At 36.0% G+C, this 108,010-nt stretch overlaps 1 protein-coding gene across 2 annotated transcripts; it reads right to left on the bottom strand.

Moving 5' to 3' along the window:
• Positions 1-28,016: 28,016 nt before the first annotated feature.
• lrrc4ca (leucine rich repeat containing 4C, genome duplicate a) lies at positions 28,017-96,663 on the bottom strand. 2 transcript variants are annotated; one of them, XM_026263377.1, is made up of 4 exons: positions 95,130-96,663; positions 56,291-56,390; positions 47,362-47,431; positions 28,017-31,572 (listed from the first exon to the last, which is right to left on the bottom strand). In XM_026263377.1, the coding sequence occupies exon 4, from the start codon at positions 31,516-31,518 to the stop codon at positions 29,575-29,577; it is 1,944 nt and encodes a 647-aa protein (XP_026119162.1). In that variant the 5' UTR covers positions 31,519-31,572; positions 47,362-47,431; positions 56,291-56,390; positions 95,130-96,663; the 3' UTR covers positions 28,017-29,574. The 2 variants fall into 2 exon arrangements, with proteins under 2 accessions (XP_026119162.1, XP_026119163.1); XM_026263378.1 differs by lacking the exon at positions 56,291-56,390.
• Between the last annotated feature and the right edge of the window lie 11,347 nt (positions 96,664-108,010).

The following is a 108,010-nucleotide window of genomic DNA, read 5'->3' as shown; positions in this document are numbered from 1 at the left end:
CATTATGACGTCTAGAAAACGTTGGATTTGGTTGCCATACCTGACGACTAAATATCAGTATTTGATGTCAATGTGACGTTGGCTTGAGACGTTGGCTTGACGTTGGATTTGGTTAGTTAATGCCACAACCTAAAACTAACTACAGATCAACGTCAAATGATGTTTTAATTTGACGTTGTTGGACGTTGCCATTATGACTCTAGAAAACGTTGGATTTGGTTGCCATACCTGACGACTTAATATCAGTATTTGATGTCAATGTGACGTTGGCTTGAGACGTTGGCTCGACGTTGGATTTTGGTTAGTTAATGCCACAAACTAAAAACTAACTACAGATCAACGTCAAATGATGTTTTAATTTGACGTTGTTTGGACGTTGCCATTATGACGTCTAGAAAACGTTGGATTTTTGGTGCCATACCTGACGACTTAATATCAGTTTTTGATGTCAGTGTGACGTTGGCTTGAGACGTTGGCTCGACGTTGGATTTTGGTTAGTTAATGCCACAACCTAAAACTAACTACAGATCAACGTCAAATGATGTTTTAATTTGACGTTGTTTGGACGTTGCCATTATGACGTCTAGAAAACGTTGGATTATGGTTGCCATACCTGACGACTAAATATCAGTATTTGATGTCATGTGACGTTGGCTTGAGACGTTGGCTGACGTTGGATTTTGTTAGTTAATATCACAACACAACTAAAAACTAACTACAGATCAACGTCAAATGATGTTTTAATTTGACGTTGTTTGGACGTTGCCATTATGACGCTAGAAAACATTGGATTTTGGTTGCCATACCTGACGACTAAATATCAGTATTTGATGTCAATGTGACGTTGGCTTGAGACGTTGGCTCGACGTTGGATTTTGGTTAGTTAATGCCACAACCTAAAACTAACTACAGATCAACGTCAAATGATGTTTTAATTTGACGTTGTTTGGACGTTGCCATTATGACGTCTAGAAAACGTTGGATTTTGGTTGCCATACCTGACGACTAAATATCAGTATTTGATGTCAATGTGACGTTGGCTTGAGACGTTGGCTCGACGTTGGATTTTGGTTAGTTAATGCCACAACCTAAAAACTAACTACAGATCAACGTCAAATGATGTTTTAATTTGACGTTGTTTGGACGTTGCCATTATGACGTCTAGAAAACGTTGGATTTTGGTTGCCATACCTGACGATTAATATTCAATGTGATTGGCTTGAGACGTTGGCTTGACGTTGGATTTTGGTTAGTTAATGCCACAACCTAAAACTAACTACAGATCAACGTCAAATGATGTTTTAATTTGACGTTGTTTGGACGTTGCCATTATGACGTCTAGAAAACGTTGGATTTTGGTTGCCATACCTGACGACTAAATATCAGTATTTGATGTCAGTGTGACGTTGGCTTGAGACGTTGGCTCGACGTTGGATTTTGGTTAGTTAATGCCACAACCTAAAACTAACTACAGATCAACGTCAAATGATGTTTTAATTTGACGTTGTTTGGACGTTGCCATTATGACGTCTAGAAAACGTTGGATTTTGGTTGCCATACCTGACGACTTAATATCAGTATTTGATGTCAGTGTGACGTTGGCTTGAGACGTTGGCTCGACGTTGGATTTTGGTTAGTTAATGCCACAACCTAAAACTAACTACAGATCAACGTCAAATGATGTTTTAATTTGACGTTGTTTGGACGTTGCCATTATGACGTCTAGAAAACGTTGGATTTTGGTTGCCATACCTGACGACTTAACATCAGTATTTGATGTCAGTGTGACATTGGCTTGAGACGTTGGCTCGACGTTGGATTTTGGTTAGTTAATGCCACAACCTAAAACTAACTACAGATCAACGTCAAATGATGTTTTAATTTGACGTTGTTTGGACGTTGCCATTATGACGTCTAGAAACGTTGGATTATGGTTGCCATAACCTGACGACTAAACATCAGTATTTGATGTCAATGTGACGTCGGCTTGAGACGTTGGCTCGACGTTTGGTTTAGGTTAGTTAATGCCACAACCTAAAAAAAACTACAGATCAACGTCAAATGATGTTTTAATTTGACGTTGATTGGACGTTGCCATTATGACGTCTAGATAACGTTGGATTTTGGTTGCCATACCTGACATCTTAATATCAGTATTTGATGTCAGTGTGACGTTGGCTTGAGACGTTGGCTCGACGTTGGATTTTGGTTAGTTAATGCCACAACCTAAAACTAACTACAGATCAACGTCAAATGATGTTTTAATTTGACATTGTTTGGACGTTGCCATTATGACGTCTAGAAAATGTTGGATTTTGGTTGCCATACCTGACGACTTAATATTCAGTATTTGATGTCAGTGTGACGTTGGCTTGAGACGTTTGCTCGACGTTGGCTCGACGTTGGATTTAAGTTAGTTAATGCCACAACCTAAAACTAACTACAGATCAACGTCAAATGATGTTTTAATTTGACGTTGTTTGGACGTTGCCATTATGACTGCTAGAAAACGTTGGATTTTGGTTGCCATACCTGACGACTAAACATCAGTTTTTGATGTCAATGTGACATTGGCTTAAGACGTTGGCTTGACGTTTGGATTTTGGTTAGTTAATGCCACAACCTAAAACTAACTACAGATCAACGTCAAATGATGTTTTAATTTGACGTTGTTTGGATGTTGCCATTATGACGTCTAAAAAACGTTGGATTTTGGTTGGTTAATGCCACAACCTAAAACTAACTACAGATCAACGTCAAATGATGTTTTAATTTGACGTTGTTTGGACGTTGCCATTATGACGTCTAGAAAACGTTGGATTTTGGTTGCCATACCTGACGACTTAAGATCAGTATTTGATGTCAGTGTGACATTGGCTTGAGACGTTGGCTCGACGTTGGATTTTGGTTAGTTAATGCCACAACCTAAAACTAACTACAGATCAACGTCAAATGATGTTTTAATTTGACGTTGTTTGGACGTTGCCATTATGACGTCTAGAAAACGTTGGATTTTGGTTGCCATACCTGACGACTAAACATCAGTATTTTGATGTCAATGTGACGTTGGCTTGAGACGTTGGCTCGACGTTGGGTTTAGGTAAGTTAATGCCACAACCTAAAAAAAACTACAGATCAACGTCAAATGATGTTTTAATTTGACGTTGTTTGGACGTTGCCATTATGACGTTTAGATAACGTTGGATTTTGGTTGCCATACCTGACATCTTAATATCAGTATTTGATGTCAGTGTGACGTTGGCTTGAGACGTTGGCTCGACATTGGATTTTGGTTAGTTAATGCCACAACCTAAAACTAACTACAATCAACGTCAAATGATGTTTTAATTTGACGTTGTTTGGACGTTGCCATTATGACGTCTAGAAAACGTTGGATTATGGTTGCCATACCTGACGACTAAACATCAGTATTTGATGTCAATGTGACGTTGGCTTGAAGACATTGGCTCAACGTTGGGTTTAGGTTAGTTAATGCCACAACTAAAACTAACTACAGATCAACGTCAAATGATGTTTTAATTTAACGTTGTTTCGACGTTGCCGTTATGACGTCTAGAAAACGTTGGATTTTGGTTGCCATACCTGACGACTTAAGATCAGTATTTTGATGTCAGTGTGACATTGGCTTGAGACGTTGGCTCGACGTTGGATTTTGGTTAGTTAATGCCACAACCTAAAACTAACTACAGATCAACGTCAAATGATGTTTTAATTTGACGTTGTTTGGACGTTGCCATTATGACGTCTAGAAAACGTTGGATTATGGTTGCCATACCTGACGACTAAACATCAGTATTTGATGTCAATGTGACGTTGGCTTGAGACGTTGGCTCGACGTTGGGTTTAGGTAGTTAATGCCACAACCTAAAAATACCTACAGATCAACGTCAAATGATGTTTAATTTGACGTTGTTTGGACGTTGCCATTATGACGTCTAGATAACGTTGGATTTTGGTTGCCATACCTGACATCTTAATATCAGTATTTGATGTCAGTGTGACGTTGGCTTGAGACGTTGGCTCGACGTTGGATTTTGGTTAGTTAATGCCACAACCTAAAACTAACTACAGATCAACGTCAAATGATGTTTTAATTTGACATTGTTTGGACGTTGCCATTATGACGTCTAGAAAATGTTGGATTTTGGTTGCCATACCTGACGACTAAACATCAGTATTTGATGTCAATGTGACGTTGGCTTGAGACGTTGGCTCACGTTGGGTTTAGGTTAGTTAATGCCACAACCTAAAACTAACTACAGATCAACGTCAAATGATGTTTAAATTTGACGTTGTTTCGACGTTGCCGTTATGACGTCTAGAAACGTTGGATTTTGGTTGCCATACCTGACGACTTAAGATCAGTATTTGATGTCAGTGTGACATTGGCTTGAGACGTTGGCTCGACGTTGGAATTTGGTTAGTTAATGCCACAACCTAAAACTAACTACAGATCAACGTCAAATGATGTTTTAATTTGACGTTGTTTGGACGTTGCCATTATGACGTCTAGAAAACGTTGGATTATGGTTGCCATACCTGACGACTAAACATCAGTATTTGATGTCAATGTGACGTTGGCTTGAGACATTGGCTCAACGTTGGGTTTAGGTTAGTTAATGCCACAACCTAAACTAACTACAGATCAACGTCAAATGATGTTTTAATTTGACGTTGTTTCGACGTTGCCGTTATGACGTCTAGAAAACGTTGGATTTTGGTTGCCATACCTGACAACTTAAGATCAGTATTTGATGTCAGTGTGACATTGGCTTGAGACGTTGGATTTTGGTTAGTTAATGCCACAACCTAAAACTAACTACAAATCAACGTCAAATGATGTTTTAATTTGACGTTGTTTGGACGTTGCCATTATGGCGTCTAGAAAACGTTGGATTATGGTTGCCATACCTGACGACTAAACATCAGTATTTGATGTCAATGTGACGTTGGCTTGAGACGTTGGCTCGACGTTGGGTTTAGGTAAGTTAATGCCACAACCTAAAAAAAACTACAGATCAACGTCAAATGATGTTTTAATTTGACGTTGTTTGGACGTTGCCATTTAGACGTCTAGATAACGTTGGATTTTGGTTGCCATACCTGACATCTTAATATCAGTATTTGATGTCAGTGTGACGTTGGCTTGAGACGTTGGCTCGACGTTAAATTTTGGTTAGTTAATGCCACAACCTAAAACTAACTACAAATCAACGTCAAATGATGTTTTAATTTGACGTTGTTTGGACGTTGCCATTATGACGTCTAGAAAACGTTGGATTATGGTTGCCATACCTGACGACTAAACATCAGTATTTGATGTCAATGTGACGTTGGCTTGAGACGTTGGCTCAACGTTGGGTTTAGGTTAGTTAATGCCACAACCTAAAACTAACTACAGATCAACGTCAAATGATGTTTTAATTTGACGTTGTTTCGACGTTGCCGTTATGACGTCTAGAAAACGTTGGATTTTGGTTGCCATACCTGACGACTTAAGATCAGTATTTGATGTCAGTGTGACATTGGCTTGAGACGTTGGCTCGACGTTGGATTTTGGTTAGTTAATGCCACAACCTAAAACTAACTACAGATCAACGTCAAATGATGTTTTAATTTGACGTTGTTTGGACGTTGCCATTATGACGTCTAGAAAACGTTGGATTATGGTTGCCATACCTGACGACTAAACATCAGTATTTGATGTCAATGTGACGTTGGCTTGAGACATTGGCTCAACGTTGGGTTTAGGTTAGTTAATGCCACAACCTAAAACTAACTACAGATCAACGTCAAATGATGTTTTAATTTGACGTTGTTTCGACGTTGCCGTTATAACATCTAGAAAACGTTGGATTTTGGTTGCCATACCTGACGACTTAAGATCAGTATTTGATGTCAGTGTGACATTGGCTTGAGACGTTGGCTCCACGTTGGATTTTGGTTAGTTAATGCCACAACCTAAAACTAACTACAGATCAACGTCAAATGATGTTTTAATTTGACGTTGTTTGGACGTTGCCATTATGACGTCTAGAAAACGTTGGATTATGGTTGCCATACTTGACGACTAAACATCAGTATTTGATGTCAATGTGACGTTGGCTTGAGACGTGGGCTCGACGTTGGGTTTAGGTTAGTTAATGCCACAACCTAAAAAAAACTACAGATCAACGTCAAATGATGTTTTAATTTGACGTTGTTTGGACGTTGCCATTATGACGTCTAGATAACGTTGGATTTTGGTTGCCATACCTGACATCTTAATATCAGTATTTGATGTCAGTGTGACGTTGGCTTGGGACGTTGGCTCGACGTTGGATTTTGGTTAGTTAATGCCACAACCTAAAAAAAACTACAGATCAACGTCAAATGATGTTTTAATTTGACGTTGTTTGGACGTTGCCGTTATGACGTCTAGAAAACGTTGGATTTTGGTTGCCATACCTGACGACTTAAGATCAGTATTTGATGTCAGTGTGACATTGGCTTGAGACGTTGGCTCGACGTTGGATTTTGGTTAGTTAATGCCACAACCTAAAACTAACTACAGATCAACGTCAAATGATGTTTTAATTTGACGTTGTTTGGACGTTGCCGTTATGACGTCTAGAAAACGTTGGATTTTGGTTGCCATACCTGACGACTAAACATCAGTTTTTGTTGTCAGTGTGACATTGGCTTGAGACGTTGGCTCGACGTTGGATTTTGGTTAGTTAATGCCACAACCAAAACTAACTACAGATCAACGTCAAATGATGTTTTAATTTGACGTTGTTTGGACGTTGCCATTAGGACGTCTAAAAAATTTTGGATTTTGGTTGCCATACCTGACGACTTAAGATCAGTATTTGATGTCAGTGTGACGTTGGCTTGAGACGTTGGCTCGACGTTGGATTTTGGTTAGTTAATGCCACAACTTAAAACTAACTACAGATCAACGTCAAATGATGTTTTAATTTTAACGTTGTTTGGACGTTGCCATTATGACGTCTAGAAAACGTTGGATTATGGTTGCCATACCTGACGACTAAACATCAGTTTTTGATGTCAGTGTGACATTGGCTTGAGACGTTGGCTCGACGTTGGATTTTGGTTAGTTAATGCCACAACCAAAACTAACTACAGATCAACGTCAAATGATGTTTTAATTTGACGTTGTTTGGACGTTGCCATTAGGACGTCTAGAAAACGTTGGATTTTGGTTGCCATACCTGACGACTTAATATCAGTATTTGATGTCAATGTGACGTTGGCTTGAGACGTTGGCTCGACGTTGGGTTTAGGTTAGTTAATGTCACAACCTAAAACAAACTACAGATCAACGTCAAATGATGTTTTAATTTGACGTTGTTTGGACGTTGCCATTATGACGTCTAGGTAACGTTGGATTTTGGTTGCCATACCTGACGACTTAATATCAGTATTCGATGTCAATGTGACGTTGGCTTGAGACGTTGGCTAGACGTTGGATTTTGGTTATTTTATAACACAACCTAAAAACAACCTAATATCATCGTCAGATGATGTTGGTCTTGGACGTCAATTTAACGTTGTAATTAGACGTTGGCTTGACATTGAATTTTGGTTACCTGACGTCGCAACCTAAATCTAATCTAATATTAACGTCATATGACGTTGTGTGCCTGCTGGGTTGCTGCAGCTGAGGAGTACAGTGATGCACGCGTACAGGAGTGATTGACAGTTCAGGGCACTGTGTACAAAAAATACTCCGCTACACAATTATTTTGTTATTTTCGTTTAAGCTTATTAACGTTAGCGTTACAGAAAGGTCTGATTTACGCACTGTTACAGTCATTGTTTTTTTGTTTTTTTTTTTAAACAATGACATTTGAGTTCATGATTTTAATGTTGCTGTTTCTTGTGGCAGACTAAATGAAGAGTAATGTTTCTTGTGGCAGACTGAAGAGTAATCCAGCAGAGTTTTATACTGAAACTTTCCGTCTAAAAGTCCTTCCTTGGTCTTATCCATATTTCTTTGCACGTTGAACACACATAGGCCACAACTGGAAATAAAAAAAAAACTGCAACCGCGTTAATTGCGTTATTTTTTTTTTTTTTTTACGCGTTAAATATTTCAAATTAATCGAATGCGTTAACGCGCTAATTTTGACAGCACTAATAGCAATACAACAAATAAGAGTCAAAGTGTTACAGTGATTTTAGCACAGTTAGGCATGACTCTAAATAAGATAGCAGTTTAATTATTAATAACTTATATAGTTTATTAGAGTGTTGTATTTGTTTACATTTTTTATATAATTTAGCAGATACTTGCTGAAACCTGATGACTTCATTTTAAAAACTTGGAATAAACTGAAGGCTAAAATGCTGAAGTAAGAGTTTTTATTCTGTGCTGCCATCTTATAATTGCCACGCACACACTATTTAGGTTATTTTGTCCAAAGAAAAGTAAACTTAACCTGTCTGGTATTTCTCCAAACAGTCTCAGGGCCCTATTTTAACAATCTAAATGCAAAATGTAAAAGCGCAAGACCCATGTTAAATAAGCAGCATGTACGCTCTTTAAATAACAAAAAAAAAAAAAAAAAAAAAAAAAACATTGCGCCAGACTTTAGACCGTTTGAGCTGGTCTATGACGCAGTCAACCCGATTTCATGGCAATTCGTACATATTTTATGAGGTGGGTTATTCATATGAATTCGTATGACCACACTCGTACAAATTTGAACAAATCGTATAAAATCGTACGAGTGAGGTCATACAAATTTGTACGAATAAGCCACCTCGTAAAATACATACGAATTGGTCATGACACAGCGTTGGACACAGTCTATTTTCAGCTCCTTAAAATTGCATTGCACCAGCAATGCACCTGAACACACCTCTTTTTAAGACCAGCACGCCCATGGGTGCAAAAATGGGCACAAATGCATTTGCTAATTAAATGACGTGGCGCTGGGTGGGAAAATGTCAAAACGGCGCCAGAATGAAACTATCAAACACAATTGTGCTGCGCCTTGCGTCGCATTGCGCCGGGTGTGTCACAGGGCCCTCAAATATGGAATTACATTTATTTCAATAATAATGAACGAAACTTTATAAAACTGAAAATTATTTTTTTCAGAAACTATCCAAAATATGCCATTACAAAAAAAGAAAAGAAAAAAAAGAACTCAGTCGCAAAAGTTTAGCAGGCTCTTCAAATGTATTTCATTCTTTGTTAATGTTTTTCAAAGACTAGTTTTCGCTAATAGTGGATTCTGAATTAATTGCCACAGATTTCGCTTATGGTTAGCAGTTTTTCGTTTGGTGTTTTGACACAAACCTCTCGTGGGGGCGGGCTTAACAGTGATCTACTACTCACATAATATCCACCACAAAAAAAAAAAAAAAAAAAAAAAAAAACATAAAGAATAAAAAGAGGGCCAAAATCTAAACAAAATTGAACAAGGATATCAAATGCAGAGCAAAACGAACAGTCCTAGCTTTCTTATTAGACACAGAGATTACATTCAGATAGTTTTCCATTTCTTTTTGGAAAACAGAGAAGACAGAGAATGTGCATTTGTGAATGTGAAATTTGTTTAGTATTTTTTTTTTAATTAATAACAATTAATTGTTTTCATTAATTGTGGGGTCAGATTCATTATACCCAAATATAATGTTTTTCATATGTACTGAGAAGCCTGGCAAAATCTTACACTTGACAAACACACCAAAATCATCCCAAAGTTTCTGAGTGTAGTGACGTGACCAAAATAAGTGTACAGTTTCTTCAGAACTCGAACAAAAAAGGGCATGTAAGATCAATGTCATATTTAAATCTTTGTATACACTTATTTACAGGGTAGAACCTGTGTATGAGCTTAAAATTAATGTTTTTTTTTTTTTTTTTTTTTTTTTTTTTTCGGTATAGAGACCAGATTTAATTAGCTTTCCAATATGTGCGCCACTGGGTGGCGTCTGTACTTCCCTGTCAGAGAGCACCTGTCCATCAAAAGCTCACTATCCAATCAGAGTAGATCACTGTTAAGCCCGCCCCCACGAGAGGTTTGTGTCAAAACACCAAACGAAAAACTGCAAAACGTAAGCAAAATCTGTGGTAATGAATTTAGAATCCATGATTAGCGAAAACGAATCTTTGAAAAACATTAACAAAGAAGAAGCATATTTGAAGAGCATGTTAAATTTTTGCGACTGAGTTCATTTTTTTTCCTTTTCATAGTGTTTTTCTTGTTTTGTAATGGCATATTTTGGATAGTTTCTGAAAAAGTTACGTTCAGTTTTATAAAGTTTTGTTCATTATTATTGAAACAAATGTAATTCCATACTCAAAGTGCTCTTCCAAATATACTGTAAATACAGATTACTAGCAAATAATTTTAATCTAATTTATATTTAGTAACAGTAATCTAACCAGCACTGAGTGTGTGAATAACTGGATTCTTGACTCAAAACCTGGTCATCAAATACAGCCCTCGTGACCACTAGCCCCATCTCCCTGTTGAGTTAACTTGACTGCACTGAGCTATGATTTTCAAATATATGGCTGGTGTCTGCTGTCACATGTATTCATCTCTCAAGAGACTAACAAAATATATCTACCTCTATATCTGTTTACTTTGCAGATGCTGTTTATCTTGTGCACACAGTCGTGTGAAATGTTTACAGGCAAGATAGTGTCTGGAGTATGCAGTTAGAAATGTAAGTAGAACGAATAACTTTTTCATAACACAGCATATGCAGAGCATACATATCAATCATATAACAGAGGTTATTTTTTAATGTTGCTTAAATATTTGAGAGCATGCCGCAATAAGGCTGTTGTTGCTTCCTTATACTGTATGTGTCATCGTCAGCAGTGAACATATGGAAAAGGTTATGATATGACCCCTGGCCCAGAGTTTTGAAATGTGTGAATAAATAATGCAAATCCTTTGGGGAAAACAAAGGGGGAAGCTACATGGCAAGGTTCTGCTTGCTCACCTCCAAAATTTCACATATGGCGTCTCACCTAGAAATATGCTGAACTGGACAATGAATTAGTAAATAATGTGCTTGTTTTCTTGGGATGAATCAAACATATTTCACCACATGGAATCATAACAGTTTTTGCAGCTGGGGACCGTCTTTTCAGCTGTGGAGACAGCTGCGGCCCAGACCCAAAAAAAATCTAGAAAAGAGAAGCAAATAGAAAACTAGGCATCATGGGAAATGATCAAAGGAAACACAAACAGCAGACCTTATACAATAATAATGAAGGAGATATGATACGGGATTAGGCATGAAAAATATGTATGTATGTATGTATGTATGAAAACAGAATGGGTGAATAAAATTAAAATAAACAAATAAATAAACACATATTTCTCTCCTGGTTCCATGTAGTTTATTCATATATATATATATATATATATATATATATATATATATATATAGAATAAGATAAATTCATAATTATACACATACATACACACACATACATACATGATTAGGCATGAAAAACATAGGCATATATAACTTAAAAAAATATTTATTTATTTATTTATTCATTCATTCATTCATTCATTCGAGATAAAAAAATAAAAACATAAATAAATAATACAATAAACCAATAACATTTTTCAAACCTGATCCCTTATAGTTTATTTATTTATTTATTTATTTATTTATTTATTTATTGACATTTTGTTTTGTTTATTGTGGTCTGTTGTAAGATTAAACTTGAAAGACATAAATTCCCACATCATCTTGACTTGACTTGAGTTCAATTACCAATCTCTCATGTCACTGGGGGAAACTTGTCTCTTGTCAGTCAAGACTGAAACCGGCCCTCCCTCTCCACTCTTTTTGGCAGCCAGACAGACATCTCAATTCTCGAAAACGTGGATATAATTTGTGTATACAAATGTCAAAAAGATCAGTAGATGTAATCCTTTCAAGAGGTGCTGGGGTTTGCTCATTGACGTTTTGGCTGCTTTCCTTAATCCAATAGCAGCTGAGTGTTTTTCACAAGCCGCTGTGAGGAAAGAGGGGGCTCTGCCCTGTGGAGATGGCTTTTCTGATGGGATTTCTCGATCCTGGTGGAAGTGATATTGTTATAGTGTGGATATCACATCAAGTGGACGCTGACATTTAGCCATTCCCTATGAAAACCATAGATGGTCTATGAACTATTATAATTTGATTGATATGAAAAAGTTGATTACCGGTACCTCATTAACATCTCTGAATGACAGTCTATATATATATATATATATATATATATATATATATATATATATATATATATATATATATATATATATATATATATATATATATATATATATATGTATATATATATATATATATATATATATATATATATATATATATATATATATTAATACTACTATTTAAATCAGTCACTAAGGTTTTATTTTATTTCTTTTATTTTTTTTAGCAACTGCGTATTAAATTTACCAAAATTATTTCATATGTATTACATTAGAGATATAAATTGATTGAAATGAATAAAATGTTTTAAAATATCTCTGTATACGTATGCATTATAAAAAGCAAGATGTCAAATATGTATTATATGATGTATTATGTATTATAGAGAGAGGTGTGCTTACAATCCAAAACAACTAACAAAGTTTTACAGTAGAAAAAGTGTGTGGTTCTGGCATGCTGCTAGGCTGCTGTGGGCGGTTGCCGGAGCACTGCCATGCGGTTGCTAAGGTGTTCTGGATGGTTGCATGCTGGCCCAAGTCAAAAGAGTCCACCCCCAAGAAGCTTTGGTATTTTGACTCGAGTTTCTCATTCACTGTAAATCAGTGTAATCCCATTTTATCATCTGCCAGGCATAAAAAAAAAAAAAAAAAGAAAAGAAAAAAAAGCTTGAAGTAACAGCACATCTCCTTGACCACCATCATGTCTGTAGCATGAACATTGTGTGGAATGAGTTACATGTCAAAGTTAGGGTTAGGGGTTTGTTCAAATTGTTGTTGTTGTTATTATTATTATTAATTTTATTATTATTATTATTACCAATAATGATTTAAAGGTAATTTCAGACAAAACCTGAAAAACAAGACACATAAAGGGAGGTAGTTGTTTGCTAACTCAATAATGAGTCTGAATGATTGACTCTCAGTTTAATGTGTCAGTTCAAATATAGTGAATCATTTTCACTGAATAAATAATAATAATAATAATACAATTACATAAAATTAATAAGAGTTATTTGTTTGTAAACCATTATAAATCCCACTGTGTATGGAATACTAGTGCACACAAGACAACAAAACTATTTTGTGAACATTTATCTTTAATTTGTTAAAATGAATAAATAAATAAATAATGTTGTCAAATGATTATTCACAATTAATTGCATCCAAAATAAATGTTTTTGTTACATAAATACACACACATGCAGTATATATTTTGGAAATATTCCCATGCATATACTTTTATAATATTTTATATTATATATTAATAAAATATATACATGCATGTATTTGTATTTATTTGTATTTGTTATCGCGATTAATTGTTTGACAGCACTATAAAAAATAAAATAAAAATAAAAATAAATAAATAAATTGCAATCCAAGGAGGGAGTCAGTTGCCTTCTCATTAATAATTCTGAATGATTAACTCTCATTCAGACAAACAGCTAACCTATGAGTGAGTTTAAGTTTAGCGATTAATTTTGATTGGCTAAATAAAAAAATACAGTTCATCAGAGTTATCTGTTCGCGAACCAGACAACAAAAATATATAAATGACCCACAGTCAATTCACAGTCGAGGATGACATTTGCCAGCTCAGTAAAAAGTTTGAATCACTGAATATCATTCAGATTTTCTAACTTGCAAAAGAGTTTAGTGAATCATTTGATTGACTCAATAAAAAAATAAATAAAAAAAAATAGGTATTTGTTTGCGAACAACCACACCCCGTGATAACAAAATATCTGAAGAAACTGAATATTATTGATGCAAACAGAGTTTTGGCAACTGCTGCCAAAAGCAATTCGACCTTAAATTTGTATATCTGTCATAGTTCACACTGGCGACTGTTTATGTGGAGTCCTGTGCTCTGAAGTCTAAGCTAATTATTTTAGAAGAGAATTGAACAAATGAGACTACTGATATTAATGAAAGTTATGCATCATGTAAGCAGAGTAATTGGTCTTTGGATGACTGTACAAAACGTTCTGTTGACAAATCAATAAACATGGTGTTGGATGAGGTCAAATGAAGCTTGAAATAATTATTAGAGTCATGATCCCTTTTTTTCAGATTATCAGCGATGATGTTCAAAGAATATGCTAGCTCACTTCCTGTTTGCCCAATGGAGTTATTGATTGAATTTAATTGCTCAACGATCTCATCAGCTGCTAAAGATAGGCCGTGATATTTAGTTGTTTATTTTTTTGATGGTTCATGAGTTCTTTATGATGCTTTCAAAGACTGCTCCATTTATCATTTCCCATCGTGCAAGCTTGTTTTGCATTGATTTTGATTCTGATTAATTTTGCAGGGCTTCGCAGTGGACACCAGACACAGATCAATACATGTGGCATTATCTGAAACAGATGCAGCCAGAGATGATTAAGTGCAATGACGTCCTCCATCTCGCTGATGGTGTTTAATATAATGGCACACTTCCTGTTTTTCCCTCTGCTGATATTGATTAAGCTTAATTATCCGGTGGAAGTGAAATAACGTGAAGACCTTAGAGGTCAAGGCCAGGAGGTCTCCAACTTAAACACTTAAAGAAAAGAAAACCTATGATTTACCTATATATATATATATATATATATATATATATATATATATATATATATATATATATATATATATATATATATATATATATATATATATATATAAAATAAAAAATAAATTAAAAAAAACATGCAAATACATTATTTATAATCTTTATATATCCTATTAGAAGATCTCTTTATTTCTTTACGTTCACATTTCGATTTATTGTTAAACCAAACGTCAGTCATTCCAAAATCGATTATTAAAAAATAACCGTTTTGATCTGATCATAGCCTGAGTCTGAGTGCAGTTATTGGATAGCACTATATTGTAGACAGATTGGAGATTAATTCTAATAAACATCCCACTTCAAATAAAACCATTACATTAAAATACATTTAAAACTGTGTATTTCAATTATTTAAGAAGCGTGCAGATCTTCGTTTATGCTGACTCACATAATGTACCATATATCTATAATAACGGGGAAACATATTGTTTTTATGACATAATATGAAGTTAGTACAAGAAAAAGATGTTGTTTTAACAAGAAAATATGTTTTTTTTTTACAAGATACTTATGTCGTATTAACGACATAACATCTAGTTTTTACGAAAAAAGATGTCGTTTTAACAAGAAAAGATGTCGTTACAATGACATAACATTTCGTAATTATGACAATTAAGAGGAAAAAATTAAATGTGTGTTGATGTGTGAATGGGGAAAAAATATGTGTGTGGCAGCAATGCGTCACCATAAAGTTTACATTTTTAGCTCAACGTTTTAATTTGAGTTAAAAGTAGTTCATGTACTATAAATTCCTACAATAGTTTTACGTGGAATAAAAGGCTTAAATTATTTGCTGGTCATCATCATTTGATAATTGACAACTCAAGTAGTTTGTTTATTCTTTATGGCTGAATTTTTTTTATATTATATCACATATAGCCGATAATGGAGGACACAACAAGTTTGTTTACTCCAAAGCCATTTCTCCCTGAAAGAGACCTATAACCCTTTGTGTTTTAAAATACAAGTCCTTTATTCAATTCAAGTGGCCTTTTTGATTATTCATCATCTAGTGGCTTTGAGTGTTTTTTTTACTATTTCCTCTTTAGCTCTAACCTTTACTCTTACATCATTGATTTAAAGAAGTGGAATGTATACCTTTGGCCTAAAAACGCTTGATGGAATTGAATTAGGGGAAATGCAATTTTCCTAACAAAAGAATTTCAGATTGATTGGCAGGGGAAACATAAAGCCAATATGAGCTGAGATAAAGGAGTGTGTTCTTGGCAACGTCTACAGCATCAGTCATGTAGGACAATGATACTGCAAGATCTTGGCCCAATAGATCATGTTTTTCAAAGTGGGTTAAGTGTAAATACTCTACAAACCTTGCAGAAAAAAATAAACTATGAGCAAGGGGAAAACTATGATATTTAATAGAATATGGGTGTAAAAACTGCTGTTTCTAAAGAGGGTCCACATTCATGAACGTGACCTGAACTGTATCTCAACTGAACTCTGGAATGACTGTTCGTAAAACAATTACTCTGCTTCCCCCATGAGGCTCAAAACAAATGCTGTAAGGAGGTTGATGTAGAGAGAGAAAAGGCAAATATGGATTTAGAAAACACTGCTTTTGTGATTGTGCTACTGTGACATATCAGATTTTTTTTCTTTGAAGATTTAAAATAGTAAAATAATAATAATAATAATAAAATAAAATAAATCTTAAAGGGACAGTTTATCCAAAAACGAAAGTTTACTATACAAATGCTGAAAATGTATACTCACGCTCTGACAATCCAAGATGTGAGTTTGTGTCTTCATTAGAACAGATTTGGAGATATGTAGCATTACTTCACTTGCTCAAAAAATGGATCCTCTGCAGTGAATGAGTGCCGTCAATATGAGAGTCCAAACAGCTGATAAAAACATCAAAATAGTCCACAAGTAATCCAAACAACTCCAGAACAGTTTTCACATGTAAACAGTGCTTGATCTGTTCATATTTCTCTCCTGATTCAGATGAGACAGCTCTTTCACTGGATAAAGGATATATTTTTGCTTCACAAAATATACATTTATGGAATGAACTGGAATCATGCAGATTATTGTAAACCCCTATGAAACCGTTTTTTATTTTATTTTTTAAAGTCCATTTTTCTACTTATATTTTTCAGGATTTATTTATTTTTATTTTTTGGTTTACATTTTTTCTAGACTCAGTTTTAAAAATGTAAATTAGATTCATCAAAAAGCATGTCTAATTATCTGAAATCATGAAACTTATAATATTAAAGAGCAGTTTATTAAAAGTTTAATAAAAATTGACATGGCCCTAATAAAAAAAAAATAATAATAATAATTTAAAAAAATCCCCTCAAATTTAGTTTTATTTTTACAAAATTCTAAAAAATATTAAATATTAAAATATTATTATTTTATTTTTTTATTTTTATCTTTTAACTTTTTTTCTGCTAAATAAATTCTGTTAAACATTTGTTCTGGTAAAAATTATTAAAAAAAATAATGTTTTAATAAATTACTTAATGTAATAATCATATTACTACTGATAATGACATTAAGTAATGCATTTCTATCACAGTTTCCTTAAGTCAAACTTTTATTTTAACAGGTTGCTGTGAAGACCTTGAGGTTTCTGTTTGTATATGATATGACGAAAGCTTTTTCTCAAAAGAAACTGTAAAATGCTCATAAAAGTGACTCTTAGATTATGTTCATGTGTTCAATTAGTCATAAATTGAAAAAGCAGAGACTGAAAACAGCGTGAGCATCACACACAGTTAGGTATTTATGTAATAAATGAAACCGTAGAACACGTAGGACTCATATTCGAAATGTATTCAACGCTAGTCATGTTTACATTTAGGTGTACTGACCTTTCTTTCGTTTACCCATCCAAAATGTGGCAAATTCCATGACATTCTGCACTTTACATTGTATTCCGTTTTTATGACTGAATTCCAAGATTCTATCTGCGTTTTCCACATTGTGGAAATATAGGGCGCTAAAGAAACAAACTCATCTAAATTTCCAACTATTCCTTTAAAACTGATGCATTACATAACATTTCAATTTTCATTAATTCACAAACCCTCACATCTCAATAATCTCCGGCTTTCCAGTTGTACAGTAAAAAGGATCAGGGAAAGTGTTGCCTCTCTTGACATCCTAATCATGTGCAAAGCTAAAGCTCATGATTTACACAAAATATAGATAAGGCAAAAAAAAAACAAATAAAAAAAAAATACTGCAACGCAACAGTTATCTGCTGAAAGAGGCTCATTTGAGCCTGCAGAAATCTATATGTATAGTCTTTTAAAATTCATTGCAGTTTAAACTTTTGTGATATATCAATAAAATGGCCCTAAATCCAGCTCCAGGCTTGCTGTAGTCGAGTCAGCTCTTCTTCCTGGAATCTCCAGGGCTGCAGCTCGATCTTGCGAGGGATATTAATCTAGCAGCAGGGTCCTTGTGCCCAACCACAGCTGTCTGCCTGTCTAAGATGACTAAATGCACTTGTGTTGCTAGCAGCGGGACCTGCGACAAAAGGCCCCAGCACACCCCCCCAGACACTCTGATGGTAACTCAAACACTCACCTTGAGAGGAAACAAAAGAGCCATAAAAGGGATAACAGTGTTTGCTTCTGTTATTTACTCATTCCATGTCTTCTCATCTTCCATGGAAAACAAAAAGTTATCTATGAGCAAATACCGAAAAAATGCATTTAGCAGCAATCATGATAAGACACATCAATTACAAATATATACATATATATATATATATATGTATATATATATATATATATATATATATATATATATATATATATATATATATATATATATATATATATACTGCATATATATTTTTATATTTTAATTTAATTATTACTTAATTATTTTATATTTCATGCAAATTGTACTGCATTGTTGTGTTACATTTAATTAGTATATGCTGATTAATTAAAAACTACAATAATTAATGTGTTGTCATATAAGAAAAAAATGCATGGACAAACAGACAATAAATCAATTGAACAGACAAACATAAAATGAACTAATTAAATAAATGTTTATTTTTATCATGCACTTACTTCAAATTACATAAAAAATGAATGGATGAATGAATAAAGTGATGATCACACTGATCAATCTTTTTTAAATTATTATTTTATTTTTAATATTTGTTAATACATAATAATAGTGTATATGAAATACACTGTAGATTGTTTCCATACTGCATAAGAAAAAATGCATGACCAGACAGACAATCTAATAGCTAAATAAATAAATAAATGTTTACTTTCTATTTTCTATTTATTTGAAAAACAAAAATTTATATATATATAGAGAGAGAGTTCTAACTTCTACAACCTCATAAATAGTATGCATCTGTATTAATAATTTTATATTTCATTTAGATGTAGTGATTAATTTATATTTTTTGCAACAAAAAATAACATAAAAAATATATATATAGACTAGTTGTACATAGCAATGTACATTTAAATATTATGTATCAATTTGTGGATGTCGAATCATACTTTTCATGGAGACATGATGAAAAACAAAAGTTTTTGATGTGACATCATTATTTGAATCTATTTTGTAAATGGCCGCTAGCTCTGCGTGTGAATGTCTCTCTTAATGTCTTTAGATCTAAAAGAAAGCCTATTTTACCATTATTTGATTATTCCATCTTGTAAATTACAGTGACAATTTTTTTGTTTTTTTCATCACGTCTCCATGATTATTTGTCTTCAGGCCCCGTAAGTCACAAAAAGTGCAAGACGTTCCTTAGAGCCATGCACAGAAGTTCCTCCTCTAATTTAATTACAGTGTATACTCGCTGAAATTCAGATCAGAGGCGCGCTGGCAAATGTAACTGACATTTGCACTCCACTAGAGGTCTGTTGCTATGTCAGGTTTCACCGGAGAGCAGATGGCCGCAGATGGTTTGTGAAAGCTCTCTCGTGCCCTCAGATTTCCTCCTGATCTGCTCGGCTCCAGGATGGAGTAGAGAAGCACATAAACCAGATTAAACAAATACGCGTGTGTCTCTGTTACAGGAAATTGTTAATCTAAAATCAAGCATCACTTCAGAACGTGATTCTGGATAATTGTTGTTTCACAATCACAGCTTAAATACGCAAGTCGGATTCACTAGACTTGAGTGTACTGGGAGTTATATTTCACGGAGGTATCAAAAAAAAAAAAAATTATATATATATATATATATATATATATATATATAATTTATATATATATATATATATATAATGCTCAAACCTACCTCTCTCTCTTCATTTCTTGGCACAGTTTCCCCAAACATTCACACATCTGTGCTCACAAATTGCTTCTGTTACTGCCATTATTACCAGTAGCGGACTACATTGAAGCAGGATATGAAGCGGAACCAAAAATTTACGAGCATGTGACATTCTCAAAGTGAACGCTTTGGGGAATTTGTCACAGTGTACAGAGGCAATAGACTATTTATTGTTGAAGTCATTAAGCATGCTCAGAACTCTGGTTTTGCCTCATGAAAAGGATATTTATCAAAAGCGCTTTGTATTTCCCAGTCGCCTTATTAGTTAGTTATTATTAACTGGATTCATAAGTTGACACTAAGTTGTCTGGAGAGCTTCAAAAGAGCCATAAAAAGGCAGACGTTGTGCTGGTGTGACGTTAAAGAGGTTTGTCTAAAACGGCATGCGTTGTTCACAGTTAACCCTCAGTTGCACATTGTCTCTGGGTAACAAAGCCATTTTCTTCCGTTTGTAAACATGCAATGAATATAAATGATGGCAATAAAATGGTTAAAAGTTTAATAATTATGTAATAATTTAATAATTATATAATAATTATAAATGCTTATTATTATTATTATTATTATTATTATTATTATTATTATTATTATTATTATACTTGTTTTCCTGCATGAATTAGACCTCATCGTCATCTCTAAAGTAAATATATTATTCTGAAAAATAACATTTAATTATTAGTTTTTTTTCCTGGAAGCAAAACAAAACAAAACAAAACACAAACAAACAACACAAAACAAAACAGAACACAAACAACGCAACACAAAATAAAATAAAGCAAAACACAAACAAACAACAAAACACAAAAACACAAAACACAAATAACAAAACAAAACACAAACAAACAGCACAAAACAACACAAAACAAAACACAAACAACGCAACACAAAATAAAACAAAGCAAAAAACAAACAAACAAACAAAAAAAACTGTAGAAAATATTTCTGGTGACGTTAGACTTTTTCCTTGAAGCAAATAAAAACAACACAACACAAAACACAAAGCAAAACACAAAAAAAGAAGAAAAAAAAAATGGTGACACAAAACTAGAGTGGATTCAACGTTTTAAGGCGAGACACTGCAGGTCAATAGGAAAAAAAAAAAAAAAAAAAAAAAAAACTACACTGTTAAAAATATTCCGTAAAATATACGGTAAATAACCGGCAGCTGTGGTTTTTGGTTTAACGGTTTTATACCGTAAAAAATACAGTTACACTGTAGTAGGTTTAACAGTTTTACTTTATATTTACAGATTAATACCATAATTTAACTGATATAATATTAATATACGAACTTATTGAAGAACTGAAATCTGTTTTGTACCTTTGTATTACACTGGTAACCACCAAAAGAAGGTGGTGATGAGAGAGTCAGGTGGTGAAACAAAGCACATCACAAGCAGCTTTAAAATATTAAGATACATAGAAGGTGCACGGTGTCATTCACACAAGCACTAAACACCATCATGGTGAGGCTCATTAAACTGAAATATACAATAAACATTAATTTAACAACATTTTATGTAACTTACAAACCTAATAAACTTAACAGATGAGAAAAAATTAAGAAGAAACATAGTTATTTCAAAATAAAAAACATCAAATTCAAACAAAATTTGAAATGCAACGCAGAGAATTCTGGGAATGTAAGTTTACGGTTTTTCTCTGTAAAGTTTACAGGAAATTACCGTTAACCAGTAAACGGGTTTGTACTGTAGCATTTTCACAGTTCTTTACCGTTAAAATCACAGTCAATTTTTACAGTAGTTATCACCTTACCCAGTTGATTGATTACATTGATTATTGCAAAAAAAATTGTATTTCAAGTTTTCAAAAATGTTATGTTTAAATATGCAAATGAGGCATTATTTAATGAAATGTGTGCTAATTTGCATAAATGTCTAGTACAAAAATCTGAACACTAGATGAAGTCAGTTTAAAAAATTTTGTTTACATTTTTTGACATATTAGAGTCAAATGTTTTTACAGAGGGAACTCTGGTTATCTTTTTTTGTCACTCCATGATTCAGAAAATACTTTGAACAGCCAGAAAACAATATATTTTCAAAAATTTGGGGGGAATAAAATGTTGTATATAATCAAAGAAAATATATATGAACAAATCCCTCTGTAAAAACCTTCAGAATATAGACAGGAATAAAAATGTCAAGTTTGGTAGTGCTACTGAAGTGGAGATTTATGGCTCAGTGTTGAAGAAAAAACTCATTTTGAGAAAACAGCCTTTAAAAATATGTATTGTAATTGAAATCTATTGACACAAACAGATAAAGTGCTATAAGAGAAACACTTAACGGTGTCTTTTGGATGTTTTCCTTCCACAAGTTTGAAAAAGCACTTTATGAAAAAACAAAAAAAACAAATCTCAAAACTGACAGGTGCTTGAAAAAACAGTGTTCTTGCCTGCAGTGTCTCACTAAGTAATCTAAAGGAAACTGAGAAGTTCTTTCATGTTTATGTGAAAGTCTGATGGAATATGAACAGGAATAATGTGTCTCTGTAGTGTGTTGGCAATAGCAGTCTCTGCACACGGTGGAGCGAGGCGTGGTGACGCTCCAAATCGGCCAATTACATCCATTCATCCCTCGTTCATCACTGTGTTTGTCTTTCGAATGTTTGCTGACGGATCAGAGCCGTGGATCCATTCCAGCACTTTTCCACATGATTAGATGGAACTAATTATTCTCACATCTCACACTCAGTCTGGAATAAACTAATTACCCGTCTCTTAATGAAGGGAGAAAGGATTCCTGCTAGAATTCCTGCAAACGCCTTTCAGATCGTCTCCCATCTACAAATATTTAGCTGGAAGTTAATTGGATGTCCAGGAGACTGAACCCCGCCACCCCCCAGCAATAACAGAAAACAAAGCTAAACGCATACATGTTAAATAAATGTGGTGTGAGACATTTGCTTTACCTTAGGGAGCAACACATTGCTGTTAATTGCTCACTTGATTAATAGATCTGATTACGGGGAGCAGTGATTAACGCATGTGACCAGGAGAGAGGAAGCTGATGTAATTATAACACAAATCATTAATGTAAATATGAAAACAGGATTAGGTTGGTTATCTAATGGGCAGGGATGGACCACAGTACATATTTAGATGTTTTTAATTGTCTACAAATTGTGACCTGCTGTATTAATCATTTCTTAGACACCGTTGTTCAGTGTATTTTCATGGAGCAAATTTCTTATGATGTAATAATACATATAGCCCTTTAATAATAACAACAACATTTAAAATTATTCAACTTTAAAATGTGCTTAGTAAAATAATATTAAATAATTTATGTAGTATATTTAAATTGCTAAATATTAAATGTAAAAAAAAAAAAAATGTTTGGTTTCACTTTATTTTGATGGTCCCTTTAACAAATTCTGTTGACTCTAAGTAATATTGCACCTACATATCTACTACCTTTCATTAGATTGTTAGTGGAGTACTGGTAGGGTCCAACCCGGTACTAGCAAGGTGTACCTTAATAAAGTGGCCTGTGAATGTAGTTGATAATAATAATAATAATAATAATAATAATAATAATAATAATAATAATAATAATAATAATAATAATACAATACATAGTACATATACACATATTGTTAATATAATATTTAATTAAAATATATATGATATTATTTTGAAATGTTGAATATTACATTTAAGATATACATATACATAGCTAATATACTATTTAAAATAGTTATATTAAATCTAATTTAATATATAAATACATATTACACAAATTAACATGATCAATTTTATATTTAAATTAATATTCATCTTCAATTAAAATGTATTAATTGATATAAATACTATAAATAAAATATTGTTCAATTGAATATATCAATTAAAACCAGTATAAACAAGGACACGTCCAGTATTCTTTGTGGCCAGTCCATTTCTGGCAATGGGAGCGGATCAGACCTGTCCAGCCTTTAGACCAGCCGTCAAAGATCTAAGGCAGTTCTGTCAGGCTGACAAGGGCATGCTGGTGATTTGGTCATAGGCTGTAGAGGCCAAATGTTGCTCTTTTTGCCTGGACATATGTGTCTTTCTTTAATCAGCACACATACATATCCATGACCCACAGACCCAGGTTTTCCATGCGCTACAGTAAGCCATTCACTCCCTTGAGTGTTTTTAAACCACCTTTAGCAAATACAAATAGACATTTTCCATGAGCAGTATCAGGGGATTTTCCTCTTTTTTTCTGCAGCTTTTCAGCATAAAGTTGCGTTCAGGACACGGTAGGGAGATGAAAGGGAAGATGCAGTGCAGAAGTTCACAGAGAGGGCTAATACCGAGCAAGAGAGACAGAAACTCGAGGGAAGTGTTCAGAAAACAATAATATGCAAAGTACGAAGGACTACAAAGGGCGCATGGCGAATTTTAATCAAAACAAAAACGTGCGTTAATTGCTGCCGAGTGAATTGTGCAGCTCTGTGCGAATGTGCCTGTTGTCTTCGCATAGATGGCTTTGCTCTCTGTCGCTCCTCCACATTGTTAATGAAATGCAAAGATTTGAATGTGCAGATGTGTGAGTCCTTTGCTAGAGTCAATAAACATTTGAGCTGAACAACAACCCGGGGAATAACGATTAAGAAAACGTTTTTTTTTTTTTTTAAGCCCGCATCCTCATGACATTCCAAACCTTTATGACTTTATGTGGAACCCAACAACGTTATTTTGAAGAATATTCAAGAATTGAACATGAACACTGGTATTTAAACTAAACTGTTGCTTTGTTTACTAAGATGCAGGAATTGACTCTTCACAAAGACATGCCCCCTTCATTATTGTAGCTATGTCTGACAAGCCACCGGCTCTCACGCCACACATCATGTACATTATATACATTGTGGATAGCAAAGAGGAAACTGGCAATGTGTTGAAAGACAAGACAGAGCGGATTACTTTACACTGCAAACAAACAATAATAATAATAATAATAATAATAATATAAAAAATAAATCAGTCAAATTTACAGTAAACAAATAAAACCTGCAGCTGTGGTTGCCAGAATTTCACAGTAAAAAAATATGCTAGCAACATTTTAGGTTTTACAGTTTTAACTTAAATTTACATTTAAATACTATAATTTCCTTAAATTTGAATTGTAACACAGGGAATTATGGGAATGTCAATTTAAGTGTAGTATTTGCTGTAAATTATACGTTCTTTTCCACTTTCAAAAACGGTATATTACCATAACATTGCAATGTCAAATACAGTTTTTCACCATATATATTAGGGGGAACTTACCATTAACCATTTAATGGGTTTATACTGTAGCATTTTAAAAATCTTTTAAATTCACACCGATTTTTAACAGTGTAGATATGAAATTGTGTCTTTTCAAATTAGACTTTTTTTTAAAGAAATTCAAACAGATCGCTCTAGTTCCTCAGTTAAAGCATCTCATAAACCGATTATCTCTTACACTTTACTAATTAAAGCAATAACCATGAATGAACATTCATCAACGTTAATTCACATAATTTTTCAAGATCAAGTCCACTAAAGTAAATCTACTCTCTTGTCCGGTTTGTTTGTCGGATAGAAATTATGGATTCTGCTTTATGATTGGTCAGACCGCCTGTCAAATCAAATTCACTGTGAAGGGTGAGTAGGCTAAGCTAACAATTCATAATGGTAGAAAAAGAGATATTTTGCTAGTATGGGTTGACAGTATCCCCAAACACAATTTTTTTGTTGCATTATGGGTCAACATTCCAAGAGCAAACCTCTTTGAATTGGCCTTCTGCTCCATTATTAGTCTTAAACGGACAACCACAGGACAGTTCATCAGTTCATTTAACAACTAGAAGCAGGAAAAAAGCAACACTGGCCTGAAAATACAGGCCCAAAGCCTGTATTTTCACTATTGCAACACTACCAATGTTCTTGACTTCAATATGATAAAAAAGGCTTGTTTTCCATCATTTATCGCTTTGAATTAAAATCATCTGCTGAATGATTAAATACAAAAGTGATTAAATGCTACTTTATTTTAGTCGTGAATGCTAGATAACTACTGTGATAAAACTGCTAAAATAAAGTTCAAATCTGTTGGAAAAATAAAGTAAAGCACAAATATACTCTATACGCTGATCCAAACAGATGTTGCTTCTCTCCTCTTAAATATTTCAATTATATTCATTAAAACAGTCAGGCACAAGTAAAATGAGAGGAGCTTCGTCTCACAGGTATTTGTCTCTGAGCACAGCACTGGAAAACAGCACTGCTGTGCTCATTGAGGAACACAATGAGGCAGCCGGTGTAATTTATTCATACTGCAACGTGCACTACGTCCAGCTGCTTTTGATCAACAAGGAGGAAACATTGCATGCGTCTTTTCTCAATTCACTCATTTGTAGTCTAAAATCTAAAAACAACCGGTGGAGCCAGTCACACACTAAATACTGCATATCAATGAAAAACACAGCAAGAAGATGTTTTGAGACATTTGAAGCATTAAATCATACACTAAAAAGGTTTTTTGTGTGTGTGTAATACGAAAAACAAGATAGCGTTATAAACTTAAATCTCAATTTAACACAATAGACCTTGGTGAAAGAAAACTAAAGAGACAATAGAGAAAAGACAATGATAGTTTATTTGTAACCTTATCTTGTGTATGAACTACAAACTCTGATTTCTATAATCGATCTCCATCTTTTTTTTTTTTTTTAAAGATCATGAAATAATGTTTACATGAAAATCAATCCAGTCGTCTTTTACAGCATATCTCACGCTCTCTCTCACTCTCTCTCTCTCTCTTTTTTATCTTTTAGAACAGGTTGGCACATGTAAAATTAAAATTTAAAAAGTTTTTTTTTTTCTTTTCTCTTTGTTTTCAAAATTTATTTTTATAGAAATCTACCACTAGAACAGCATTCCCTCTCAGAGACGAAAAGAAAGAAGTTACGTGAAACAGAGAGAAAAGCATCTTGTTCACTCCTAAACTGAAAACCCAAAACACAGATGTGTTTGCATGAAGGGACTGAACAAACATACAGAAAAGGAAAATCACAATAAGCCAAAAAACAAAAATTATAATAAAAAATGATCATATTATAAAAAATGACAGACCTTTTCCATAAATTATGACAATTTAAGACAATGATTCTATTCCTTAAAATAAATAAAATGCAACTGAAAACCCAATGACTTGGTTTACTTTTGTGCTAAACTCCATTGACGATAAGGATTATTATTTTTTTTTTCAGATTGACATCAATTTCAGTGACAACGCAAACTAAATACAGAAAGACAAGAAAATTAATTAAGATTTGAAAGAGCAGCATATTCAGATGAAAAACAGTCTTTTTTTGCACACTTTGATATCTTGATTAGAAAATGTACCAGATGGCCTTTGCTTCTAGTGGGCAGGAGGTATGCTCAAAAAACTTTTTCGTAATGATCTGAAATAGCAAAGCTGACAAGCCTAATTGCATTGGATTTTTTTTTTTAATCAGAGTGCATCTGCTGTGTGATCAAAATATGATACGGAAAAGTTCACCAAATGTCACATGGTATCAGTCTGCATCAGTATTAAGACCAGACACGCAAGAGAAAAATCCTCATGTTAGTCCCCTGTGCGCGTTGCATGAATTATGAACGGCCAAAAACAAAACGCTAAGAACCTGAATAAAATGTCACAGGTTTATTGGTTCAATTCAAATTACCTATATATCTGTAGACTGCTTTATAGATTAAATGACTTCAAATGAGTCCACTTTGGCTCTTTCACCTAGCCTCGCTCTCCCATTTGACTCTGGATATATTTAAAGTGTCAAGCCAATGTCTGTCGGCTACTCCCCACCCTGTCCAAGGTCATTGGTTTCTATAGTGACCGTCTCAGGCCATTCTTATTTCATAAATTAATTCATAATGTCAAGTCATTCCCCCTGCAGCCAGAGGCTACTGTGTGTGTAAAGACGAAGATGGATGTATCATCCCCAGTCTGTACCGAAAATAAGTGACTGAATATGATTTAAAAGTTTAAAAAGAATTGCATAACTGCCTAAAAAGATTGACAGCGCAGAATGATGGAAGATAGAATATGAAAGAATTCAAGAAAAAAGAACTAGTGAGAGGGAAAAAAACACAATCGGTTCACAGAATCTATAAAGACACACCTGTGGCATCTTTGGAAGCCTTAGATCTGAGCTGAACTGACTTTGCCCACTTATTTATGGTTCTGTGTCTGACTTTTAGACCATTCCAGAATGATTCCATTCAACTGTTTCCATGGGGAGCACCAAGACAAGTGGATTGAAATGGAGATGGTGCTATGTCAGTACCATCTTTATGCTTTTCCCACTTCAAATAAAGGTCTACAATCTTCAACGCCCTGCCCATATAAAATTTGGCATAGAATGTGTGTGCTGCATCTGAGTATTGGGGAACTTTAGTTTGGTGTCAAGGATGAACCGCCACAGGAACTGAAGTTGTTGTACGCTATGATGAAGAAAATGCAGAAAACAGTTTAAGGACTTAAATAAAGCTTATTTTAAGCATGAGATGACTCAACATGTATTTAAGGTCATGTGGGATGCGTCCAAATGCTAACTTAATCCATAAATCTTCTGGACCAAGCACAGGAATTATTTGAAATTGCCCTGCATGCATCAAATAGACATTTGTTCCTGACATTTGGCCCGGTTTTAATTGGGACACGTTTCCAGGGCTCCTTGTTCTAAATTTTAAGGGTGGAGAAGCCAGGCATACATCTGCACATAATTTGTAGTAGCCATCCCTGTTGAAAAATTAGCTGTTTAAAAGCTTGTCTTCCAGTCTGTCCAGTTGAAAAGTGCCCAAAACACCTCTAAAACCAACTAACAGATGGACCAATATAGTTTAAAGAGCTTCTTTTTCAGCAAGGACAACTGAGTAATGTGATCAGTTTAAACCGTTATGGTATGGAAGTTTTCTAATATGAAAATCTGCAACCTACGATTTTAAACGTATCAAAATTAAATGTGAATCTTGAGATTTCAGAAAGATGGAAAGTTTCAGATTCATCTGAAAATGACTTGGGTCGTCACGTACAGAACAACAGATTTAAACAGAGTTTAAAAGCATATTAGTAAACCAACATCCCTTAAAATAACATTAGAAAACATGGAGAAATAATTGCTGGAAAAATAATTGCAGATTACATCTTTTCTTGATTAAACCACAATAGTTATTTTCCTTAAATAAATAACTTCTGTTATGTAAAGACACTTTTGAAACGGTTGACGTACACACCACTCCCAATGTCCCTTTGTACCTGTCAACATCCTTCTTATACGTCTTGCATCAGTCTACTGTGTCTTTGTTTTCGACAATCTTCAAAATCGATATGTCACTTACTGTTCCTTAAGAGTTTTAGAAGTCTTTTTTTCTTTGTTTAATCCACATTATGAAAAGCAGTTCAGATCTGGGTTTCTTGTACATTGTCTTTTGAGCTGGCCCGAATTAGCAAAGGTTCGTGGGCAGAGCTGTGTATAGAATTGATGGTGGAGGCATGGTTGTACACAGTCTTGTAGGCGTTGTAATGATTCAGGTGCTCATGCTCCAGTGGGGGCAGGGTGAGGTGGCCCTCCATGGTAGGTCCACCCGTTACACAGTCCTCATCCATGTTGATGATCTCAATGGTTCGCGCCGGTGCGTGGTGGTTCTGCTGGTGATGCTGCTTGCGCATTTTATAAAATATGATCAGCATGACGGCCGCCATCAGGGTGATGGCCACAAAGCAACCAATGATGATCTTTGTGGTCTTCATGACCTCATCCAAGGTGTTGAGGGAGCCATCAATCAGGGCTGTGACTGGGATGGTGTAGGTCTTGTCGGTGGCCTTGGTGGACAGTGGTGTCCGTGCTGTTGTGGTCGTGGTGGTAAAGGAAGGTGGTAAGGTATCCCAAATCCCAGAAGAAGGAGTAGGGCCACTCTTCTGTTGTACCGTTGGGTGGCCCTCATCATGTGCCGCTTCTGTGGTCTCGACCGTAACTGTAGTGAAGTAACTGAAGCTGCTGTTCTCTGTCGAGGACACATTGAGTGTAGCTGAGGCTGTCGTGTTGCCTGCGGAGTTGCTCACCATACAAGTGTATGTTCCTGTGTCTTGCATTGTGACATTGGTAAAGTTTAGTGTCCCATCGTTGAGCACAGAAATGCGCACCTTATATGCCCCGTGTGTCATGATGGACCCGTTGGGTGTTATCCAGCTGACTGAGGTCAAAGAATTTGCTCGACATTTCAGTTCTGCTGCCATGCCCTCAGTCACGTTCAGGTCTGCTGGTGGCTCCACGATCACCGGTGCATAACAATGGAAATAGTTCTGGTCAAGTTCACCAATGTAGCGCCCTTTGTGGCTGGCGGGTGACGAGCAGCGGGCACAGCAACTGGTATTGGCCGGCACCATTTCCTTTAGCCACCAACTGAGCCAGAGGATGTCACAGTTGCAGTTCCAGGGGTTGTGATGCAAGTGTACCCTCTCCAAGTGGTGTAGTGGGGTGAAGAGGTCATGAGGCAGAAGGGTAAGGTTATTGTGGGCCAAATTGAGCTCTACGAGGGACTGAAGATCATCGAAGGCATTTCTCTCAATCGTCTGGATCTGCGCATGCATCATCCACAGTTTCTGTAAGTGGACGAGGCCTTTGAAGGATCCTGGCCTTATTATAGACAGCTGGTTTCCTGACATCTCCAACTCATCCAATCGGACAAGAGGAATGAGGTTGGGGATCTCCTTTAAGTTGCACATGCCCAGGTTCAGGTACCGTAGGTTGCTGAGGCCTTCAAAGGCACCTTCTGAGATATATGAGAGCCTTTTAAGCTCGCCCAAGTCCAGCCTTCGCAGTGATGGTACACGGTTGAAGGCATAAGAGGGTATGCTCTCGATAGGGTTATTCCTCAACCAAAGTTCTTTAAGTTTGGACAAGTACTCGAAAGCCCCATTAGGGATTGTGGTTAGACGATTATCGAAGAGCTCCAGAGTGTTGAGGTTAGCCAGCCCATTGAAAGCTCCGATTTCAATGTTGCGGATGTGGTTCTTGCTAAGCTGCAGGATCTCCAGGTGCCTTAGATGCTTGAAGCTGTCAACCTTGATCACCTGGATGAGGTTCTCCTGAAGGTTCAAGTACCTTGTGTTGGTGGAAATACCATCGGGTACATCTCGAAGGCCACGTCGCGTACAGATGACCTTGCTGAACTGGTTGCTACAAGAGCAGACAGAGGGGCAGGTCTGTGCTCGCACCAGGCCAGCCACCACTAGAAGCTGCAGGGCCAGTGACAGCACAAACAATGGGTCGGACAGGGCCCGGTTCCACCTAGGACCTCTCATCGTCTGCTGCATCAGGGATGAGGTCATCTTGTTTATCATTCATAATTCGCTGACAGGTTCTCCACTCTTTGGGAAGGGTTTTATCAGGCCGAACTGCAAAAAAAGAGAGAAAGAACCATATAAGGTTTGGATTACCATTGTGACACTAGCACAAATCAATACTATAACAGACAGATGCTATAGATAATATACACTAAACTGTCATACATATTCAATCTTTTCAGTTCCTGTTGCTTATTTGGATGTTTTGCAGTGCCTGATTCACTAAACAAAATATGCAAATTAGGTAAAGCCATAAAAACTGCAATAAAAGCTGCACTGCAATCAATTTCCATGGACTGATTCTCCACCAAAGGGGTCAAAACTATTTAATAAATATTTTCTAATATTAGCAATGCAATTTTGAGAACATACTTTGTTCCATTAAGGTACACAGGAACAAGCCAGTCAACATATAGGTGCTCCAGCATTGAAAACAATCTCTGTCTAGCCACTAAAGTCCCTCTAGCCTAGTGGAAGTGAATCACAGACAAAGTATTACTTACTCACACATGTACCGTAGGTGACCTTGGAAGAGTGTTTCATATCCATTTTTTTATTTTATTATTATTTTTTTTGTGTGTGTGGTGTCTGTAAGTTCATGTCTTTGCACGCACAGCACTCTCAATCTAAGTCACATAAAGCTGCACCTCAATATTGGGTCTCTCTCTGTTTCCTCCTCTCCTCAGTCAGGGAGATATGAACTGCCTTGTCTGTCTGTGTCACTTTATTTATTCTTGCAGAGGAGGCATAAATAAAAGCATGGCTTCCCATCTACCAATCCTTCAATCAACCCCACATATCAAGAGTGTTAGGCTCTCAGAGATACTTAAAGGCACATGTGTGACCAGACTGAGAGAGAAACCTGGATGTGGTGGAAAAACGCATGTTTGTTTTAGGTTTAAATATGAATTTACATATGTATTTATGCATTTGAAGATCCTACCCAAAACAAGATGGTTTTCATTCTTGTTTTCAAGGGTCTATATAGATTATTTTAGTTCTTGCATTCCCTGAAAATCAAAGCAATGACCTTAGTATTCCTAGCAGCACACTAGATTAAAAACACAATTTTTCTGAGTTTAGCATGCAGTCAGTTTTATAAACTTGTATTAAAAGGGTTGGTTGATGTTTTTTTATTATTATTTTTTTAGGCTTTATTGTGTTTATAGGATGCAGTCTAACATGTTTTAATGTTTCTTAAAAAAAAAAAAAAAAATATTCACATAATTTACCTTTATTAAACACAGCTCTGTCCCTTCTCCTCTAAACACACTGACCATTTCCTGATTTTATGAAGCTCCTCCTCAAGAAAAAAGGCAAGGGGCTCTGATTGGTTAGCTGGTCCAGTGTGTTGTGATTGGCTGAACTGCCTCTAGTGGGCATCTAAAGGTCTTGCAACTCACCTCAACTGCATGTGCTCCTCTTGTATTGTAAACAATGGCGTTGTCTATATTGCTTATCAATTTGAGGCTGACTGAGATGCAGTGGATATAAGTGAAGAGGATCACGCAGAACCTGTGCAAGCACGGTTCTAATGCAAGACGTGAATTTAAATTGTATGGATTTACAGAGGTATATGATGTCACTTGTCCATGATGGCGGTTGTGCAACACAAATCCGTGAATGAATGTTCCGAAGTGAAGCAAACTTCAACAGATTTTCCCCGCTCAGGAAGTAGGGAGCAGTAAACTATGTAGAGACCATGTCAATCAGAACACAGTTCATGCACGTAGCTCACTTCTAATGAGTTGATTATCTGAATCAGGTGTGTTAACAAAGAAAGACATAAAATATGTGCAGAGCAGTGGGGCGCGAGGACTGGAATTGAGAACCGCTGGTTCAATGCTTCTCATAGCTATGTAAAAATAAGTGTATAAAGGGAACAGTTCATTGTTGGAGCTGAGCTGAAGATCTGAATGATATAATTAGATTTTAAAATCCACCCCTAGTTTTATCTTGGGTTTTACAACATGGTATCGCCCCCTTTGCTGCATGTTCCTGGGGGCAGGGTTTATTAAAATTTACGGTTTTGTGACCCAACCTGGGAGGAACCTCGTGGTAGTCCCCAAAAGCCATTTTGTAGGCATTAAACTGCTAGAATTTTAAAAGACATCTCCGTTTGCATTGAACTTTCAGCACCGCAACTTTGCAGATATTGTTTATGCTCAAACAGCAACATTACTCATTAACTAACATTAAAAAAGTGAAATTGCAATTAACCACCCCTTTAAGACCTTATTGTACTCTGTCCTAACATTTTAAGCATACAGGAACAAGTCTTATCTGAATGCCCCCTACAGAAGTCTAGTCTAGTAAACATAACCCTCAGTCTCACTAATTATATAATGCTTCCTCGGGAACGACAAGTAATTTAGACAACCCACCGACTAATCGATTATGAAAATGTGTTGCTAATAAACGCAGCACATTTTCTCCATAGACACGCTGAGCACTAGAAAAGGTTTTGGATAGCAGGATGTGAAAGAGAGCTGTTGAACATGGATGTTCTTCCCTGTGGGCATTACAACACCATGTTGAAAGCACTGCAAAACTGTTTGTACCACTTTTCACTCTCTGGCTTGCCTTTCCTCTTCCTCTCGGCAGGGTGCTGGTCTTAACCTAATAGTAACTGCCATAACAATCAATTCTTTCATCGCAAATCTACTTGAATTGCTGCCCCGAAGTCTTCTAGACTGCTGGTGAGGATCTCACACGAAACATATACTGAACCGTGTTATCACTAAATGTTTTAAAGGAGAAAGGCTCGCAGTAGTTAAACGATATGCTCATTTTTATTTCATTTAATTGAATTTCATGCAGAGATAATTGTAATATATATCTTGCATGTAAATGATCAATTACAAGGAAAGATAAAGCTTTAACTTCACAAATCTTTTCGAAAAACTGAAAAGCCCTGCTGGTATCAAGTGCGGGGTCCGGTTTATCTCTCCTGATTAGATTTTACACTATTAAAATTGCAAAGCACAATCTAGGCTGCTCCAAGTCGAGAGAGAGAAAGAGAGGGAAGCAAACAAAAAAGCACTCCGCAGAAATCCTGCTGCCTCTCAAACAATGCGCCTGGCAAAATTGGATTTCATGTGGGAAGGGAATTAGATAAAAAAATGATAAACAAAAAATAAGATTATGAAATGAATACATTTTTAAACTTCTGCCCTAGTAAGGGATGATGCAGCAGGCGGTAAACGCTTCAGCAGGGAGGGTGGTAAGGAAGAGGATCAAGCGGCGGAGGCCTAGAAAGGCGTGAGGTGTAACGAGGTGAATTAATTTTTTTCAAATAACATGAAAGTGAATGCCATTGCTGCTGACAACAATGCGGCCGTGTGCTTCTCGGCACAGTGCGAGCTCGAAAAGCTTCTGTGCTATTCGTCACACGGCGGGGTGAGCAGGGTGAGGTGAGAACAATTATGGCAATCATGCAGTTCTGCACAAGAGAATCAAATGTCAAGAGCTGTATTGGATTAATATGGTGTTCACCTTTGAGGAGAGGAGGTAAGAGAGATAAAGGAAGAAGGATAACAGAAGAGGAGGAGGAAGGATAAGAAGGAGATGGAAGGAGAAGATGAAGGAAGGAAGAAGGAAGGAAGGTTGGAGAAGGTAAGTAATGGAAGACGGAGAAGAAGCACAAGAGAACAGAAAAAAAGGATGATGAAATAGCAGGGGAAAGGGGGAAATTAAATAAGAGGAAGTAGAAAGGAAGAGGAGAAAGAAGGATATAAGAAGTAGTAAACAGGAAGGGGGAGAAGTGAAGTGAAAGAGGAAAGAAGGTGAAGGTAGAGATATATAAGGTAGAAACTAAGAATAAGATTCAGGAGGGAAGGGGAAAGAAGTGAAGTGGAAGAGGAAGAGGAAGCAGAAGGGAAATGGGAAAACGAAAGGAAAGAACTGAAAAGGAAGGAGAGGGCAATACAAAAGTGATGAAAATGAAAGAAGGAAGAAGAGGGAAATAGGAAAGGAAGTAGGAGGGAAGAGGAAGGAAACAGGAGGAAGTGGTGAAGAAGAAGAAGTTGAAAGGAAATGGGAGAGAAAAAAGGAAAGAGAAGTAAGCAGGAAGGAGAATGCGGGGAAAACTAGTGCAACAGAGGAACCAGACAGGATGGTGAAGTAGAGGGGAAGAGGAAAAGGAAGTAAAATATTAAAGGAAAAGGAGAGGAAGTCAGAAGGAAAATGGAAAGAAGAGGAAGAGAAAGGAAAGAGAGAGGAAATGAATCAGAATATAAGGACAAGGTATAGAAGGCTGAAGTAGAAGGTAAGAGGAAAATTAGGTAAAACAAAGAAGGAAGAATAAATAATAGGAAGAGGGTGAATGGAATGATAATAAAATAAGATAAAAAAGAAGAGAAAGGAAGGAGAGAGGGAAAAGGAATAAGGGAAGTTGGAAAGAAGAGAAAAGGAGGAGGAAAGAAATTCATTTGAAGTGAATGATGAGGCGAAGAGAAAGTACAAGGAAAAAAAAATGCTTACTCGTGCATTGCATCGTCATTTGGCATGCATACATGCAGATGACACCCGGGCCACAGATGACACCCGGGCCACAGATGACACCCGGGCCACAGATGAGATGACACCTGGGCCACAGATGACACCTGGGACACAGATGCCAGTGTTGCTGACAGAAGAGGGTAATGCTGTCATTTAACAAACATATCATATCAAAACTGCTCTATTTAAAAACCAAAGGTATTAACAAAATAGAAGATTTCCTTTAGATTTCTCAACAGACAGAGATAGAGGCTCTGAGCCAGGTTTCATTTACCTGCAGGCCTGCTGGAGCACAACTCATAGGTATTCTGGATAGCATCAATAAACAATGATAGTTCAGCCATTGGTTTACAAGACTGGGAATTGCTTCATATAAAAGAAAGTGGGATGGCAAGTTCTCCACAGGGTCTTCCATCTACACCCGGATGAACAGCTTATGGGCTGTAGAATCAACAAGTTACCTGTAGCAACAGTGGTAACCTCCAGAGGTTACGATCAGGTGCAACAAGACCAGGAATGCCATACAAACCAGAGTACTCTTGCTAATATTCAGTAACTTACTGTTATGTCACAACATTGGTGGTTACTTGCTTTGTCAAGAAACATATTTCCAAAGAAAGTCATAGCGGAATGAAATGGATGAGTAAATGCTTCAGTGAGTCACTCGTAAGAGTCATTTACTTCATTCTTCAACGAATCACTGTTTTGAATTAAATTTTTAGGAAGGATTCAGTGACTCACTCAGAGAATCAAGTGGTTAAAAAAAGGGATGAGTGAATGCCTCAGTGACTTCCTGAGGAAACCAATGTTTTGAACTAAATTACTGAGAATGATTCAATAACTTACTCATAAAGATGAGCCTCCGTTTATTCCTTAATCAGTGTTTTTAAAATCACTTCCTAAAGAGTGATTTGTTTAATTCCTGAGTAAATCAATGTTTTGATCAAATTGGTTGAGAATAAAAAGGGTAAAGATGGTCAATTGTTTAATTTCTGAATGGATCAGTGTCTTGATATAATTGTCTGAGTTATGATGCAACGACTCACACTCATAAAGAGTCATTTGCCTCATTTTTGAATGAATCAGGGTATTGGACATCATTATTCAATGACTCATTCCCAAAAAGCAGTCACTTATTTAATTCCTGAATGAATCAGTGTTTTGAATGAATTCATTCATAAAGACTAATTCACAAAGATTTGATCACCACCTACTGATCCTAACAATCCAATTTTTAACATTTCTTTAGCAGTTTCATTAGATGTCTTAAAACAAGGAATAATTCAAAGACCAGAAGAAACTGCTGTATAAATAAAATACATTCCAGTCAATAATGTAAATAATAAGCATTGATGCAAGGAGGATCAGTTCCCTTCTTAAAAACAAGGCTCCCAAGAAGCATCCAACAAGAAAAGAGAGCTTTTCCCGAGGACTCTCAATAATCCTGCAGCATGGAGGATCTTGGTTCCACTAAAAAACAAAACAAAATTGGGGATGAAAAGGATGAGTCATGCCAAATCAGTAAAAAGCAGCAGTGTTTCATTTATAGGGCATTGCGGAACCGCAGCTCTTTCCAGAACCGGGAGAAGGGGTTGGGGGATAACTGCATCCATCACTGTACGCTCATACTCTGGAAGGATACGGAACAAAGTATGTGGGCTCCGTTAGACAGTCGCAACTCGAGGTTATGGCGAGGAAATGGATTTTGGCAACCGCAAAAACAAAAGCAGACTATCTGTTAGCACCGTGCAAGTCCAGACCCCTGCGGCGGTGGCAGGTGGAGACGCACTGGCAGGGAGAGTGCTGGAAAGGCCCCCACAGAGAAAGACGAGGCGAGCACTGTCAGAAAAACTCCCCTGATGAGTCTGCGAGAGAGGAAATAAAAAGAAGTGTCTGGATGTACACAATGACAACACGGAAATACATGAAGGCTGAAAGATAAGGGTGATATAAACACTGGAGCTCGTTGAAGGGACCGACTGTCTAATGAGATGTGGGATACAAGCAGGTCAGCTGCATTTTTTACAGCGTGGAAATTAAGGGGAGAAGAGGGTGCAATAAAATGGTGGAGATGCCATTAAGCTGGATTCCCTCTCTCTCTTCAACATCATTCCCAAGCAGAGCATATCCATTGCCGCAGTTGGATAAAGTGCAGCATGTGAAACCGTGAGCGTATTAATGTATATGCATTCAGTGACAGGCATGTTTAAGTACAGATGCATGACTTCATTTAGAGCTTTTTCCACAATACAAAAAAAGAAAAAAAATGACTTTTACTACAGCGTTCTGGAGAGCAGAGGCATCATGCATGAATGTACAATAAATAAACACCAAGTTAAAAAAACTAACTAAATAAAATAAATTTACAAAAATATTTTTTTTGCATTAATTCAATTTCTTTTCAGTGTGATTGCAAACAGAACAGTTTGAAATGGAAAAAGTGATCCAGATATGTTTTCACAAAAAGAAAGCCGTTGTTGGTCCTGAAACAAACTTCTTACCAAGATTTTTGTGGGCTAGGTTTAGAGCTAAATGTTATTGCCAGACCAATAAAAGACGCTGACCCAGGAACATGTCATATTTGAGTATTTCATGTTATATGATGACCATTTCATCATGCATCTATTTCCACTGACCTCACTAAATCAACACAATACTCAGTGACTCCAGCTACAAACCCTGCTAACTGAAACAAGTTAGCATTTTCCATTCCGCCTGAGTTATAATAAAGCGTTGTCATTCTGCATCCGAACAGGCACTTCCAATGTAACAAGTGGCCATCTGGCATATTCTCTTTTCACAAACCACACTGTTTATGCAAATGAGTTCTATCTTCAAATGAGCTTCTCCGCAAATGCATCACTTCCCCAGACACGCCCCCACACGATAAGCCATGCCCCTTCCTGGGCGCCAGATATCCGATATCCTTCCCACTCGTTTTCAGTGCGCGCTGCAAAGTTTCTGTTCGACGTCTCCTTGGCGACCACTTCTTCAGCTGGCACTGATTTACTTCCTGTCCTTGGTTGCCATGCCAACCCCTTGCAAGGAGGTGCCTTCACTACACATGCACGATGGAGACGGAATTGTGAAGAAAATCATCTCAATCAACACCAAAACCTTTGTTTTTAATAAGTTCAAAGGTGTCAAAATAAATCTTGACATGAAACAGTGATGCGACATGCATCTGATATAGAATTGAATGTAGAAAAAAGACATCAAATCTATGAATAGCAACTCTTCACTGCTATTTCTTGCTAGACTCACTTGTTTAATTGAGACAGTTGTGGATTTTCCCATCTAAACGCCACTGGAATTTTGCATTGTTAATGTCTTCACAATAAGACGCCCTGAAAGCATCTCTTGACTAGAGTTGATTAAAATGTCAATAAGAGAACCAATCTTCTCTCTGCCAATCCAACAAACAGACAAAGCTCAGTGTCCTCTGGCATTTTATCCATTTCTATTCATATTTAAAACCCCTAGTGGATTTCTCGCCCCTCATTTTAGCGAAATGTATGTTATCTGGTGGAATGAACCAATGGCTGGTGATTGAAATACATTAAATAAACAGATGTAGCACAAATGCCACATGGCTGAGGGATTTTTTAAAAAGACATTACTGTCAGTGTTTCGCAAAATGGCTGAGGGATATTTTGGAGCAATATTTGTGGGAGTAACAAAGCAGAAAAGAGAGTGAAAGGGAACCGGCACACACACAGTGGGGTTGTATTATGTGAGCTGTTCTTATGTCAAATGCTCCTTAAAAGTCCATTCATGTAAACTGGCTGGTGGAGAGCGACCGTTGGCTGGTAGGCTTGATTTGCACAGACGTTCGTCCATTTGCAAGAATTATTGTAATTAGACAAAGGCAGGTCTGAGGGGAGGCATTGCTGTGGGACTAAATCTAAAGTAACTCCTCATTTATGGGACCAGTTAACTAGCCATCGGTATAATTGTGGCTTTGCCATATGCATCTAATTATGGTGTTGTTTTTTTAGTAAAATAAAACAAGTAAACATCCTTAAAAAAATACATTTACTTGAGATGGGAAAATGCTTAAGATAATAAGCCTTGCATTCAAAGAATATGTTTAAAATACACTGGATAAAGTTAAAAATAAAGCTTGAAAGAAATCAAACAAAACCTCGACAAACGGTGAGAAATATATGTTATAATTATAAACTATATTTTATTTATTTATTTATTTTGGCATGTTGATCTAATCACATGAATTAATGCATTAACATCCGTTCCTCCCGAACCTATAACAAGGTGTCCCTTGTGGGTCAAAATGACCCGAAGGCTAAAAATGACACATGTGATATATTTTTATATATATTTTTCTAAAATTTATGTACATTTTTAGTATTCTTTGATTTAAAAGCAATATATATATATATATATATATATATATATATATATATATATATATATATATATATATATATATATATATATATATATAATATTTTATATTGATAAAATATAATTTATAAAATTATATTTATAAAAAAAAAAAAAAATACTGACCCCGAACTATTGAACACTAGTGTGTGTGTGTATATATATATATATATATATATATATATATATATATATATATATATATATACACACAACAGCACAGCAGTTTCAAGCACTGATAATAAATCAGCATATTATAAGGATTTCTGGAGGATCATGTGACACTGAAGACTGGAGTAATGATGCTGAAAATTTAGCTTTGCATCACAGGAATAAATTAGATTTGAATGTATATCAAAATAGAAAAACATTTTTTTTTTTACATCGTAATAATATTTCACAATATCATTTTTGATCAAATAAATGCAGCCTTGATGAGCATACGAGACTCCTTTAAAAAACATAAAAAATAGTTCTGATCCCAGACTTTAGAATGGTACAGTATGTGTGTGTGTGTATATATATATATATATATATATATATATATATATATATAGAGAGAGAGAGAGAGAGAGAGAGAGAGAGAGAGAGAGAGAGAGATAGAGAGTATGCATATTGCCTTATCAAATTAAAAACGAAAAAACAAACAAACAGAATAAACAGCACTGACTAACTTTGCAACCCCATCATTGTTACCGATCGTCTACAGCATTATAAAAGTGCTGTATTCTGCAATAGGCCACATGCTTACATGATACAGTGTGAATCAATCCTGACCCTTTGACCTACATGTGAACAGCAGGCTGGGAGTAGATGTGTGCAGTTAACCATGTATGGCTGACCAATGCATCCGCAGGGCAGCGCATTCACCAAACAATCCAGTCTAAATTATTTTCATGGGCCGTTCGGAGGATGGAGAGGGGTGTGGGTGGGGATGCAAGGCCTGGCCCGAGGCAACACATTCTCCAGACAAATGAGCCGTGCAAAATCAGACTCCCCTCTTAAGACAGCGCTCTCGCACCCGGAACAAGCTTTGGACCAGTGATGCTGAAACTGCAAGCTCACACAGACTTCTATATCCAAACAGAGACCTGGTTAGTGCAGTCACTTATGACAAAATACAGCAATTTCACATTTTGATTCAACTGAGTATGGTTATGTAATCCAATTAAACAATAAGTCACGAGGAGATGCTTTCCAATTCACATGAAACAACCAATTTCACTAACGTGTCATATTTCTAAGTGGAACAAGAGATTTAAATTAAAGGCTTGATTTTATCCATCAGAGTGGATTACTTTTGGGTTTAAAACATTGTTAATTATTTTAAAGATTTTATGAGGTTCTTGCTCGAAGCAAGGTGAACAAAACTTGTCAGCTGAATGAGAATTGTGTGAGAAAAGTGTCCAACAAGGATAAGGATGTGTGTGTGTGTGTGTGTATCTAGACAGTCAGATAGATAGATAGATAGATAGATAGATAGATAGATAGATAGATAGATAGATAGATAGATAGATAGATAGATAGACAGACAGACAGATAGATAGTTGCTAAGTTGTTTAATATTAGTTTTCTATATTTCTATTTTCTATTAGTATTGAATGTATAATATATTAATTAAATATATAATAAGAGACAATATACACACAAATAATAATAATAATAATAATAATAATAATAATAATAATAATAATAATACATATTATACTAATAGTTTGCAATATAGTATGTGCTCATCATAGTACTACATTGTAATACAATTTAATTGATATCATGTTGTTTTTATTACATAGCAATATAAATAAATGTATATATGTGTGTGTGTGTATGTGTATATATCTATCTATCTATCTATACATCTATATATATATATATATATATATATATATATATATATATATATGTGTGTCTTGTGTGTGTGTGTGTGTGTGTGTGTGTGTTTAAAGGTCATATTTAATGATTCTCATCTATTGATATGAAGATACATTCTTTTTCTTTTGTGTATCACAAAAACATGTATAGCGTGTAGCGCCATATGTAATTTAACAGAACGTGCAAAAATGTTCAATTTTTGATTTTCATCTTGACTATAACACCCTTTTTCCATCGCTTTCAACAGTCACACTGAAAACAGTAAGTCAAGACGGGATGCGATACAGTTGGGTTCTCTATTTCTAAAGCAATTACACATTCGGATCCACATATCCCCCATAAAAAACACAGAAAACATGACAAGACATCGATAGCCGCAGATAATCTCCTCATGCCTACACACAGACATGACGCTATCTCCCGCATCGCTGCCACCTGATTTGATGTATTAGTGTAATTAGGCAGAACTGTGTCTGACATACAGATGCGGCTTCGATCGTGTCGCGAACGGACACCGCGGAGGAGATCTGCTCTTAAGATCAATGTCTACACAGCATTATATGTGCATTCGGACACTCCTTTGCCAGAAATCACATGGTGTGCTGTCTGTCATTTGATTTCACCAAATTAAATCTGCAGCCTTGGGAGGAAGTTTGTCTTATTGAGGAAGTATTGATGTACGATGAAGAAAGCATCTGCCCGTTTGCGACCGATGTTTCTTCACAGCTGTGTCTGTTAGGCACCAAGGACGGGGGCTGACCGCCAACACATGGCTCAGAGGAATGGGCCACGTCTGGTGGCGCATCGCGAGGCACAGCTGTAGACTGTCAGACCTCATAAAGAAGAAAAGTTGCCTGGACGACGCTTAAAGGGATAGTTCACCCAAAAATGAAAATTTTGTCTTTAATTACTCACTATCATGTCGTTCCAAACCCGTAAGAAATTCATTCATCTTCAGAACACAAAATATTTTTTTATGAATACAGAGAGATCTCTGACTCTCCCATAGACAGCAAAGATCCTACTACGACCAAAGTCAAGAAACGTAGTAAGGACATTGTTAAAATAATAACCGTAACTTTTCGAAGCTTTTTGTGTGCGAAGAAAACAAAAATAAAAAACACTATTGGTCAATTCCTCTCACCCTGGCGCCATTTTGGAGAGTATAACGATGTATTTGCGAGCTTTGATCTGAACTTAAAACCATAAGCGTATTGTGCTGTTGACACAAAACAGCATACTTCGTTTACGTTTAGATCAAAGCACGTACATTCGTTGTGATACTCTCCAAAATGGCGCCACGATGAGAGGAATTGTCGAATAACATCATTTTGGTTTTATTTGACCACAAAAAGTTCTCAGTAGCTTCTGTGCCTTGATCGTGTAAGGATCCTTGCTGTCTATGAAGGGTCTGAGAGCTCTCGAATTTCATCAAAAATATCTTAATTTGTGTCCCAAAGATGAACGAAAGTGAGTGAGTGACATTAGGTGAACTATCCCTTTAAGGGAATTCATAAAAATATAAAAAGCTATTGGTTCCTGTCGTCATTTCAAAGACACTTACAACTTTAACGTTATCCTGACATCCTGTTTTGTAGGTTTCGATATAATCACCCTCCCGGAGTGTTTTTATCCTAACCGTACTGTCGTTAGTGTCGTTTGTCTTTGTTCCTTGCCGCGCTCCAAGGTTGTCAAGTGGGTGTGGAAGGACGGCTTCCACTTTCAGGATCATAAAGTCAAGTGGCAATTCTGAGCCTCTTCAGTCAGTTCCCCACGCAACACATTCACGTCTGTGAACAAATCACAACAATTTTTTTATACAAACACCTCTGCATCTAAACTGACATTTTGTCGTACGATTCAAAACAAATGATCATCTATGTATTTGTTAGAGATACATAGAGTCTAGAGTATACATGTATCGAATAAGCCACCAGCACTACGTATTCACACCACAAGAAAAATTAAAATGAATATTAAAATTTAATACATGGCTGGGAAAATGTGCACAGCTCAAAAAAAAATATATATATATATATATATATATATTTAAAAAAAAAAAAAAAAAAATATATATATATATATATATATATATATATATATATATATATATATATATATATATATATTTTTTTTTTTTTTTTTAAAGGATAATATAATGTAATATAATATAATATATTATAATGCCTCAAAGTCAAAAGGTCAAAGCATTTATCTTTACAAACATTTAAATAAATCATTGACCAACTACAACAGAGAATGAGACTTCTCGCTTTTTACAGAGGGGGAAAACGAGGATAAAAGAAAAGACAAGACAAGAAGTTTCTGAATAATAGTGTCTTTGCACAACATACAGCAACAATAACAGTAAAAAGAATTAAAAATTAAGAGAGGGATTCAAGACTGGGTGTCTGATCTTAAAGTATGTCTTTTCTACTGCATCAAAAGCAGGAACTCTGTAAATGTAGCACTAAAAGCCAGCGGTAGCAGGAGATGCAGATAGCAGCCGAAATCCCTGCAGGGCTTTAGAGACAAGACATTCTCATGTTACACTACATTTGTTGAATTAATAACAGATAATTTAGCTGCAGGTGCAGGCACACACTGTGCTCCCGCGTTAAACCCAGCATCCAGGGCTGCTTTCTTCTCTGATCTGAAATCAGTCTCCTCTCAGCAGATCTGCCTTTGAACAGATCAGGTTCGCAGAACAAACTCCCGGATCAGAATAATAAAACCACTTCTACACAATCTGCCACCGCTGAAAAACCGCACATCTGTGTGTCCTCAACAGGCATCTGTATTTTGGGTCCCTAGGTGACTAGGTCTCATTTACTGACAGCTCTCTACTTTGCCCTACATAGTGTCCCGACGACAACAAAATATGATATGATAGTGACCCAACAATGAGCATTCTGTTATCATTTGCTCTTCATGCCTTTAAAACCCATACAACTTTTTTGATGAACACCAAAGGAGATATTTTGCAGAATGTGCTGGTTAAATGAAGTGTTATAAATGTTGTCTAGAATTTGCAAACAAATAAACGCCCCCGAGGTTATAACTAAAGCAGATTATTGGACTATGTTTTACAAGGAATCAAAAGCAATAACTGATGGAAATTTTTTTAAAAAATAAAAGTTTACATAGGCTTCAAAAATGTAATTATTTGTTTGCTAAATAAATAAATAAATAAAAATGCAATCTTTTTAAGAAAGCAAAAAGGGTCAATTTGTCATTTCCTGCTGTATTTAAACCACTTCATAACATATCAGCACAGAATTCATTGTTCAGTACAATCCATGATGTATGTCCAACCAAAGCTCAAACTGTCATTCCCTCAATAACATTTGTCCTGATCAAATGTCGATCTGCATGAGTCAGGACTCGTGTTTGATGCTTCAGATGTCGTGGGTCTAATCGCTGTGGTGTTTAATTTAACAAAGCGACAGAAAAGGTTGAGACAACTAAGGCGAGGGAGAAGTTGCCTTCCAATGTCACCATCTGTTATTTATACAGTTACCGCCTCCTACGGGAGACAGCAAAAGGCCACATATTGCAGAAAAAACATAAATCTATCACTTCAACTCATTATCTTTTTAATCAGCTGACCCAGGCTCCCCTCTCAGGGGAACGACACAGCCGGGGTACGTTTAGGACGGACCCATAACTCACCAACCACTCCCCCATCCAAAGAAAAAAAAATCCTTACAGACCGTTACAGTGAATGTAATATGAGGTGCACTGGAGGAATGATATAGGAAAAAAATGTCCAAAGAGGTTATTGAATTATATTATTTTCTCTATTCATCCTTCTTTTTTTACAGACTCTAAGATTATCTATAAGCTGTTGTGCTCCAAAACAATGACACCAGTTTGCATTCAGAAGATATAAGCATTCAAAATGTACAGATTCTCACTCCAATATGGATCAAAGATTTCAGTGACATCATCCTGCACTTCAGCATCTCATCTTACTTTCTGTCCAATCAAATGTTATTTAGAATCCGACGCGTCCCGCCCCCTACACTAGAAATAGTTGCTGGAGCTGCGGCTGAAATCAGTGACTTGTTCACTGCATTAGTATTTTCTGTGTGGTTAATGGCAAGTAGTAAACTATATAGGGGGTAGGGACCGATGCAGACAGAGTAAATATGCTTTCCATTGGGGCGAAAATAAGTCACAATTTTCGTTTCAAGGCATTTCAGTGGTTCTTTAACATGAATGCAACATTTCATGTGTACAGTTACACTCTAAACAATGCTGGGTTGTTTCAACCCAACTTTGGGTCAAATATGGAAATGTTTACATTAAATTTTTAACCCAAAGTTGGGTTAGTCCATATTTTACCAAAAGTTGGGTTGAAACAACCTAGTATTTTTTTTTTTTTTCTCACCAGTTTTAGTGTTTATATATCACTCTCCTTCTTGGTCAAATAGCCCTTGATGCCTTCAGTGTGACTCTACAATTTGCATAGTCATGAAAATAAAGAAAACTCTTTGAATGAGAAGGTGTGTCCAAACATTTGGTCTGACACTATCACTCACTCACCAAAATTATTAGAATTTTGTTTATGTGTTGGTTGATTTACTCTTTTATGCAAGCCCTACAAACTATTGCATCGGAAAATCTGCATAAATATTTCACAAAAACAATTCCACATGATACGAGCAATTTCACTGCTGATTACAGTCTGAAATGACATTGGAGAAAACGGCGGGGCTCCACAAAATACAGTCAAAACTAGTCTATTTCTGATGATTTCAGCGCATAATTGTTAAAACTAAAATCAGAGTTGAGTACAAAAAAGTTTATGTTGAATCAAAGTATGCTGGAGCAAATGTTTGAGATGGTTTAACTGTGATAAATAATGACCAGCTTGAGAATTAAGACACGTGGACTAATTGTAATTCAGCACTGTTTGATCTCATCTATCTGCCTCTCCAACGAGATGGTTCTTACATCAGCTTGTGTATGTCACATTCAATCCCATCTTCAGATGGGGCTCGGTGCCTGATCCCAAATCAGCCAAAGTGTGTTCCTCACAACCTGTTCCTGTACACTCACCTGCCAAGTCTTCCACAGTGCCAGCAGTTTCTGGACATCTTCACGCTCGGTTTCTCTAGCTGGCTTCGCCCTGCGCACACAAAAGAGAAGAACAGCCACGTTACAATTACAAACCACTTGGATCCTGATCCGGCTCCAAATGCTCAAAAAGGGAACAGTGGAAAGACAAAGCTTTTGTTTGTAAAACCTATTAAACTAGAAGCCAACCTGTTTTCTACTGACTAATTTCAAGCGGTTCCAAATAATAGATGTGCTTAATATAAACGTCAATGTGAGAAATCCCCATTTGGACTTGTTCATAATGACCGGCTACAAAATGTTCACAGTTTCCTGAGCAGAGGAGATGACTCAGACACCACCGCTGTTAGACAAGCAGAAGCATTTCTGTTTGATCCTTATGTTTCTCATGTCTAAGTGGTTTTGGTAAGTGGATAGTGTGTGTGTGTGTGTTTTGTACAGTTTGCAAAGAGATATTTTGGGAAACAGAATATTCTGACCTGATGGTTAACTCTCATTTACAAATCTATCTATCTATCTATCTATCTATCTATCTATCTATCTATCTATCTATCTATCTATCTATCCATCCATCCATCCATCCATCCATCCATCCATCCATCCATCCATCCATCCATCCATCCATCCATCCATCCATCCATCCATCCATCCATCCATCCATCCATCCATCCATCCATCCATCCATCCATCCATCCATCCATCCATCCATCCATCCATCCATCCATCCATCCATAGCATGGTCATTGACACCAAATCTCACACCAGTTTAAAATTAAATTAAATTAAATTAAATTAAATTAAATTAAATTAAATTAAATTAAATTAAATTAAATTAAATTAAATTAAATTAAATTAATTTTTGAAAGAAAAAATATATATTGATATTGGTGCAGAACTGCAGGCATACATTTACCAATAAAATAAAATGTTATATTTTATAACATATTTTTTTACCAAATATGTTACTTAATTTTTGACAAATTTTCACTAACTCTAACCAACTAATTGATTCACTTTTTACTAATTACTACATTGGAAAATCTGAATAAATATGATACAAGCAAAAAAACTATGTTTTAGATTTTTTTTTTCAGTCCCTGAAAAGCACCATAAAAGTATGATTAAAAGGAGCAATAAATAAATAAATAAAAAATAAATAAACAAACACATATGCCAGTTCAATAATACTAATTCAAAGTTTAAAAAATCAGATTCTCTTGAGCTTTTGTGCCTTTGATATTTTCGTCCAATAAAAATGACCGAATTCCTTTTTCAGGCGAACTATGCCATCTTTTCAAGCTGGTAGTTTCCATCACTTTAAAATGACCATAAACCATAATTTTCATCAAATGTAACCACTCAAATTGAATTACTTTAGTTTAAGACCCAGCGCCAGTGCATGTTCAAACAAACTCAAACTGGCTGCATATCAATATGATCAGTATAATTATTATATTTAACATTCTTAGATCAATATAAAATCCAGGCAGTCGAGCATGAGCATGAATGTAACCCCACACACATTCTTAATAAATATAAAGGAAACTAAACATAATGCTCTTCTGCATTCTCTTCTCTATATGTGGGTTTTTTTCTGTCTAAATTGCAGTACGATATGTTCTCATCTGCACTAATGCTCTGCTCCTCCTGTCCCAGAAAATGAGGAGGCGTGTCATGAGCTACACTAGATGCTTTTCAGGAAGTCTTATATAATACAGAGAGAGACTGAGACTAATAATGTGGAGAGAAAGAGACGCGTGGTACACAAATACACACAAGTATTACGAGGCCTTGAGTTACACTGACTGAATCTCCCATTAGCGGTCTTCAGAGAGCGGTTCCTCATATCAATCTTACCAAAAGACAACCATTCGTTGACCATCTAATGCATATTAAACATAAAACCAGCAAGGACTTTCTCAGAGCGGCAAGCTTTGATTTGATTGGATGGTATGATATCATATCTATGATCCAGGGAAGTCTGACTGGAAATAAAGTTCTTTTTACAAGGTACCAGCAACTAAAATGAGATATGGGATAGTATTTCAGACTCTAAACTCTAAGTGTTTCAATCAAACTATCTCTTTCTCTCTAAATAGGTGAGCGCTGCAAAACAGATCGGATTTGAGTCGGTTAGAGATTTTGATTTCATGCCTTTTTCCAATAACTGTCCAGATCCTCTCAGCAAACTGATGTGATACCATAAGCGTGCATATAAACAAAGCGGCTTGAGTCTGTTTTTGTGTGTAACTCTTGTTGGTTGCGTTTGTTTGATCGACTCCAGACTTCGAATGTTCTTGCAGCCTTGATAATGAAAAAAGTGAGTCCATAATCAAGCTCTTTAATGCTTAGACTTATAATTGTGATCTTAAGGGCCACAGTCCAATCAACAATCCCGCTCTCCCTTGACAGTGTTCTAGATCGACTTTTTACTTTTCCCACCTCATGTGAAGTGGCCACATTTCTTCCAGGCAGGAGGAAAATATATGCTAGCTAAAATTAGTATAGAGGACATACATATTCAAACGTGCATACATTATATTTAAAAAGCAACATATATATTATATATACATCTAAAAATACATAATAAACACATATAATACATGTAAAATATATATATTTTGATATAAAAAAAAAAAAAAAAAATTAAAAGTTAATATATTTAGGGAAAATTAGAAAAATTTGTATGTACAAAATATAATACAAATATTAAGAAAGTATATATTATATATACTTGTTAATTTATATATATATATATATATATATATATATATATATATATATATATATATATTATATATATATATTATTTTTTATATCAAAATATATATTTTTACATGTATTATATATGTTTATTATGTATGTTTAGATGTATATATATATAATATATTAACAATATATACATTTAAAGTATATTTTTATATATTTTAGTTTTATATATTATATATATATATATATATATATATATATATATATATATATATATATATATATATATATATATATATATATATATATATATATATACAATTGTTTATGTCTGCGTGTGTGACATACTATAATAGTAGTTTATATATTTTTTTTAGGTTTTATTATAAATTAAATATTAGGATCTTAGGACTAAATATATTTTATTTATATATTAATCTATATTTGAATGTATTATATAATTTATATATGATGTATGCATATTATTTGTTTATTATATATTATGTTAATATAATATAGTGTTTACTGTTTCACTACTACTATTTTATTGTAGAGATATGTACATACAATATAGTAAGTAATATCTTATATATATATATTGTGGGTAATATTTATTAACTGTATGACCTTCATGATTTGATCTCAGGAGGAAAAAAAAAAAAAATACATATATGCATATTTTAAACTTGGAAGGGGCATTGAGTTCTTAAAGCCACAGTAGCCCATTTTCAAGTGCACAGAACTTTATCTGAAAAGATCAGCTGGAATGGCCCCTTTAACACCAACACTCAACACTTAATTAACACCAACTCTGAATAAAAGACACACATCTGATCCATGTTAATAGAATCAAACAAATAAACAACAGAGTTCTGAAGCACAGTGTGGGTCTGTATCCCACAGTCCACCTTCCCTGCCCACACATCCACAGCCTGCTACCAGCAGCATCAACCATGACCCGACAATCTATAAATATGTTTCCCATCATGCTCCCGAGGCTGGTTTTGACACACTCCACTTTGGGGCCCTTTTATCTTTAAACTGCTGCTGTGAGGAGATCAGAACACCAACAGCGATTGTGAGAGTGCAAATGCAGCAGCTCATTTCTTTTGCACTATGGTCAACTTGTTTGATCACCTCTGTTGTCTTGTTCTTTAGTCCCTGAAGTGTAACTTAGCTTTTATTCGAACCCGTAGGGTCAGAATACATCACCCTCGATAAAAAAACAAACAAAAAAAAAAAAAAAAAAACACAAATGTACATGGCCTTTAAATCAATGGCCTGCGGTCACACTGGAAACTAATGCAGAGAAAACACAGGATAGCTGAAACCAGCAAGGTTGTCTGGTCCATTTGTCTTCTTCGAATAGTAAATCTATCTGTGTCTGAACAGGGTCCCACAACGAGGAAAAATAACGATGACCCTACGGGAGACATAATGAGGCATCATGTAAAGGTAGAGAAGACAGAGCATGAGATTGAGAGAGAACTAAGGCCAACCATAAATCATATCTCAGCTCACAGGATACCTTGACTTCAATTGGAACATGCACATTATTCATCAAATATGCTTTCTTTTTTTTCTTTTCATTTTGTTTATTTTCTCATGCCTTATTTCTACAGATATACTATTTTTAAATTATGTTAATAAACAGTGTTCTTTTGAACAATTTAATCATCAAATAATCCTGAAGAAAAGTATCGGTTTCCACAAAAAATGTTTTCAGCAATGATAATAATAAGAAATGTTGGTCCCACTTTATATTAGGTGGCCTTAACTACTATGTACTTACATACAAAATAAGTACAATGTACTTAATGTGTTCATATTGTATTGTAAAAGACTTTTGCTGCTATTGAGGTGGGATGGGGTTAAGGTTAGGGAGAGGGTTGGAGGTATGGGTAAGTTTAAGGGTGGGTTAAGGTGTAAAGTATGGGTCAACAGTGTAATTATAAATGTAATTACAGAAATTAAATACAGATGTAATTACATGTAGTTTTTTTTTTATATAAGTACAATGTAAAAACATGTATGTACACAATAAGTACATTGTACTAAATTATTAATTAAAATGTAAGTACATAGTAGTTAAGGCCACTTAATATAAAGTGGGTCCGAAATGTTTATTGTAATGGTTGCTTAAGCTTTGCCATCACAGGAATGAACTACATTTTAAAATACATGTAAAAATAAATACATGATAATACATCTTCCACAATATATATATATATATATATATATATATATATATATATATATATATATATATATATATATTTTTTTTTTTTTTTTTTTAAACCCTAGACACAACGTGCACATTTTACTTCATTTGACTTAATCTGACATATTTCTGAGTGAAACTGGATGTTCAATGAGATGTTCATCATCCATGTCTATTGATTGGATCATAAAAAGTGGCCGTTATTTTCCAGAATGGAGACGGTTGTAGGCTGAAATGTAAAAAAATAAAAATAAAAAACTGTGGGCTTGGTGATGTCAGCCAAAAAGAAAAGTCATTTCAGAGGAGGAGCAAGTTGTTACATTTTGATAAAACATTAAATTATGCAATTATTACACCGCTAAGTCTTCCAATATATATTTTTTACTATCCCCAAAATTATAGATAGTTCAAAAACACACACTAGAGCTTGACTGATTAGGAAGAAGTTAAATGTTGGATAATTTTCCGCCATCAATTTAAAAAACTGTTTTATTTTTATTTTTTTGTACTTTGGGCTGTTAATGTACTGATACAGCATGCTGATCATTAAAATATATTAAAAAGGAATCACAGGAAAGCACCCCAGACGTTTTCAATTTGGTCCAATCACATTCACACTGCGAGGATTTGCGATTATAATTAATCTATATTCATATTTATTATATTATGGGTGCAGTAATTGTAATAAATAGAATATCACACATGCTGTCATAACTGGCAATTAGAAGTGCTCTGGATTACTAATCAGTGCAGGCTGTTGTATTATAAAGAGCAATATATATATATATATATATATATATATATATATATATATATATATATATATATATATATATATATATATATATACATACACACATACATACACACACACACACACAAACGATTAATACAACTGTCCTGCATTTTTAAAATAACATTAAAAGCCTATGCAAAACTCAGCGTATACGTAGTTTGTTATGCATAAAGAGTGAAAATACTTCACACTTTTGAATTATTTATTTTCTAATTTCCAAAAATGTTTAAAAAATTTTCTTTCCTGCAACTGACAGTACATAATTTAACTTGTGGTGCAAAAGACAAACATGACAGAATTATCATATATGTAGACTACGTATCATTTTGAAAGAAATTAATACTTTTATTCAGCAAGGATGAAATAAATAGTTCAAAAGTGTACCGGGGAAAGTGCTTTTTCCTGAAAAGCATCTGTACTCATTAGTGTATGCATAAATTATCATCTCAAAATAGCACCAAATAGATGCAACCACTGCTAGATGCCAACTGAAGGTTAACAGCATTAGTGGAAACCAAAGACAAATCTTGTTCTATACTGATATAGTGTCGGCTCCTGGAGTCTTCCTGGAATCACAAATCACAGTCACAAAACTGATTCCAAATCTGCATAAAATGTGGCTTTTTCCAATGACATTTCAACATGTTAATGGCCTTGACAGATGGTGTGTGGATACCCTGATCAATACCATTCCAAACCTCTTAACCTTTAGTAGTGCAAAGCAAGACCTGGAGAAAATGAGGCTATTGATCAGGGCAATAGAGTGGAAAGATGCGTGCGGCATGCTAGCAACAGACTAACTGCTGCATGTGCACTTCCACTAACATACTAACTTGAACTCCCAACCAGTATTAATCGAAGCAAACTCTGTACTGAAATTACAAGTGTGTGTTTTAAAACCAAACCACCTACAGCAAAGAAGTGATCATTTTGACCCAAAAGGGAGGTTAAAGTAATAGTTCACCTATAGTATAATATATAGTACACCAAATTGCTTTGGATTTACTCACTCTCAAGCCATTCAAGATGTAGATGATTTTGTTTCTCCATCACAACAGGTTTAGAGAAATTGAGCTTTACATCACTTGCTCACAAGTGGATTCACTGCAGTGAATGGGTGCCGTCAGAATGAGGCTGATAAACAGCTGACAAAAGCATAACAGTAATCCACAAGTAAACGACTCCACTCCATTCTATCAACTAGTATCATGTGAAGCAAAAAGCTAAATTTGTGTAAGAAATAAACCCATAATTTAGATGCTTTTAACATTGCTTTCAACCAAAATACAACTCCTTTATTAATAATACTGCTTTCTCCAGTGGAAAAAGTAATTTTATCTGTATCAGGAGAGAAATATGCACAGATCAAGTGCTATTTACAAGCAAAAACAGCTCTGAACAAATATGTCTGTGAATTTTAATATAAGAGGACAACAGGAGATGGACTTTTTCACTGGAGGAAACGTTATTATGGATTATGGACCGAAGAGGCCAACATTTTGGATTTGTTTCAAACAAACACGCAGCGTTCCCCTTCGCATGACGTTAACAGATGGACTGGAGTGGTGTGGATTACTTGTGGATTATTCTGATGTTTTTATCAGCTGTTTGGACTCTCATTCTGACGGCACCCATTCACTGCATAGTATCCATTGGTGAGCAAGTGATGTAAAAACACATTTCTCCAAACCTGTTCTGACGAAGACGCAAACTTGGATGGCCTGAATAAAAGTTCAGCAAATTTCCATTCCTATTTCTTTAAAGAGTAACTATCTTTCTGTTTACACTAGCTCTAAGACCTCTCCTTGATCTACTAGCAAAACACCTCTGGATCCAGACTTCCTGCTGCGGTGGGAGCTGATCAGTGCCGTAGTCCGAGAGATTAACGGCTCTTGAGCATGTAAGCTTCTGTAGCCGCACAACTGACACAGAACAACAAACACTCAATCAAGGTGTTGCACAAAGTCAGAAACTTGGCATCTCAGAATAAGAAGGAAGTCTGTGTATGCGCAAAACTGATGCTGCGGCTCGCTTTTCTTAAGAGGATTTGGGATATCAGCTAAAAGCAGCGCTCATACAGGTATCTGTGGAGTTAATGGCTGAGTTAAGACGAGACGTGCTGATGTTGTGCCAAGAAGCAAAATCTACACCCTACAATGTAACACGAGTAATGCCGTTTGGATGAATCAAATGTGTTAAGTGTCAGATAAATGTTTGCACTTGCAAATCTTACATAAATGCAATGCTAGTTAGATGGTAGATCATTGCAAGCGTTTTGGAAGGTGTTGCTCTTACATTAAACCAATTTAGATGCTTTCAGTACTGGAAACTGAGAGGAGAAAGAATGAGGTTGACAATGTGAAGGTATAGTTCAGCCAAAAATGTGAACTATGTCATCGTTTACTCATTCTCATTTCATTTTAAACCTGTATCTTCTTTGGGAAAAAAAGGCAATAAATATCATAAAAGTACCATTTGGCTCATGCACAGTTTTGTTAGAGTTAACTAAAATAATTAAGCTGACAATGAAATATACATATAAGATGAAAAACTTAAAAAGATGATTGCTTATTAATGATAAAAATCCAGTCATCAATTTTCAGTCATCATCGATCTAGATATCAGTAAGACCTGTGTGGATTACTGTTAGGATGGAGTCTTTTCGTTCATTTTTTTGAGCTTGACAGTTCCTAGTCACCATTCTCTTGTAAAACTGCAGTGTGAGACGGAGGAAAGAACATCACACACTTGTGGAATGACATGAGGGTGAATACATGATGACAGAACCTTCATTTCTGGTTGAACTATCACTTTAAGCAAATTTAGGAATCAGCAAGAGACAGTGACATTTATCCGAAGAAGAGTCAGATGAGCTGGGGTTGTGCAATGCACCAGTCAGAGTAGCAGTTAGCATCAGCAAAGCGGGAACAATTACTCATATGCCTTAAACGAACTTGTCAGCTCCTCTACAGCGTGATTGATACCAGTAACTCACACCATCCGGCTTATTTGTGACGCAGATGAAGATAATCATCATCTCTTGTGGTAATGCTGATGAAAATGACAATAATTATGATGAGAGAGGGTGGGGGGATTGCGCTTCTACCATCCACAAAAAAAAAAAAAAAAGGTAAATACTCCCCAAAATTTTGATGACACATCAGAGAGCGCTATAAATCACTCACTTCCCTTCTTTATGCTGTTTCCTCTAGAACGATGGAGGGAAAAAGTGCCAGACGATGAGGGGGTGAACACAGCACGCTTCAGTGGCCATGACTGCACTCCCTGGGAAGAAAAGCAGTCTGTCAGGACCATAATTCAGGATAAAATGCCCTCTTTTCCTCTGATCTAAGACCAGCTAAATCTATTCTTAAAGGAATAGCCCCAGTGATATTGAGTCCTACTGTTAACAATAACTAAATAAATGAAAACAACTTCAATAAAATAGTAATAATAATAATAATAATTAAATCAATAATAATAATAATAATAATAATAATAATAATAATAATAATAATAATAATAATAATAATAATAATAATAACATAATCAGGAAAACTAATAAGCTAAACTAAAACACATTTTCCTGACATGAAAATAAAATTTGGCCACAGGTTCATTTTAGTTTTCGATACACAGTATATCATTAAACAGTGTTGTGTACTCGAGACTCGGACTCGGTCTTGGACTCGGTCTCGAGACCGTATTTTAATGGTCTCGGTCTTGTCATGGACTCGTGTGCATTTTGACTCGGTATTGACTCGGACTCGAACATATTAGGAATTGGATTTATGCCCGAGTCCACTCGAGTCCCAATCAAAATATTTCATGATTATTACTGTATTGATGTTTATTTGAATTGATGTTAAATTGAAATTGATTGACACATCCAATGACTGGTAATTTTCTTTTGACGTGAGACGTTAAGCCAGCGACACACCGGATGTGTGGCGCAAGCATCTCAGCTGCGTGGCGTGTCTGTTTTTAATTCGGCTCCCATGTTAACAGGTTAGATCTTGCAGACTGCCTGCGTGAGACGCGCGGAAAACCCGTGCATGCTAGAAATAGAACCGACGCCTATTTTCACGCGACACGCGTGCATGTTGGAAGCGTTTCCAGGCAAAATATACTAGGAAGATATGTCATTTTGTACACAAATACATATTAATTCATGACATTTTGATATTTGAAAGTCTATAGGTTGGCATAAATTCAGATATAAATGTAATTTAGAAAATAAATTAATAATGATCGATTTTCAAATATTGCACCTGTCAAACATATTCTATTTTGTCCTTTCAGTAGGTGTGTAAAAAAAAAAAAAAAAAAAAAGTTGATATTGTTGTCATGAAGACAAGAGCCTGGTTTTTCGGCGCCCTCCCTCTATGTCTCCTACATCAGCAGCAGTGCTCCAAGCGCCGCGTGCAGGCACGCTTCTGGTGTGTAAAGACAGAAAACGCGAAGCAGCCACCACGCTTCTGGCACGCAGCAGAGACGCCACGCAGCCAGTGTGTCACCGGCCTTAAGTTACCCTCCTGCCATCCGCCTGTAGTGATCCTGCTTTCCAGAAAGCCACATTGCTACATTATTTCTCTCAACTGTGTTATTTTTTACAAAGTAGGACAAAATGGTCACAGAAAAAAAAAAAAAAAAATCGTTTAATTAAATTATATAATGAATACAGACACAGACTGACTGTCTCAACACTAAACATCCCCCCCCCCCCCCCAAAAAAAAAAATGTCTGACAGAATGCATTGAACTTATATGGCATTTCATCCAGCTTTCTTCCCCTGGCACATACACACTTTTGCATGAAATTTTCCTGGACAGTCAGTCGGCTCTTGTGTGTATGCCCTCTGTAACTAAAAAAAAACTTGGACTAGTGTGTATTTTACCCTTAAAACGCACCATCCAGGGAAATTAGCATTAGATTATCCGATGCTGTTACAGAAAGTGATAAAATGGTAACTGTTGTCAGTCCCCGCTTCCTCTGCACCAGTAGATAGTGTTTTTAGTTGGGGTGGATTGATCATGAGACCACATCGTGCTCGGTTGGGTAGCAGGATGGTCTCCTCACTTAATTTTTTGAAAAGTAATTATGCCCATCTTTAATCTTCACAACATCTAAAGTGCACATAATCCAAGCCATTGTAAGGATATTAGCAGTCATTAGTTAAGCTTCAAGGTTAAAAGTTATGTGAAAGCTGTTACAGTTGAACATGTACAGGTATAGTGGTACAGTAATGTTACTTGTACTAGAAGTGTTATGTGGAATTACAATATAGAGTCATACAGTAATGTTATGTGTACTAGAAAGGTTATATGGATGTGTATAGTGGTACAACGGTGTTATGTGAAAATGAGCACTTAATATTGACAAGTTACAATTCAAAATACTAATAAAATTAACTTTACACCACATACTATGTGGCCCTTTTACCCTTTATTGTTTCCACCTAACATTTTACATACTCTTGAAGATTTCTATAGGTCTTGTCTGAGACCCAATCTCTCTGGTCTCGGTCTTGACTCGGACTCGACCCTTTCTGAACTCGGTCTTGACTCGGACTCGACCCTTTCTGAACTCGGTCTTGACTCGGACTCGACCCTCTCTGGACTCGATCTGGACTCGGACTCGAATGAGCTGGTCTCGACTACAACACTGTCATTAAACCTTCACAAACTTCCTGCATTAAACAAAAAAAATGGGAAACAGGAAGACTGTTAAAAGGACATACACAGACAATCATCTGAAACTAGAAAAAAAAAAAAAAAACACACACACCAACAAACAATCACTTAATAACAATATGTTTTTATTAAGTTGTTGTGTGTTGGTGTGTGTTTTATTTTAATTTTCTGGTTTCAGAAAGAAAGAAAGAAAGAATGAATGAATGAATCAATCAAAATTAAATGAAAACTAGTATGAAATGAAAAAGTAGAGTAGTAATGAATGAAGGAATGAATGAATTAAATCTGAACTGAAAATAAAATATAAATAGACACTAAATAAAATATATATACAGGGTGCGATTTGTGGAAAAAAAAACAGAGGGGGGAGGGGGTGTTTTGAAACCTTTTAAGTCATAAAAATAAATCATGAGAACATGAACTTCACTGCATTTGCAGGAATTGTAAAATCTTTAACGCGATATTTTTACTCTAATAGCTTATCTTTCCCCACACATATGAACTGTGATCATGCACAATGAAAAAACACACAATAATTAAATCAGTGAAATGATAGAAAAGACAGATGCATTATCTGTGTTAGTCAGTTTGCCTCATTTTTGCGAACTGGATGCGCCCGCGCTATGCTAAATGCCTCATTCGCGCCGCAGGACCTCTACATTGACTTGACGTTGAAATCACTCGCGGCAGACACTCAAGAGTGAGTGAGTAATCAAAAAACATTTGCTTTAGCCTCAATTGAGTGAAACACCGTATGTATAACTTCGGCCATTCTCTGTTTGTCATCATAAAAACAGATAATCAGATTGTGATGTTTATTCAGTAATTAAATTAACATATTACGCTTCAGTAATATGCTGAATATGCTGCCTTCCTTTGTTTCGACACACAGCTCCACTGCAGTGTTGCCAACTTCTTTCAGTGGAAAGTAGCTAAACCCCGCCTGAAAAGTCGCTAAATGTCGCTAGATGATGTCATGCGCTAATTAGCATATTTATGACATAAATGCGTCGTATTGTATTGCCTCCCTCACATACTGCATTTTAATTCAGCCAAATTCTCAATAAAACTGTTTTTATTACTATATTTTAATGTTTCTGTTGTCAGACAACGGAATGAATATTATAATGACTGAAACGCAATCCATTAAGACTACATAAATAGGTCTCAAACATTAATCTGCACTAAAATGCTATTCACGACATTGTCTAATGAAATCAAATACACATACGATAAAGTCAGTGGTTGTACTGTGACTAATGTCGGCTATACTTGCTTGTAAAATAGAGTTAGAAGCAACAGAATATTTTCTTTTTTTAACTGAAAGTGCTGCTCCTCTCTGCGCTCGCTGAACACAGCAGATGCAAAGAGAGAGGCTCGCACTGGGAAAGAGAGACCTCGCAACTCCACTGCCCAGCGGACCGACTTCAACCGTCTCCCAACTGTTGATAGGCTATTGCTCGTGAGGTGTAACCAATCAGATAGCGCTGTGGGCGGGACATTGAGCAAGTCTGCAGAGTGGTGAATACAGAGAGGCTACGCGCCAGCCAAAGTAGCGCATTTTATAATAAAATTGACTGTAATCAAACTACGGATCCGTGATAAGTTTTGTGATCCATCTCGTCACTAGTGTAGTAGCACTGATCACTTTGAGGGGATAAAAATATTTAAGCAGAGACAGGGATACATTGACCAGAAAGGGGCAAATCGCACCCTGGATATATATATATATATATATATATATATATATATATATATATATATATATATATATATATATATATAATTAATAATATAATAATTATTTTTTTAATCCATAATTTTACTCAAATGTACTATTTATGTTTACTTTAACAATGACTATAGGCAAACTGTCACTTCTGTTGTGCCTCAGCAGTCAGGACCACTTTTCTACGGAAGATTTCAGAGTCAGTCAAGCTAAGCTTCCAGCATTCTCCCACAGCGAGAGCTTCCACACCGTCCAATCACAAAGCCATCAGAGCAGTAAAGCTTCATGACAACACTGATACCATGACAACGCAAACCATCCCCTCCTCCTGTAAACATAGTCCAAGTCCACTATCATCTGTGCATGAGTTCACAAACAAGCCGCGGGACGCACTTTGGGCGATAAAAGAGCAGCAGCAACTCTGAGATGCTTCCTGATTGAGACAAAACGAGAGGGTCAGTCTATTCAAGTTAAATTTGCTGGGTCCTTCTGCATTTGCCGGGGAGTTAATCTGATATATGGCCATAGGCTGAATCTATTTGCGTAAGAGCCTCTGCCCTTGGCTCATAGATCAGTCAAGCAGCCCTCGCTTGCTCTGTACCTTCTGTAATGGATGACTGCAGAAAGAAGCAATGCAGGTGCACCTTAAGAAACCTTAAACTGGGGAACAAGCCATGGCAGGCAAGTTAGGCCATCAGGCAGGTCATAAATATTTGCTCAGGTCATTCTTCTTCCAGAATCAAAGAACACCTCCAGCCAGTTGAGGAGTAATGGGATACATGAAACAGTAAAATATGAAATGTGTGGAAGTGTGTTCTTAAAGGAACAGCTCACACACAAAACAATTACAACTGTTACTACTTACTGGTCCTTATGTAGTTCTAAACCAGACTATTATTATTTATTATTATTTTTTTTTGGGAGTGAAATAGAGAAATAAACTGTAAGCATCATTACTGAACACAATAAAATGTAAATCTTATTTGTGAGAATAATATTTTTTGTACACCTCCAATCAATAATGTAATTTTTGCACTAAATTATGCAAAAAGTGTGAATATTTCATACTTTATTATTATTATTATTATTATTATTATTATTATTATTATTATTATTATTATTAACTGGATTGCATGCATTTAGGATAACTATTCTATATAATATACAATTATCCTTCTGTGGAGCAAAATAAAATAAAATAAAATATTTTAACTAAATATTTAAAAAGTAAACGGTAAACAGATGATTATAAAGGATAAAAAAAATAAAAATAAAAACTTTTGTGATCACCAAGAAGAATATGAGCATCATGAAACTAATTTAAGGATACAAAAAAAAAAAAAAAAAAAAGATAAAAGAAAAATAAAAATAAAAATATTTTCATTAAATAATTTTTTTTTAGTCATAATATATATATATATATATATATATATATATATATATAATTTTTTTAATAATTTCCTTAAATTATAAAATAAAATAAAAATAAATTTCCTTTAATAATTTATTTGATTAAAAATAAAGTGATATTATGAAATAGTATTCAAATTTTAATTTATTTAAATTTATTCCTGTGATGCTAGATCATTACCCCAGTCTTCAGTGTCACATGATCCTTCCAATATAATTTTAATATGTTGATTGATTTGCCTATATCTAATACATTTGAACCTTTTTCGAAGTTACTTGATAGATTTTTTTTTTTTTTGTGATTCTTTGATAAAAATAAAAAAATAAAAAAAATAAATATAGAAAAGAACAGCATTTATTTGACAGAGAAGCATTTATTTATTTAATTTAATTAATTTATTTATTTTTACATCAAAAGTGCCATTTTGAGATCAATTTAAATAAAAAAAATATGAATTTCTTAAAAAAAAAAAAAAAAAAAAAAAAGTTCTGACCCCAAACTTTTGAATATTTGGTCAAATAGTTCATACAGTATATTTCCTTTCCGCCACTGAAAATAGTTCTAAACGAAACCAAAGAATCAAGTTTTATATGTCTTCAACAGCGTTACAAATGACATAGTACAGCCTGCACTGGAATACATTACAAAACCAGCCTTCCAAATCCTGACCTCCAGCACATCTGAGAAAGAAAGATGTGTTATGTGCGAGTGACTCTAGATGAGAGCGAGATGGAGAGTGATAGTGGTGTTCAGGGAAGAAAGGTGGCGGACACTGGGTGAAAGAGAGCGGCTGCTTTCAGTGCGAGAGGAGGCCTGTCTGAAGAGGTTATTTATTTTTCATCTAGAAATGGAAAGTGAAGAGTGATGTGGAGAGAGCCTCGCTGGAATTACACCGGAGACTGTGAAGGCGCCGGAGTCTCCTGGGATTATTCGCTCCTGCTCTCGGCCGTCTTGATCTCGAAGAGGGAACTGTTGCTCGGTGTCTCTCATCCTAAATAGTTGCGCTTTCTCAGAGCCTCCTCAATAGGTGTCCTCCTTCTCATTTCAAACTCAATTATAGCAGCAGGTGAAAGCCCTGGTGCTCTATAATCAATCCACAGTCCCATCAGGCCTCAGGAACATGCGCTCCGTGGGACGGCTCATTAAGGGCCCACTAGTACACTTTGCCTTATTATGGAAAAACCTAGTTCTTGTTGCATCCCAGGCGGCTCGGTCTCACAGAGCAAAATCTAGTACTTCCCTGGTTAGTTGCAATAGTTACTCCTAGTTCTGTTAGCAAACAACATATTTAGTCAAATAAAAGCGTTTTTAATTATTATAATTTTTATTCCATATATAAGGACTTTTATGGCTCAAAAGTTGACTAAAATCTTTTTCAGTATTTATCTTTTTTTTTTTTTTTTGGCTTTCAGGAATAGACTTTTATAACTTTTTGTTTCAATCTCAAAATATGATACTGATGATACCCTTTCTGAAATGATCAGAATTATGATATTTAATTGAATTAAATTATAATCATCTGAATAAATAGCGAAATGTAATGTACAAACCAATTAAATATATATACATAAAAAAAATCAAAATTAACATGATTGTCCCTCAGTTGTAAAATAATACATAATAACAATAATTATCATGATATATATATATATATATATATATATATATATATATATATATATATATATATATATATATATATATATAGATGATAATGAGAAATGTTTCTTGAACCACAAATCAAAAATATTAGAACAATTTCTGAAGGATCATGTGACACTGAAGACTGGAGTAAAAATGCTGAAAATTCAGCTTTGCATCACAGAAATAAATTATATTTTTAAATATTACTAGAAATTAAATATTACTACAAATCAAAAATATTAGAACAATTTCTGAAGGATCATGTGACACTGAAGACTGGAGTAAAAATGCTGAAAATTCAGCTTTGCATCACAGAAATAAATTATATTTTTAAATATTACTAGAAATTAAATATTACTACAAATCAAAAATATTAGAACAATTTCTGAAGGATCATGTGACACTGAAGACTGGAGTAAAAATGCTGAAAATTCAGCTTTGCATCACAGAAATAAATTATATTTTTAAATAATACTAGAAAACAGTTATTGTAAATTGTAATAATATTTTTGCATCAATAGTGTATAAAAACTTGTGAAACTAGTGAAAAAACAAGGAACTGTAGACAGACTCGATAAAAGTGTTAAAAGTTTTTTTTTTGTTTGTTTGTTTTTGGAGTTTGCGTAAGTCCACAGGACCAAAAATGCCAGAGTTGAAGAAACTCCCCAAAACAAATGGAAAGTCCATTGAGCTTAACTAGTTTGGTGTCTTCTTTACTCGCCGCCACTTTTAATGAGCAAAAATGTCCAATTCTTTCACAGCAAAGATCTCATCGGGGAGGTTCTGGAGAGTGGCGGAAAAAGTAATATGCTAAAAATAATCGCCGCTGCTCTACCCAGCATGGAGGAACTTTCCCTGTAGTAATCAAACAAGTTCTGAGCTTAAGTTTACTGAGGGAGAATAATTAAGGTGACACCGGTGCTGCTTTGGTGCATCCTCTAGCAAACTCTCACCTGATGCTGGCGTTGGGTCCTTTGCTTTCTGACGCATCAACACTCAGGTCCCCGTGCACGTAGCCGCCGGAGCCAAGGGGACTCGGATATGTAACATGGCCTCATTTTGCTCGTTCGGCAGAGGCTGTGTGGTGCTACACCGTGAGGAGCACAGAGCAGGCGGCCTTGATTATTTCCTCAAATAGAAACACATCTACTGGCCGCTAATCGTCTCGGCAGAGCCAGAGCCAGAGCCGGTGCAGGCATTCAGCCCGGAACAATGGAGGTGGGCAAAATCTCATTTCCTCACCGTTGTTACTCCCTCTTTTTCTTCCCCTCATGCTCCTTTTCAAGGAGTTTTCTGGGTTCAGTATAAGTTAAGCGCAGTCGACAACACTTGAGGTTGTGTGATACCCCAAAATAATAAATAAATAGATAAATGAATGAATGAATGAATGAAATCTGGGTGACATTATACTTACAATGGAAATCTAAGGGACTGATTCCTAAATAAATATCATATTAAATGTGAAGTACTATTCTTTTAATATTATTGTATTTATTAATATTTTAAGTTATCTTTTATTTTTATATGTTCAGTTTTAATTTTAATTTGAGTTTGTTTTAGTTAATGTATTCACTTTTTTATTTAGTTTTTTATATTTCTATTTAGCTTTAATTTCTTTTAGTTCAGTTTTAGTAATTTGAACCATGTATTTAAATTTAAACGTATTTTAATTCAGTTACTATAATAGTATTATTTATTATTTTAATTCCGTTAGTAAAGACATAGTTTCTAGTTTACATTTTTAAAGATTTTTTGTTTAATATTCATATTTAATAAACATTTATTTCAATTAATGGAAATTAATTTAAATATCTTTAGTTAACAATAATAACACTCTTTTGCAAATGGTAAAATAATCATTATCTAACATTGAATAATCTATTCAGTTCCATAGCCATAAGATGCAAACAATATGCATGGTAACATGATTTTAGTGTGTGTGTGTGTTTTCAAAATGAATAACTTCATTACCATGATGACATAGTGCCATAATCCTAAAACAAACAAACAACTTTACAGTTCAAATGATACATATGTTTTGAAAGAATAATATAAATGCATTTATAAAAACAGACCCCATTCATTTTTTATTAATGGTATATATATATATATATATATATATATATATATATATATATATATATATATATATATATATATATATATATATATATATAAATATATTTTGTTTTGTTTGTTTGTTTTTTTGTAAACAAAAGAAGGGACTTGCCAAAAATGCGTGTGGTAATGAATATTATGACACAAATGCTGTTGATTGAACTTAATTAGCATTGAAGTCAGAATATTACTTCAATCATCTCTCCACCTGCCGCCACCATCCTCCGTCCAGTCGGCGGAGGAGGGGAACTGCTGAAGAAGCAGTCCATGGCAATTAGGCCTTAGTGCACTTTATTTTGGTCCTCTCTGCCAAATTAGGTTATATAATAAATGAGAAAGAAAGGGCGAGAGAGAGAAACAGAAAAACGCCCGATAGAGAACAGATGAAGTCTAAATTTAAACCCCACTCAACATGAGTCACTGCCCCCAATGCTCCGGGCTAGCCGGGGTCTCGCTGCTGTAGTCTTGAATAGTGGCAGTGAATACTCTGGCCGACACTCACCATAAGTCACATGATACACCAATCTCAGCTCAAAGCACCTCTAAGAAAGGATGGGAATTCAGAATCGGGAACAGCAGGAGTTCATGAATCCTGTAGGTTTTTTTTTTTTTTTTTTTCTGCCAGACGATGCACTAATGTATCTCAGCTCACACTACACTTCTGAAAAGGTGCAGAAAAGCCTTAACTAATTAACTGCAGGATTAACCAAAACCTTCAAAGGTGTGAGCTATAGGCCACAAGCGCAGAAAAGATTGTGATACAAGCAAGAAAGGTGTGACTATATAAAGAAACCTGCAAGAAGACATACGGTGTAAAATACCACGCTTAACACTTGACTTCACTGAATGTGTTTTATATGGACAAGATGATCAGTTCAACTGGAGACAACTGGAGTCTGGCCTGATCAGTCAATCAATCAATCTTTCAATCTTTCAATCAATCAATCAATCAATCAATATTTCAATCTTTCAATCAATCAATCAATCAATCAATCTTTCAATCTTTCAATCTTTCAATCTTTCAATCTTTCAATCAATCAATCAATCTTTCAATCAATCAATCAATCAATCAATCAATCTTTCAATCTTTCAATCTTTCAATCAATCAATCAATATTTCAATCTTTCAATCAATCAATCAATCTTTCAATCTTTCAATCTTTCAATCAATCAATCAATCTTTCAATCAATCAATCAATCTTTCAATCAATCAATCAATCAATCAATGAATCAATCAATCTATCAATCAATCTTTCAATCAGTCAATCAGTCAATCTTTCAATCAATCAATCAATCAATTTATTGTAGCCACATTTATTGCCCTTAATTTTAAACTGATTTTCTGATTAATATTTACTGATTAAAAAATACTAAATATTTTATTTCCATGATTATTTGTGGATTTCACTGGAAATATAATTTTACAATTGACAGTAATGTGTGGCAAATAAATAAATATTTATAAAAATGTAACACATTTTTAGACCAGTTATTATTATTTTGATGATTATTTACAAACATAAACTGTAATTAAATTTTACCATTGACAGTAAGGTAAGTACAGTCAGTTCGTAACTAAGCAAGCACGAAAAAAAGAATTATATATATATATATATATATATATATATATATATATATATATATATATATATATATATATATATATATTATAAATAATTTTATATCATAAATAAATTATTCATTTCCTGCTTATGTATTTAAAATCAAACAACCTTAATATTGCAGACCACTAAGCAAACAAATAAATAAATAAATACATACATACATACATACATGCATACATACAACTAAAATGAAATAAACATACAAAATTAAATAAAATAGAATAAAATAAAATAAACCAACATGAAATTCATGGCTTTGAACAACTTCTGTTGGCCTATTGGACCATTAAATGATTTTTGACATATTATGAAAACACTTGCTTTAAGGAGGTCTTATGAACTACCATTGAGTTCTACCTTAAGAACAAATGATGCATCCAAATTGAGTACAGACTTAATTACAAACTAGCTAGCAGCTAAGCCCCTGAACACATCAAAAATTCATTCTTAGTGTTAGAGGCTTGTTCAAGTCCCAACACTATGTTTGAGCAATACAAGAAGTGATGGTTGCCTTCGCAAACAAAACTAATAAATATTGCAACGTCAAAGTCCTGGTGGTTGATTTTAATTAAATGAGAATGTTAAGTGAAATGACACCTAAGAATCTGGTTCACGCAGGTTAATAGCTAAATGTGCAAATGCACAAAAATAGGATTCAGCTCTCTCTTTCAAAACAGACACCCTGGCCATTGTATCACCTGTGTGGTCAGCAACTCAGCAGAACCAATCTCCAATTGGATTTTAATAGATTTTGTGTCCTTTTCCCAGCACTGCAGCATTTTCAATCTCTCTCGTATTTCCCTTCTACCCCTCTATCTCCATCTCGCACAGGTTTGGACTCTCTTTACGACGCTTTAGACATTTTATATAAGACAATAACAGTCACCCCAACACACTTTACCCTAGAAAGCACTGCTTTTACATAACTGGTTTAATAATGGAGCAGACACTCTTGTGCTTTGCCTCTCCAATCACCCTGTCAGTCCTGCGTGTGACATCGAAACAATAATAAGCAGGTTTGCGGGGTTATTTTTAGAAATCGGGGGAAGTGGGAGAGGAGATAAAAACGCAAATGAGTCAGAGATGCACGCTGCCTCTCCACATGGCTGTATTCAAGAATGGCATGGCCTAAATCCCCGTTAGTCTTATCGAAAGTTTGCATTCAAATCTCTCACAGGCTAATGAAATGGAAAGGCAGATCTAATGGAGTGTTCTGATCTTCACGCGCAAATGAAGCATCTAAAACAGAATATCACTCTTTACATTTTGCTCTTGAAAGCATCAGAAAAGCTAATCTGAGTACTTTTTGTCAGCTAATTAGACAGCATTGCAATTCAGGCCAAGAAAACCTCACATGTGCGGACGAATAAAATAGCAAGACGAGTTGTACATGCTTGGAATCTAGAGTCTCTATCCTGGTCAACAGCCTGAAGCCTTAACAGAAACATACACTACATAAGAAAGCCACCTGAAACCTGTTCTTCTTTATTTTTGGTGTATTGCATGTTCAGATATTCAGAAAAAAAAAAAAAAAAAAAATATATATATATATATATATATATATATATATATATATATATATATATATATATATATATATATATATATATATATATATATATATATATATATATATATATATATATATATATATTCTGGGGACCATCAAATGTTATTGGAAATCAACAAAAATGCTGGCAGGGATAGGGTTTATATAAATAAACATTTATTAATATTAAAATACTTTTGTCATGACAACTCTCAGGGATTCCAGTATGGAAGGGTACATAGCTTGCTTCTACCAAGACATCCACAGACATGATTCTGTGAGCATGCAGGAAATAATACTGCTGCACATATAACGCATGAAATAACCCTGTATACAGGTGGAGCTGGGGAAGGAGGGGGGTTTTTGAAGCGTGCTGCAACTGCTACAACAAGCACGAGCTAAGTATATGAATGTTGAGCAGCAAGTTAATTGGTTGCTGATACAAAAAGAAACAACCAGCTGCGCCCTGTGAATATGAAACTAAGTAAGAACCTATCGACCTGTACCATTATGACTTAACTTTGGGTTTATTCATTTTAACTGATTGTAATTCATTAATATGAATGCATTTTATACATTTAATTTTTAAAGCAGGCTGGGTTGCCATCTGATTACCAAAGGGAAATCTGAGATTCAAGTAAAACCACTTGAGATCCTCTGAACTGTACATACAGTATACAACACGGGAGTTTTGTAGACTTCTGGGATACCTGTGCTAGCCTTTGAAATGAATATAATAAGCGAGGGGAAAACCAGACTGTGCATTCGTGTTATTTTCAAGGTGGCACTGCCGCTCACCAACTGTTTTTAATGTGATGCCACCATGTACTATTTCTGGCCTGAGAGGGTGCACTGATCCATGACTCCTCTCCTCCATCAAGCAGCCTGTTTGGAAACTAAAAGTGCAGCGCATCCATTTCACAAATAAAACCTCAGTGTCTACCTTCCCAAACATCGCTACCCAGCTTCCGTGCTTATTTTACTGTCTTATAAGCGTTCGTTTGCTGGTGTCTCCATCTTTTGATGTTGCGGTCCTCAGAGACAAACGCCACCTTTTCCTCGACACAAGAGACGCCTGCAGGAGCTGCGGCCAGCGAGAGAGACATCCATCATTGCCGGGCCAATTCCCAATATGCACACGTATAAATTACAGTATACATGCTGCCTCCCTGCTTGGCCCGCAGCTCTGCGGGAGGCATGAGGACAGAGGAGAGAGAGATAGAGAGTGCTTATCTTAATGAAAATGGTGGAACACTGCCCTGATAATAGCTGCACCGAGTGGCCTGAGAAAGGCAGAGGGAAGAGGAAGGGGACGGGATGATTGCACAGGAGGCTCTTGGTCATCCTGTCAATGGTTTTGTGGTGGGGGTGTTATGAGTCAAATCTTTTGAATGAATCAGCATAAGGAGTTAATGATTCAGACTGAATCAGTCAAGTCAATAACTCCAGGGCTGGTTTGCACTCTGGTTTAGTGGGAGTTTTGGGAGAGTTAAAGAATAATAAATATAATATAAGTAATATATTCTACATCTATTTTTATGGCTTGCAAACTTAAATATAAAAAAAAAACAGAATTTGCAACAGTTTTCCAGCTAACACATGTGATGTTTTGTCATTATTTACTTACCCTAATGTTGTTCGAAACCGTAAGACCATTCAACTTTTGACCCTCCCATAGACAACAAGGGTCCTTACACAATCAAGGTCCAGAAACATAACAAGAAAATTGGTAAAATAGTAAAACGTAATTGTATGAAGCTACGAGTATAAACATTTTTAGCGAAAAAACAACAGTTCTCCTCCTCCTCATCCCATCTGCATTGTGAGACGCCATTACGGAGACAGTATCACGGCACGCATGCATTTTAGCGTTGTTGGTGTTCCGAAGATGAACAAATGTATTACGGGTTTGGAACGACATGACGTAATTACTGACAGAATTTTCATTTTGGGGTGAACTATCCCTAGTTCTATTAGTGCTATTAGTTCTATTAATAAAAGAATCCTGAAAAAAATCATCAAGGTTGCACAAACATAAAACTTATAATTTTCAACACTGATAATAATAAGAAATTTGAGCACAAAATCAGCATATTAGAATAATTTCTGAAGAATCATGTGACACTGAAGACTGGAGTGATGATGCTAAAAATTCAGCTTTGCATCACAGGAATAAATTAAATTTTAAATTATATCCATCCAATCAGACATGTATACATTCATTCAAATATTATTTCACAACATTACTGTTTTATTGTATTTTTCAACAAATAAATGCAGCCACAAAACTGTATAATAAAATGTATTTAAAAATCTCAATATTTGTAGAACATGATTAAAGACAAACAAATAAATAAATACAGTACATACTAGGGTTGGGTGGAGTCTTCACATTTGGCATCGGACGATCGCAATGAAACATCACAATGGACGATGACATCGGCAGGGGGCATATTGGGGGGATTGGGGGAGGTGTGCCCGAAGCGTGAATACTTATAAGGGAAAACAACTAACGATTCCTAACACCATGTCTACACCGGATGTGAGCGGCGCGACATGACAAAATACTAGCACTGTATTTTAATAGAGATTCTATTGTCTATCGGCCCAACCCTAGTACAGACATAGATCAATATTGCTGAGCATCAAATTTTTATAGCCAAATAGCAGGAATGTTAAATAATAATGGGGAAATTATCACTAAATAATTATTTCAAAATCTCTGTCTATTTGTCATGCATATTTTCGCTTCAGAAGTCAATATGTGGACTTCTTGGACCATTATACTCTTAAGGCGTTTTTGGATCCTTTTTGAAGGTTCACGGATCCAGTTTTCCACTAATGTAAAGAGCAGCCAGCAAGGTCTTCAAAATATCTCTGTCAATGCTCTATGGAAGAAAGTAAGTTTAGTAAGACAAGACGAAGAGGAAATAATTTTTAGGTGAAGCAATTTTTACAATCCCTACTATTTTGATTCCAACATTTTTTTTGTCGTCTCTTCCATAAAGGAAAACACTGCAGAAAGCAGGGTTAAAAAGACAGCGCACAGCTGCGAGTATTGGAGATTCTTCGTTGTTGGGCTGGAGTCCTAGAGGACTGATTAGCCCAAAAGATCTTTATATAGACAGCGAAGGAGGGCGGTGAAGGGAAAGTGAGAGAGAGAGAGATGGAGGGGGCAGGGAGGGGTCTTCATTTCAGTCCACAGAGACACTTTACCTCACCGCATCCGAGGAGCGAGCAAGCATTTAGCAATCTGTCTCGTAATTAATCATGCGCCCTAATCAGTCATGGCTGCCGGATCTGCGTGTGATAGATTTTCCACCCTAGTCCCTCGTCAATGTCTCTGGAAGAAAAGAAAAAATGCTCGGAAACTTGCTGCCATCTTCGCTCAATCACCCTCTTCTTTTCCATGTTATTATGTCTAACAGTTGGGAATCTGATCCTGGATGCTATCTTTGCGACGCTGGTCTAATCCGATTAAAAGCAGCTAGATTAAAAGCTGCGATATGTTTGCCGTTGTTTTAAAAAGCCTGTGGTTTTGCGGTGTAACAATGTATTACGTATCCATATGGGGGAGACAGATGAGTTGAACGAAACCTATGTTACACATGTACCTATGTATGAGGAACAGGTCGATATTTAAGCCTATATTTACTCTCAAATTAATTGAAATAGTCTAAAATTAAATCTAAATTTAAAAAAAGAAATGCATTTGACTTAATATTCCAGTACAAAAAGGAAAAGACACACATATACAGCACATACAGTATCTATCTATGTATCTATCTAATATATAAATAGATCTAATATGAGAAAAATGTGCACAAACACTACTCATATTTCAACATAATACTGGCAGAAGTCCAAATGTGATTCAAAGAAGGCAGAAGAGTCATATGCTAATTGCATCCAAAAAGGTTGAAAATAACTTGCAAACATGCCATATTTAAAACATTACATTATGCAAAAACGACAGCCAAAGATGTCTATGTGCATGTGTGTGTTAAAATAATATCACTAATAGTGAATATCAGCATTAGTTACCATTGAAGCAAACAGAGTTTATATGCACAAAAACATGGGTGATCTCAGATGGCACAAAATTAAGCTTGAAAAGATGATAATAAATCAAGAAACAACATCATTTCTGTAGCGGAGTTAAAAACATCAGATATTCTGCATAGGGGTGAATCAAATGATTTGGGGAAGCAATTCAAATGAACCATCTGAATGAATCAGTTTCGCAACACTAACTGTATGAGAAAAAAAAAGTAGTTTAGAAAAGCAACTACAGTATTGTTGTTCACTTTACACAGCCTCTTGTAAAAACAAAATATCATGCTTGTTACTGGAAAAAGCAACATTTTATGAAAGTAACAAAGCTGCTGTTACACTACTCAAACTGTAGGTTGGTTCACTACTTTTAGTTATTACTCCATCACTTTATGTGAGTGTATGTCTGCCTGTCTGTACAAGTCTAATATTTGTATATACATGTTTTTGTCAGTCAATACGCTGCTTCCCTCTCATCTCTCAGTGCCTGAGGGACAGTGTGGAGGAACGGAGCGAAACGTGACTTTAATTGAACAGGAACTGTGTGAGGAGCACAAGGACTGCCTCACTGAGCGAAGAGTGATGTGCAGACTGAGAGAAAAACAGCTTTGTACAGCCAATTACATGACATCCAACACAAGACACGCAGATCAGACACCAGAATACAGCACTGAAGGGGGTAAAAACAGAATAAAAATAGACAATGTGAGTTGGAGGATGTTATAACAGAATATAGATAGAAAGAAAGAAAGAAAGAAAGAAAGAGAGACAGGAAACACAAACGAGAACTAGAATGTTCGGAATGCATACTAATGGCATGCTGTTTTTGTAGGAAAGTAGTATGAAGTATGCAGATTTCTGATGAGCATAGTATACTTTTATTACATCATTATTACACCCTTTTTTATACCATTATTACAAGTCAGTCAGTCATTATTCAGTCAAGTCAATAACTCCAGGGCTGGTTTGCACTCTGGTTTAGTGGGAGTTTTGGGAGAGTTAAAGAATAATAAATATAATATAAGTAATATATTCTACATCTATTTTTATGGCTTGCAAACTTAAATATAAAAAAAAAAACAGAATTTGCAACAGTTTTCCAGCTAACACATGTGATGTTTTGTCATTATTTACTTACCCTAATGTTGTTCGAAACCGTAAGACCATTCAACTTTTGACCCTCCCATAGACAACAAGGGTCCTTACACAATCAAGGTCCAGAAACATAACAAGAAAATTGGTAAAATAGTAAAACGTAATTGTATGAAGCTACGAGTATAAACATTTTTAGCGAAAAAAACAACAGTTCTCCTCCTCCTCATCCCATCTGCATTGTGAGACGCCATTACGGAGACAGTATCACGGCACGCATGCATTTTAGCGTTGTTGGTGTTCCGAAGATGAACAAATGTATTACGGGTTTGGAACGACATGACGTAATTACTGACAGAATTTTCATTTTGGGGTGAACTATCCCTAGTTCTATTAGTGCTATTAGTTCTATTAATAAAAGAATCCTGAAAAAAATCATCAAGGTTGCACAAACATAAAACTTATAATTTTCAACACTGATAATAATAAGAAATTTGAGCACAAAATCAGCATATTAGAATAATTTCTGAAGAATCATGTGACACTGAAGACTGGAGTGATGATGCTAAAAATTCAGCTTTGCATCACAGGAATAAATTAAATTTTAAATTATATCCATCCAATCAGACATGTATACATTCATTCAAATATTATTTCACAACATTACTGTTTTATTGTATTTTTCAACAAATAAATGCAGCCACAAAACTGTATAATAAAATGTATTTAAAAATCTCAATATTTGTAGAACATGATTAAAGACAAACAAATAAATAAATACAGTACATACTAGGGTTGGGTGGAGTCTTCACATTTGGCATCGGACGATCGCAATGAAACATCACAATGGACGATGACATCGGCAGGGGGCATATTGGGGGGATTGGGGGAGGTGTGCCCGAAGCGTGAATACTTATAAGGGAAAACAACTAACGATTCCTAACACCATGTCTACACCGGATGTGAGCGGCGCGACATGACAAAATACTAGCACTGTATTTTAATAGAGATTCTATTGTCTATCGGCCCAACCCTAGTACAGACATAGATCAATATTGCTGAGCATCAAATTTTTATAGCCAAATAGCAGGAATGTTAAATAATAATGGGGAAATTATCACTAAATAATTATTTCAAAATCTCTGTCTATTTGTCATGCATATTTTCGCTTCAGAAGTCAATATGTGGACTTCTTGGACCATTATACTCTTAAGGCGTTTTTGGATCCTTTTTGAAGGTTCACGGATCCAGTTTTCCACTAATGTAAAGAGCAGCCAGCAAGGTCTTCAAAATATCTCTGTCAATGCTCTATGGAAGAAAGTAAGTTTAGTAAGACAAGACGAAGAGGAAATAATTTTTAGGTGAAGCAATTTTTACAATCCCTACTATTTTGATTCCAACATTTTTTTTGTCGTCTCTTCCATAAAGGAAAACACTGCAGAAAGCAGGGTTAAAAAGACAGCGCACAGCTGCGAGTATTGGAGATTCTTCGTTGTTGGGCTGGAGTCCTAGAGGACTGATTAGCCCAAAAGATCTTTATATAGACAGCGAAGGAGGGCGGTGAAGGGAAAGTGAGAGAGAGAGAGATGGAGGGGGCAGGGAGGGGTCTTCATTTCAGTCCACAGAGACACTTTACCTCACCGCATCCGAGGAGCGAGCAAGCATTTAGCAATCTGTCTCGTAATTAATCATGCGCCCTAATCAGTCATGGCTGCCGGATCTGCGTGTGATAGATTTTCCACCCTAGTCCCTCGTCAATGTCTCTGGAAGAAAAGAAAAAATGCTCGGAAACTTGCTGCCATCTTCGCTCAATCACCCTCTTCTTTTCCATGTTATTATGTCTAACAGTTGGGAATCTGATCCTGGATGCTATCTTTGCGACGCTGGTCTAATCCGATTAAAAGCAGCTAGATTAAAAGCTGCGATATGTTTGCCGTTGTTTTAAAAAGCCTGTGGTTTTGCGGTGTAACAATGTATTACGTATCCATATGGGGGAGACAGATGAGTTGAACGAAACCTATGTTACACATGTACCTATGTATGAGGAACAGGTCGATATTTAAGCCTATATTTACTCTCAAATTAATTGAAATAGTCTAAAATTAAATCTAAATTTAAAAAAAGAAATGCATTTGACTTAATATTCCAGTACAAAAAGGAAAAGACACACATATACAGCACATACAGTATCTATCTATGTATCTATCTAATATATAAATAGATCTAATATGAGAAAAATGTGCACAAACACTACTCATATTTCAACATAATACTGGCAGAAGTCCAAATGTGATTCAAAGAAGGCAGAAGAGTCATATGCTAATTGCATCCAAAAAGGTTGAAAATAACTTGCAAACATGCCATATTTAAAACATTACATTATGCAAAAACGACAGCCAAAGATGTCTATGTGCATGTGTGTGTTAAAATAATATCACTAATAGTGAATATCAGCATTAGTTACCATTGAAGCAAACAGAGTTTATATGCACAAAAACATGGGTGATCTCAGATGGCACAAAATTAAGCTTGAAAAGATGATAATAAATCAAGAAACAACATCATTTCTGTAGCGGAGTTAAAAACATCAGATATTCTGCATAGGGGTGAATCAAATGATTTGGGGAAGCAATTCAAATGAACCATCTGAATGAATCAGTTTCGCAACACTAACTGTATGAGAAAAAAAAAGTAGTTTAGAAAAGCAACTACAGTATTGTTGTTCACTTTACACAGCCTCTTGTAAAAACAAAATATCATGCTTGTTACTGGAAAAAGCAACATTTTATGAAAGTAACAAAGCTGCTGTTACACTACTCAAACTGTAGGTTGGTTCACTACTTTTAGTTATTACTCCATCACTTTATGTGAGTGTATGTCTGCCTGTCTGTACAAGTCTAATATTTGTATATACATGTTTTTGTCAGTCAATACGCTGCTTCCCTCTCATCTCTCAGTGCCTGAGGGACAGTGTGGAGGAACGGAGCGAAACGTGACTTTAATTGAACAGGAACTGTGTGAGGAGCACAAGGACTGCCTCACTGAGCGAAGAGTGATGTGCAGACTGAGAGAAAAACAGCTTTGTACAGCCAATTACATGACATCCAACACAAGACACGCAGATCAGACACCAGAATACAGCACTGAAGGGGGTAAAAACAGAATAAAAATAGACAATGTGAGTTGGAGGATGTTATAACAGAATATAGATAGAAAGAAAGAAAGAAAGAAAGAGAGACAGGAAACACAAACGAGAACTAGAATGTTCGGAATGCATACTAATGGCATGCTGTTTTTGTAGGAAAGTAGTATGAAGTATGCAGATTTCTGATGAGCATAGTATACTTTTATTACATCATTATTACACCCTTTTTTATACCATTATTACATTTGACAAACTGTGTATATACTATATGCCACAATGAAACACACACAACTTTTATTTAGAGAGTAATGTACAAACTGTAAGAAAACTCATGGATGGATGGATGGATGGATGGATAAAGAAAGAAAAAAAAAATAAAGAAAGAAATACTTATAAAAATGAAGAAAATTTTAAAGTAATATGAAAGTGAATACAAATAACTAAGTACATTTAAATAAAAAAGATATAAATCAATATTTACGAATAAATATTTTTACATACTACACGGACAAATGTGCAAATAAATAAATAAATGAATAATGCAAATATAAATACAAACATAATAAAGAAACATTAGAAATATTTATTTGAAATGTTTATAAAAATAAACAAATAACTGAATTCAACTGAAAATAACTTACCGTAAACAAAAACGTAAGCAAAAAGTAAAACAAAACAAAGAATAAAAACAAATATTTATAAAAGAAAACATTAAACAAAATAAATGAGCAAACAAGTAAAAAGTAAATAAAGAAATACTTATAAATAAAATTAGGTAAGTAAATACAAATTAGTACATAAAAAAAGAAAAATAAATAATAAACATTCATTCAAAAATGCATGTGTGACAACAGTTGTTGCCTAATAATATAAAAAGATGAACGGTAACTCTGTACAGTGTACGGTTTCCCATATAACGACTAACACACTACACATATAGCACTATAATCAATTCGCCAACATTCCATTCCATAGTTAGTCAGGAACTGTGACAGAAACTGGGAGCAAAAAGCAATTGAAAGAGAAAAAGCAAAAAGCTGCCGCGGTTCTAAAGTCTGGCGTCGAGGAAAGAACCGGGATCCTTTTCTCGGCCTGGTCTGAGGCGGCCCAGCATGGAGGAGTGTCTAGCAGAGACCCTGAGGTTAGCGTTACCCCGCTCAGGCTCTCAGACCCGCAGTGGTCCTCCACAGGGAGGTCTCTGAATAGACAGCCTGCCATTTCCCTCAGCACAAGGGGGTCTTTGATAATGGCACTACGGAAGCCTATAGGGGGCCCAAAGGACAAACAGAAACACATGCCAATTATGCTCGTTCATTGACTACAAATGAGACCAGTCAGACTACACTCTGTGCTGGAGTATTCAGACTCGCAAAAAAGAGAGAGAGAAAAAAAAAACGCACTCCCCAAAGGTGGAAGGCTACGCATGAGAGAAGCTAAACATTCTGTTTTCGTAATAGTGTTTCCTGAAAAACTTCATGTGCCTTTTGAGAACGAATGATGAAAACAGCAACAAAGAGCCTCGGGGACGTACAACGTTGTAGCGTTATTGATGCGGAGAAATACCGCGAGGCTTTGCATCAGATAAAGAACGCTACGGCATGCCTTACTGAGCAAGGTTCACTGTGTGGTCTTATTATGGGTGTACAAGTGTTTTGTGTGCGTGTTTGTCGGAGAGAGACCCACCACAGTTCTGTCGATTCAGCATCGCTGAGGGCAAAAGGCTGTATGGTTTTGGCTTTAACCTCAACCTCCAGGAAAACAACACTTTTCCAGCTGACGCTGCAGGATGCGGCCCTGCCATTATGCCACTGTTAATCGATATTCGATAGAGCTGCATGAGTACTGTATGCATTACAATTTGATTGATGAATATTTGAGATACTTTGATGAGCAAGGTTCACCAACATCAACTTTCAGAATCAATCATTTGCATGATGGTGCATTTGTTTCCCAGCATGCATTATGGCTTCTAGTTTTGTGATTCGTTTGCATCTAGTGTTCATCTTGACGGAAAGATTTCTCAAAGATGTTCAATACAAGGTTTTGTAGTCAACGATGACAAAGATAATAAAAAAGTCTGCATCATGACAATAATGTAAAACTTTATGATGAGAAAAAAGAACACTGCACAATAGTAACGATGCAATAATGAAGTTTTCGGAAGAAAAATCTAGCAATATTATATATCTTGCATCTGCTAAGAATGGCTAAAGTAAAACTGAATTAAGTTATGTGTGTAATTAACGTTGTGAATAATCTGCAACGCACTAAAACACATCAAGATTAAGGAGCGAGCTAAAAAAAAATAAAAAAAATAATAATAATTCAAATGTATCACTGCACATAGGTTTCTACCAAAATTAAGGCTTAAACTGTTAAAGTTTTTGGTAGATGATTAGCGGTAGATGTTATGTTAAGTCCCTACAGCTGAATGTCCTGCACTGTGGGGGCAGCTGGGAAGATTTTCAGCTCAGACTGAATGACAGAAGTCGCCTCTAGAGGGTTCGGTCAACAGCACACAAGGGGAAAAGAAGCAAGAGCGACTTTGGGGGGAAGTGGGGGGGGGTGTTCTTGTCCCTACGGCAATCAATTATGGTTCATTTGCATTACTGAGGCTTATAGGTAGCACTTCACACTATTAGAGTCATTTATACAACTTATACGGCTCATTTGCAGATTGATAGCTGCCATTTCTTAACCGTGCATAATGAACGTCTCATCAAAGGGGCTAAAGTCACCGCGCCGGATCTGACGGCGAAGTACCGGCCCACTTTCCATCTTCATCAAGACTTCATTTGCTCACCAAGCCACAGCCCCCAGACAGCATCTCCCGCCTGCTTAAATGCATCATTTGCTTCTCTTGGAGATAAAACAGTTTGGTTTAGTCACCAAATTGGGAAAGCGGAAGCAAGTGAGCAAACCGGGATTACAGTACAGCAGAGGCGAAGTGGGTTGGCTTGTGTGTTAAAAACAGCTCTGGGCTCAGTCAGCCAGATGTTAGTGCTCTGTATGAATCTGTTTTGTTTAATGGTTTGGGTGGTAGTTTGCGCAGAGGACCATTCATTTTGCACTTAGCCTTGCTTCAGACAGGTGCTAATTCCATTTTTTTTTTTTTTCATTTTCACTATGCGGCTGTTATGAATAATAGATCAGTAGTTTAACTGGTTTTGCTTTGGGAACCAGATTTTACATTGGGCATCAAGTGCCCTTATAAATGGAGATGGTTCACCCCAAAATTAATATTGAGTGATGTTGTTCCAAACCGGTAAATTTATCTTCTGTGTAGCACAAATGAAGATATTTGGCAGAATGTTTCAGCTGTTTTTGCCTACATAAAAAAGTAAGTGGATTCATAAACAACACATTTGATCTCACTGACTTCAGCAGTACAGACAGACAGACAAACAGACAGATAAATAAATAATTAAATAAATAATTAAATAAAATATGAAATAAACAATATATATTAATACATACATACATACATACATACATACATAAATACATACATAAATACATACATACATACATAAATACATACATACATATGTATGTCTGGATATTTGGTTTATATTGTAAATAAAAAACAAAATATTTTAAAATGTGAAATAAATGTTTAAAACAAATTTGCCATTAATAACTAATGAATATGGCTTGGAAAAAAAGTGACTAAATTTTATATTTATATTTAGCAGATGTTTTATTCAAAGTTTCTTACAAAAGAAAAACTAAGCAATTTCTCAAAAAAACAGTAAAATGTTTATGTTTTTGGTCTAAATAATAATAATAATAATAATAATAATAATAATAATAGTAATAAATACAAGAATAATAAATACAAGAAACTAAATCAAAAAAAAAAAAAAAAAAAAGGCTAATTAGCATTCCATAAAGCTTTTTGCAACAAAATGACAGCTGAATCTGTTTATGTTTTCACATTTAATCAAAATATGCCTCAGTTAATATGATATAATTAATATGAAATGTGTTTAATTTTTTTATAATTTTTATTTTTTTATAAACTTAATATTTTACATATTTAACATTAAAATGCATGCATTTAGCATCTGCTTTTATTAAAAGCTACTTAAAAAAGAGCAACAAAGCAATTTGTCAAATGCCAACACTAGTCACAACAAACAATGGCACGTTTATTCGACAACTAGATTAGAAAGAATCCACATATAAATAATATGCCATGTATTATGATTCAAATGTGTAGACGTTTTTGTTGTGTGGAGAACAAAAAAATATATATATAAAAATATGTTTTAAGTGTTTTGGCTCATATAATGAACTGGACACAAACTGGACCTTATTGACTTTCACTGTGTGACAGAAAAAAAAAAAGGTGTACATGTGTACCAAAAATCTCATGTGTACCACAGAAGGAAAAACAAAGTTACATAGGTTTTGAATGACATGATGGTGAGTAAGTGAAGAAGAAGTATCAGGTTAAATTCAAAGCAGCCTTGAGCAAAGGAAAATCACTATATAAATCAAACTACTTTCTTGCAAAACAAATGACTTAATTTTTTGCACTGTATGATCTGCAGGCCTTTTTTATTTTCTTTCTTTTTTTCTTTTTTCTTTTTTTTTTTTTTTGAGGGTTGCAAACCCCTGTAAAATATTTATTTTCTGTGTAGTATCACTTTCAAATGAAGTACTATCTAATTCTAAGAACGCCCTGTTCATTCTATCTCTCCTGACCCAGGAAAAATCTGTCCATAAATAGATATCTCTATTCTTATTAATATTTCATCTCAAAATAACTGTCACTCATAGCTCATTATAGTCTATGGGTATGGCCTACATTCAGGACGAGTACAAGATCTGGCACTGATCATAGACTGCGCTCACATCAGAATCAAATTGGGGTCATTTGCCTATAAAGAACATGAATCTAGGAACCGCCCTTTATGCATAAATGACTCCTTAGCCTCTGTCTTCCCACCTGCACATCATTTTATCATACTGTACATTCGCAGAGACTGATAAAGTCGGATTCAAAGATTAAGCCAAGCGCACACAGAAGACAGAAGCTAGTCGCTCTTTCGTGTTTTAATTCTGCGGAACAAAAAAAGCCAGACATGGACACTCTTTTAGCGCAGATGCTAAGACATATTTCAAGCTTTAAAATCTGGCTAACAAGCTTTCAGGTTTGCAGCCATTTCCAACAAGCAATAGAGCAGCAATGAGCCATTGAAACTGTGAGAGGAATGAGTGCAAATGGAGGGCAAGGTAGTGGGAAGTGGAACCAACAACAAATAAATCGCAAAAATTCTAGCTAGCTCCTAACCTACATTTTAAGAAGCACTGACTTATAATTTTATAAGGCTGTTTTTCTTGCTCTACTGTGTAAAAGTATGTAATTGATTACAAACGTTGATTAGTTTATCAAGAAATGTTCTTATGTCAACAACACTAGAAATTGTAGACTAAACACATCTATGCTGACCAACAAGCTTGTTTCTTCTACTTAAATGTCCTCGGCGGCCATCTTGTTTTCACCTTCAGGAAATCTTACCGAAATTAATTATGGTTTTACTACAAATAAAGCTATAAAACAATCATGGTGTACACTAGTTTAGTGTGTTTAGAGTTTCCTGTGGTAGAGCATTGCACAGGTAGAGCATTTGTGGTAGAGCATTTATATATATATACATATATATATATATATATATATATATATATATATATATATATATATATATAAATTATAGCCTGAATGCACTGTAATTCACTTTGGATAATAGCGTCTGCTAAATGCATAAATGTAAATGCATAAATGTATGCTGGTCCTTTGCTGGTTTTTGCTATTCCTTTTTGCTGGTTTATGCTGGTCCTTTTGCTGGTTTATGCTGGTCCGCTGCTGTTTTTTGCTGGTCCTTTTTGCTGGTTTATGCTGGTCCGCTGCTGTTTTTTGCTGGTCCTTTTTGCTGGTTTATGCTGGTCTGCTGCTGTTTTTTTGCTGGTCCATGACCAGCAAATGACCAGCACATGACCAGCAAAAACCAGTAAAGGACCAGCATTAATAGGCATCCCAGCATCAAACCATACCTAACCAGCATATGCTGTTTTTTTCATCAGGGAAACCATGGTTCATTTTTGTAAAGGTAGCTATTTTCTTTTAATACAAATACTTCAGGAATTTTTTGTCATTTTTTGGTTTATGTCAAACCCATTGACATAAAATATTCATCCCTTGAGATTTTAAATGAATCTTTCAATAATTTAACAACACATTCATGTGTTGACAGTGCTGTGATGTTATTTTTTTATTTTTTATTGTTTTGTTAACTGTTTTAACCTTCAAGCTTCAATTTTGTGAGAAAAAAAGTCTGTTTAGTAGATAACAGGTTTATAAACGCCTGTCGTTACAAATCAAGTGAAATGCTGAAAACTTTTAACCACAAACATGTTGAAAAATATGCAAATGAGACAAATTGAGCCTCTCTGATTCACTAAAAAACACTGGATATTTAGCTGCACACGTACAAATGAAAACATTGCTATTACATTGGACTAAATCACAGCCTGTTAGGTATTGATATAAATTCTATAGCTGAAATAAAGCTAAAATGTTCAGCTAGTGAACATTTATAACATTTTTGGTGCACTAGGCTTTAGTTTAAATTGAATCCACAAACCAGAATGTTCATTTTCATATGACTGATATCCATCACATCATGCCAGACAATTGTGTCCCCCTGAGGTGAAAGGTCTGGCGCGCAATGCGGGACACCCTCCAACATATGCTAACACCCCAGCATCATCCAGCCAGAATTCCACCCCCTTCAAACACCTTCATACAGTACAGTCCAGATAGTAGGTACAGTATGATTGTGGAGAGTGGCAGAAAATGGAAAATATCTGCCGTGGGACAGAGAGATGTGACAACAAGCAATCATGGGGCAATCGGGAAAAAAAAGGATGCTGAATAAACAATAAAGAGGGAAAGGTGATGAGCGATGACAGTCCAAACCAGGTGAAAGGGAGGAGAAGTGAGAGAGGAAGTGTGAAAGACAGAAATGGAGAAAGAGTGTCAAGGTGAGAAAGAAAGAGAATTGGACACAGTGGAGTGTGTCCAAAGTTGTAACACATCATGTCTCACTCTACATCTCAACAGTTTCCTCAGACCCAAGGGTACTGAGCCAAAGAGGTGTGGTGGGCTTCAGTATGGAAAGAGAGAGAGCGAGAGAGATATTGGACCATCATACCATGCAGTGGTACCAACCAACTGTTCCTGTACAAGTGAATGGGTGGTTATAGGGTGCAGATTAGTGAAGGAAAGGATTCTGAATAACAGAATTCATGCAAGCTGCCTAGAATTTTAATGGAATACTTAACTTAAACCTGTACATTTGCTGTACAAAAAAAAAAAAAAAAGTACTTAACTTCAGGCCATGCAAGATGTAGATTAGTTTGTTTCTTCATAAAAACAGATTTGGAGAAATTAGCATTAGATAGTGAATGGGTGCCCTCAGAATGAGAGTCCAAACAGCTGATAAAACATCACAGTTTATTCATTAGTGAGCAAGTGATTTAATGCTAAACTTCTTCAAATCTGTTCTGATAAAGAAACTAACTTATCTTACACCTCGGATGGTCTGAGGGTGAGTAAATGTGCAGCAAATTTTCATTTCGTAATTGCTAGTGAGTTGCATATTTGTCAAACTGGATCAGTATTTTTGTGCGAGAATATGCCCACTAAATGCAACATAAAAGCCAAAAATATAAATAAGTTTTGAAAACTGAATATATATTTTACTAATATCAAAAAAGATGATATATCTTTTTGGCTAATGGTTCAGATCTAATGGTTCAGATCTATTTTCTACCTAATAACTAAACCACACTGATGAATTGTTTGTTTCTGTTCAAGACATTTAAGAATAAACTAGACCATGTGACACAAAATGAATACTGACGTGTTCATGCACACAACTTGCACTTCGCCAAAAAACCATCGCACATCTCTCTTACTCCACGACCACCGTCAGAATAAGACTCCAGATAAGAAGAAATTAGATTAGATTAAATTAGATGGCTATCTATTAAACTGAAGAAGCAGTGCTATTATAAAAGACCTGTCTTATGTATGCTAGCCTGCTAGCGGTATCATAACATCATAATCTAGTATATACACATCTCACTGGGTCTTTTTAGATCAATTTTATGCTTTGCTTAAGAGTTTATCTGATGCATACTAATCAGCCAGGAGAGCAGATTTTGGCAACAGACTCTGTTTCCCTTTCAAATTTGTACTTTTTAACTTTTGCCTATTAGCATTCATACGTGAGCACCTAATGCAGCATGCAGCAGATGATGTATGCTAGGCTAATGTTAACATCTGAATATCCAAACGTGCTTTGCTGTGCTTACGAGTGATGAAGCACTGTGGCTAAGGGGCTAACTGTTGTTCTAACTATAAAACGCAAAGGGAATAGTCTTTTCCGAGTCTAAATGACACCAGCTGTGCTTTAATGGACCTGAATGGACACATCTCAGGTGCGGTGGGACGCTGTTATCGCCTGGAGCTCTGTTTCTGGCTGGATGGATGCCTTTATCTTTAAGCCCATATAAAAACATCGGGGGGAGATGGTAATCGTATTGCGGCATCAGGAGGATAGCCTGAAAGTTTAAGTCAATGTAATTCAATCAAGATGTCATGAACCTTCCATACTGTACACTGTACCTCAAAGCGGTGAGAAAATGGAATAAACCCTTTCATAATAGACTACCGGTCGACCAATATGGTTTCTGCCAATGGCGATACCATTCTCCAACTTATTTTGCAACAAGGGCGATAGGTATTTTCTGTGGCTGAATGAGATTTCCAATTCATAAAATGTGCAAGTTTAATAAATAAGTAGAAGAAAAACAAACTGCAGAAGCTTTTTTTTTTTTTTTTTTTTACTAATCAGGGTGTTTATTAAAATACCAAATAATAGCAGTGAAAAATTACCTATTATACCCAATTACTTTACAAAATCATTGTTGAATAAAAAATTTGTATATTAACTAACCAAGCAGAAATGGTTATCAGACAACGTGATTTATCACAAATTCTGGTCAGTACTACAAAAGTAACCTGTGTGTGTTTAGAAAAACGCACATTTACAAACTTTTGCTCAAAGTCTAGGGGCAAACCAGGATTTTTGGAGACCTGATGTGCACTCACTTGACTCAGCAGCCAATTGTTCGAAAATAACTGTGGTCGTCAGAGCATGAGTCCAGAGTTGCCTTCGCGCTGCTTACGTTAGTGTTTACCACAGAAACTATTCTCTTAACTCAAACAAACTGTGTGCAGAAACATACTGCAGGTTATCTGGACAGGTTTTTAGGTGAGTTTCATTCCCTGTTAATATTGACTGTGACTGACAGTGATTTCGGGTTGCTGAATCAGTGTACTGTTGGTCGCTAGTGGGTGTTCTGGACACTGACAGTCCTGACATTGGTTGCCTAACCGACTATTTCAGCTATTGAAATATTATATATAATGTTCATAAAATGTATATTTGCTGCTGTCCGTTTCAAGTAGCATTTCATTTATCTGCAAAATGTCCATCTATCAGTTCATCTGTTTGTTTCTCTCAATGTATCTACCTATCATTCAACCTGTCTATCCAATTCATGAATTCATTCATGTCTGCCAATCTTTCCATCTTTCTGTCCATCCAACTCTATAGATAGATAGATAAATGGATATAAAAATTGTATAGAGACTGAAAGATGTATAGATAGATAGATAGATAGATAGATAGATAGATAGATAGATAGATAGATCCATCTATGAGTTCATCTGTTTGTTTGTTTTGTACCCATGTTTCAACCTCTATTCATGTCTATCACTCTTTCCATATGTCTGTCCATCTATCTCTTTATCTATCTATCCATCCATCCAACTCTATCTTTCTATCTAGTATTATAAACTCCATTTCCTTACATCCTATTATACATTTCTAATTCTGTATCCCATTTGGTGAAGCAGCACAGATGCAGGAACTCTATTGGAAATCAAAAGCCATTCTCACTTCAATTCTGAACGGTTTCAGGTCACTTCGCCGTTTGAAACCTCTCTGTCAGTGTGAACGTCCTTTAACACTGGTAGCGGTTCGGGAAGAGACACTTACGGCAGTCTATTAAGAATCCTCAAACTATCGATTCCACAGCCACACCTTGAAGAGCGACAACAACCAGTGCGTTTACGGCTCTCATGCGGAAAGATGTACTCACGATTAAAGTGTATCAAAACCAAGACAGGCTAGGCGATGTCCGTAAGAGCCTCTCTATATGTAAATAACCAAAGCTGGCGTTGGCGCTCGAAAGCAAAAAAAGAAACCTCATCTTATTTAGCGGCGGAAGGCTGCACAGGCTGATCCAGTCATTACTTGAGCCAGAGAGCTTTTCTGCACAAGGCCTTTGTGAGAGGAAATTGCGTTAATGAACTCTGATAAGAACAATCAACTCCAGCGGCTCTTATTTTATTCTGTTCTCTCAAATAACCTATTAAATGTAGATTCTCCTAGGCTTCATCATTAACAACTCCCTCTCTCTCCTATGACAGGAGGACAACTGAACCTCACCTCAGTTAAACAGGTGCTTTAGTACCAGAGGAACCAGGTGAGCGGCAATCCGTCACCCCCTCTGCTGCTAGCTTTAACCTTTCAATTTAGCAGCAAAATTAATACGGCCAGTTCCGCACAGCCTTGAACAGATGCCTCACAGGTGCAACCCAGAAAGGGAGACCGTCTCGGGCGCGGTTTTCACACACACATACACGGACACACCTGTAGGGTACATTATTGGTCCACAGGTACGGCTTGTCTCTGCCCAGCTGCAGGCCTCCGCAGAGGTCGACTGACGTCAGCCCGCCGTGATTCCAGTTACAGGCTGATTCAGGTCATTTTCTTTTAGCTGAGCTTGGTTTGGGTTGGGTGGGGGATATTACCCCTCATTATTGAGTCATGAGGCCTGCTTTAGCTCTGTTTTTTAAGGACATGCTGCCTTTGCCACAGATCTGAGGACCGAGGCTGACCGGACCAAGTGGTTTTAAACTTTATGATGCCACGGATCGCCAAACATGATCGCCTTCGAATATTAAATATTAGAGAAGATTACAATTTTAGTGTGTAAAGATCCACTTATACTCTGAAAAATACAAATATCATAAATAGGTGTACATTGTTTGTCTGAAATATATGTACTATTAATTACATTTGGGGTGAAAACCTATAGAAAAACAGACAAATATCAACTACTTGTCAGTAAACATAACATAATTATAATTATAAAACATAATTAATTTCATGATTTTTTGACCCGTCTTAAGAATGAAATCTTAATCTCAAATTCAGTATTTAATATATATATATATAATATATATATATATATATATATATATATATATATATATATATATATATATATATATATATATATATATATATATATACTGTATACATATATAGGTATTGCCTCATAATTTTTATTATATTTTTATTTATAATTATTATTATCTTTACACATTTGCTTGTGTTTTATTTTTTATTTTTTTTAGGAATGAATTAATATATATTTCCATTCATACTATATATACACACGCACTGGCCACTTTATTAGGTACACCTTGCTAGTACCGGGTTGGACCCACTTTTGGCTTCAGAACTGCCTTAATTCTTCATGGCATAGATTTTGGTCCATATTGACATGATGAAGTTACTGGAGATTTGTTGTCTGCACATCCATGATGTGATTCTCCCATTTCACCACATCCCAAAGGTGCTCTATTGGATTGAGATCTGGTGACGGTGGAGGCCATTTGAGTAGTTATCTCATTGTCATGTTCAAGAAACAAGTCTGAGATGATCTGAGCTTTGTGGCATGGTGCTTTATCCTGGAGAAAAGGCAGGATGGATCCACGATGTCATGTTCTTTACGCCAAATTCTGACCCTACCATCTGAATGTCGCAGCAGAAATTGAGACTCATCAGACCAGGCGACGGTTTTTCCAGTCTTCTATTGTCCAATTTTGGTGAGCCTGTGTGAATTGTAGCCTCCGTTTCCTGTTCTTAGCTGACAGGAGCGGCACCTGGTGTGGTCTTCTGCTGCTGTAGCCCATCTGCTTCGGGGTCAATGTGTTGTGCATTCAGAGATTGTGTTCTGCATATATTGGTTGAAACGAGTGGCTATTTGAGTTACTGTTGCCTTTCTATCATCTCTAACCAGTCTGCCCATTCTCCTCTGACATCAAAAAGGCATTTGCGTCCACACAACTGCCGCTAACTGGATATTTTCTCTTTTTCTGACCAATCTCTGTAAACCCTAGAGATGGTTGTGCGGGAAAATCCCAGTAGATCAGCAGTTTTTGAAATACTCTGTCTGGCACCAACAACCATTCCAGGTTCAAAGTCACTTAAATCCCCTTTCTCCCCATTATGATGCTTGGTTTGAACTTCAGCAAGTCGTCTTCAACACATCTAGATGCCTAAATGCTTCAGCTGTCATGTGATTGGCTGATTAGCAATTTTTGCTAAGTATATATATATATATATATTAGTTTTGCCCATAGTAGCCAGGTTGTGTGGGTGGGGGTAACAGAGTCTATCCAGCACATCAAGATGGCGGTTTTATGATGTCGGCCAGATTATTCCAGAAAATTGATGCGGCGAGACAGAGCTCTGATTGATTAGGGCATCGACTGGAGAAATGTGCTGCGCTCATCCCATAGGAGGGGCTGTGGACGAGGGACCACTTGAGAAAAACACACACACTCACACTTCAAGACACTCAGGTCAAAGAGAAGGAGATTAATGAAAGGTCAAAGTGAGTGTGTGCAAAACGGGCTGGGCTGAAATGTTTAGAACAACACAGAAGAGTGTTGCTAAAGGTATACTTCACCCAAATATAAATATTAAACATATACACACTCAGATGTCATGCCAAACTGATTTTCATGCAATTACTTTCAAACTTCACAAGCAACACAAAACCATATAGTCTATAGGTCTCACTCTTCTGAAGTCACATGATTGCTTAGTGAATCATTTAAGTGGAAAATTACTGAAAATATTAGGACAGTGTTTATGGTGGTTTAGCGTTTATTTGGAAGATTGAAGGTTTTAGTACATGTAAGCCCATGTAGCGATGTCTTAGTGGTGAATGAATCATTCTTTTCAGTCTGATCTTTTCAATGAATCATTCGATCCATTTAAATGATTCATTCACAAATCACACTGATCTGGACTCAGACCTGGTTCAGTTTTTGTCTGTTCCTCACACAAAGCTATCATCTAACCTCAGAAGACATGGAATATAGTCAACTTTTAAGGTAAGTTTAAGTGTTTGTTTTAAAGTTTTAGTCATTGTTCATTGTAAATACATGTAAAAGAACGACCAACCTCAGCTTCAAAATCGCTTCATTTGTGTTCCACAGAAGCTAAAATATAGTGAAAAGTTCAGTTAAAATCTCTTTAAAAATGGCAGCATCATAGATTTGAACATTTACCGGTAAACGTCTAAAACCCAGTTTAACTCATGACCCTAAAGAGAATGTTTCACAAGACATCAAATGATTGTTTAAAAGCCCCAAGATGTATTATTGAGTTATATATTGTCATACACTCTCTCTGAAGCAAGGTCGACCGGCCCATTTGCTCACACCAGTGCAGTGAATACAAAACACACAGCATTTGCTGACGGCTGAATTCTGACATAGAAAAAAAAACAACTTGCTTTAAGAAAGAAAAAAAAGACAAAAACATCAATTCAATGTCATCCTCGCCACAACTCCAGCCCATCAATCAATACGCACTACCTACATAACCTCCCGTACACGGCCTTGTAGTTTCACTCTCAGGAAAGAAATCTCTATGCTGTGACATGGAAGATTTAGACAATGGAGACTGAGATTGCACGCCAATCCGGGTTCTCTCACCGTTTAATCTGCCTTTCACACTAAACCAAATCCCCCTGGGAGAAATTGTACCTCAGGATGCAAAAAAAAAATTGACAGACTGTTTGCTTTTATTGATAGCAGTCTCCAGCAGTTTAAGAAATGAATACTAATTCACGCCCAAGCTGGGTTTTACACAAGCTAATCTGCCTTATTTCAAAGTGTTTATTATGTATAGAAATGGCTGTGAATTGCAGAATAACGGATAAAGCTTGGGAATCACATGGTATTGGAGAAATACCGTACACAATGTGGACTGGAAAATTCAAGAACTGGCTTCCTTTCAGTCTGAATTTGGTCACAAAACAAAGGAAGTTAAGTTGATTTGAATTTTGAACTGGAATGCTAGGAAGATGCATTTACTGAAGTATAATTCGAAGAAATCAAATGCATCCTGGAAAATTAAGTGCTATTCGTCTCTTGAAAACAAAAGTTAATATGCTAAATATGATGCTATGGTTCAAATATTTGAAGTCTTGATTGGAAATAAATGATAATTAAAGATTTTAACAGTGACACAAATTGAAAAAAGTAACGTATGATTAAATAAAAGTGGCACTTATAACTTATAAAATTCATCTTCAATTCAAACTATTGAGTTTAACTGCATTCAAGTTCAATTCAGATTTAAGAATCCAAACTGCATTTTCTTAGTACACAATCCTAGTACACATAATGTATGTTACATCTCTAGAGCTTTATGTATTAATTCATGTATTGCTGGAGTTATGTTCATCTTCCTACAAAGGAGGTTCTCGGTGGAAAAGGACAAAGAGAGACGTGATTTATATCTTAGGGAAGTGGCTTTATTTTAACTGTGATTAATCCCCGTTCATGCCCACAGAAGCTCACTTAGTAGAAGCCACCCAAGAGACTCATGGGATATTACGACTATCACAGTCGAACGGTAAAATAAACAAGCCCTGAGTTGCGTGCACTTCCAGATATCCATCAGTACACCCCATAAATACGACTGATATGAAACCCAGATTTCTTTTCCGGCTTGAAAAAGAGTGTCATTCATCAATTACGAGACATCGAAGACAACATAACCCGTTTTAATAAATCTCAAAACTCTCATCCGAAGGCAATTCCACAAATCATCTAAGATGCAAATCTTATTGCTGGACAATAAATGCATTGACAACTGCATTTTATGACCGAACTGAAGAAGAAAAAAAAATTCAATAAATGGACGTTCTGTCTTTCCCATGCTGGGCTGAGCGAGTAGAAAAGTTTGGAAGATGTACGGAGTAAGGAATGGAGCATCTCCGCGGAAAACATAAATCACGCTGCATCATTCACCAACAAACAAATGTCATCTCTCCACCCAACCCGGCAGCTTCATCATGCTAAAGCTCCTGACAGCATAGGAACATAAAATGAGCGGCCCAATTCGTCTATCCAAGGCAACATCACTCCATCATTCCTCTTCTTCTTTTTCCCCCTTCCAACGAATGCCTGGAAGAGAGCAAATATAAAAAAAAAAAAGTCCTTTGTTCACCTCAGGGAATAGGGGCAGGTGCTTGAAGGTGCGAATGCGATGAAGGCTTTGTTTCTTTTCGGTTGTTAACAAGACAAACGTTGGTGCTGTTTACGGCAACTTACTCTTCTTACTTCCTGTGTCATTATTTGGTTTGACACTCTGGATCCGGAATAATCGAAATATAGTTCTGCACGTTCATTTTGCAACCTCATTTCTCCAATTCAAGAACAGATTTGTACACATAACAGTGTTTTTTTTTATATATATACATATATTAAGATGTATGTATTTTGTTTTGAATTCCACAGAGTAAACAGTTATACTGGTTTGGAATGATATAATGGTTTGTCGCAGGCCTCTAAGCTTTGGATCGGGCGTCCAGCCAACAGGAAGCTCTCCCAAAGGGTGACAGAGAGTGGGCGGCCATGCACTGACTACTTCGAAGGGACAAAATGGAGTTTGTCTGACAGATGGATATAATTCATTCATTACACATACACAGCCTTAGATTCATCCACTCAGTTTTTTAAAATTACCATGTTGTTCTTCACCTTGTGACCTCAAAACATCAAGCAGTGCAAATGCTTCGGGTTTCTTGATATTAACAAGAAAAGGAAAGATGAAAGGAAAGTCTATTGTTGATTCTGAATAAAATCAACTTTGAGAGGAGATTTTGGTTTAGAAGAAAAAACGATTTAAAATGTTCTTTGCGGTATGAGCTAGTGTCTTCAAAACAAGTAAGCACAGATTACAGTAAAATATTGCCCGACTCCTGTTTTAGAGGACAACCTGGACAGCTTCTTCAGATCACACAGTCACAAAGCATAAGCTGTTGGCTGCAGCCTCATGTACCACTTCCTTTTCAAACCAATAGACATCAACCGAGAATGCAAAATATCCCAAACTGGTCTGAATCAAGATGATTTCCCAGATTGCTCTAGCCATCACAAATTAAAAAGTAGAACACTGACTTCTCTGCCAACGTTTTATTGACTTGTTACGTAGGATAATGAAATCAAAAACAAAACTGCTTGTACCAGTGATGCAAGCCACAGATAATTGTTTTCCTTGAGTAGATAGGATATTTAATTGTGAATGACAGCTATGACCTCAGAATATGCGGCATGGCTAATCTAGACACGTCTGTTCAAGTCTTTCCTCGTATTGTCCTGATGCAGACCCTCCAGTGTAATCCAGTCTTTCATATAGTTGACTTGCACTGTATGGTATGTATGGCTGAAAAAATAATAGCACCTATAATACTGGGTTTTAGGAAGCAGAGAGTCACAAACAGTAGTGTGGTTCTACTATTTTCTGGCAGGGATTTCAGGACCACGGACAGCAAACTCTGTCAGCCTTGAATCATATAATGTCTATACCACGGCCTGTTCATTAAACCCCACAGATGCTGCTGTAAATGCATACACATATACAAGCTGAAAAGTGAACAGTATTTATAGAAATTTAATTATATCTTAATAGCAGCCTTGGTAACAATAGTGACATTAGCAATGACTCAATTATATTGTCTGCAAATATATATATATATATATATATATATATATATATATATATACACACACACACACACACACACACACACACACAGGCATACTGCATACAAATTAAATGATGAAAAATTAATGTTAAATACTATGGTACAATTTAAGTAAACTTATATTAATCTGAAATATTGTATAAAAAGTTGAAGTTACAATTATGAATAGAAACCTTATAATTATTGGAGAAAAAAAAAGTGTACTTTCACAGTAAAATCAAACAAATGTATACACACACATATATATATATATATATATATATATATATATATATATATATATGTGTGTGTGTGTGTGTGTGTGTGTGTGTGTGTGTGTGTGTGTGTGTGTGCGCGTGCGTGTGGGTGTGTGTGTAAAATATAAAAATAAAGTTTATCTTAAAATATTTTATATATAATGGGTTTGACCAATCAAACAAGCAATAGCCTGTATCACTGCCTCGAGCACTAAAACCCTCATTCTAAATAAATCTAAACTGATAACCATCCGAATAACAGCTATTTTTATTCTCGCATATTAAATTGTATAAGATTATGACGAATTGAATCATACCTAAAAACAGATGTGTCAATATTACATTGCGACCGGATGAATGAAGGAATGAATGAAAGAACGATTCAACCGCAAAGATGGAACACTGTGGAGTTGTCAATAGCGCACACATTTATCAAAGGCACGCGCGCGCGCACATACACACGCACACACAGAAGAGAGATAAAGACAGTGGAAAAAAGCTTACAGCCGGCGAAAGCACGCCTCAGTGGATATGTGCATGAACATATACTAACCGACTGTTCAAATTACACAAGTGACTGTATTGTGACCTTTTAATTACTACAGTTGTATTTCAAGTGCCCTTAGATGTTAAGGACGCAATATCCGCTATGCTTTTAACCAGATGCACTAGGTGTCAAAAAATGTCAAAGTGTCCAGTGATTCAAATATCAAACCACAAATTACTTACTTTCTCAATATGTGAGGTTCAAATCGCAGACGTTCCGTTCGCTTCCAAAGCACCAAAATCCATCCGCAATTCTCAAGCAACGAAGCGCGATGCGAATTAAATGTTTTTTCAGCGTGTACTCTGGGCTATCCAAGCTCTCCAAGAGCAGTTTTGCATTCACAAGCTTCTATGAGAAGAAATTCGCTCCTGTATATCCACTCGGTCTTCCTGTCAATGCCATCATATGGACGAGTGCCACTAAAACAGATATCTCGATGCTTTCTTGCCCCGCATCGTCAAAATCCGATGTACCAAGTCTTTTTCCTGCTGATAAATCAATTAATTCGTCGTCTCCCTGGTTTTGCGTGTCATTCTTGGCGTTCAACAGCACAGATTTGGGGTTTCACATTCAGCCAATACGCATCTAGATGGGTTTTATCCCTGAGATGGACAATTCTCTGCATTTCCTTCTTCCTTCGAATCTTCAACAGACCATAAACGCAGACCGCTGAGGTTCTTATTCCACAGTCGTGGTTTAAAACGGAACTTTTCTTCCTCCTTTACGCACCCGATCTGATTAGATTCTACTCACAGCCCAGTGCGGATTTCAAGATGCTTATTTCCTTGAAATGTGATTATGTCCTACGGAATGCATTGAGAGAGGAGGCTCGTGCGTTGGCAAACGCAAGTATTCGTATATCACATCCTATTCAAGACCACCAGGATCATTTGGAAAGGGGAAAAAAGACAGTATCCTCCAAAGTGTCTTTTTTTGTTGTTGTTGTTTTCAAGGAAAGTGGACGAAAATGCGCCAAAAATGAGTCAAATCCCTTTTTTAGTTAAATGACAGATACATATACTACACAGTCGTAGTTCCTTTCAAACGCGTATAAACTTGTCATAGACGAGGTATTCATCAAAAGCTACATCCCACCAGATACTACTCAATACAGTTAAACTCAACTCGGGCAAAAAGCAACGCAGTGACGCGACGAAAATCCATGCGAATGATGCTGCGCTCCGCGCCAAGCCGTGGAATTACGCAGCGCGCGAGAGCCGAACGGAGAACAGCTACAAGTGAGTCACCCCACGAAGAGGAACATGTAAAGAGGTGAGACCCGTCGAATGCGTCGAGATCTCGTCGGTGAATGAAGTTCTAGTGTGAAGTGGTGTGGTACTCAATGACGCGCGGCTCTCTGTGGGTATCGGCTCAGCGCGCTCCGCTGGTGACACCAAAAATCTTCTAACACGTATTGATGTAGCCCTCAGCCTAAAGTCATACTCTTCTAACTGTCCTCACTGGCGTCTTCTTGGATGCGTAAAAGTCAATGGCCCAATAATCTTTTTCCATCTTACCAATGATTGGTCGAGTGCAATAACCCTGAAGGCTATAGATTATATGGCGCGCCCTCGGACAGGTCTGTAGCGCCTGTTTGACGCGTGTGGGATTGTATATAGCCTGTGTACTAAGTGTGAGGGTTTGATGCTGCTTCTTCCTGTCTAGTGCAGAAGGGACACGACTGCCATCTACCGGCGCTCTGTCCCCTGTCTAGACGCTGAACTCAGCCGAATGACCACCTGAGCCTTTCGAAAAAAAAATAAATAAAATAAACCTTGAAGCAAGCATGTAATTTTCAAACCACAAATCGTAAGCACGTACTGTGACCTGCATATGCCTCCGATGGTTATGAAGTCTGTAATATATGCTATACTTTCTGGAGGACTGTGGTTAAACACACAGACCTCGGATCACATACATTTGTACAGTAAAGAGGGAGTTTAGGGATTGATGAGAATGCACTGTAAAGAGAGGAAGACAAAAAATAAAATAAATAGTGAAAGAGTGTTCCAAAGTGCCATCCCAAGCATTTTTGACCACTTTTAAATAGTGTCAAGCTCTCATAACTCTTAAAACAAACAAACACAAAAGTAATTACACTGTCAAATGATACATTACGAATAATCGCATCCAAAATAAAAGTTTGTTTACATAATATATGTGTGTGTGCTGTGTATACATATGTATATATATAATACACACGTGTATTATATATATATATATATATATATATATATGTTTTTTTTTTTATTATTTTTTTTTTTGATTTTTTTTTTTTTTTTGATTTTTAAAAAGAAAATTAATACGAAAAATATTTCCTGAAAGGAAAAACAAACAAAACAAATAAACACAAATGCGGTCACTCACTGTTGTGCTTTGTTGCTAGTTGGCATCATTCTAAAAAGCATTTTAACAGACCTGAATTTGGATACACCCGCTGAGTGCAAGATTAGCCTTGAATATTTTGGTCTGTTTCCCCAAAAAGACAGAATGTCAAATTTAAATGCACATATCCTCTTTTAGAAACAGATGGCCTCAAAGTGAATAAACTAAAACTCATATTTTGGAAAGAAATGGTTCATCCAAAATTGACAGTTTGCTGAGAATGTACTCATCCGTAGGCCATCCAAGATTTAGATTAGTTTGTTCATTCATCATCACTTGCTCACCAATGGATCTCTGCAGTGCATGAGTCCAAACAGCTGATAAAAACATTACAAATAATACACAAGTAATCCACACTACTCCAGTCCATCAATTAACATCGTGTAAAACTAGTTAACAGGTTTTAACTTTAAAGAGTTTAATATGGCCAAAATATCAAACACTCCAAAATCATAAACACCTTTCCTCCAGTGGAAAAACTTCATCCTCTATCGTCTTCTCACATCGAAAAATCTACCAACATATTTGTTTTTGGAAAGTTTTGGATGGTTTTCACTTTTAAAATGGTGTTTGATCTATGCATATTTCTCTCCTTTTTCACTGGATAAAAGAATGGATAAAGGAGTTATACTTTATTTAACATTTTGAAATGAAAAACATCTTAAAGCTGGATTTGTTTCTTATGAACATGCAGCTTTTTACTTCACAAGACAGCAATTGATGGCCTAGCGTTGTGTGGACTATTGTGTTGTTATATCAGCTGTTTTAACTCTCATTCTGACGGCACCCATTCACTGCAGAGTCCTCATTAACAGTCCTTTCAACCAGTGTTCTTCTCTTTGACGGAGTAAGTCCTGATTTGCATGTCAAAAAACACTGACTTTCCAAACTTTTGAGTGAAATTTCACGAACTGTTTTCTCATTCCTTTAGCGGAATATGCTTGTCAGCATCTCGTCACATCCTTGCGCTTCACGGGCATCTCATCATTTATCTGTCCGCGTGCACGTCCACCTGCCCATCAAGCGCAGCCAAATCAGCTAAATATGGGTGAAGATCAGCTCCTCCTCTCCTGCTGTCTGATTGAGTCATTCTAATTGTTTGACATTAAAGGGCAGGTGTGCTTCTGTGAATGACAGTCCAGTCTTCAGCGCAGTCTATTCCCACACAAGCTCCAAACAAAGCGAACGCATATGACCCTTAAACACAGGGCCCACTTAACAACAGCTTTCTCAGATGCGTCTCTGAAACATAAATACATTATCTGACAGCTCCGGGCTGACTTATATGCCCACAGCTTCATGATGGCGAGGTAGCCTTGTTATGACAGCCTTATCTAATGGTCCAGATTTAAAGCTTTCATTTTACAGCCCTCCGATGATTCTCCTGCGACCACTACGTTTCACTTAGGATGTTATTTGCTCTGTGGGAACCATCTGAATGACCATAACATCTATCTTAATGCAACCATTCATTTCTCTACAGGGACACCAGAGGAAGAGGTGATTGACGGAACATTTCTAAAGCGAAGTGCTTTCAATTCACTCCCAAGCAGGTTGAGCTCAAAAGAGAAGACGATGAATTAAATTAAAGCATGGCATTATCTCGCACTGGCTGCAATGTGGACTGTCAGTGCTCGTCCTTTATATAGGTACGCTTTAACGCAAAACAAGACCTTGGATATGCTGCATCACATAACCACATAAAAGAATGAGTGCAAACAGCTCATAAAAACATTACAATAACACACAAGTAATCCACACAACTCCAGTCTATCAATTAACATCTTGTAAAACCAAAAGCTGCATGTTTGTAAGAAAAAAAAATGAAAGAAAGAAACAAATACATCATTAAGATGTTCTAACATTAAACAGTTTAATGTGGCCAAAATATCAAACAGTCCAAAATCATAAAAACACTTCATCCAGTGGAAAAACTCCATCCTCTATTGTCTTCTCACGTCAAAATCAACATATCTGTTTAGTAAGGTTTTGGATGGTTTTCACTTTTAAAATGGTGCTTGATCTATGCGTATTTCTCTCCTGATTCAGACAAAACGACTTTTTCACTGGATAAAAGAATATTGTGGATAAATGACTCATATTTAAAAAACTTCTTAAAGCTGGATTTGTTTCTTATGATCATGCAGCTTTTTACTTCACAAGATAGCAAGTGATGGCCTGGAGTTCTGTGGATTATTGTGTTGTTTTATCAGCTGTTTTGACTCTCAATCTGACGGCACCCATACACTGCAGAGGATCTACTGGTGAGCAAGTGATGTAATGCTAAATTTCTCCAAATCTGTTCTGATGAAATCTCATCTACATGTTGGCTGACCTGAGGTACAGTCAATTTTCAGCAAATGGTGGGTGAACTTTTCCTTTAACCCTTACTTTCAAAGAGCGTTCTTCTCTTTGACTGAGTAAATCATGATTTGCATGTCAAAAAAGACTGACTTCCAAATTTTTGTGTGAAGATTCATTTGTACAGCAATTGGGCTACATTGGTCAGGCTTTTTCTGTTTTAGTCATTTAAAAACTGATTCATAAGAGTCGTTAATTCAGGAATTGGACTAACCAAGTAATGGTGTTTGATTCACTAAAAAGAACTGGTCTATGAGAGTCATTTGTTCGGGAATCGGGCTACATGTACACTGGTTGTGCTGTTTGTATTTGAGTCATTAAAAAACTGATTCATAAGAGTCATTTGTTCAGGAATCGGGCTACAAGTACACTGGTTATGCTGTTTGTATTTGAGTCATTAAAAAACTGATTCATAAGAGTCATTTGTTCAGGAATCGGGCTACAAGTACACTGGTTATGCTGTTTGTATTTGAGTCATTAAAAAACTGATTCATAAGAGTCATTTGTTCAGGAATCGGGCTACAAGTACACTGGTTATGCTGTTTGTATTTGAGTCATTAAAAAACTGATTCATAAGAGTCATTTGTTCAGGAATCAGGTTACATGTACACTGGTTGTGCTGTTTGTATTTGAGTCATTAAAAAACTGATTCATAAGAGTCATTTGTTCGGGGATCGGGCTACATGTACACTGGTTGTGCTGTTTGTATCTGAGTCATTAAAAAACGGATTCAAAAGATTAATTTGTTCTGGAATCGGACTACACTGGTCATGCTGTATGTGTCCGATTCATTCAAAAGAACTGGTTAATAAGAGACTCTTGCTCTGCTATTCAGAAGCCTGCAACTCCACAAGTCTGGTTCTTGACTTGTGGAGTTGCGGGCTTCTGAATAGCAGTTGCTTAAGAGTCAATGTTCTCTTGTGGTGTTGCTAAATAGCAATGCAGGAAACGTCTACATTATGAGCATCTCTGTATGTGTTGCTTGTTAATGGAACTAAATATCATTAATCCTTTTTATGAAAATAAGGAAAGTAACATTAGCAAAAAATAATATATATATAAAAAAATAATAAACATTGGTGATTTAGTTCTCTCGAGACTGCTGTCATTTACCTCTGTGTATTTTTATCCTTCTTTTTAAAAAGTCACAAAAATGCAGTGCATTTTATTTTGTCAGTCTATGGTTCTATTTTTTAAATGAACCTGTTCTCGGATTTCAACCCTAGTAATAGGTTTGTTCAATTCCCTAAGCCTAAGCAATAAACCGTACTAATACTGATGCTTGATTCAACAAAGCTAATGATCTGGCAGACGAAAAACAACTCATCGGTGGGTTTATGTGAAGAGGAAACCTCAAAATAAAACACACCCGAGACCTCCAGCAATGCCGCCTGCAAAAACCTTTCTATTTGTGCTGGCTAATGTTGCTGCGTCCTTCAGGAAAAGACCAAATAGTACAGACGACTCTCCATGTGAGAGAATAAATCTTTGTCGCCCTTCAGTCCTTACGTCCTCTCTATCTGCTGGGACTTTCCGACTAAGGGGGGGGGGGCAAACATCACTCCAAAACTATCACAATAAAGCATAACATATCGAGCACAGAGTACGAGGTCAACATCACAGACCCTGCAGGACACCTCATTGTTATTGCCTGACCGATGAAACATCTGCTTGCGTTTTACATGGAGCACACTAATCTTTGTACAAACAGAAAACACAGATACAGAGTTTGAGGAGGAGAGCAGCTGTGTGTCTATCTATCTATCAAAAGTATTAAAACACGCATATGTATAATATAAGTGCATTTGATTACTTATTTTACTACTTTAATATCAACATGGTATCCTTCACAAACCACAGTTTGAGAACCACTGCTGTCTTTCCATCTTAACACACTGAATCCATTCTGCAGGAAAATCTGTGCTTCAAATACCTAAAGTCTGTTTGTGCCAGTTCATTAGTACTAGCGAGGATTTTTTTTTTTTGATCATAGTATTCAAGATTCACTGCCATCACAGCTGTGAGATGACACATTACTGATCACAGTTACTAATCTCTCCAAAAAGCCTGACGCACAAAAGCATGTGTCACAAATAATAATTCACCAATTTCCCTAATTAAGATGAGGCTTCTCACACCTCTCACCCCTTGTGTGTGATTTTGGGTTTGGCACAGTCAACAGGCTGCCTGGAAGCAAGGGAGAAAAACGGAACGATGAGAACACCTCAGCGGCATCCATGATATTTGCACCAATTCAGCAAATTTCACAGACTTGCTAATTAGAAGCATCGATGTGTTTGCCATCCTGTTTAATCTCCACTTTGATCCAGTCTAATCTCTCATCATACTCATTATCCAAGGGTTCTTCTGGCCCGGAGGGTCTGCGATCGAAGATTTTCAGCACGGACTGTCAGCGGACTTCATTTCTTTATTATGGCCCTTCATCAGGGTACATTTGAATGATTAGCAGGCTCCACCTCTTATGGGGTATTCTGTCATAGACTGGGGCCACTAGGTGTGAAGAGACTGACAAGGACATTATTGAGAGCTTTCACCCCAAAATAGGCCATCCTAAAATCCACATTTTGTCATTATTGGAATATAGCACACAATCTGTATTGACCATCTTCATTGTGTTTCTTTTGGCCAGTTTTGGAGCTAGACAGTCGTCAAAACCTTTCTTGTTTGGAGGAGAGATCTATAAATGGATTTTTCCAGGTACATTCTTGAAAATGAAGGTTCAGCAAAGTTTGTATCCCACAAAAAATCTGTTCTTCGAATATATATATATATATATATATATATATATATATATATATATATATATATATATATATATATATTTACGTTGAATTGGATTTTTGGAAAGTTTCCAGAAATTTACCAGAAACACCTTTGCAAACCTATTATTATTATTAAACATTATTATCATTAAGGCCCAAGCACCACGGTGAGTGGACCCCCTTGGAATTGCTCCGTTTCTTTTTCTTCTTCTTCTGCTTCTTCTTCTTCTTCATCTTCTTCTTCATCTTCTCCAAAGTGAATCACATTTTTGAGGGGCCTAAACATGCTCCAGTCCTCACAAAACGTGTCAGAACTGGCGGAGAAGTATATTTGATATAGGTTTCAGAAGCGGGTGTGGCAAAATTGCTCGATAGCACCACCTGCAAAATGTGTGCCTTGAGCTACATTTTACATACATCCATGAAAATCGGTACACACATGTAACAGACCTTTACTTACAAAAAAAGTATCTTTGTACAAAATTCTACATTTTTGCCATTTCCATGCCTCGTAATATGACAAACTTCTCCTACAGTTTTAATCGGATTATCTTCAGATTTGGTGAGGGTCATCATAAGACCTATGTGACGTAAAATTGCACAGATCTTGAGTTTTCATCAAGGGGCGTGTCCCTGGCGGGCTAACAAATTTAGATATTTCGCCATGAAACAGGAAGTTGCTGTAACTCAGGCAAGCGATGTCTGATCTGCCCCAAACTTCACTCGTGTGATAGGAAAAGCATCAACAAGTGTTAAATAGGCTAGCAACATGCTAGAAACATACTTAAAAATGGTAGCAAGCAAGTTTTAAAGCATACTATCAATGCAGCGAAACAGGAAGTTACTGTAACTCAGGCATGCAATGTCCAATCTGCCCCTGCAATCTTGTCCTGAACACACCTACATGCCCGTATTCGACTGTAGTCGTAACGTCACCTGCTGGCAACAGGAAGTGACAAGTTTAACACTGGTATGAACTCTTAGCAACATAATAGAAAGCATAAACAAGTGTTTATGAACAAAGCTTTTAAAGGGTTGGAACAACATGGGGTTTAAAAAAGTTAACGTTTTAAACTTTAAAATATCCCTTTAAGATTCTTCCAAATAAATAGCTACGGTTAATTTCAGCCCAAGTTATTAAAACATTAAATTAAAACAGCACATCTATATACAGATGTGGAGAGAGAAGACTCTGCTTCAGCGTTAAAGGTTCTCTCCTGCTGGGCGATGACATTCTAAGTTGCATCTTAATTAGTGTTATGAACCTGCACAGTAGTACACAAAGCAGACAAATGAAAAGCCAACACAACATGCCTCTTTGAATATTGTCACTGCTAAGGATCTTGAGTATGAAGGAGGGCTTTTTTTCTACTTTAGTAAGGAGTAGGTGCGTAAAGCCAGTCGTTTTCTGCCAAGGAAAAACACATTATGCACTAAAAGAGCTTTCAGGCATATTTTAAACCACCTAATGGTTGCATATCACTGTTTACTACTGCCTGATCATGGAATAAATTACTGCAAATAAAGGCACACTGTGCATTTTAAAGGCTGGGCAAATGGAAGCATGGAAAGAAAAACAATTAAATGTTTCCCACTCTTGCAAATTGAACTGAAGATGAATAGAAATCAAACATTCAGTTTTAATGGTGTAAATCTCAATAGTTTTAGATTGGAGCAAAAATAGCATTTACTCAAACAGTAAAGCATCCAAATTAAACTGAACTTAACTATTCACTCAACCTGAAATTCCTCTTTTTTTTTCTTTTCTTTTTTTAATCTGGGAGCTGATTTTGACAGCATATTGATATATATTGTGTAAACTGCAATTGATGCAGCCAGCAATTTGTTATCTTCACATACAACCTGTATCTTGAGGGAGGAAGCCGGCTGAGGTCGAAAACATGTCATTTTTTAATGTTTAAGGCATTACAGGAAACAGCAGGGTGTGGGAGGTGAAAGAACATGATGAAAGGGTCAAAGGTCACGATAAATGATTGAACATTTATTATGGTTCTTCCATTATGTTTTATTTGGAAAGACACCTACAAATCATGGAGCGTGACCCTTGACCGTCCCCATGATCTCAAATACCATCAAGTCTATTTTTTCTGTGTTTGGGTTACCAGGGTTGCGGTTTCCAGCAATTGTGAAAAAAGCGAAGTACGGATGAAGTACAGAGTTTAATAAAACAGACCACGGTGAACAATAATTGCAGTCTTGGACAATTCAATTCATTCATTCTTCAGTGGATGATATCTAATGGATATTTTCCCTGGTAAAACACTGTGGTAGTAGAGAAAAAAACAAGCTTCTATCTAATGCTCATGTTGTCTGGGGTTAGTCATAATAGCTATTCATCTGCAGACAGTAATTACACCTTGTAGATTTGTATTTTTCTAAAAGCATGTATTTTACTGATCAATAATGTGAGTTTTAGTCTATTTGAAAAACAAGGGTTTATTTTGTGTGTAATTGCATGGGTTATATGGATAAAATACATAATAAACAACATATATAAATAATATATATATATATATATATATATATATATATATATATATATATATATATATATATATATAAATAACTGAAATAAATACATTGATTAGTTATTGTAATTAATGTATATTATTATTATTAGCAGTAGTAGTTGTAGTATCATTCAAACACATGCATGCACACAGTAATTATTAATTCATGGGAACAACACGACTTACAAGTCCTCTTCACTATTCCTAATGGTTCACAGATTTGGGAGCTAGTTTTAGTGCTAAAACACTTTGTGAAATACTCTTTTAGAGCTTAGGAGTCTTACATTTAGGACTGACATGCCCATTATTTTTAAGGTTTTCTCCTTAATCTGCGATTTATGAGCTACTTTTAGCCTTAAGATATTTTGTGAATACGGGCCCTGAATGGCAGCATTGGTTTTCAGCGTGAATCCTGCGATGAACACGCATCTAATCTGCGACTGACTGTACAAATAGATTTGACAAGAAATCTGACGCATAGACAGACTGCCGAAAGCTACAGAAAAAGAAAAGCAAATGGATCCCTGCAATTCAAAGGAACAAATGGACTCCAGGCAGCAAAACATGGATTTGCAGTTATCATTTTATGTGATATGTTGAATTTTGCAGTAATGCCATACCCTATATATTGTATTGTTTTATATCGTTCCAAATATATCATTCCTAGTTCCAAAACGTAATTTTAAAGCTGGTAATGGAGGCTTGAGCCGTTGATAGCATTCTAATGCAGTTATTACTGAAGTTATTAGAAAGAGAGCTAGAAAGAAAGAAACACAGAGAAAGAACGAGAGAGAGAGAAAGAGAGAGAGAGAGACAGAGCGTTATTCCTTAAAAATAATTGCACATCTCAGAATATTCATCAGCCAAATAGATTCACACACTGATATAGTGATCACCTTGATTCCGACCAACCTATTTTTGTATTAATTTGTATTTACAAAATGCGTTTACAGGCAAATTCGCTTTATGTATTTCCCCTTTGTCAAAACCAGACATATATAAATGTCAGGAAGTACGATTCCTGGCTGCATGACGAGATCCATGGACCAATGGACCTTTGGAAAGTTGTAAGGAACACTAGATCGAGTTAAGCAACCTTTAGTTTAACCTGATTATCGCAGCTTCCCTATTAAATCCACTCATGCAGCAGGCACTTTTGCCACACAGTCCGGCTGAGGGGGGCGTCTTCCGGCGGGAAAGTGACATCGGTGTATACCCTCTATAGATATGAAAGTGACAGTGAAAGTGAAGTGACATGTGGCTAAGTATGGTGACCCATACAGTGAATTAATGCATTTATCCCTGCAGTGGGCAGCCATTTTTTGCTGTGGCACCCGGGCAATCCCTGCCACCACGAGACTAGAACCCAAACCTTTGGCTTATGACCAGTCTCTAACCATTAAGCCACAACCACCCCCCCCCCCCAAGTGTCATCAGCTGCTTACTACTTTAGCAGGGATAGACCTAAATATTCATTAAACTTTAAAACCAACAGTATCATTGATGTTGCTTCTTAATCTCGAATCACACAAATCATACTGTCTCTCTAAACACAGATTAAAATCCGTCAATAACACAGTGAAAACAAGTTATTCACAGTGAGAACACAGCGCTTTAGCAATTAACTCCCAGCCAAAAGTAATAACTTCCATTTGTATAAAGGCCTCAAGGTAATAGACAAAGCAATCCATCTAGTGAGCAAACCCAAGCCACAGCCCCTGTCCCCATAATGAGCGAATAATACCGCCGTCAATTTGACAACACCGGAAAGGAAATTGAAGGCGGTAAAAGAAGGCGTTTTGACATACAGGAAAAATAGCCAGGCGGGTGACTAGATATATTGCTTGTTAAATAAGAAATCCCACAGAGTGACATCATTTTAAAAGGCTCGTAACAACCTTGTGTATTATCTGTGTAAAACAATTCTTTGCGGGGCACGCTTCATTCGTGATGGCTCTCAGTATGGCGTCGTTCCTTTAGCCAAGGTTTCTCGCATCATAAAAGAATTGTTTTACTCGTCGCTTTCCCGTGCCATCAAGGACTTTCCTCTCCCCATGTCCTTTTGTAATTAGTGGGATTGCTATCAATCCAATCCTATGACGGGGCCATACAAAGGTTGTGTACGACTGAACTTGAGCATGAACAGAATGACATGGCAGCCGCTTGAAGGTTTTGTCACGTGATAGCAAGTGAAAACATATTGCGATGCAGAATGCCATCGCAAGGGTAAGCAACTCTTCAAAACCAAAGAAACGGGCGAATCCTTCACGTTAAGAACATACGCAAACACATGAAATCCTGTTTGAAAAATACAGTGCAGCAACAAGTACACGAGGGACCGGCATTCACGGCAAGGGTTGGAAATGCAGAAATAGCTGGAAGGCATTTTCTCTATTTGAGTCAGCGTAAGAGGTTCCTTCTCTGCACTGTGAGAATATAAATAACAGCAGAGAGGAAATACACAAAGAAACCTACTGGCAAAAAGGCCCTTGATCTCTGTCAGTCCATGGTATAAATACAGAAACTAACGCTAAAAAATGCTTCTCTTCAATGCTTTTGTTCAATGGAACAGAAGATGTGGTCAGACTTACTGAGAGCAAATACTGTGAAAATGCATTTCGTGGGAGAACAGAGTGAAAAACCGAGCAGGTGGGGAAGAGAGTGGGTGAAACGACCCTGTTGGCCATCAAGCCGTTTTAGCTGCATTTTTAGTCCGGTGTGATTTAATGCAACGGATGCGCCAGCTGCCTCCGTTGGTCTCTCAAAAACACCAGCGAGTCATTCATGCCAGGGTTGAGTGGAGACAAATGAGCAAACGATGATGCACTTAACCTTGATTTGGGTGTAAACACACCAGATCTGGAATATGGAGCATTACCAGAAACACTTGCCTTGTGTGGGGAAATGTTGTCCACAGAAGAACAGCGCTGAGAGGTTGAGTGTGAATTTGACAATTACTTTCACAAGGGGCTCGGTGTGCTTCTATATACTGTGTTTAAAAGA

The sequence above is a fragment of the Carassius auratus genome, unplaced genomic scaffold, assembly GCF_003368295.1.
Source record: "Carassius auratus strain Wakin unplaced genomic scaffold, ASM336829v1 scaf_tig00216540, whole genome shotgun sequence".
Taxonomy (NCBI): Eukaryota; Metazoa; Chordata; class Actinopteri; order Cypriniformes; family Cyprinidae; genus Carassius; species Carassius auratus.
The sequence above is the reverse complement of the archived record's forward strand: the minus strand, read 5'-3'. Positions and strand labels throughout refer to the sequence as shown.

Excerpts from the sequence above, each read along its gene's own strand:
- lrrc4ca (XM_026263377.1), bottom strand. The coding sequence starts at position 31,518 with ATGATAAACAAGATGACCTCATCCCTGATGCAGCAGACGATGAGAGGT.